General features: G+C 41.9%; 17 protein-coding genes, 3 long non-coding RNA genes and 1 pseudogene across 29 annotated transcripts in view; 11 read left to right on the plus strand and 10 right to left on the minus strand.

The window, feature by feature from the left end:
- Nucleotides 1-7410, plus strand: part of LOC135584358 (oxysterol-binding protein-related protein 1C-like) — a 10819-nt gene extending 3409 nt beyond the window's left edge. Inside the window, exons 4-12 of one of the 3 annotated variants that reach the window (XR_010480720.1) lie at nucleotides 261-709; nucleotides 1544-1699; nucleotides 2900-3067; nucleotides 3145-3285; nucleotides 5022-5252; nucleotides 5372-5485; nucleotides 5954-6136; nucleotides 6754-6841; nucleotides 7030-7410. Coding sequence is in view for 2 of the 3 variants with exons in the window: in XM_065087475.1 (XP_064943547.1) it covers nucleotides 261-709; nucleotides 1544-1699; nucleotides 2900-3067; nucleotides 3145-3285; nucleotides 5022-5252; nucleotides 5372-5485; nucleotides 5954-6121 (1427 nt within the window). In the remaining variant the exon portion in view is untranslated. Of the gene's footprint in view, nucleotides 1-260; nucleotides 710-1543; nucleotides 1700-2899; nucleotides 3068-3144; nucleotides 3286-3528; nucleotides 4994-5021; nucleotides 5253-5371; nucleotides 5486-5953; nucleotides 6344-6753; nucleotides 6842-7029 lie in introns of those variants that run through there. The other 2 variants (XM_065087475.1, XM_065087476.1) reach the window with 2 other exon arrangements.
- A 2885-nt stretch (nucleotides 7411-10295) lies between these two features.
- LOC135595937 (phosphatidylinositol 4-phosphate 5-kinase 1-like) lies at nucleotides 10296-15457 on the minus strand. The gene is made up of 8 exons (XM_065087477.1): nucleotides 13996-15457; nucleotides 13745-13906; nucleotides 13467-13632; nucleotides 12930-13040; nucleotides 12621-12814; nucleotides 12389-12519; nucleotides 12207-12309; nucleotides 10296-11363 (listed from the first exon to the last, which is right to left on the minus strand). The coding sequence occupies exons 1-8, from the start codon at nucleotides 15201-15203 to the stop codon at nucleotides 11060-11062; spliced, it is 2379 nt and encodes a 792-aa protein (XP_064943549.1). The 5' UTR covers nucleotides 15204-15457; the 3' UTR covers nucleotides 10296-11059.
- Nucleotides 15458-26397: 10940 nt separating this feature from the next.
- Nucleotides 26398-28936, plus strand: LOC103968700 (protein FAF-like, chloroplastic). The gene is made up of 2 exons (XM_009382000.3): nucleotides 26398-27098; nucleotides 27211-28936. Exon 2 carries the CDS (start codon nucleotides 27257-27259, stop codon nucleotides 28676-28678), a length of 1422 nt encoding a protein of 473 aa, XP_009380275.2. The 5' UTR covers nucleotides 26398-27098; nucleotides 27211-27256; the 3' UTR covers nucleotides 28679-28936.
- Nucleotides 28937-33943: 5007 nt separating this feature from the next.
- LOC135595939 (uncharacterized) lies at nucleotides 33944-35605 on the plus strand. 3 transcript variants are annotated; one of them, XR_010480722.1, is made up of 4 exons: nucleotides 33944-34107; nucleotides 34174-34283; nucleotides 34473-34585; nucleotides 35328-35605. It is a non-coding gene; the product is annotated as an uncharacterized LOC135595939 (long non-coding RNA). The 3 variants fall into 3 exon arrangements; XR_010480721.1 differs by having other exon boundaries at nucleotides 34473-35605; XR_010480723.1 differs by lacking the exon at nucleotides 34473-34585.
- A 1711-nt stretch (nucleotides 35606-37316) lies between these two features.
- LOC135595940 (uncharacterized) lies at nucleotides 37317-53350 on the minus strand. 2 transcript variants are annotated; one of them, XM_065087478.1, is made up of 14 exons: nucleotides 53045-53350; nucleotides 50856-50946; nucleotides 50641-50725; nucleotides 50359-50443; nucleotides 47380-47449; nucleotides 45682-45751; nucleotides 43168-43213; nucleotides 42839-43088; nucleotides 39779-39984; nucleotides 39597-39671; nucleotides 38107-38176; nucleotides 37922-38002; nucleotides 37677-37756; nucleotides 37317-37570 (listed from the first exon to the last, which is right to left on the minus strand). In XM_065087478.1, the coding sequence occupies exons 1-14, from the start codon at nucleotides 53176-53178 to the stop codon at nucleotides 37492-37494; spliced, it is 1422 nt and encodes a 473-aa protein (XP_064943550.1). In that variant the 5' UTR covers nucleotides 53179-53350; the 3' UTR covers nucleotides 37317-37491. The 2 variants fall into 2 exon arrangements, with proteins under 2 accessions (XP_064943550.1, XP_064943552.1); XM_065087480.1 differs by lacking the exon at nucleotides 50856-50946 and having other exon boundaries at nucleotides 53045-53235.
- Nucleotides 53351-57800: 4450 nt separating this feature from the next.
- Nucleotides 57801-60178, plus strand: LOC135595941 (DELLA protein SLN1-like). Its single transcript, XM_065087481.1, has 2 exons — nucleotides 57801-57919; nucleotides 58017-60178. Exon 2 carries the CDS (start codon nucleotides 58104-58106, stop codon nucleotides 59889-59891), a length of 1788 nt encoding a protein of 595 aa, XP_064943553.1. The 5' UTR covers nucleotides 57801-57919; nucleotides 58017-58103; the 3' UTR covers nucleotides 59892-60178.
- Nucleotides 60179-60208: 30 nt separating this feature from the next.
- On the minus strand, nucleotides 60209-68722 carry LOC108951459 (DEAD-box ATP-dependent RNA helicase 21-like). The gene is made up of 7 exons (XM_065085330.1): nucleotides 68618-68722; nucleotides 66902-66980; nucleotides 64623-65800; nucleotides 61806-64341; nucleotides 61200-61711; nucleotides 60922-61098; nucleotides 60209-60851 (listed from the first exon to the last, which is right to left on the minus strand). Exons 1-3 carry the CDS (start codon nucleotides 68720-68722, stop codon nucleotides 64764-64766), a joined length of 1221 nt encoding a protein of 406 aa, XP_064941402.1. The 3' UTR covers nucleotides 60209-60851; nucleotides 60922-61098; nucleotides 61200-61711; nucleotides 61806-64341; nucleotides 64623-64763.
- Nucleotides 68723-69628: 906 nt separating this feature from the next.
- LOC135595039 (AP2/ERF and B3 domain-containing protein Os01g0693400-like) lies at nucleotides 69629-70827 on the plus strand (annotated as a pseudogene).
- A 1823-nt stretch (nucleotides 70828-72650) lies between these two features.
- Nucleotides 72651-74617, minus strand: LOC135595040 (transcription factor NIGT1-like). The gene is made up of 5 exons (XM_065085544.1): nucleotides 74364-74617; nucleotides 74107-74294; nucleotides 73730-74012; nucleotides 73579-73655; nucleotides 72651-73093 (listed from the first exon to the last, which is right to left on the minus strand). The coding sequence occupies exons 1-5, from the start codon at nucleotides 74482-74484 to the stop codon at nucleotides 72800-72802; spliced, it is 963 nt and encodes a 320-aa protein (XP_064941616.1). The 5' UTR covers nucleotides 74485-74617; the 3' UTR covers nucleotides 72651-72799.
- Nucleotides 74618-77638: 3021 nt separating this feature from the next.
- On the plus strand, nucleotides 77639-86533 carry LOC103968705 (receptor-like protein 4). Its single transcript, XM_009382008.3, has 9 exons — nucleotides 77639-77795; nucleotides 77869-78921; nucleotides 79013-79163; nucleotides 80206-80277; nucleotides 81538-81606; nucleotides 82560-82628; nucleotides 83767-83844; nucleotides 84602-84807; nucleotides 86083-86533. The coding sequence occupies exons 1-9, from the start codon at nucleotides 77708-77710 to the stop codon at nucleotides 86184-86186; spliced, it is 1890 nt and encodes a 629-aa protein (XP_009380283.2). The 5' UTR covers nucleotides 77639-77707; the 3' UTR covers nucleotides 86187-86533.
- Nucleotides 86534-87149: 616 nt separating this feature from the next.
- On the plus strand, nucleotides 87150-87862 carry LOC135595942 (large ribosomal subunit protein uL24y-like). Its single transcript, XM_065087482.1, has one exon. It carries the CDS (start codon nucleotides 87212-87214, stop codon nucleotides 87668-87670), a length of 459 nt encoding a protein of 152 aa, XP_064943554.1. The 5' UTR covers nucleotides 87150-87211; the 3' UTR covers nucleotides 87671-87862.
- Nucleotides 87863-89123: 1261 nt separating this feature from the next.
- LOC103968708 (leucine-rich repeat extensin-like protein 5) lies at nucleotides 89124-91441 on the minus strand. Its single transcript, XM_009382010.3, has 2 exons — nucleotides 90185-91441; nucleotides 89124-90093 (listed from the first exon to the last, which is right to left on the minus strand). The coding sequence occupies exons 1-2, from the start codon at nucleotides 91321-91323 to the stop codon at nucleotides 89388-89390; spliced, it is 1845 nt and encodes a 614-aa protein (XP_009380285.2). The 5' UTR covers nucleotides 91324-91441; the 3' UTR covers nucleotides 89124-89387.
- Nucleotides 91442-92760: 1319 nt separating this feature from the next.
- Nucleotides 92761-95619, minus strand: LOC135595041 (uncharacterized). The gene is made up of 3 exons (XR_010480267.1): nucleotides 94775-95619; nucleotides 94655-94687; nucleotides 92761-94579 (listed from the first exon to the last, which is right to left on the minus strand). It is a non-coding gene; the product is annotated as an uncharacterized LOC135595041 (long non-coding RNA).
- A 1787-nt stretch (nucleotides 95620-97406) lies between these two features.
- Nucleotides 97407-100696, plus strand: LOC103969820 (LEAF RUST 10 DISEASE-RESISTANCE LOCUS RECEPTOR-LIKE PROTEIN KINASE-like 1.2). 4 transcript variants are annotated; one of them, XM_065087485.1, is made up of 5 exons: nucleotides 97935-98207; nucleotides 98691-98841; nucleotides 99186-99215; nucleotides 99288-99557; nucleotides 99650-100696. In XM_065087485.1, the coding sequence occupies exons 1-5, from the start codon at nucleotides 98070-98072 to the stop codon at nucleotides 100564-100566; spliced, it is 1506 nt and encodes a 501-aa protein (XP_064943557.1). In that variant the 5' UTR covers nucleotides 97935-98069; the 3' UTR covers nucleotides 100567-100696. The 4 variants fall into 4 exon arrangements, with proteins under 4 accessions (XP_064943555.1, XP_064943556.1, XP_064943557.1 ...); XM_065087486.1 differs by having other exon boundaries at nucleotides 99291-99557; XM_065087483.1 differs by lacking the exon at nucleotides 98691-98841 and having other exon boundaries at nucleotides 97407-98207.
- Nucleotides 100697-100952: 256 nt separating this feature from the next.
- LOC103968709 (probable calcium-binding protein CML18) lies at nucleotides 100953-101727 on the plus strand. The gene has a single exon (XM_009382011.3). It carries the CDS (start codon nucleotides 100976-100978, stop codon nucleotides 101591-101593), a length of 618 nt encoding a protein of 205 aa, XP_009380286.3. The 5' UTR covers nucleotides 100953-100975; the 3' UTR covers nucleotides 101594-101727.
- A 1081-nt stretch (nucleotides 101728-102808) lies between these two features.
- LOC135584387 (delta(7)-sterol-C5(6)-desaturase-like) lies at nucleotides 102809-106869 on the minus strand. 2 transcript variants are annotated; one of them, XM_065087487.1, is made up of 3 exons: nucleotides 106481-106869; nucleotides 103922-104227; nucleotides 102809-103285 (listed from the first exon to the last, which is right to left on the minus strand). In XM_065087487.1, exons 1-3 carry the CDS (start codon nucleotides 106710-106712, stop codon nucleotides 102993-102995), a joined length of 831 nt encoding a protein of 276 aa, XP_064943559.1. In that variant the 5' UTR covers nucleotides 106713-106869; the 3' UTR covers nucleotides 102809-102992. The 2 variants fall into 2 exon arrangements, with proteins under 2 accessions (XP_064943559.1, XP_064943560.1); XM_065087488.1 differs by having other exon boundaries at nucleotides 104597-106619.
- Nucleotides 106870-109095: 2226 nt separating this feature from the next.
- LOC135595943 (uncharacterized) lies at nucleotides 109096-115468 on the plus strand. The gene is made up of 5 exons (XM_065087490.1): nucleotides 109096-109759; nucleotides 109831-109901; nucleotides 109981-111681; nucleotides 112762-112891; nucleotides 114081-115468. The coding sequence occupies exons 1-5, from the start codon at nucleotides 109621-109623 to the stop codon at nucleotides 114782-114784; spliced, it is 2745 nt and encodes a 914-aa protein (XP_064943562.1). The 5' UTR covers nucleotides 109096-109620; the 3' UTR covers nucleotides 114785-115468.
- Nucleotides 115469-116175: 707 nt separating this feature from the next.
- Nucleotides 116176-117610, minus strand: LOC103968712 (uncharacterized). The gene is made up of 2 exons (XM_009382015.3): nucleotides 116727-117610; nucleotides 116176-116535 (listed from the first exon to the last, which is right to left on the minus strand). The coding sequence occupies exons 1-2, from the start codon at nucleotides 117447-117449 to the stop codon at nucleotides 116467-116469; spliced, it is 792 nt and encodes a 263-aa protein (XP_009380290.2). The 5' UTR covers nucleotides 117450-117610; the 3' UTR covers nucleotides 116176-116466.
- Nucleotides 117611-117949: 339 nt separating this feature from the next.
- Nucleotides 117950-120828, plus strand: LOC135595944 (uncharacterized). Its single transcript, XR_010480724.1, has 3 exons — nucleotides 117950-118778; nucleotides 120401-120568; nucleotides 120672-120828. It is a non-coding gene; the product is annotated as an uncharacterized LOC135595944 (long non-coding RNA).
- A 929-nt stretch (nucleotides 120829-121757) lies between these two features.
- On the minus strand, nucleotides 121758-123462 carry LOC103968714 (uncharacterized). The gene is made up of 2 exons (XM_065087491.1): nucleotides 123344-123462; nucleotides 121758-123200 (listed from the first exon to the last, which is right to left on the minus strand). The coding sequence occupies exon 2, from the start codon at nucleotides 122854-122856 to the stop codon at nucleotides 122059-122061; it is 798 nt and encodes a 265-aa protein (XP_064943563.1). The 5' UTR covers nucleotides 122857-123200; nucleotides 123344-123462; the 3' UTR covers nucleotides 121758-122058.
- Nucleotides 123463-123745: 283 nt separating this feature from the next.
- On the minus strand, nucleotides 123746-133268 carry LOC103968715 (AMSH-like ubiquitin thioesterase 1). Its single transcript, XM_009382017.3, has 14 exons — nucleotides 132937-133268; nucleotides 130602-130666; nucleotides 128966-129041; nucleotides 128517-128705; nucleotides 128281-128378; nucleotides 127302-127398; nucleotides 127179-127225; nucleotides 126385-126703; nucleotides 126132-126221; nucleotides 125989-126051; nucleotides 125832-125906; nucleotides 124985-125047; nucleotides 124855-124907; nucleotides 123746-124182 (listed from the first exon to the last, which is right to left on the minus strand). Exons 1-14 carry the CDS (start codon nucleotides 133048-133050, stop codon nucleotides 124008-124010), a joined length of 1524 nt encoding a protein of 507 aa, XP_009380292.2. The 5' UTR covers nucleotides 133051-133268; the 3' UTR covers nucleotides 123746-124007.
- Between the last annotated feature and the right edge of the window lie 4793 nt (nucleotides 133269-138061).

Genomic DNA, 138061 nt, shown 5'->3' on the forward strand with positions numbered 1-138061 from the left:
ATTTTATATTTTATAAGGAATCTTTCTGCACCATAAGCTGGCCTAAGTTATTGCTTGTTGTAAGAAGATTACTCTTGCCTTAGTATTGGTATGTTTTGAAACTTACGAACATGACTCAATACAACTGTTTTCTTTTCACTTGAGTTGTCTATCTTGTTTATGTCGGTAATATGAGTAACATTTTGTCTTCTTATCTTTGACGATAATTGCCCAAACATAAGTTGTTTATAGTCTTATTCATCTGTTACATATTTCTCCAGAAGAGAGTGCAAGTGAATCTGATTATGACAATGAAAAGCCTGATGCTGCTGAGGAAGAGACTGATGAAGAAGATAATACATTTTTTGATACACGTGATTTTCTCTCATCAAGTTCTTTTAAGAGCACTGAATCTGACTTCCACAGATCTGAATTTGATTCTGATGATGAGAATGATCACGGTGTTGATTCTGTTGGTTCTAGTGATTCTTTCATGCAGTATGTGGGATATAACTATCCCTATGTCAAAAGACGAAAAAAATTGCCTGATCCAATTGAAAAGGAAAAAGGAGTGAGCCTCTGGTCGATGATTAAGGACAACATTGGAAAGGATCTTACCAAAGTTTGCCTTCCTGTGTATTTCAATGAACCACTTTCATCCCTGCAAAAATGTTTTGAGGACTTGGAATATTCTTACCTTGTTGATCGAGCTTATGAGTATGGCAAAAAGGTAGGCCGTTGGATGTACAAATATTGGATAAAAGTGATCTAAATTGTTTATAATTATTAGTAACTTGAGAAGCTTTCATTTCGGTTTATTTTATCTGGGATTGATTTATCTGTAAATTCCATTCACTTCATCAACAAATTTTCATTGCAATATATTTTGAATCAAAGTTTTTTCTTGATGTAAGTTTGCATTAGCTGTTGTGTGACCATTTCTATTCCAAATTGGAACTTGGATGTCAAACCAATTAATGTCATGATAAGTTTCTTGATGGACAAGTTCATTACTAAAGTGAATTAATGTTACATTTGGTCTTTCTTTTTATTGTTGCAATATTATCAACAAGCTTAAATGCGTACCATTGCTCATATTCAACGTTTACTTCAACAATTTTACAATGTATTCATTCTGGAAAACACCATGCTAAGCTGTAAACAGGCAAGTATAATAATAAAAGATAAAATGTCTGACATTTGCATCTGTTTTGATATTTAGAGTTACTAGCAATGTTGTAAAGTTTTTTTTTAATATTCAAGTCATGTTATTTTGAGTTTTCACATCTTTATCTAACCTTGACATTTACAAGATGATTGGATCAGATTTAGGTCTGGTAGTACGGGTTAACAAGTCTGAGGTGATGCCCCTATTCATGTCATAGATAACTTTGAAGTCACCAGGATAGAATTTTGCTTGTTCCTTGGGCATCCTCCTTTTACGTGGAATTAAAAATATGTTAACAAACTAGTGGTGTCCATGCAGTAATATTTAGTAATTGCTGCAAGGCATCAGTTTTTATTATTATTTTACTTATTATTTCGTCTCTAATAAATTTTCTAGGGCAATGGTCTCATGAGGATGCTTAACGTTGCTGCTTTTGCTGTTTCTGGATATGCTTCTACGGATGGCAGAACCTGCAAGCCCTTTAATCCACTCCTGGGGGAAACATACGAGGCTGATTATCCAGACAAAGGCCTTAGGTTCTTTTCAGAAAAGGTAAAGTTAACATACAGATCCCCGTAGTTGATCTTATGATTATTTGTATCTGGTGACTAGCTGCAGTTGAGTGCATCTTTTCGTTTTGCTTATTATATTTAGATCTTAGTATGTGCTTGCATGTTTGTCAAAGGTTGTTTCACAGGACATATGGATATCAGAATTTGCTCATATCCTTTTGGAATTTAGACAAATTTCGTAAGGTAAATGAACTATTAATCTATAGTATCTGGAAAAAGGTGGTCCAATGCACAAGGCTCCCACTAATGCGGGATCTGGAATTGTCTTTACCCTTAATTATACTTGTTATAATTTTGTATTGGTGAGTGCCTGGATCTTAAGGTAAATGAACTATCAATCTATAGTATCATTTCGAAGGTAAATGAACTATCCTTTTGGAAATGAATTGTCCTTTTGGAATTTTGATAGTTCATTTCTTGAGGTAAATGAACTATCAATCTATAGTATCCGGAAAAGGAGGTCCAATGCATGAGGCTTCCATTAATGCGGAATTTGGAATTGTCTTTACCCTTAATTATACTTGTTATAATTTTTTATTGGTGGGTGCCTGGATCTGAAGGTAAATGAACTATCAATCCATAGTATCATTTCTTAAGGTAAATGAACTATCCTTTTTTAAATGAATTATCCTTTTGGAATTTTGATAGTTCATTTATTAAGGTAAATGAACTATCAATCTATAGTATCCGGAAATGGTGGTCCAATGCACAAGGCTCCCATTAATGCGGAATTTGGAATTGTCTTTACCCTTAATTATACTTTTTGTAATTTTGCACTAGCAAGCGCCTAGTTTCGATGGACGAGCTCCTAACACTCCGAGCATTTTGAAATATTGGTGCCTTTTAGCACGTAGCACCATCGACAACACTGATATGTGCATTTGTGCCCTAGTAGGATTTCTTTTGTAACTGCGATTTTGTATCCCATTTATAAAGATAAATCTACTGAGCTTGAAAGTTTATTGTTATCCCAATCAATATATTCACCAAATGCTTATTTGGTTTCATGCTTGTTATCGTCATAACTAGCCATTATGTTCATTTTTTTTGTGTCCATGTTCTTATTCTTTTCCCCTATTCAATTGTATTCACAATGTTTTCTCAAAACACTTATGCTTTATGTTGTGAATGATAAACTGTTAACATTGTTAATTTGTTATCCTTTCTACCATTTATATAGGTCAGTCATCATCCCATGGTTGTTGCATGTCATTGTGAGGGTAAGGGATGGAGGTTTTGGGGAGATAGCAATTTGAAAAGCAAGTTTTGGGGTCGCTCAATTCAGGTTGATCCTGTTGGTGTGCTAACCCTCGAATTTGATGATGGTGAAGTTTTTCAATGGAGCAAGGTATTAGGTCTTTACATGAGATATTTGAAATATGATTTTGTATTCTTCATGTTGAACATTAAATTATGATATTTCAGGTGACAACATCCATTTATAACCTTATATTGGGAAAACTTTATTGTGATCATTATGGTACTATGCGAATACAAGGAAATCGTGAATATTCATGCAAGTTAAAATTTAAGGAGCAGTCAATAATAGACCGCAACCCTCATCAGGTGTGTATCCGTCTCCTTGGTTCTTTTTTAAGATACTCAATGTGGTGGTAGCTGACATTTCTCCAAGCTGCATCATTTCTGGGTACCCTTTATGTGTAGCATTCCTTTTCAAATGTTGTTTCATCTATCTAATACTTATTGTCCATTCTAGTGTTAGTTGATCATTGATGAATTTTTATTTGCTGCAGTAAGATTATTTTGTGTTGGCTTAAACCTTGAGACTAGTCTTGTTTTATGTAACAGAGAACATGTTCTCAGGAAAAGCACAATGAAGGGGTGTCAAGCCAAACAAAGATGAACAGACCCTTCAATACGTTTGATTTAGATGAACACTGTTGTTTGTAATTGTTCTTGGCTTAAACATTGATTACTAGTCTTGTTTTATGCAACAAAGAACCTGTTCTCAGTAAAAGCACAAAAAGGGGGAGTGAGCAAGCTGAACAAAGACAAACAGACCCTTTTTGTGTTTGAGTTAAATAGATACATGGTTGTTCGTGATTGTCCTAAGCTTTACAGCATATGTGGTTTCGACAGATTGAGCTTGAGCTAAGAATGTGCTCAAGTTTGAGCCGGTCATGAACACTAGGTTATTTTGGACAGCTTTATCGACAGCAGAGCGAGGGAGATGTATGAAGAGAATCGACTGGGAAGTTGCAAAAAATGCTGGATGAAGAAAATGGTTGGTGGAAATTTCAGGCCAGGAAATGTGGAGAGCTTTCTGAGATCAAAGAAAGAGTCAAGGATAGATAATATACTGTGGAAATGGCAGGGAGATAGGGTTTTAACCTGACAGGCTAACATAGCTTGTATTCTCAATGAATTCAAGCCTGAGTTGAACATGAACTTGAGTTTGAGTTGTTCGAAATATTTAGCTATCTTGGCAACCCTAATTGTGGGAGGGACAATGCTACATTTGGTAGTATACACTTGTCAGGTTGTTTTAATCGATTCAAATGGAAGACTTGTAAGCCCCACTTGGTTTTCAGAGGTCCAAAGGGCCTAAAGGGTACTGTGATCTTGTAGAACACTATTCAATTATATAGCTTTTCCTTGCTTAAATCCTTTAGCATGATCTGCAAAGATTTGGTGTGTCCTTGTTGTCCTGTTGTACAATAGGGAGCACAGTCACCCCCACTATTTTCACAGCAAATTTCAAGTATGATGATTATATATCTGCTGCTTTATATATATCCACCATTTTACATAAGAAAAATGATCCATTTGTCATTCAAATTCCCAGTTAGACTCTGTTATATGTCTAATGTGATTGAACAGGCCTGTAGAATATTACTATTAGGATTATATAATATCTGAATGCTATGGACAATGATCCATGAAATTTGTCCATGTTGAAAACTTATGGATATTGGAGTACTTGATCTGAAATTAATAGCTTGTCTGTGTATGTCTTTGTCCAGTTTCTTTTAGCTAGTTTTAATGCATTTTTTATGTGGCCTAATTTCTTATATACATGTGGACCATATTTTCTCTCTTTTTTATACCTTTATAGATGTTTTACATATTATGATTTTTGGAAGTTTTATATTTAGTAAAACTAGGCAAGCAGAATTTGTGTTGTTAGAAGCTGCATAGGACATTTTTGAGTCCTATGGTTCTACTTGTTCTTGTAGATTTTCAATTTAATATTCTATCTGATGCTTTTGATTGAAAAAAATCTGATGAGTTGTTTGCTTTTCCTTTGTGAAATGGTTGTTTCTAAACGTGAACTATTGTAGGTGCAAGGCATAGTTCAGGATCGCAGTGGCAAAACTGTGGCCACACTCATTGGCAAATGGGATGAGAGCATGCATTATGTGAATGGAGATTGCTCTGGAAAAGGGAAAGGATCTGACCCGTTTTCTGAAGCCCACATACTGTGGAAACGTAGCAAACCACCTAAATATCCTACCAGATACAATCTCACTCGTTTTGCAATGACAATCAATGAACTCACTCCTGGATTAAAGGTGAGAATAATAATTTTGCTCGTCGCATTCTTCCTCTGGGTTGTGTTTCCTGTTGTTTTCAGGTTAGAAGCTTTTATTTATTTCTCTCTCTTTTTTCGTTTACCCAAATTGTTGAGCAGGAAAAAATGCCACCAACAGATTCAAGACTAAGGCCTGATCAGAGGTGCTTGGAGAACGGGGAGTTTGAAATGGCAAATTCTGAGAAGTTGAGACTTGAACAGCGACAACGTCAGGTTAAGCTTGGAATATTATCCTCATATTCTTTCTTAATTCTTTTTAGGTGAACTTCCACCCCAAGTACTGGAAATTATTGTTTTTTGTGGAGTCCATTGGCTGCTAAATTTTCAATTGTTGCTTGTTAAGGTGTATTGGCTGAAGTGTTTAGTTCTTTGTTACATTATTTAAGTTTTAGAGATACTCATAGTTAGTAAATTAGTTTTTCTGACTTTTGAGTTCTTGCATCGAGTTGCTTGATGATTTCTCTTTTAAAAAACCATTCAACTCTTAACACCGTGTGTCTCTCTAAATTTCAACACTGAATGTTCTGTTGAATCACAATGCATTTTATCATTTGTAATTTTAGAATCAATTGTTGCCTTCATGTTTAAATTTCTTACTAGCAGACACTAACACTTAGTAGTAAAACTAGTTTTTCTTTCTTAATTAGAACTCCTTGATGGATCGGTAACTATGTGATGCAGGCAAGAAAGATGCAGGAAAGAGGCTGGAAACCTCGATGGTTTGCAAAAGATAAAGGAAGTGACATGTACCGGTATATCGGTGGTTACTGGGAAGCCAGGGAAGAGGGCAAGTGGGATGGATGCCCTGATATTTTCGGCCAAGTCGCCATTGATCAAATGATCGACTAACTAGCAGTTCAAAAGGCAAACATGCTCTTCTCTTTGAAATGTTGTGTGTTAACTTTGTTTGCATTTCTTGTTCTTTTTTTGAGAATTTGGGTTCTTGTGGTTCAGCTGCTCATTGCTCGCCATTTTCGAGCAACCAGAATTCCATGTAGTGTAAACAGAGGAAAGTGTATAGTTTACTATTGCCTTTAAAGAGTAAATAATAAGAGTTGTATTTCTTCTTAATCTTGCTAGTTTTCTTTCCCGTGAAAACATCCAAGTACATGAGGATCACTCTTCTGATCCCCATTGGATCTCATTATGAGTTATTCGGTGCAGGGTCATCTGTTTGAGTAGATTATTACTTGTTGAATGCAATCTGGATTCTGCTTAGTCGGGATATTGTAGAGATCACACTGAAGAGATATCATTATTTGATGTTGCTGTAATTTATTTCCTTGTGCTTGCCATTTTACTCATGCTTCTTGTATTTCGTTGCAATGCCTACACATGATCTAGGCTCAAGCTCTGCTCTGCTACACGGTAAGATCCCTTACTGGTTCCTGCAGCATTTCTTCACTCGTACTTAGAATTGTTTGTTCTCTTTTTTAGGATTACTCTCTACTCTTCTTACCCTTTGCTTGACATGTGAGCAGGAACCTGGAGGCCACAGAACTCCCTTCAGAGGGCAGAGGCTACACAGATTCTTCATCATTGTCTCGCCTTCTATGATGATATCTACAGGTACTTTTTACATTCTGTAAAGCTGTGTTAAAATGCAGATTAGAGATCCTCACAATGTAGCAATAATTTTTGGCACAATCTGCAGCAATAGCTCGTCTTGTTCCTTTTGTCATCATCTTTGCACATCTGGCTTATGATCTGGTGTCGTGTGAGCTTTAAAGTGTCCTTGTGTGGTGTGTGATCTACAGGAGAAATGAACAGGAAAAGGTGAAGGCAGGAGGAAGAATCAGACAGGTAACAGATGCAATCTCTGCTCTACATGTCAATGGAGATACTATCGAGGACCTGATCATAAAACAAGCAGCTCAAAGCTCGATTAGTCTGCCACTTCAACCCAAATCTTTTGCAAAGATAACACGAGGAGGTTAATAGCAATCGAAGTTTGCTTCTGATAATTAGATTTCATGCACCCCAAGTAGATGGTGGCATTTACACTATGGTGTGTATGTATATATCCCTCCTGAGAAATTTATTTTATGTATTTATTCCTCTATGTTTGAGCATATTTGTCTTGATAAAATTGTGGATTTGCATATTAGCCTTATAAGTGACAAAGACATTTTTGTTTACTTTTAAGGTAACATTAACTGTTATTAATTATATAGACTAGCAGTTTGCTTGAGATTTATAGATGGGTTTGACTTGACTTTGGAGAGGATCTCAATATTTTGAGTAATGGTATGTTTGTTGAAAATATATTCTTAGAAAAATAAAAATATTTTTTATTACATCAAAAAAGTTCAATCCTGTATTAACCGATCTGTTGGAGTTCATTGAAACTCTCTAATCGTAGACAATTAATTTGATCTTATTGGAAGATTTAATCGACATTAATACGCTTTAAAGTCTCTCTGATCATGTTTCCGAGAAAGTTAAATATATTTCATTTAAAGTAATTAATGAGTATTATGATTGCATATTTGGACCAGAGAAATAAATGGTGCATTAAATTCAACTGGGAAAAGAATCACATTTACAATCTATCCATCCTTCTCGCAAAGTCCGCAGTACGTGCGAGAGAGGAGAGCTGTTTGGTCCAACACCCATCGCTCTCATCCATCCCCTTCCCTATGCTTCCGCTCTCCTGCAACGCAACATCTCGGAAGTGTAAACCGACGCAGGTCCGCCCGATCACCGGTGTCAATGTTCCGAGGAGACCTGTGGGAACTCTTCTTCTGGTGTTGCGTGATAACAGTGCACAGGGGACGACCACGTTTTGTTTGCTGCTGCTGATGACTTGGGTCTCGGACTAACCTATGATGACAACGTGTGTACACCGTGTCTTCATGTCCACGAACAAATACCTCAGAGTCGTAGCGGTTTTACCAGCGGTGAGGTTGAATGGGGAGACACGGAACAAAAGCTGAAAGCAACGTTTCAGTGGGCACATCATCTGACATGGGTCAACCACGAAGGGGACCGCCTGACGAGTGATGGCGACCCTCGATTCCTCGTATATTCATTCCATTGTTATGTTGAAGGTTTGAATCCGTGTAGAAATTATCTTAATATAGTAAATAAATGTTCTATTTTCTTTTACGAGGAATCGGAGAAGATGAATGACATGAGACGGTGGGATTCATTCGAGGAGACGACTTGGACTAACTGCATCGATGAAACTTGTGCTTCGGCACTCTTACCAGATTGGCATCATCCTTCTCATGTATTATTAAAGGCATAGTGGTCCAATTTGCTAATTCGTATGGGTTTTCACACCTCAATTACTTGTATGTTTTTGTGTGTGTGTGTGTGTGTGTTAATGACATGGTTATACGAGCCTGCAACGACAACGATAACAGCTAAAAGGAGGAGGTAAGGACATATCTTGATACGAAGGTCTTTGAGCTGCACGAGGCTCAAAGAAGCTCTACTTGTACAGTCGAGCATTAGGTTGGGAATGGCTAGCTAGGTTTCGTTTTTCTCCCTCCGGTGGTGGAGGCCATTACTAGCTTTGTGAACAGTGCCCACATGCTCTCTCTCTCTCTCTCTCTCTCTCTCTTGAAAGGAATACGTATCACGTAAAGGGATCACTACACTGTGCAAGCAGAAGAGGTCACGGAGGCGAGACTGACCAAAAGAGAAGGCCGTAGCACGCGCATGTGACGAAACCTGAAGAGGCAATACCGTCACCGCCACCGCACCGCACTTATTGGGTTGCTCCATTCGATCCAACACTCGGCGGAAACAAGCCGTCCCATGAACGGTGCACGAGGAGCCGTCCTTTTTTGCTGTCCGAGGAGCGAATTAGCTCAAACACAATTGTGGATCTGCGATTACGGGGTCCGTTCCGTTAGCCAGTCAAAAAGTGGCACATCGGGTTCGATCTATGCTAGTAAGACGCCGTTTGTGCGAAGAATCTCGAGAAATATTAGAGTCTATGTATATATCTGCGTGAAAAGCAAGTGGCGAGGAAGACGGAGGCGTAGTAGCAGCATCACGCACGATACAGACAGATTCGAGGTCGCAGGGCGATCCATAAAACAAAGATTTAGAGTAGCAGTCGGTCTTGCATCGAAGCCGCAGATTTGAGATGATGGGCTTAGAGAGAGCAGCGGCAGGAAAGCGGAAAAGCGACTCTGGAGGAAAATTACGGAAAGGCCATCATCCCTGACACCGTCATTGACCTAAATAAACATATGCAAGCAAGCATCGGTGGTGGAAGAAGGGAAGCTGAGAAGAGAAGAGGGAGGCACGACGTGAGGCGTGCAGACTTCAATGTTTCTCTATTTTATATGACTAGCTAGCGAGAATTAGTGTTTATTGTCAGTCAACAAATAGCCTTCTCTCAAAAATATTATTGTCATATCCGATAAAGATGATCTGACACGAAGATAGATATTGAAACATGACACCACTGTCAGTTCGATACCTATTCAAATACTTGATCAAATCGAACAAACTCGACCAGCAGCCATTCCTGCCCTCCTCTTTTGGTTCAAAAAGAGAAAGCAATTGGTGGGGGGGATTCTGAGGTTTAGACCAGTCAAACAGGACGACAGCAAAAGACCCAAAGGATAACAAAAGAGTGGGGGCATTCAAAAGAGACGGTGGGACACCGGGAAGGAGATGAGAGGGGAGGGGGGGATTGGGTGACAACGTGGGAGAGAGAGAGAGAGAGATTAGGAAGGAAAAGAGGAGCGACCCTCTCATCACCTCCCACATCTTCGCTCCTGCACTTTTCTCTGCTTTTGATGCCACTCTCTCTGTCTCTCTACACCTTTTTTCCCCCCCACTTCATCGCCCATCCCAATTTTAACCCCTTCTTATGAGCTGTTGCGAGAGGGGCAGTGCGAGCTTCCCTGCCATGGTCTGGTAAAGCACATCGGAATAAGACCATTCGGTACTGAGAACGACTAGAAACAAACGGCAAACGATAACAGGAAAGAAGCTGAGAGAGAGAGAGAGAGAGAGAGAGAGAGCAAAGCGAGTGGCACAGTACGCAGCAGTCAGAATGGGAGTTCAAATGTACTCTGACAATGCTTATATTATCATTTATGACCTATACAAGTCTTATTTGATGCCTTCAACAACGGCTTCATATTTCTCCCAGGAAGCAAAAAATTTGAGTAACCTTTGTATCTGAAACAACAACAAATAAAGAAAACTAGTGGGAATCCTCCAATCCTAAACAAAATTAACATGTGACAACATTTCATCATGGCTGAGCTTTCAAAATTCAGCCTAACCAGCCCAGTGTTGTCCGGCCGAGCAAATGTTTTCGTCCTCCGCAGGTGATTCGAGGCTCTTGGACCGAAGCTACTGAGTTCTGTAGAGCTTTTGAGTTTGCAAATTAGCAATTCGAAAATATGCGTTCATCTGATGGATGGTTGAAGCTCTCAAACTCATGTTCTCTGTGCCGAGCATTATCGTGAGCTTCAGAATTATTAACCTCACTGACCACCTATGGCCTTCCTCGAATAAGTACTTAGCCTCTGCACATTAGGTTTCCAAGAGCCACGAACCACCTTTTTTGCTCATCTGCCTCTTGTTTAGCAACCTTAAAATTCTTCTTCCTCGGTCACACCTTCTCCCTCCTCCGATTGATTTTTTCGAATTCAGATGTCTGAGAGCACCTTACGAACAGAACATGTTGAACCGATAACAGAAACTACTTCCATTTTCACTGATCCCATTCTCCTCACAAAATCATGCCACTTATAGTATGATTTTTGGCTTCAGAAGTTTGTTCCGGTTATCCCCTCCTTTCCTTCCCCTATATTAGTCATCTTCCATGAAAATTCTCCTGATGAAGTCTTGGAATCTTCTGGAGTAGAGCTTTGGATCTACTGCTGAGATGGAATTGGGATCCACCTGCAAGGATTTGTAGGCATGCTCCAGCTTCTTAGTAATATCATAATCCTGGAGAATATCTATTACCCCGAAGTAGAGAATCACATCATGGATCTTGCCACTGCGGGTTAGCATCGGCAACCCTCCACCAGCGATAAATGGATCGGAGGCGCTTCTTGTTGTGTGCTCTGCTCTTGCTGGCATGTTCAAACCCAGCCGAATTGAAGGGTTCCTGATCATGAAGAATATATATTTACATCGGTTATTAACATTTATAAATAAAATCTTCCAAAGCGTAGCTTAAGTAGGACAATGGATATTATCATTCTAGTGAAGGAAATTAAGACAACATGTATCGTCTTGACACTGGGGAGTAACCGGCTAGGGCCCAAATGATGCAATGCTCATCCTATTTTAGCCGAATGGATAGCAACGGAGTGACATAATACTGAAAAACATATCTATACTGAAAATTGAGATGTGGACCATACAGAAGCAGCAAGGAGGCCCCAGTGTACCAAATTTCATGTGTTACTCTTGAAAGTAGTAGTTCGCTGGGGTTTGCTAGTGGTTCTCATGCATCATCATCAGCTGGCTATTAAAAAGCATGAACTGGACCAACTTCTTTAAGGAAAAAAACAATTGCCAGTTTATCATGCCCAAACCTAATCAGTCTAAAAGCAACCACTAGCCATTGAATACCAAATCGCCATATAATGATTCCTATCTTTCACAACAGCTTCCTGAGGGAAAATCAGTGTCAGCAAAGATTAAATAAGAGTTGTATATAGCGAGCTTCCTTCTAGGTAAGTCTGAAGCTTGAACATGACAATCCCTTCAAATTGTCCTCGACGAGATCAAAAGGGCAAAAAAGAGAAAGCAATGCATTCAAGTCATTAATATTTTTACCAAGGACAACGCGTATGCAAGAAAAAAATCAAAATCATAAAAACAAACAAATAATATAGTTGATTCTGATCATCGCACTAAAGAGAGATGGACTATGTGTTAGTCTTTTTATTTCAATTGAATCAGCTTCTTTAAGAAAAGAGAACATTTAATTCAAAAGACATACCGGCCATCCATAGTCAAATCCATATCTTGACGGGTTGATCTTGAGAACTGCAAGCCAGACCGAGTTGTTCGATCTTGAAATGAGCCCCTCTTGCGGTGAGATTCTAATCAAGCAACATTACTAAGTTTAAATACACCTGTAGTGCTCCGTAATATATCAAACTTTGACATTATTCAACTTACTTGGAGATGCAGAACATGGTGATAGGCCCGTCGAAGATGCTGAAACATCATCACAGAAGTGAAGTCCTAACAGGAGACTATAATCCATAATTCCCTCAGATTCCAAGAATTCACAATCTCGCTTGATTTGTCTGAAAGGTGAACAAATATCATCAAACCACAAAAAAAAAAAAAGGATAACTGATGAGAAACACAAACAATCAAACATTTTAGTTTTAGAAAGTGAACTTACTCGAGAAGCTCCAGATACCAAGAGTTATGCAGGCGAAATACGTAGTTCAGGTCGAGATCTTTGAGGGTTGTCATATCATCAATCTCTTTCTCTGCCTTGTCAGTTGTTCGGCCATAGGATGAACCTTTCAGGTCGAATCTTCTATGAATATGATATTCTGAGCAAAATAAATTGCCCATTACAATAAATCGTACCTGTTTCCCAGACACATATAAGCAAATAAGAAAGAGAATGTTAACATAATTACCTAATAAAGGAAACTTATGGAGAGCTAAGTAATGGTAAAAGAAGCTGTGACTACCGTCATACCTTTGGCCCCCCAATTGGTTTCACACAGTGCACACCATAGAACTTTGTGACTAGTGAATTCTCATATTGACGTACATGTTGGTAATAACTGGGTAACATCCTAATAAGCACCTGAACACCCAGATAAAAAACAAGTCATGAATATTTGCTAAGACAAAGGCCTCTGCAAAGAAGCAACAAACTCTCTCTGGGCTCTTTTATCACTAGGGGTACATGTAACTGTATATTGTCTAATCAATTGGATCCTCCTGCCATATGCGGGATGAAGGGCACTAGAATTCATCAAGTTCACATAGACCGAAAGCAAGTTATTAAAACAACTTCAGGCTAAAAGAAACCAAATCTCTAATGCATAGCAAAAATCAGATCTGATATCCACATTAAGCTGTACTTTACATAATGACATGTGGCAACAGTCCCACTATTCATATCATTTCTTTCCTGGAATGATTTTATGAACTCAGAGCTCAGAATCATGCAGAACTACAAACTCAAATGGAAATATCGATGAAAAACAAGAACTCTCGATTATCTAACCTTCACTTCAGATTTCTTTACAGTCTTTATCATGAAGCGGTCATCTTGGGTTAGGTAAAAGACACTTCCACTCTTCCCAGGAGAAGATAGTTCCCTCAGAGCATCATTTCCACATATAGCTACCATATAATCTGCCGGATCCACATTAAACAACTTCCTCAAGTGTCTGCAAGCCAAGACCACCACAATTACTCACACAACCCAAAAGGAAAATCCAAAATAGATGGTAAAAAACTAAAAGAAATTACATTATTCCAGCCACTACAAATGAATACTACCTGAAAACCACAGGGCAATAATCCTTCCACCGGAACTCTGCAGACTGGTGGGGTGGAGTAATCTTTGATCCCTCAGGAGGGAACCTCGTCCAAAACTTCTCCCTGGGATCAAAATCCCCCACTTTGAGCTCTCTCAGTGAACCTGGCTTCCCAACAGAGTAACTGAAACCGAAAAATTGTACAACCAACATTTCAAATGACATTCTAAAGGCAAAAACAGCAGCTAACCAGCAAGACATCGAGCCATCTACCTGATGCCCAATTGAAGGCTCAACATCAGATCATAGTTCTTATGGCCCTTCAATATAGTCTGCCCTGGCTTCTTCGCCTCCTTTGCCGACAAGCAACATGGGCTCCGCCGCGGTGGCACACTACCAATGAGTGCATGCCCGGCCTGATCGGAGGACAAGTCATCCTGGCAAAGCATCGCCGCCTCGATTGTATCAAGAATATCGCATGTAATGTCTCCGGCCTCGCCTTCGGATTCCCAGATACAGATCCTGGGGAAGTTCTTATCCGCGGTGGAGCTCTTCCTCCCCAGTACTCCATCCACCGACGATCTTTTCCTCGACGCTGGTACCAGCGGCGGCAACACAAATGCGTCATCCAAAGGCGAGAAAGGGCTCCTTTTTCCGGCGATCTCCTTCCGGTCGGCAGTGACGGCAGGGTAAAAAGTTCCGTTGAGGCTCTTCTGATCACCTTTACCCCAGCTACCAACGTAGCAGCTGCCGTCGGGCCACGTGAACACGCCGCTCCCTTTCGGGACGCCGTTCTCCCAGTGGCCGTCGTAGCGGTTGCCATTTGCCCAGACTAGCGCCCCGCGACCAGAGATGACCCCGTTTCGCCACTCTCCGACGTACTGGTTCCCGTTGCGCCATACGTACCGGCCACGACCCTCCTGGAGGTTGCGCCGCCACCCGCCCTCGTAGTAGTCGCCGTTGGCGTACCACTTGCATCCGTACCCGTGCTTCCGATCGGCGACCCAGGAGCCACGGTAGGTGTCGCCTTCCGACCCAGTGAAGGTCCCGAAGCCCTCCATTCGTCCGGAGCGGAACTCGCCCTCGAACGTCGCGCCAGAGGTCCAGGAGAACTTGCCCTTCCCGGCGGCCTTTCCCCGCCGCCACTCCCCCTCGTACATGCACCCGTCGGCCCACAGGTACTTCCCCCGACCCTGGGGGGAGTTCCCGATGAAACCCCCGGTGTACATGTCACCGTTAGGGAGCACCTTCTCCACCACCGCCACCGTCGCGTCCTCTTCCGGGGAACCGGCGGCAGGGGTGACGGGGGAGACTCTCCGGCCCCCGACGCCCTGAGATCTACTCCTGGAGTGGAAGATCACCTCCGCCTGCGCCGCCGGTGGGACCGCCACCACCACCGGCTTGCCTACATCCTCCGCCGCCGCGTCCCCGCCTCCAGCGCCGAGTCCGGTGGCGTCGCCGTCACGTCCAAGCCGCCGCATTCTCCAATCGAGACCCCTAATCACCTCCAATCGCACCCCACATTCGTCTTCAGATCGAAAACACGCCCCCTCCGCTCCTCCTCCGAGGAGCTTCGATTCGACAAAGAGGAGATACGGGATCGAACCCAAGAACCCGAGGAGATCACGAACGGAAACCCGAAGGAAGAAAAGGAATCACTACAGCTCAAGCAAGTAAAAGAGAAGAGAAGAAGAGGAGGTGGCCGTCCGTGGCTTCGCTGTGTCTTTTGTTTTCTTTTGCCTTTCGCTTTGCTCCGGTTCGGTAATAATGCAACCCGAAGGCACGGCAGCGTGGCCGTTCGTGTAACGAATTGACTAAAATACCCTCCTCAGCATTTGACTAAAATACCCTCCGCTATCCTAAAGCACGCATTTCTTATTCGTCGTGGGGACACCGCTTGCTCGTCCAACCACTTTTACGAAATTACCCCTACCGACCGGTCTACAACCCCACAACGACCTCCGTCGTTATATATATATATATTCATATAGAAGATGTCTCTTTACGGCGTCATGCAAAAGAGGAACGGCCGTTTTATGATCGTGCAATGGTTGGTCGTAACAGTGGCCACGAGAAGATTCCCTCGGAAACAAACAGGCAGACCGAATCACCGCTGAAAACTGCCACGCGTCGGTCGGGTCCCACCCAGGTGAGTGACGTGGTCCATGACGGTCTTTTTCTTTTGTCATGGCCCTTAAACCTGGACCGGACCGGTTTGCTGGATCCCATAAAAATCGAAGACCCAAACCTGGTTCGTTTATTTGTATTATTATTATTTATTAGAGTAATCACGATGCCTTTAAATATCGATACATTCATTAATACTTGCCTTTTCAAATATATTTTTTTGTTTTAAAATAAAAATTAAATATTTTCTCAAAGCATGTATGCATTACGATCACTTTTGTTAGGAAAGTTAATTAAGTCGTTTAGGCAGAACCAATTAAATCCCCATAAATAAATATTATAGGACAGTAGAAGTTTTTATTATTGAAAGCACGAGAGGATTATGTTTGTAGAGGTGTTCTCTTCCTCGACGACGGGAGATCATTTGTATAAACCTCTTTACCAGTTATAATTTGTTGGGAATGATAGAGGTGGGTAACGATTCATACTGACATTTCCAAATTATTGGAAGGTGAGAGAGAATCAAATTGGGAATAGGAATTTTAGACATCAACCTACCTAATAATGCAATTATATGCTCATAATCATTAAACTTAGAGAAGGGAGACGGAGGTATAAATGTCACCTACAAATTTAGGTGTATTATTATGGTGTACAGCGTCTTTTTTAGTCGGTGATGTTGGCACCACCTCTTCGATTTGCATTGTCTAATTATCTCTTTCTTTTTCTTCAAATAACTCATTCAATAAAAAATTTTGTCAGCTTTCTATTATAAGCTTCCATGTCGTAGTATATAATATGTTGAAATAGATGAACTCCTGGAAATCGATGACCCAAACCATCTGTTCCTGATCAGGTGGCAGATTTAGAATTGCATTCTCCATGCAGTATACCAAGTATCTAATTTGACCCTTGGTCGATTTTGTGTTCTGAAGTTAAAAAATAAGGAATCAAGTTAGTAAACATCAACTTGCAAAAGTCATAGGAATAATGTACTTTATGTTGTAGTATAATAATATATGATAAAATAATTTATACAAATAAAATAAAAATATAAAAGTTATCATTAAATAATTTTATTAAGAAATAATTTTATTCATTAAGTAATATATATTTATACAAGAAGAGATTTTTCTCGATCGCGTAGTCATAGGAAAAAATATTACATATTTACGATGAATATTACAAACTATGATAAAATCACTATATAAAATAATCGATTACTTTTTGATAGGAAAAGGAGAACGATCGTCAAACTATCCATAGAGTGATGTGATTTCTCAACGAAGAGGAGCAGTTGATACTATATGAATGAGGTTGTCGATCATCAGCGATGATAGCAAGGCGTAAGAGACACAAACAAAGAAGGTAGACAACTAACTAAAGGAGACGTCGAGGGAGGTTTAATCAGCAAATCTGGGATCTATGTCAAAAGAGGCATTCAAGGACACCAGCGAAATCGATAGCAACATTCATGGTCGATGAGAAGATTGATGACCGATTATAAAGATAGCGAGGATGACTACGATGATAATCGCATAGTTGACGTGGAAGTAAACATGATTCTTATGGAAGTATCGAGCGATTTATAGATCTATGATGGTATTGGTATCCACGATGAAATCTAGGTGGGAGAAGGCAAAACAATCAATAAGCTTCGATCACGAGCAATAGTTGAAGAAGGAGCGATGGATGGGGTTGAAACGACAAGGAACGAAGAGGCAAAATGCTGGGGTTACATCTGGGGCCCTTAAAGAGGCAACGACAATAAGGGAGGAGGCTCTCTCGAGGAACTCTATTTACTACTATAGTGATAGCAATGACAACATATGGTAAGGAAATTATTGTTGTTGGGTTGGATAGATTAACAAAATCCGACGGAAAAGGGATGAGGAGAGAAAAAAAAGAAAAACTTTTACTTAAAATAAAAGGATTATATTCTAACGAAGAGTTTTGTTATGAAAAAAATGATTTTGCTCGTTGAGGTAATACATATTTAGGGAGAGATTTTTCTCAATCACATGCTTAAATTATATATTTAAATTTATAATTAATCTTTAAATTATAGATTAATTGAGGATTAAATTAGACAATCAATATAGTATTATCATTCCATATTTATCTATATTATGATTTTCTATTAATCATCTCTTTCAACCCCTACAAATAGATTTTTATATTCGATTATGTTGTTGATGTACGGTTATTGGAATATGAGGCAAATAATTCAGTTGACCGAATTATTATTTTTCTCTCTTTTATATATTCAAATAATATAGGACAATATAAAACATATCATATGATTGAATCTACGTATCAGCTCGCTTGCACTCCCATTCTTAATGAAAAATATTTTTGATTCCCTGTCCACATTGCCTGTCAATGTTCCTATACTCACCTAAATTACAACTCTTCGCTTCGCTTGAAACTAATCGAACAGATTTCTTGGTAATTTTTTAAAAATATATTTTTATTACCTCTAATTGAACGGATAAAAAGATGAATAAAGAGATTAGCTAACCCTATCATTTTGTTAGTACGAGGCAAATCCATATTCTCTCCCACTCATTCGAAATCATAAAATCTCGCCACGTATGCACTTGTCCGGCCCGTACACCACTTTGCCATGATTTTAACCGATGAATTTAAATTTTATCTTCAATTATGTTTTACAAGTGCTATATATATTTTTGAAGTCCTCCCATCATGATTGTCCCTCCAATGTTGATTTTGATATTTATCCCTCTGAATTTAAGTGTTACATAATAATAATAATAATAATAATAATAATAATAATAATAATAGTAATAGTTGCATTACATATTATTATTAATAATATTTGTAGTTGGTTGTCAGTTGCTGATTCATCATAACTCTAATTTAATGATAACTAGTTTACTTGGTAAATAAATAAATAATATTATAGGATGTCAACCGGAGAGGTACATGTGGAAAATATTAATATTCGGATGAAAATATTATTATATTATAATCTATATGACAAATGCACCATCTTTTAGACTTTCCAAGAAAAATATAATAATAATATCTTTATTCAACGTGTAAGAATAACATCCATACGCGGCTTCATATCAAGCCCAGCCCAAGAAAGTAGGAGCATTATTTCGGCTCACGATCGGTCCAAATTGGTTCATTTAAATCACCAAAACCGCACGGCGACCAAGCCCTGTGTTTCTTTTCTCGTTCCCTCGCCGTTCGGCGCCGGGAAGGAGAAGGGTCTTCGCTTCGATCGGTGGCCATCGGAGGAGGAGGAGGAGGAGATGAAGCTGTCGTCGAGGTGCCCGCCGATGGTCGTTCGGCCATCATCCGCCACCTCTGCTCCTTTCCGAGGACGCCGCCGACCACGCACTAGTATCGTGCTTTCTTTCCCTTTTGTGTTCCCCCTTTTATGATCAGCGTTGTTAATGCTCTTCTTCGTTTTGCCGGTTCTTGCGGGCCGACGACCGTTGTTTCCATATAGGGTTGGAAAAGGGTTAAGTGGATCGAATGAGGGAGAGAATCCTTTTCGATTGCTCCGGGGAAGTAGATGTCCGCTGGATAAGTTATTGGATTCTAACTGAGAATGGCGATTCTTGCAATCGGTCATGATCTAACACGATCACATTCAGTTGTTCATTCCATGGTAAAGAAGATGTTACTCAGTTGCTGCGAAAAACTTGAGGCTTCAATTATTTATATATAGGTAGATCATGCCGTGATTTGCTTTTGGATTTTTAATGCATCTAGTTCTTTGTGAAACCTACAAGGTAAGAGTCGAGTCTGAGAAAAGTGATGCATTAATGAGCACATTACATACAAGAGATTCTAATGCAATGGCACCTTGCTCACGACAGCAGTTTTTCTTTTCCTTTATGTGCCTCAGCATCTGTTGCTAGATATGACTTGCATCATTGCCTGGCCTGACACATCATACCTTGATCTTTTGTAATCTGTTTGTAGTTATACTGGACTATTCTTTTAGAGTTATCTTTACCTTTGATGTGTAAACGTTTGACATTGACAAACTCACCAATCGGATTCTTCAACACCAACCATCAGATGCCTAGTTTCCATTGCAATAACCTCAATCCAGCCAATGATAAATTTAACTTTCCATATGGTTCATTGTGCTTGAAATGGGTAAAATCATAAATTAGCTCTTCTTCATTTGGAGAACTACTGAATGGTGCTTGTATTTGACTATAAAACTCTCAAAGGGAAGCTAGTTATAGTCTTGATTTTAGATTTGCCAGAATCAACTTTACTAACTTTATGGGCATTGTTTCTTTAGAGTGCATAGGAAGCTGATGTAGACAAATGAATATGCCATGTAAATTGGGTCTTGAACTTTGGCAATGATAAAAGTGAATTATGTAAAAATCAATACTCACTCGCTCCATCACAGAGTTAGTTGAACAGTTGTGGTCAGTATTACTTGAACAACTTTTTATATCTTTTAGGCATGGATTGAAAAATACATCATTCCTGAGGGGTAGATATTGAAATCTGCATGAACATTGTAGCCTTCCTGCATTCAACATCCTTTATACATCTTGCCAATTACCTTTAAGGCATAGAAATATATGCGTTTAGATGGACATCTACTATGAGTGGGATTCTTATGCTTTTTCTGCATAAGAAAAATTGTATTGATACGTATCTATTCAACTACAACAATGATGTTCTCTCGGGAGTGCTATTAGCAAACTATTTTGATGGTATTTGTTTTCTTTGTACTTCCAACTTTAGAAATTTGCATCAGTTCTAGCCTTCCTGAACGTTTGTGTGTGCTTTAGATAATGTTATTTTAATTTACAAAATGAGTTTGTTTTGTCATATCAGGGATATTCTCCATGAGCCTATAAAGCATGGATCAAGGATTTGACACGATAAGTGCCACCAATAAATCTAGAAGCAAAAGAAAATTCATTTTTTTTAAATATTTAATATGGGGAAGCTTAATTTTTGTTTACATTACTACAGAATCAAAAACCATAAAACTTGACAAATGGGAACAGCTGACAAACAAGGATCCCTAGTTATTCATGAAGAGGAGTCTATTTCTACAACAAGATGCTATGCAATTTAGAAATAGTCTTCAACTAGGCAATATATCCTTTTGGTAGGCCACTATCTTAATTAGGATGAGGTTCCATAGTCATGTTATCGGGAGAGGCCTGCACCTTTGGTTTAACATATGGGTAAATTGTTCATAATTTCTGTTGAAGTGATAGTTTTTACATCTAGAACTGCTTCAAGGAGACGAAGAATGTACAAAGGACATAGATGCACCTTTTTGTGGAAGTGCATGATCCAGTGCTTAGTATGACAACAATATCTTTTTGATGGAATCCGGGTGAAAAGAACCTACCAATAACTTCAAAATATTTGAAACGAACATAGATAAGATGATGGGGAAGAAAATCAAAGAGCACATTAACAAGAGCAGTATAAGAACATAAGATTTTTTATGTCACTTGAGGATGAAGTATTAGTGAAAAAGGAGGCCTTCTGATGAGTACTAGCGAGTATCACATGTTTATGTATAGTTCACATGCTTATAAAATGTTTATAAGCAAAACAACTGCAAGCATTAAAGGAATTGAAGGTTTCTTATATAAGGTGGGATCTGGCATCACATTGATACATCATTTTTTCATAGCTTATAGTTTCCATAATTCTTTTCCTAATAGATCACCTTCTAGGCAAGCCTGACTACCATTTTGCTTCCTTGATTGCTTGCTTTGTGCATAGGATTGGCTATTGATTCAGTTAGGCAAAGTTGAGATTAGGTATTGTAGGCTACAGCTGCTATTGGTTCAGTCAGGTAGAGTTGAGATTTGGTAGTGTAGCCTACAACTGTTTGAACTTGACTTGGGTGCATTCCATACAACAAACTAGGTCAAGCTGGTCAGTTATGGTTGGCTAGGTTATGGAACACCATGCATATGCTATAATGTGGCAGATAGATTTAAAATCTGGTTTGCATAGTATGGGCTTGCGATCATTGGCATTGTTACTTTCTAGTAACTAGTTTTTGATAGCTGTGTTTCTGATAACTTTTCGAGCATTTTCATGGCTCTAATCATATATCATATTCCTTTCATGATGAGCTAGTGCAATGAATTCTTCTCATTTGATTTCTGACATGAAAATCAACAATATACAAGTGTTTACTTTTATTTGACATTTCTTTGGTCACACATGGTCAATTTTGGGCACACTGTCAGTATGGTCGGCCACAGGATTTTTTCAGAAACAAAAGGGAATTCTTGGTCTGTTGCTAATTTGAATTTTGCTGTTCTGTTCCTCAGCATTGTTGTCATATTTCTGGCATTTCATTTTCAAACTTTGAGGTACATTGTTCTTTATTTTTTGTTTGTATATAATGTGATGAATATCTATGTCAACACTGTAATCAATGATTGCTATGACATTACTGGTCGTGTATGCATTAGCAGGTCAGACATTTTTAAGGAATGTCGATATGCTAGCTTCGAGCCTGTGAGCTTAACTGTGTATGATCACCATGGACTGTGCACTGGTGCAGTCACATATGTGCTAAATCTGTATATTTTACCAGATAAATCTAGGCTTTGCTGTGGCAAATCTGGAATCATCTTGTTTGCAAGTAGGGGTTGATTCTGACTTTGAAGGTGTTGACCATGATGAAATATTATGGCCGTAGCGAGTTCTTTTTCCCATCTTTGAGAAGGCAATGAAATCGATTCTTTATCAGGATATTAAAGAAAGATCAACAAGTATCGTTTGTCATGCATAATTGCATCTCTAATGTATATGTTTTTATATTGTGTGATTCGGTCTCTCTTTCTAAAACCGACGTGCCCGCCTAGGCTCCCGCCAGTGCGGGGTCTAGGGTGGATCAAAATATACAGCTTTACCTCTAAATATAGAGAAACTGGTTCCATGATTCAGTCTCTTACTATTTTCCTATTTCAAACTCACCTATTACATGGGAAAAATAACTGCAGAATCCCAGATTCTCACATTCAAGAAGTGGTTATTGCTTGAATAGTTAGGACCGAGAAAGATTGTGCCTCAGTTTCTGCTCCTATGGATATAGAAGTTTAGACACTAAGTGATAAGATATTTTTTCTTTGTTTTAATGAATCTGAACACAGTTCTTTTCTTGGTAGAAAAGCCAGGGGTTGGAACTTTGGAGCTTATCAAGAGAAATACTGCATCTGTTTTTGTTAAAATTTGCATAAATGGATGTGATGCAAAGCTTATCAAGAGAAATTCTGCATCTTTTGGTGTTAAAATGGTAATGCAAAGTACAACCATCCCTGCAATGATCTTTCCTTGCTTGCTAGCGTCGTGATATAGTGTTTGATTTATTAGTTGTATACCTTTTTCCGTTTGGCTGTAATTACCACTGTGAAAACTGATTTAGGACCTTGAAGGAATTCATGCCTGCTAATGTGCATCTGACTGTTGGAGTATCACCTAGTTTGCTCATGGTAACGTCAACATACTCTTCATGCTCCTTGGCTACTATTTGGCATTTCAGAATCAGACGGTCTTATATGAGATAATGTTGCTGGCCCAGTTTAAGCTATGATGTTGGCGCAAACTCGATCTCCTCTCAATCAAGTAAAATTATTGTGGTAGTGTCTTTTTCAGGTAATGAGAATCCCACATGGGCCTTTTGAATATATTCCTTAATTCCTAGGAAATGTCATTTTTCTTTTCTTAGTTTTTACCTGCTCTTGCAATTTTGTCACTGAAGGAAATATTGAGTAGTCGATGCTGTCCGCGGTTGCATGTCTAGCCTGGTATTATTTTCAAACTTACATGTACTTGTGGTCCTTTACATTGCGGGCTGGCATCTTCTGTCGTCTACAATCTTAAACAGTACTGAAAATAGAAAACATTTACAATGTGGTTTCAGATATGGTCCCATAAGCTTGTTCATCATATCATTGCCGCTAAGAGATATGGAATTGAAGTTTAGGTTCACGTGATAATTTCCTGATTTGATTTCAGATTATGTTTTACCTAAGGAAGTCTATCGAAGCTGCTTTGGACGCTTGCAGATATTAGTCGCATTGGCAAGGAGAAAGGGCAACGACTTCTCAACTAGAGGTAAGGGTTCTGATCGCCATTTATCATGGATATTCGCATGCTCTTTTTTCTGGCCCATTTAAATTGGCAATCTAACCGGTTTAACTGGCTTAGTTTGTATATTAATTGGGGCCTCATAATTGCACGAACAACTTAAGGTGGCCAAATAGAAGTGTGCTGGCCCAATCATGCGATCTATAGCTGAATCAACTGACCGTTGACCTAGTGTTAAGTTTTTCCTTGGAGTTCGTAGCGTCAGATAGTTGTCGAGGTAGTGCTCGGGTAAAAGACTTGCTATTTGTTTATATGGGTTTGCCTCCTATTTCTTCACATGCACTAGGTACTGATATGCACAACCACATTCGCATTTGCCTGGTCCATCCATCTTTTATTACGCGGTACAACATCTAGTTAACGCCGGCGTGACCAGTGAATAATTAGGCTTTCCAATGCGGGGGCTTATTGAGCACCAAATTTTCGAGGACCACTTCTCTCCAAAGTCTTTTACAGATTGCGATCTCCAGATTATACGATTAGGTACTGCTTTTGCTTTACATCACAACTCACAGGTGAGCACAAAGCACCAACGACAGATGGAAACACTTTGAGATCGTCATCAAGCCTTTCGTTTACGCCATCCCCAGGGGGCCAGCCTTTCATCATCATTTGCCACCACAGAGTGCTTTCAGATCCAATCTGTTGACAGCCAGGTAAAAGTACTGCAGAGATCCTCTTCTCCCTTCCACAACCAAGAACTTCTCCCTCGGTCCGCCGTACCACTTTCTTCTCAAACCTGAGTGCTCGACAACATGGTGGCAACATACCCCTCTTTGACTTCATCAGCACAGTAAGAAGTTGGTCCCCTCCTTGGGCCACTGCTTCATTATTAGTCCAAAGGACTGTCCTTCCCCTTCTTTTATCATCAACTTCATACAGAGACTCTTTCAAATTAAACTGGTCCCATGCTAAAAAGAAGGCAATGAGATCTCCTCTTAGATCTTGAGTCCTTGTCTGTGGTGCTGGTGGATTCTTTGCTAGATTGCATGCTGGTGTGGGTCAAGTTCTAAGAGGGAGCACGGTGGGGGACGATTACTTGGTGGCAAAGGCGTGGTAGATGTAGTGTTAGCAGTTCAGAGTGGGTGGCGGTGGTGGTGGTGGTGACCTCAACAAAGACTTGGAGAGTTAGAGTGGATCTTTCGGCTTCTAGGATCCAATAATGGAACCACTTTTTTAAACGAGTGCGTGGGTGATGTTTCTTGTCTGGTTGCGTTTAGCACATGTATTTGCAATTTTCCACCATGCATACTAGATTTATGCTGGTTGAGAGCAAACTAGGGAAAGATATGGTTGCTATTGTAAAATCTAAATCGTTATCATCTTCACTAGTGTAGTAACCAGGTCTACACAACCCCACAGGGCATATTTCCACGTGTGTTACGTGGTCTTTGATGGAAAAGTCCAAAGGATCAGTGACCGGCGTAGCCTTTAGGACGAAAATTTTGTGGCATATGATGTTTGGTGAAGGATACATCGGCGAGGGATTTGAGGCGTTAATGTGGCGCGGTGTCTTGAGCATGTCGATGGGCGCGAGCAAGGATGCGTCGGTCTCACTCCGAGACCCTTGCCGTGGTCCAACCCATCGACGCATGTCTGCCATTGTATCCGATCCTGATTTGAGCACGGTTTTTGGCTTATGGTCTATAATCTGACACGAATTCATTTTTGTGTCACTGATCAACATCATCCCAGATGTTGCTACGGTCAGAATAGGGCTGTAGGAGTGTCGGAAGCTGATATAGCCTCATTGTGTGTAGAGGAATCAGTTTTTGTAATCCTCGAGCTATCTTCATGCTGTCATAAGATAAATGAACGTGGAAGCCAGCAAGGTTTCCCATAAGATAAAATCAGTTTTAGAACATGGAAGAGTTCAAAGGTCTCGTGGAACCAGTTTGTGTCATACACACGTCTCATTTTTTTTATTGCTGATCATCAATTGTTCTCATCTTGTCGTTCATCTCATCGAAGAAGCCGATTGTTTCTAATCGATTGGAATGTGAGTTACTTGAGCTACTGCCTCTCATCCATGTGTGAGGGCCATTCTCCCTTCCATGCCTTCAACCTACCTTTTTCTGTGTCTATTTTGCCGGATCTTATGCTCCCACCATGTAGTGACCCCCTTTCTCGCCACGTTTAGCGTGGTGCAGAAGAGGGGGGAAACAAGAAAAGGCCATAACACTGGAGAAGCCTTGGCCATGTCCCAAGCTTGATTACATAAGAAAATTAATATCTCCTCTCTCTCTCTCTCTCTCTCTCTCTCTCTCTCTCTCTCTCTCTCTCTCTAGTTCGAACTACGTGGTTCGAACTAGTTCGTCGACACCATTGGAAGGGAATGTTGTACGAGATGCAACTATCCAAACTGCGTCACTTGGGTTCCAAAGAGTGGCATCTATTCGGTTGCAGTGTTTGCGGCTTAGATAAAAAGTGTGACCCGAGTTAATTAATCGGAGTGGGAAAAAGGAGTGACTGATAGATTATTTGGAATGGAAGGATGACAACAATCCCTGGTTCACCATTGACTTGCCTTCCTTGCTTTTAAGGAACTATACTAGATAAATAACCAGAACAAACACCACCCGGCCAATTGATTTATCAAGGGAAGGAGAGAATGCAAGTAGTGGATGAGTCGGCACAGAAACAGGATTAATTTTATGTATGTAAGTTTTTAAATATGAAGTCAACATAAGCTTAGTGGGACAAATGTAAAGGGGTATATGTATAAAAATTGCAAGAAAAAGTTATTCGAAGTTGTGGAGAATAAAACATAAAGGAAAGCGATATAAAATCCATTACCGGGGGAAAGAAATGAGAGGAGAGCATAAATGACAAAGCGGAGTGAGCGAGCGAGTGATGCAGGAAAATGGAGAGGGTATAATACTGGAAAGCACAAGGAAGGTGCGATTGCTGAGAGAGTGGTGGGGGACCCTCAGGAGGCTAAAAGCTTCCAAAGAGGAAGAAGCCTTTCTCCGCACCTACAAATACCCCCCCTCCTCCCCTCCTCGCTCCTTAGCGGCCTTGCGTGACTCCCTCCCCTAACTCCGTTGTGTTCTCTGCCTCCCGGACCAAGGAAAGCAAGCTTTGGACTTTGCATGTCATCCTTATTTGAGGTAATCAAACTCTTCCTGTCCCTGCCCAATTCCCTCCACTCTTGACCGCAACAGTAGACCTCATCTCCCATCCTCTTGAGTTCTCAACCCCTTTTGCCTTTTTTGTTCTCAGTGACACTCGTAATCACTCTGCTTTCCGACCGTCCGGCCAAGGAAAGATGTCGGTGGCTGTCATTCAAAGCTCGCCCGCAAGCTTCAACTTGGGCCACCGCAACTGGCTATCGCCAGCGGATCGATACCGGAGCGAAGAAGACCGTCCTCCGGCGCTTAAGGAGGGCGGCGAGGAGCCTCCCTCGCAATTCGATATATGGAGCGCGATCCAGTCGCAGAAGACGGCCGCTGCCGCAGCTGACCAGCCGGCGACTCCTTATGTTCATCCCCTCGTGAGGCCCTCTTCGAGCTCGCTAAGCCAGAAGAGCCTTGAGATATGCACGGAGAGCCTTGGCTCGGAGACCGGCTCCGACGACTTCTTCTCCTTCATGGACGACCTACCCTTGCTCGACGATAAAGAAAAAGAAGAGGAGACGAAATATGTCCATGAGAAGCAAGATGCAGCAGCAGAGGCAGGCGAGGTAATAGCAGCGGAACGCGGAGAGCGGTCTCCCCGAGGCACGGAGCTGACATCGGTGAACTACCATTGCTCCATTAGCAGGCGGTCACCTCCGAGGTCGTTCCCTCCGCCGCTCCCGTCGATTTCTCGACGCGACGGCCCCTGCTTCCACATGCGGCCTCACCGCTGCGACGGGCGCCTCGTAGTCGAAGCCGTCCCCGTCCCTCCTCAAAACTACCTCCATGCCCGGCGCGTCGACGGCCGCCTCGTGCTCTCCTTCATCGATACCATTTACGGAGACGAGCCCGGTTACGAGTCCGATGCCTCTGACGCTGCCGCTGAAATCACACAAACATTAACAGAAGAAGACGTCGAGAAAGAAAAAGAAGAAGCTACAGAAAGCGAATCAATGGGAATAACACAGTTAGGAGTGAAAGAAGAAGAAGAAGAAGAACTAGAAGGAAACAACCGTTATGGTGGAGAGGAAGAAGAATTAGAGGAAAATAACTGCTACGAAGAAGAGGAAGAAGAAGAGGAAGTGGAAGTCGTCGACAGGGGAACCGTCGTCGAGGTAAAGGTGAGCACGCAACCGCAGCAACAGAGCGGTGCCATGAAGGTTCACCGGTCTTCGCTCGTCATCAACAAGTTCGTCGGAGATATGCCGCTGAGTGGCATGGCCGAACACGAGCCATCCGCTCAGGAGGAGGACAACACAAGCAGCCAAAACAAGCACAACCACACTGTTTCATCGGCACCGGCAGCCAGGCGGGCGTCATCGATAACCACCACTGCAGCGGCTGCAGTAGTGGCGGCATCCACGCTCGGTGTCAGCACAGAGAGCCACCACGATCACGGCTACGGCAGGACATGGACGGCGGTCGGCGGTCATCGCCCTCCGCTCGACAACAAGCTGCTCTTCACATCGAAGCGGCGGAACCGCGAAGAGTTGCTGCACAACATGAGGAGGTGCAGCCAGCTGCGCAGGCCATTGTTCATATGGGAGCCCTACTGCATTGCCACTTCCTCCTGAGACTCGAGACAGTCTCTCGAGGATCCACCTTCATCCTTAATAGCCCAAGATCGCTGCTGCGGCTGCTGCTACTATTCAGGCTACCAAGTATCAGCATCGCATGACAAAGAAAGACTCACTGTTTGGTTTCCTCTGCATTGTATCGTGGTCATTCTTCTACTGTTATTATTAATTTTTTGGGAACGACCAACGTCCCTTTTTTCCAACCAGTGATTGGATTTGATTTCTATAATGAAAGATTTGGGATCTTTATGATTAGATTGCCCTCGGCGTCGTCGTCGTCGTTTGGTCTTGGAATCAGATTGGTATCTTTGAAGGGGGATACAATCTTTTGGCTGGGCATGACAACACATGTTTCTGCCTTGACATGCTGCATATGACGACCCCGCCGACAGGTCTTGTTCTCTCTATTGCAGTAGCAGACCGAGCACGGGGGGTTGTGATGTCAATGAATGTTGGTCTCCTAGTTGGATGTAAATCATAGTCATTGGGTCACTGTATTCTTCGTTCGCGTTGGGATTTCACTTGAGAGTTGCCACACACCCTTGTTCGATGATAGAAACGTAAGACCTTCCCCGAGTGTCCTGAGATTCACCCACGATCTTAATGTTTCATAAATATGATAAATAATATACTCATATTTTTTATTTTTAAGATTAAAATATATATTTTTAAAATATCATTCTTAATGTTTAACGAAATATTAATTGATAAGTATTAATGTTTACGTTAAGCATAATACAATAAGTCAAATGGAGGTCAGAAACCTCAATTCTAAGGAAGATAAGGTAAAAAAAAGTCAATTGTTTACTTGCTATACCTAAGGTTTTAGTTTTACAGATCATAGGGTGAAATTTTTGGCTACTTTTGAGTCACCAAAACTTTCAATTTATCTTTGATTTTTAGATATGTTTTGTATAAATCTCTTATGATTCTAAGACCTCTAGTATGGCTTTTATGGTGCATATAGTTATTCTTATCTTAATCTAAGCTACTCAAAATCTTCTATTTTCTGAGAAAGAGTTTTGTATGAGCTAAATTAGTCCCCTTACAGATATAATTAGACTATAAGGTTCTATGAGTTTTAGAATTGAGTAAATACCACTTATGTTCAATAAGATATGAGGTTTATAAATTTAGATAATCCTAATCGAGTTTTAACAAAACATAATAAGTGTTGATAGTTGAATTAGGAGGATAGTTTAATCTCCAAATGATTTTATTTTAAGCTAAAATTTGATATATATTTAGTTTTATATGTCTCATAATTTTCTACAAAATTTTATGACAATTCAAGATCGTTTGGTTTACTAGAATAGTAAAGTAAATTTTTTTTATAGAATTGTACGATGGTTTGATTAACGTTAGCTAGAGGAAATTGTAAGAAAATTTGATAGTGAAATATAGATAAATTTTTTGATTAAGTATAGTTTATTTTATGAGAGATTTTATCAAATTTTTTCTATGGACTATTGTAATGAATTATTGTAAATCGATAATTCAAGAGGTAGGGTTCTTAATTAGGTGATCTTATGCTCCCAATTTAATAGGTATATCACTTCACAGCATACTTGATCATTAAGGAATGAGGTCTTTTATTAATATCTTTATTTTTGAGTTCAAGTAAGTATAAGTTTAATTCATTGTAAAATAGTGATCATATAAATAATCATATGCAAAATATATTTTAGAAAACATGTTTCAAAACATATAATAATAGTATGGCATGTGATGTGATAGTACATGTATATATTATAACGTGTATTATAAAAATACACATATATATTATAACGTATGATATGGGAGTATACGTATATATTATGATGTGCAGAGTATGTATATATATTATGATGTACAGTGTGGAAGTACACATATATGTTATTTCGACGTAGAAATTCATAAAATTAGCTATGTTTCTTATATGTGCATATAAGCATCCTAAATTATTTCGATGTAAAATTTTATCTTTTTTATTTTTATATTTTATGTTATAGGATTATGTTTGCTAAAGAAACCCTAAGATGTAGTGTTTATTGTTAATTATCTTGTGACGATGATTTTAAAATATAATATATATGACATAACGTATGTTCGCCTAAATAAAGTTATAAAAATTTATACTTGGTAAGTGTTTCCTCACTATAAATTATATTTTATAAGTAAGAGTATTAATACTTAATTCAAGTGATTGGATAGAGAAGTGAGCACGTGAAAGTCTATGCCAACAATTTTACGTGTATAAATTTTCTTTTGGTTAAATATTATACTTATATACATGTGTCAAAAACATGATGTGTAGAAAAAAAAAACCCTATTAATTTTATTTAATAAATTAATAAATTTTAATTTTAATATCATTTAGTTTTCACTATATTCAGATCATGATGCTCTCATGAACTTTGTAATTCACTTTTGGAGTCACAATCAAATTCCAGAATATAGTCGCTTTATTTAGTGAAAGAAAAGCTATCTTTTTTTGTTCAAGAGGCACAAAGAATTTCATTTATTCTCAGACGATATAGGCCTTTGCCAAAGGCTTTACGCTTCCCTTTTTCCGAGTGCTTTCCTTCTGTGAATCCAATTTAGATCCGTAGTTGGCCACAGTTTGTTTATTCTTGCTGTTCGAGTCGAATGTTCTTCCTCTCATATTTACACTAGTCAATGCAACAGCGACATGGACCACCTTGATTCTCCATGAAAAGGGCAATAGCGAAACAATAGCCATTCAGTATTGGTATTGCCAAGTCAAGACAATACACAAAATAGTTCGAAAGAGAGAGGAGAACGAATGGGAAGATTGCGTGGAGCCGAAGCGATCCCTCCGTTTGGTATACTCGAGGACACTCGGATGTTGACCTACTGGTTAGAGCAGAAATGGTCATGGAGTAAGAACACCGAGTGGTGGAATCCATATTGTGTCTCGGTCGTGCAACATCCATTACCATGAAATGGTAGCAGCAGCAAAGGCAAAGCTAAAGGCAAAAGGAAAAGCAGCATGAACCGGGAGAGGAAGAAGGAAGAAGAACCCGATGCCTTCAGTTTCCCACCCCCCCCTGGATCTCCCATCAGCAGCTCCCGTTAAAGCTAGTTAAGTATTACCAGCATCCTACTGCTGCAGCGGCTGCACTTCCTTCCCCCTGGTGGTTAAAATGGGCATTGCAGATTCAACAAGTCATGGTGCAGCGGCAGAGGGAGATGAGCGGTAGACAGCGAGAATTTGGTGTACTTTTATAGGTCACGCATTTTGTCTACTAAGCTTGTTTGCCACACTTTGTTGCACTGTCCTTGTCTGCACGAAGTGATCGGACATCACTCCATCAAGCCCATGGTGACTGCATGTGAACAAGGTGATGGATGGGTTTGAAAGACTTCGCTCAGTTCATTTACGGGTGATGTAATCTATGACTGCTCGATTGGAGTGATCGAGACTATACCCCCGCAATTATTTAAGAGGAGTGGTCCGATCTCTTCCAAGGTGGCAGACGGCCCCATCTCTCGCAGTGCATGGCTTTTTGTTGATCGAGGCATTAATTGCCTGTGGTCTCTCTCACTGCATTCTATGATTGTTCACCCGTGAACGGTGGAAGGAAATGGTTTCCCAGCAAGCATTAACTGAGGCAGGGGGTGAATGATATCACTCGAACAAAGCAGCTAAAATTGACTCAATGTTCTTCAGGAAGATCGAAAGAAAGAACGGAACGTAAACCACATCTTCCCTTGTCATTCGCTGGTTGATGTTTTCTAAAGCATGATGCCTTCATACAGTTCTTGTGGTATGATCCATAGTATCTGATAATTAAGTGTCAGCATGGAGAAGTCATTGTCGAGTCGATTAATACTCGTGCGGTAACTTCAGTTTCATGCATCGTTTCAGAATAATTGGTCCTGCTAATAATTGTGCGAGGCTGTATCCAGTCGAAGACCATTCTAAATCTTGTTGCTTTGAAGTATGATGTGAGGTTGACAGGCCAACCAAACTCTAATCATGGAGTCTGTGACAAGGAGTCGAAGATGTGAGCCGGGAATGCCTTGTTTCACCACCATCAGACCGTAAAGAGTTCCATGAACTCGAAGATGAAGAAGACGATTGACTTCTCGACCAATCTAATCTCAAGTATAATTTCTTTCCACCATAATGAACGGATAAAGGGTAGCAGTAGTAGAACATCATGACAATCAAGTTACAACAACTGCACTCGAGTCCTCATTTTCGACTCTTTCTACCAAGGAGAAATAGTGCCGCTTCTGCAACCCACACTAAATATTGTTATGCAGGCCATGCGTTATATATATATTCATTTGCACCACATATGCCTGTGTGCATATTAATGTGTCCGTACTTAGGTTAACATTACAGCTGAACAGTTGCAGCAGCATGCAAAGTAATAACCAGTCAAAATCAACATGAAAAGTCGGTGTGTGACAAATCGTTCCAACTGTTGAAAACAGAGACCCAAAATTGACCTTTGGTATGATCTCTGAGGATGAAAGAAAAGAGAAATAAAGATCACCAATTATTGTTTGCATGCGTGCTGTGCTTTTTCTTGCAGTGTGATTTGAACTTGTTCGCAAGCCTGTCTTTCGGCCACCGATCTTTCAAAGCCGAACTTTGACCTTTCTTTGAATCTATAAGAAATCATGAGATTTCAATGCATGTGATCCTAGTTTCTTATTTATTTTCCAAACCAAAGTTGACTTTTGATCCGATTGCTCGGTGTCATTTCTGTGTGAGTCAGCAAAGGAAGCTTCATACATCAGGTTGAACTGCTTCAGTACGAAGATGACCAGTGTCGTTGACTTTTCTTAGGCTTCACTCGACAAGACAAGGTAGCTTTGGGCAATGCTGTTGTGTTGGGCCGATCCATTCGGATAATGGGCCGAACCCAAAGTAGTCAAGATTTCACAGATTGGGCTTGATCATGAATCACAACCCAGGATTTTAACGAGCCGGAACTGTGGGTATGTGGCAATTGATGCTCGTTTCTAATTGCGAGCACAATTCATCCCCGATTTGTGAGGCCCTTTGCTTTATTTATACAAATCGTACAAGTTTAGTCCACACTAATCCATGACATATAGGGTAATGATCCGATAGAATAACCGGGTTATTGGTCCTTGAACGCTGCAATGTACGTCGGCCAATTGCAAATTCGGATCCGTAGAATGGAAAGATCCGAATCCTATTACGGCCTTGCTATACTCCAACGACCCCTCCCACCATGGAGTCTATATATATAGGGCTAGCATGGGCATGATGTGCGGGGAGATCGGGAGGTCATGGTGCGAGCCGATCCCCCTTTCTCCGCATCTGTCCTCCTCTCCGACCTCTCGCCACCGCCATCGTCCTCGAAACTCTCTGCTAGAAGATCTCTCCACGGCGACGCCTCACGTTCTTCCTCCGGTCGCCCGACGCCTTCGTCATCTACGGGGTCTGAAGAACCCTAGCGCGTTCTTGCTCCGGTTTCTTTCTCCGTCTAACCTTTTCTTGGATGCAGCGGACGAACTGGTGGGCGCAGTGCTGGGAGTCAGTACGAGTTCCAAGATCGATGTCCAAGATCCATCTTGGACATGTTGGTCCGGGATCAACGTTCTCTTCCTATACCAGGTCCGAACCCTAACACATTTTTGGTGATGTGAGTTCCAAGATTCGTTGTTCTTGACCTAATTTCGCTTCAGACCACGGGATCGCTTTAGATTTAAGAACGAGTAGGCGATTTGTAGTTTCTCCTTCTAAAACGAGATAGAGAGATGCTTCTTATAAACGGCAGGAGTAATCTTGAATCCTGGCCGACAGAGTAAAGATTGGGGCTAGAAGAAGACGCGACAGAATGCAGTCTCGATTGAGGATCATCATGCTTGATCATAAATGGAGATACAACATTTGGTAGCTCCGACGAGAGGAACCATGTTTGTGCTCTTAACTCGGCTATACATCATGATCCTTTCACTTTTACATTGTTGCATGCGCATAATTCGAATTATATAAGTTCTTTAGCTTTAGAGATTAGGGGTTCTTGAAGCTCAACAATAAAGATTATTTCGTGCATAATATTGAGGAAGCATTAGTTCCGCAGTAGAAGGCGATGTTTGTTCGGATAATAACAGAACGTAGTATAGCACATCGAACTAAAATTCCAGATGTTGTTTTGGCTGATAACATGACCTATCATAGTTCGGAGCCCTATGATAGATAACATGAGAATGTGTACGAGTACTTCACCATGGAGGATTCAGGTCTATTATGAGAGATGAGATTTAGGCAAAACAAATTAAGGAATTCTATCAGTGTGAAGTGGATTCTGAAAGATTTCTATTTCTGAAAACGAAACAGAGACGATATAGGGAGGGAAATTCCTCTAATGATCGAAGACATACCGACTGTATCCGTCTTGATGATCGTTTGCTTGATGTTTGGTAGTTCTGCAATGTTGTGTTTCCATGGGCATTACGCAAAATAATTTTCAAGAAAGTATTGCCCGGACGAAAATGGAGCATTAACAAAACTTTTGTTAATTAAGCCTATGTTTGATGTTTGTAGATAGGAGATCGATTATTACCACTCTGAATAGAACAGCTGACATCTCATCCCACTTCATGCATAAATTATACTTTTGTTTTTCTGATGCAGCTGTTTCTCTTTTGTGGACAGAAACTAATTGTTCTGTTGTTCAACAAAACTTTGATGGAATAATTAGCCACGGAGTTTACTTCTTTCTTTTGCATTCATCTCGAGTCGCTGACTTATGTTTTGGTGAGAAGATGGGATCAGAGCAGGGTGGTACGTTGCACATGAAAACTTGGAGTTGGTAGTAAGTTCCCCTCCTTTATGGATTAATGGTATGCATTCGGGCAATCCCTTTTCTTGTGAACTATGAGTATTTTGAATCAGGGAGATGAGACGTTTCTAAATGACCAGATTTCTCTGCACGGTAATGCTTTCTTCAGTTATAATGACATCATGTTATATATATATATATATATATATATATATATATATATATATATATATATATATATATATGTGTGTGTGTGTGCGTGGGTGCGTGCAAATTGTATTGTCCTAGTGTCTTCGTGAGTAAAATATGTTATTGAAAATAATCGTGAACGTGCAAGTGTGTAGAAATGATGAAATACCATTGAGATAACATTAGACGTCTCAAGAAAATCGTTGTGGGTGTATTCAAGTATTTTGATCATGACTTATATGAAGGATGATTGAGATCTAGAATAAATTTTTTGATTCGATCTCTGGCTCAAGTTAGTTTGGTTGTGAGATGAAGTGAGTTAGAATTGATAAAAAGGTGATTGATCTTTGATTTCTATGTTGGAAATAAACTTTTATAGGGTAGAGGGGTCTTTGATAGTTCTTTTTAAACCCTTGTTCACTTAAATGATAAAGAGAGAGACACGTAATCATCTGTTTTGAACTTATTTCCACGCATTTAGACCGACAAAATGTACAACGGTAAGAAGACCACCGCGTGTGGGCAGGTGACATCACGGACCGGAAGGGGCTACTGGTGCTAAACACATCGGTACTGGTAATAAATCGAAACTCTTTTCTTTTTTTCTCTTTTATTTATTTTTTATTCCCCTCGTTATCATCATGGTGATAGGGGGTCCGGTAAGCTCAGTGCAGAATCTTCTGTACCACTTGAGCTCGCCCACTGTGGATTTAGCTTCTAAAGCTTTTCTTATTGCAATCTGGAGGGGCAGTTACAGTGAGGATATCTATATTTCATTTGATTAATTATTTCCATTTTTCTATATGCCGCTGCCGTCTCTGCTCTTGTTTGGTCGTGTGGTCGGGAGGAAGCACGAACTAGAATTAAAATCGAAGCTAGGAAATTCAGTTATGATTTTTATTTTTAAAAACCAAAATTAACCTTAGACAATTCCAATTTTGGATTCCAAATCTTGATGATTCAAGCTAAAATCAAAACTAGACTCGATGATTGTTAATTGAAACTAAAGTTAGATGATTCGATTATGATTCTTCGTTTTTGGCAACCAGGATCAATCTTAGACGTTCAATTTCGAAACTAAAATCAAGATCAAGTCTAGCTTGAAGGGATAAAACAACTTCTGAAACTAAAATAATCATCTTGACAGTGCGACCACCTAAGGAATCATAAAGGTGCATCCAACTTAAGATTGTCTTAAAGAAGCAACCGCCATGATGGTACGATCCACTTGTGGTCTTTTTGAGGACGATGGTGCGATCATTTTGATTTGGTTGTCTTGATGGCACGTCCAACTTAATGATGACCATCGTGATTGTGAATCACAATCAAGTTGAAGTAGTCGAGATCATATTTATAAACTATCATGATTTTGATAAACTATCATGATTTAACCTAATAAATGACAACTTTGTTTTAATTTTTATTTACTTTAAATGCAAGAATAAATCATGTGATGGTTAAGGCCCCAGCATAACTTGAAATCAAGCTCTAATATGGTGCATGTTGATGTGTTGTAATTTATCCTCTAATCTCGTCCTTCCAAGCCTCCTAACTATGTCACAATTGTCACTACCTCCTAACATATGATGGGATAATTGACATATTAATTTCATTAAATCTCAACTAATAATCCAAAACATTTAATATATACTCATCAAATCCTTATAAAACACTGATCAGGAAACCCTTTTGAGTATTCATTTAATATATACCAATTGTCTCTGATTGTGTGTTAACGAACCTAATTAGACTTGAGTATGTCAATTCAGCCCCCCCATGCAATTAAAAACATTCCAATTATGTACATCTATGAACACGCAATTTCATATACTTGTGACCTGTGGGAGCTCAAACGTCATATACAGGCATCAGCTCCACGATGGGAATACGGCATATCGGGCACTTCTTGCACTTCTCCGAGCAGCGCCTGCAAATAAATTCAGCACTCAAAAAGCAGAAACAAACTCCTAGAAAACACATCAAATTATTGATAACATATAAAAAGGAAAAGAAAAGATGGTGCCGGAATGTACTTGCAAAGAATTCGGTGCCGACATGGAAGGAGGACCATGCATATTTCTGCCTCGAAGCAAATCCTACAGAGCACTTTCTCCTGGAAAATACAAGCATATCCATAAATACCATACAAAAATTTCCAGAAACTCAAAACAGAATAGCTGCACTAAATCACGCATCATGCTAAAAAGAAAAGCAAACTACGCATCATGTTATAAGTTCTATCACGATTTACAAGTTTACCCAAGTTTAGAATTAATACATTTTGAAGCCTTTCGTATTCTTGCTGGCTATACTTTGTTATTTCAGCTTGTTCTCCCAAAGCTGCTTGCAGTCTCCAAACCTGACATACACAAAGTAACAAAAATAAAGCCAAAACAGAATCTGTGGTACTCAACCTTGGTAATTTAGTGGCCAAGCAAATAGAAACTATAGAATCTACTAAACCTCCTCTGCAAGATCCTTCTTTGCCATTTTCTTGACAACCTCAGGTGGATACCCACAGAAAGTGTCGTACCTGCAGATAACACTTCAGTTAGCAGAAAGATGATATTAAATTCCACTCCAAGCATTTCGAGGAAATGTTCCGATCCTAGCCAGATCTGCCACGATGGTCTGGATATGGTTTCAGGGTACTACAGTTTATTAAGGTTTTGATAAAAATTAATATTAAAAAAAAATCCATCATGATCAAATAGACTTGATCCCTGAATGGTTATTACTGCAATAAATATTTTGATCCAAGATCTTTTCGAGGACTAGATGCTTGATTTGAACTGATCCCGTAATGGTTTGTTGTGCAGGAGCCATTTCTTCTCTATTTTTGGAAGCTAATGCAACCGTGCAAGGAGGCGATGAAGCTAAAAGACATGGCCTGGCCTTGTTTTGCATATTCTCAGCATGTTCAAATCTTCTTATAAAATGGATGACTTGCATGAATATCATGAAGTGGACTTGTCACTGTAGATAATATCATCCATTTTATAATCCATATTAAAATTCTAATTCTAAATGATCTGTGGATCAATTTTATACTTGTTGACCATAGCTTTTTGTTCATTTTGGGAAAATCCAAAGTTACCTCACAGTTCTTTGAGCATGTCTGCAGGTACAACTAATTTCAGAGCCTACAGGTAATTAGGCTTTTCAACATGAATTGTCAGAAAACTACCTGCTTATATTCAGAAAGAGAGAATTAATTAAAATCTAATTTGTAAATGCATTTGATGAATAAGAGATCAGCAAGAAGATGAAGATTCAAGAAAAAGGAGAAATGTTAAAATTGTGCGTGACTAACAACACAATTCGGTCTCAGAGATCGAATTTTTCATACAAGGACAATAGTTTAAACTTGACAGCATCGCCTGTAGAATACTTGCAGGTTTGCCAGCCCTACTCTAGCATAACTGCAAAACTGGGAATTTGATCTAGAAGATATGACCATGCCAAATTTTCTTCTAAGCTTTCTTTGTTGGCATTAAACAATCTTAATAGTGTGATCCATTCATTTCCTTCTCTTCAAAGTCTAACTAAATTCACTATTGCAGAAAACAAGTAAACTCTATTTCAAAGTTACCAAGATATAATTGAAGAAGATGCCCTCACCTTATTTCCACAAAGCTAACTATGTTAAGTTACCAAGATATATCAAAGTTCCCTATGTGATAAAAGCACTGGTGGGCTTCTCAGTAGGTGACAATGGCAGACTAACGCCAGGTTGTTATTCATGTTTCTAAAATGGGGATGGCCTGGGTGGAAAGAGTTGTAGATTAGATCAACAAAGTTTGTCATAGTTCATGCACCTAAAGTCAATCAGAACAGCGGATTGCAGGTTCCCCACCCTATAGTCTGTTTGACTTAGATTAAGCATAAAAACAAATTCCTCAAAAGACAAGATAGAAAATAACTTATGAGTATGAAAATGAAGCGAGAAATACCCAGTGGTTTCAGCATGAAACAAGTGAGCTTGGTCTTCTTTGTTTCCCTCATCGATTGACCACCAACCCAGCAGTCTGCATTAGTTAGAATAAGGTATGACAATGCTCCAAAAAAGCTGTTACAATTCTATCATCTAGATATTAGAATATCATGATTACTTGGTGAACAACTAAACCAATACCTTGAACCATGATGTAGGAAAGCAAAGAAATCATGAACTCTTGATGAAATCCGGAGATATCTACTATCAATTGTTCCACTATGTAGTAAAAGAACAAGCTTCTCCACTAATCTTGAAACAGCATATAAGACACCAGCACCTTGCAAAAGAAATAATGGCAAGAAAAGAGCAAAACTTGGAATATGCCGAGCACCAGGTGGTGTTCCCTGAAATATCAGCAAGTACTAACATCTCAGCATGAGCACTATGTGGATCCATGAAATCAACATATTAAGTTATAATGATATTGAATAAAAATAAATATGAAAAATAATAAAGAACTAAAGAGTCTAGATAGGTGCATGAATAACATTAATAAAAAGTAAAAATTCAGAACTGTAAAAATTTATATGTTTAGTTAAGTTCAAAATACATAAATCTTTATTTATAATTTCTATTGAAGTTTTTTTAGGTCTTCCTCTACCTCTTATCGTACCACTAACATTAATTATTTCATCTATTCTGATTACTGCATCCGAAGATCTCCTCAACATATGCTCATACCATCTTAAATGATTTTTTCTCATCTTATCCTTTATCAAAGTGATATTTTATTGTTCACGAACAAAAATATTTCTTTTCCTATCTTTCTTAGTGGCTCCACACATCCATCTCAACATTCTCATCTCGGCAACACAGACGTCCCTCATCATTTTAACCATCCTGTTTTTACTCTATGAATAATATCTTCATCAATCTCTCCATCTAGTTGAATAATTGATCAAAGATATCTAAAGCTTTTACTAATATAATTGAATAATACCTCTACAATAATAGTCGTATAACAATAATTCCACGAAAGCATGTCCAATAGTTACCACTTGTTTCATGGCACATATACACACTAATTGTTACTAATCATCTATATGCATTAGAAATTGTCTCTCTTCTACATGTAGGCTTAGACCACTAAAATGCACAACTGAACTAAATGTTTCACGGCCATATTGAATTCTTTCTTCTTTGAAGAAGGGTTTTCACATAAAAACATGCATATTTTTCTGTGAACTAATTCATATATTTAGAAGGGACAGATCTAGCAGACAAAAGAGAATCATGACTTGAAAAACTACAAATAAAGAGACCATATCAAAAGATTCAAAACCACAATCTGAAGTTACAAAAACTGACATTTAAAAAAATCAAGTTTTCTTGATTGTAAACATAAAATGTTAAGTGATCTTGATCCAGCAGTTACCAAAAATGACATTTAAAAAAAATTCAAGTTTTCTTGATTGCACACATAAAATGTAGTTAATCTTAATCCAGCTCCATAAACAACAAAAGGAAAATTGATGACCTTGTAAATTAATTCTGTTATTTTCCTTTCTAGTTCTAGCAACAAATTCCAAAAATTATACAGCTTTTGTTATATATGCTTTCAATTCTAAAGATACTTCAAGTCATGGATTACACTCATGGGCCGATCTTAGTGATACTAGCAGGGGCCACAGCACCTACAATTCTTCTGTAATAGTAAACTTTTTTACTCTTTTTTAGTTGATCTTTCATCTCTAAAGAATATTAAATTTAGAACTTTGTTAAATGATGACATTGATTTTCTTTAGAGATGAAAGATCAACTAAAAAAGAGTAAAAAAGTTTACTATTACCCTAATCAATGTCATCATTTAACAAAGTTCTAAATTTAACATCTTTTCGAGATGAAAGATTAACAAAAAAGAGTAAAAAATTGTAGCATCTTTCTTTTGAGTTATATTGGATTCATAGTTTTCAAATCCTAAATCTTCAATTGACAGCAAAATAGTTTTTTTATTACAGAAGAATTGAATCACTCAATCGATATAAATAGTTGAAAGTTTGATTTCTTTTGGGTTTAAGTTTCCTAATTAGTTGAACCAACAAGCTATTTGGCAATTTAAATCACATCCACTCTTCTGTTAGATTCTAAGATAAATTTGATAATAGAACTAAATGCTCATTAATAAATGATCAGGAATACTTTTAGTTACTTGTCTTATAAAGCAAGGTTCATCTTACCGGTCTGTATCAATGTACCGATCGGCTATTGGTACAGTACGTATCGAGCCGCACCAGCATATCGACACATGGTATGGTGAGACATACCAACGTATCGGTATGTACTGCCCCATACCAGTCCCCCATCGAACCGGTACATACCGCTCGTACCGAACGATATATTACAGTATAGCGAACCTTGCTATAAAAAAGTAAAATAATTAGTAATTAGGCTAAAAAAAGTACCAGCACTACTTATTTGTATATATAATACAGAAGAATATATTACATTATGGACATGGTAATGCTTCTAGCCTGGCCCCCCAAACAGGCGTTTCAAGTTCCACTACTGATTACATTTTCAGCCATTCCGAGTATAGCACACCAAACAAGCACATGCTGGTGGCAGTTCCCATCTAAATTTTTGGGCATGGGATCACCATGAGCTGGCAAATCTCCACGTGCCTCCAGCATTATATCATACCGGTCACTAATGCCCATGATCCCAATGCCACAATGACAATATACTAGCCTCTGATGCTTGTTGCAAGCTGAAAGTGCTCTAATATCACAACCAAAAATTAAAGAAATTACCATATACAAAATCCCTACATTTTTGCATTATTTCCACTTGTTAGTAAATATGGCATAACCGACATCCCCACATCATTTTGTACAAGGTTAAAACATCTTGAGTGAAAGTCGAGCAAAATTTTACATCTTCTGGAACATAGTTTGTTCATAGAATCTACATACAAATTGGGTTGTCAAAATACACCTTATAACACAACATTTGCATGAGATGCACAAAGTTCTCATTCATTTGCGCAATTAATAGTGGTTTTAACACACACACAATCATCACTATATTTTATACTAGTTCACCTGATTATGCTCCCACAAAGGAGAGTGACTAGTTAAATGAACAAGCATATCATTAATATTTGGAAGTATGCAAAAAAGTTGAGAAAAAAAAGCAAACATTTATAATTGGAAGAAATATAAAAAATTCTGATGTAAAGCAAAATTTCTACCAACATACCTCCAAGCGCATACATAGCAAAACCTGGAAAACTACAAGAGGAACCTTCATTATATGGCCCCCTACATCTTGCAGACTGCATAACCTGTCCTGATCATGTTCCTCCATAGAAGAGAGCAAAAGGCCACTATTCCAGTCACGGTACCTAATTGGGGTAGAAGATGAACACGCTTCTCCATGATAAGGATGTCTATGGATCATCTGATTAGACCACTTTGTGCAAATAAGAAAAGCAAAAAATTCTGCAATTCTGCAAATGGTAGATAGGATAAGAAGAGATAAATGGACTACTTGGAAAGGCAACTAATGTGCAGGAAAATGAGTGCTACCCAAAATTGATAAACAGCTCCCACCATCCAAAAGCATCAACATCACCTGCAGCATACCAAAAAGAAAATGATAACATTCTTTTAAGGCAAAATACCATTACAAAGTATCATAGTTGTCTTATACATATTTAACTGCTAGCTGAAATATATTGTCTACTGGTACTTAGGCTACATTAACCTACCTATACTGAGAGATTAATGACAGTCAGACACTGATATACTCTTCCAAAGAAATCAAGTAGAACAAACTCACATAATAGATGAGTCCACATTTTGTCCTGGATATTGCCAGAATTAATTCTGGTCTTGTACAGTGATGAGAAGAACTGGGTGGTGTTTAAACATGGATCACTTGTTTGGTGGTGCATATACATGCCATGTTAGAGAAACATACTGACAATTATGCCATCCATTTTAGCAACCAACTCTACATAACTTGTCCAAGTCATCCCAAAAAAGGAAAAAGAGTGTTGTATTATAAAACCGTCACAACTTGGCTTGATGAAATCATTAACCTATTAACTTGATAAGCACAAATCATTAGTTCAAAATACTTAAAACTCAACTTAACAGTAATAGACTCAGACGAACCATATAAACCAACACAAAATCTTCTACCACTTCTAGAGTAGGAATAAACTGTATCATAATCTCTCCTAATAAAGGTTTGATGTCCTAGTCAAAGGTCAAATTGTAGTTCAAAATCAAACCCTAACATGACACAAGACTACGATGTCCCACTAGCCTTATTCACTGATGGTCTTTTTCTATTTGGACTAACCATGATCAACACGAGATCCACTTAGATACCATAATGTTATATCCCGATATGATAATGAGGTCACATCATACGTATGCTCATCACAATTAGCTATATTTGTTCTGACACCATTTATCATGATCCAATCCAATGGGATGATTGGCCCACTAACTTGATGGCTTAAAACCTATGATCCAGAATAAATTCGAGTGTCATAATCTCCACCACTTAAGTGTTGACTCCCTCATCAAAACCCAAACCATAATCCAAAACCAGACCCTAGTATGATGTACGTGAGGTCTAACTTGGCGGTGACTCCAAGTTGTGTTGTGTCTCTGGTCCATCCATTTATAATGTTTTCCACTTGGTCTCTCATCATGCCTAATGCTAAGTCCACTATGATATCATTTATTGACATTTGACTCGATGAGATAATAGATTTATCAACTTTATCAACTTAAAATGCTTAAACTCAAGTTATTGGTAGTACAAACCCATTCTATACTTTGGTGGATCACAAAATTTGTCAACCTTATTTTTATATTTAATATACATTGATGATCTTAGAGACCCAAACTTTCACCATTATGTCATCTTGTAAGGATGTATTCCATTCTTTAAGCTCATATAATCAATACAATCTTCCTTGTTGGAGTTTTGTTTTCCTTTTCTTTGCTTTGTTCCTTTTTTAAAACAAGTATCCAAACTTCAAGGATGAAGCATATTATGTGGTCAATATTTTCTTGGATCCATTTTTCTTGTGCAAAAACTATCCAACAAATCTTTTATATTTGAACCATTTTAACAGGATTGAAATATTATTCAAGAAGTCCAATGCCAGCTTACAAACATCTAGATGCCACCTGTGACAAAATAAACATGGATCTATTTCTTACACAGTGAAAGAGGGAATCAGATGCATGCTTCTCAAGGAAAACTTTGTATTTTTAATTTTTTATAGAATAAAATATCTTAATATAAACAGACAATCAACAGAATGGACAGAACATAACCATATGTCAAAGTTCAGAGGGCAGGCCCTAATCATAAAAACTTTTTTGTTGCTAATTGGACAAGACTCCGCATGTAACATTTCACCTAGTACTGCCAGAAAATGTGTCCATTTTGCCATTGTTGTTTCACAATATATATCTGGTTAATCATTTTTTGTAATGTAGCTTATAGATTTAGGTACACAAACAGTGAGAGACGACTATTCAATAATTAACCCTATTGAAAAGTGCATTAGAGAACTACCAGTTGGCTATCCTTGAGCAAGTTCCAGTTAACTGTACCAAAGAAACCTCGAGGATGAGATAAGGCCATGACCCACAATACCGATGTATAATATACATGGTCAATGTTCACTAGCACAGCAGCCAATGTTAACGAAAGTCCCTGAATTCCTTCATTCTATTTTATTTACTATGTTAAAAGTCAATAGAGATGTAACGGATGGCTTAAATCTTATAAACATTAAGGATGACATTTTTCTTATTCTTCAGGTAACCAGCCAGGCTGACATTTTTTCTAATTTATTGGGAAAGGTAATCGACAATGGACAATTAGTCTAATCTTTTTTGTAGAATGTGCACAAAAAACAAAGAGAAAAATGGATACACAAAGCTTCAAGGCATAAGTTTGTAATGCCAATATGAATGACAAAAAAAGGACATGCTGTTTAGCAAATGCAAAGTTCAAATCAGTTGCACAAAATAGAGCTTCAAAGAACCATGACGAAGATGACTTAATACCGCATAGCTTAAGAAGGGTGAATACTGTAGCAGCTATGAGAAACACCATCGAGATTGCAACCCAGAAGTGCTAGAAAAGAGCCAAAATTTTAGTACAAGTAACTTCAGAAAGTAAATAAAAGAAGAGAATGTGATGTAACATGCAATGCAGATCTTACTGTATATATATAATTAGCATGGGGAACCATGGACTATGAAATGTGCAAGTTACCATTCTCATCGAATACTAACTGTGCTTGTCCATTTTCATCGCTTGCTCAATTAGAAACATGTTGTCTTTTACTCTATATCCAGATTCCCTCAATATGTGTAAAGCACAGGAAGAGACCTAACATTATGTAACTCAAAAGTAGTGCACACCAATTTTGTCTAAACCACAGAAAACGAATGATCTAGAATTCACAGGACTGTCACATTTTAACACACTAGAATGCCTTCCTAGGTTTTCTTCAAGCTTTCAGGAAATTGAGTTCATATTTAGTGAATCAAAAAATGGGTCACAATGTAAAGAAGACCATAAACAAGCTAATTCTTTATGGTAGTGACACTAGAAAAGCCTAGATTCAGGTCACTAAAATTACATGGTAAAATCTAGCTTTAGAACACTTATCTAACTACTGAGTACTAACTATTGTGAACTGTTTTCTTTTGAATCTTTGTCAGCTTCAACATTTCAGAAACTTCTTTCTGCTTGCAAAACTTCTAAAAGAATTCAAATGAATGAGATACATAATCCAATTTTTGCAAGGAAAATATATTGTTAAAAATGTGTGAAAGTTGCAAACATGCATCAATCCTACAGAGATACTAAATGGCATGCATCATTTTTTTTTGCTACAGCACAGAAGAAACAACTGGGGTGTGTAATATGCATAATGCAGAGAAAAGATCAACAACAAGGGAAAGTTGAGGGATTTATTTGACAAGGATTAACATAGGAAAGGTTCTCATGAAGACAATTATTAGTAGTTGCTGCGGTTGTTGAAATCACAATAACAATGATGAGGAAATATTATATAATAATGCCAGAAGAGATAGAAGGAGAAATAGGGGATGTGACAGTTAGAAAGTAGGGAAATAGAATAGCCAAGATTCATTGTAAGACAGAGAGAAAAAAAGAGAACAGCAAGGAGGACAGAAAGAGGGGAGGTGGGCATATACGTATGGGAAGAGGAGAAAGAAGTGTTTCCATGTATGAAGTTGAACTGCCTGCCACTAGAAAGATGGAAAGGAATAAGTAATAAGCCTTTATCAGATAATTAATTTAGTCTTATCATGCAGGTTCAGACATGCTCCACAATCATCTAAAGAACATTCATATTATTTTTGCTGTAAACTTCACATTTCACAAGCAAAGCACCTCTGTGATTGAATATCACAAGGAAACGAAAATAAGAAATATGAACTAATGCCCCCACAGAGAGATATTGTATTCTTAATCTATTAAAGCTCTAGTCCCACACCAGGAGTTTGAAAGCAAGCAAAACATAAAAAAAACAATTTATAAATAGAAGTTCTGCTGGCATACTATATAGGTTGCCATATAAAGTCCAACTGATAAATAACAAATTTAATAATCAAACAGTCACAATTGACGCAGAATTATAAGCATCAACAGACAGAGGAACTGGAAAAGAGATCACATATGGCATTTGCCCAAAATGGATTGATGTTGAGCACCAATTTGTGTGAACTTACTGGAAGCATTTCCCATATAGCATCGTCACTAATGCTTTCTTCATCTCCTGGCATTAAAGCTTTACACATTCTGGAAATAAAGAATGATAGAATGTCAGGCCTAAAAGGAATGGATAAAATCACTAATATTTAACATTATCTCGAGTGTTTTATTGAAACCTCAGACAACAAGAAGTAAATGTGTGCCTAGTAATTGGAATTTGCAGCATTTGAGGTAACTAACGCTGTCGCTGCTTTATTTAATTGTTTTCATATGCCCCTAATCATGTAACTTTTTATGTTTTGGAGCTTGTGGAACTACAGCTTTAAGAAGAGCATTTAGTCTCTAGACCTTTTACAAACTTGCCTCAATCAAGCATACCTCCACTCTGGGACAGTAATTTGCATTTTTATTTTGAAATTTAGACTTAACTACAAGAACAAGACATTACTTCCATAGTTCCATACTTCCATACATCCTGATATATAAGAAATGGATTCCTTGAGTTACGAATCTCACCCCTGGCAAGTATCAAGTATAACAAAAGTTACCCCACATCGAACTCATTGGATTTGGATGGATTAAATTTCTAGACAAGCTGAAATAGGAATATCATTTGCAGGAAGGAACATATACCCATGACCATGATAAGGTACATAATTGAAACCATCTCAAAATCTGGTCGGTCTTAGATAATTGAATAGTGGGGTAGAGTAAGCTAATGAAAACGGTTCATGCCAAATGGCTAACCCACAACTGCATGAATTCAACAGTATCTTCATGAAGGCATGGAATGGAAATGCTATTTTTTGCAATGAATTTACAATCCCATGGTAGATACCCTAAAAGTGTAATATCCTTTGTGAACTAACCTAAGATATGGCTACCATTAGTTTTGCTCTTCTCATTGTTAGCTCAAGTTGATAATTGCGGTGAAACACATAACATTAAAATGTCAACAAAAACAAAGAAAAAGATAATCAGGATAAATTAAAGCAATGAAGAGTCCGAAGAAAAGTATAAAAAAAAAAGTGGGCTCAGCATGCTTCAGCTCGTACAGCTTGGTACAATATTGTATTTAATCAATCCAGCGAGTTAGCACAAAAGAGCTGAATCTAGCATGGTATGAGTCGCGTCCAGCTTGGTATAGAAATACCTTAAGCAAAGGATATAAAGGAAGCCTATCCAGTTTTTAAAGAGTGTATCCTAGTTAGACCAGGAATGGAAGTTCGAAAAGGAGTGGGCTACCGAAGTCTCGTTGCTAGCTTCTAGTAGTATCACTATGGCCTATTCTATTCTTTTGTTATTTCAATTTGGTTTTTGTCTGCTAATTTAGTTAGTCAAGATAGTCATATTTGTGTCCTAGAGTTCCATTATAGTGGAATAGGTTGGGCAAAGTTCTGTTACCACTGAGATTCATATTTTGAGAATTCTAGGTGCCTTCTTCATTGGGTTAGGGTGGAAAGATTTAATTTTCCCTTGTAACCCTAAATACCATCTTTGAATATTACTTTTTATGCTTTGTGAAGTAAAGTTATCTAGCATTGTCTCCTTACCAAATTGGAAAATGCTAGTCAGACTCACCACTTCTAACACCCCTCGTCATCATCACGAGCCCATGCCACATCAACCTGAGTCAAGTTCAGCATGATCAACCAATACCGAGGCTAGGCTAACCATAATGGGCCTGAGCAAACTTAAGGCAGCTCCCACCAGCTTACGGGTAGCTCACTTCAACCTCTGCTAGCAAAATGCGTTGAATTTGTGTACAACAAGTTGATCAATGAAAAGATACTTTTAGGGTACTCTTAGCATGTATAGGAGTGAAGAAAACACCATCTCAATTCACTCCTAGTTAAGAGAGGGTAGTCCATATATTCCCAACCACTCCTAGTCATGGTTCGTCTTACCGATCCATACCGGTGTACCAAACAACCATCAGTATGATACGTATCAAACCGTACCGACATACTGACACACGGTACGATGGGACATACTGACAAACCAGTATATACCGCTCATACCAGTCCCTTATCGGATTGGTACGTACCGCCCATAACGAGAGGTATGTTGCGGTATGGTGAACCTTGCTCCTAGTAGTATATGCATATTGTTTAGAAAAATTTCTTGTGATTTTAGATGAATTTACAAACTTACTTTTAGTACTTCTTTATAACCCTATTTTAAGTTCAATTAATACCCGAGAATCCTATTATGAATATAGTCTAGGTTAAGGAATTTGTTTAACTATTTAAACCTGTACTTAGAAGGTACTAGATGTCTCTTTAGATAAGATGTCATAGGTGATGGGATTTAAAAAAAAAAAAACTTTTCTCCCATAGTTCTTCTTAGTCAGCTATAAAAACAAACACTTGCATCACTTTTATGCATCCATAAAATTAACTTAGTTTAGCCTTAATTATCTCTTAGCTCCTGTTTGGAAGTTATTTCCCTTGATGAAGAGCAGCATTTCCTAATGTTGAGGTTGACAATTGGCTGAAACTGTTCCAGATCAGCCAAATTTGACCAAATCCAATCACTTTCAGACAATTCCAGCTACTGTTGACATCATTTAGGCAATAAAACTGAGAATTCGATTGAAATGGATGGGACTTAGCCGATACCAATGCTGACCAGGAAATGCATATTAACATCAGATAATATAGTGAACTATGATAATAATAAAGGTTAGCTTTGACCTACTCCCACACCTATGCTGAGTTTTGTGCCAACAAACCAAAGTAATGACTTGCTTAAAACCATAAGAACTCGTAAAAGATTAAGATTCCAGTGGCTTGCAGAAAATTTTGATATTCATAAAGACTCCACACAACTTAAAATATAGGTAACTTGCCATAAAAAAATCCACATCAGGTTACCTCTAGTGCAACCAAAAAATAAAACTCAGTTCATGTCGCAACCATTTGGGTATCTTTTCCAACCACTGAGCTCCATAATATATACAAATATATTTTAATGGCCAAGTAGAAACAAAGTACCTGAAATTGTCGACAAGGATGATTATCTCCAAGATCAGAAGCGGAAGAAAAACGACCTTTAAGTTAATAGCACGTTCGGCACTTACTGCGGGAAAATCCATATAGAAAAGATAAGGTAAAGTACCATAGGAGAGAGTTCAAGACTCCCAAGCCTATGATGGATGCATCAAATATGCATTTGCACATTAATGGCTTGTTCAGTGTATGTCAATAAATTTCATCTAGACTGTAATTTAGTACAGAGGAAGACCAAATTAACTAATGTGTGCCTTATTAACTTACCATTTATGCTATAAAGATATATACAAAGAAGAAGTTCAAATGCAATTAGCAGTGGTGTTGCAACAACAGCATGACAAGGTGCCCACTGTAGAAAAAGAAACCACTGTCAGCACACCATCACAAAAGACCCATATTACCAGCCACCCACATAATATAGTATACAAATTACAACCACAACACAACCTAGACAAATATAACAATAAGTTCAATCATACATGGTGATCGTGAGGCAACGATGGAGCAGGTAAGGAAAACCTCCCTCGTGCTACAACAGCATGAAATAGCCAAAGAGGGACAAATATTATCCTGCTTCATCAGACAAGAAATGAGACTGACATAAAGAAATGGAAAATGAAGAAAAAATATATTGTGAGGGAAGTGTTATAGCTCAGCATCATGCTCCATATGAATAACATAAAAAAGGTTGGATATGTTCCAAAAGCAATGCATGGACAACACTGTTAAGAACAGTATCGTATAATTGTGCAATTCACGACAAGCATAATTTTATCAGTGGCTTACATAAGATGCTACATGCTTTACCCCGGCATACTGATCCTTATAGATAACAACTAGTCCAAACTACCATGTGGTTGATCTTTGCCCACCTGTTAGCACTATATAATACAATATCTTTAGTTGAATCAAGAGCATGAGCATTCAATTTTCTTGTTATTATTTCTAATGGAATCTTTTTAGGTCTCCCTTTGCCTCTCCCGATACCAATCCTAATCGACTCATATCATCTAAGCAAACTATTTAACACCTTTGAATATGTTCATACTATCTTACATATTTTTCTCTCATTCTCTCCTCCATTGGAGCAATACCTAACTATTCCAAAATCAATATATTTTTTCCAATAATCATGCAGCTCTCCACCTCAGCATTCTCATCTAAGCTAAACTAACTCTTCTTGCATATTTTTTAGTTGTCGAATACTCTAATCCATAAAGCATATTTGACCCTACAATATAATTTACTTTTAATTCAAAGGTAACATGTCAATTGCACAAAACTTACGACAACTCTCTCAATTTTAACCTACCCATTTTTTATTTATGAACAATACTTTCATCGATCTCTCTTTCTTAAATAATAGATCTAAAATATCTAAAACCAAAAACTTACAGGAAATTCTTGTCCCTCCATCTTAATTACATCATTATTATTTTTATTGGTATTTCTAGAACTACATTTCGTATAATCGGTTTTAGTCCTAATTAGTCTAGGATATTTAGTGTATAGGTTTGTCTCCATAACTCAATTTAGGAAATAATCTCAAAGAAAGTTTCCTTAATTGAACAAATATTGTCACTGATTAACATACATCATTCGAATCTATCGTGTATATGACTAGCAAATTCATCAATCGCGAACGTGAAAAGATGACCTGACAATCAAAATTAGTAATAACAATTTTCACAAGCACTCTATAGTCTATCCTAACATTGACTAGCACTGATGCAGTCTTCTTCTGCTGGAAAACTCACATGGGTAATTGTGGAGAGAGATTATAACATTAATTTCAGTCACCAAGAAATGTAGGATCCTCCCCTATGCACAGACAACCGGAAATTTGCTATTCTCACATATCAACTGACAGTGCTCTGACAGGAAGTTTCCCAATGTGATAACAAAAACAGAATCATTAGCATCAGAGAACACCAGAAGATGACAACGACTATGAGGCTTTAAGATGCAGATAGACAGACAAGGTTGATCAATGATGTGAAAATAACAACTGTAGGCTCTTCTTCTAATTGATCAAGAATAAGATAAGTATTATGGATGAGGAGGGGAGGGAGAAATGAGTGAAGCAGCACCAAGAAAAGGAAATTAGGACCAACAAGAAGATTAAGAAATAACACAGTGAACATGCCCCCTCGCTTTAAGCAATGGCAAAGCCACGTTTCTAATTGGCTACAAGAATTCTTCATTTGCGTTATTAGGAAATCTATGTCATTATTCATTGATGCATGCCCATAATCGGCATGGGAAATCTCTATGTATACGTATATGCTCCGCAAGAGATGCACCAAGAAAAAAGGTGGGGGGAGGGGAGGAAACAGAATTAGACACAGAGATCCCCCTCGCATACCTCCGACTCGGCTTTCCTAATTCTAAATCGAGGGTGCACAAAGCTTAGCATATAGCCAATAACGTTTCTTGAAAGCTCCGCTCAATCCTCCCCACCCATCGCCGTCCATAAGACCCCAGTTGGTCAAATCCACCACCTACCCGAACCCATTAGAAGCGCGACCCGGGGTCTTCTTTCCAAGAATCGCACACTATGGCGAAGGATCCCGCCCGAAACCCCCAAGAAACGAAACATGCAATCTGTACCTCGAAAGTATTAGGGAAGGAGCGGAAGGAAGGGCAAGAGGCGAAGAAAGGAACTGACCACCAAGAGTAGGACATGCGGCCGTCTATCTTGAGGGCGACGAAGAGGGTGAAGCAGAAGAGGAGGGCGTGCGCGGCCAGACCCTGCGCCGCCTTCCCCACCCTCCTCCACGACATCGCCCTTTGACGCTGCATCGCCCGCGCCCCTCTCTGTACTGATCTCGAGACCAGCGGAGCCCTCGGAAACCGCTCTTCGCCCCTACCTAGTGGCGAAATCTCTGGTTTCTTGGCACGGAATTTGTGCGGCGGGAGAGGGCGTGAGCATAGCGGTCCGGTCCACACGAGGAGAAGGGAGGATGTCTTGCGAGATAAGCGGGGGGTGCTGAGCCACCCCTGAATCTTGTCAGGCGCGACGTCAGCTTGTCGATGGGGTGCGTCGGTGGGGCCCACGCCCGTGATTGGTGGAGATTCCCCGTCGCCTGTCGCGATGGAGACGGGCGAACGGCTCCCCACTCTCTCTCTCGCAATTACGCGGCTCAAATAATCTCCGCCTCCATCCAATTAGTCGCCGATGCAGAGTTGGTCAAAAGTAGATTAGTGCTTCGAACGAAGAGTACGTATCTGTATCGTAGCTTTCTTTAAAGCTTGTCATTGCCCCATCCGGTCATTAAAACTGATCGAATTATTATAATATGATAAAATGTTCTAATTGACGACGGACATACTTCATTGCATTTTGTGGATTAAGAAGATACATTGTATTTTTCTAAAATATAATTCATAGATGGTCGGTTCAATTGACTTGTTAGAATGCGTCGCATCATAAAAATGATCAACAAATGAGATAGGTTAGTAAAGAAAAGATATCACACTTATATTCTTATAATATCTTATCCACAATAATAGCTGCTCGATATTAAGGCAATCAATATCTTTTGCTGATTTGGCTATCGATGGGACTCATCAAAGCAAACTATGACGTGACATCGTTAGAAAGATTCACGCTTAAAAGTTGCAAGGCATAATAAGGCTCCTATTAGTCCATTATAAATGAAATGTGGATGACGAGAAGGGAATACCATCACCAACCTCGACCAAAGCTGGCTGCAGTAGGAAGATTGTTCGATAAACTAGATTCGAAGCCAGGATCAGTAAAGAGAAGGTCGACAATGGTTTGAGTTGACCCTAAATCCTAAACTTCAAATCAAGCCTTTGACTGCTTTGAGCATGCTGGTGTAACCTCCGAGAAACATTCAAAACAATGAAGAATCAGTCGATATTTTGAGCATACTTGGTGGAGGTCTTGGCTTCCACTCCTCTCTCTCTCTCTCTCTCTCTCTCTCTCTCTCTCTCTATCTCTCCTTCCGGGAGAGAGCTTACTGTTATTACAAGCTCAAGCGAGAGTCTCCTCCTAAAACTAACGAGCTACTTCTTTAATTTCTTTTTGAAGTATAATGATATTATTATCTACAAAATTTTATTAATTAAGAGATATCTAGAATGATTAAATTCGGTTCGAGCACAAAATGAAAGAAGGTGAATCCCTCTATAAGCTTGATTGGAACCAAAGTGTCAAATTGGAGCTCCGGATTGTTAGGATTTTGAACTCCTAATGATATGCCAAGCTCCTCCTAGCACATCCAAGTCTTGTAGAAGAAGATTAACATCAGATTTTTTTTTTTTCCTACTCGATTCTTTCAATACCTACGTTCCTAAAATTTAGGATCAAGAGCTGAAAGACTTTGAGAGGAAATAAAGAAAAAAAATTACTACTTGTAGTCGCAAATGATTAAAGAATAATTTTTTAAATCGTAAATTATTAAGAAATTTTTTTTTGTTGAGATGATTATTGTTAGTGAACCTTTACGCCATGGTCAATGAGTCGGCATGACTTAGTCCAATCCCCAATGCGCAGGGTCGTCCACGTGGACGCTCGGGTGGTGGTTGAGTTTGAGCCTTGTCTCCCGAGTGCAGTCTTCTCTCTTGGCGAGTGGCATGTTTCTTCGTCGTCAAGCTCCTGCACACAGGTCAAGGTTGAGAGGGGGATTTCCCGACTCAATCCTTCCGAAGCTCAAAGTCAATAGTATGTATGAGAGAGTTGAGAGTTCTGAATGCCTCCTCCTCTTGATTAGGGAGGGTTGGCTTTTATACCTGTGAGGGCGAATTGATCGTACGAGATCAATTAATTATGGTCAACTCCTCGAACGACCGACTTAAGCTTCTATGCGAGCGTTCACCGACGTCACGTAGCGTTGTCCCGAGCTTTCCGGGGCAATTGTACCATGATGATATTGTTTCGTACGGAGAAAGTAGCAAGCGACTGTTCGATGGAGTCTGCGATGCCACGTGTGTGCTGCATGTCACATTGGCCTAGAAGTTTCATGTCTGCACCGTCGTGTTTGCTTGTCTGAGTCCACGTGGGCGATATCGAAATGTGCCCTATCAATTATCAACATGACATGATAAATTTGATGCAACAGATTTTAATAAAAATCGATGTCCACATACTATATTTCTAAAAGTTCAAAAAGGATAATTTTATCCTTGTCAAATACATATCATCGACATCATCGTCGTCTTTATTTTTGCCGTTCAGAAAAAAGAACAACAATCTATATCATATGCTGCTGCCTGGCTTCTCGTACTCATCGCCGGACCACGTCTCAAGCACGAAGTACCAAGCAAAAGTATATAGAATAAGCTTTAATACATGTGAAGTCGATCGCAGCTGGAATATTTCAATCGTTGTAGCCTCTCCTCGGTCCCATAATGACACACAACCAAATTGTCGCCCCTTTGTTTTTGCTTTCCGTTTGACTCACTCCAAACAGGTAGACTACCATCGACTAATTATTCAAATGCACACTACTTAAATAGACCGTCGCAACAACGTTACGAGAAAGGAGGCGGCTCGGTTGCACGATTCTTAATGTCCCCTCGCAATTCTCTACGTCGGATTCGACGGCACGTCCGCGTCGTCGATCACGCTCTCATCTCCTTGGCCTCGTTTCCCATCCGCGTGACGCGTGGAAGAGGGAGAGAGGGTGAAGCCATCTGCTAAGCCACCAAACTGAGCCTTTCCGATCGTTTGTTTTCCGTGCTGCTTTAAGCTAATCATGTGTGATCGCTGGACATAAGCAGCCGCGAGGGGGCCCACCACCTCGTGCCACATCCGGCTTCCGCCTGCAGAGGCACCCTGCGCGCGGGACCCACAAAAGCGGGACCGCGGACGTCAGCCAATCACGAACGAGTACGCAACCAACTTGTTTTTCTCTCTCCCCAAAACTACGAGGGATTTTTGTCGAGCACTTGGAGGATCGAGAGGGATAGGTGGGGTCAGAGAATGGGACCACGTGCGGGAAGAATCTGGACACGTGAATAGATCATGTGGTGGATGCGTTGCCATGGGGCCGGAACGACGTCAGCGCCAGAGCGCATCGGGAACGGAGGTGGAAGGAGGATAAGGCACGGAACTGTTTCGCTTTGCTTTCGGGGCCGGTCATGTCGATCCGATTGAATGCCACCGGACTCGTACGAGAACCGAACAGGAGGCTGAATGGATAGCATTTGGATCCAATTATTCAGAGCCCCGGGAAGCTATCGACACCAATCGACACAGAACATATCATTTAAGACCACCAAAATTGTGAAACGTAGCGGACGGACACTTCTCTAGGAGTGAAGTTCCATTGACCCTGGAAGTACCTGCCAATGGCAACGGCGGAGAAGAGTGGATGTTGGGCTTTTCGAGGGATAATTTGGACGATCCCTTATCCTCGGCATTTCGTCGAACGACTTCCACGCGCTGCGAGATAGCGAAGCCAGGTCATGTAGATAAAAGAGAGAAAAAAAAAATGGTGCGGAACTCTTTTGGCATAGAAAATTACGTAGCTATCTATTAAAGCGGTGCATGAAAGTAGCAACTCATCTCCCTTCGAAGGAATAAAGAAAGGTGATGGGTCGGAAGGCGATCGGGGAAAAGGGTCAAAGGTCGAGAACAGCCGGACTGTTTGTCGAGGCCGTTACGGATGCCATCAACCATGACGTACGGTAACGAGGATTGGCGCCACGGTGACTAACGGCGTCTCATCCCGTGAGCCCAACCGGGAGGGAGCCCCGTCGGGAACGGGTGGGGAAGCGGGGCCCGAAAGGACAGTGGAGTGGTCCACTGCCAAATTCAGTGTGACAGTGACAGCTGGCCTCGACCCTGCGTACGTGGGTGCAGCGCTGGTTCCCTTGCCCACACCGTCGATTCGCTCTCTCTCTCTCTCTCTGTGACTGTTTGGTGGGGGTCTGTACCTCCATGGTGCAGTGTTTCTGCCACTGCTGATAAGCTGCTCTCTGTTATAAGAAAAATACCCGTAAGTATATATATATCTCTTTTATCTCATAGATATACGACTCAATAGCACAAATGCATAAAAATATGCAAAAGATACGGGAACAAATAAATATATAATGAGTGAAGGATAAAAGCGAAAACCTTTTCCTTTTTTTTTTTTTTGTTGTCATCGGAAAGGCGGTAAGTTCATGGTTATCCAGCACTCCTGCACTGGGGGCGTCTAAAGGACATCAACAGAGGGTGTGGCAGGCGATCGGATGGTCGACGCAAACGTCAAAGTCCAGATGGAGTGGTGGGATTGTCATATGCAGAGATGTCTGCAGCGGGCTGTAGCAACTTTTATAACAACACAGGAAAGTTAGCGGTGGTGGTGGTGGTGGTACGATTCCTTTTTCTTGGGTTTGTGGCACACAGACAATTACCGAGATGCCTTTTTTATTATTTTATTATTTTATTTTTAAGGGATTAATTTAAGCTGGTGGATGATTTCTAAGGGCTTGTGAAAGGGAAGGAGGGTGGAATCAGTTCGGTGTGGGAGAGAGAGATGCCTCCTGATTAATTTGTTCCACTATATTCATTCCAGCCTGCGCCCAAGTTTGTTCCCACGCCCCCTTCTCGCTCTCTCTCTCTCTCGATCTGTTCCTTCCAGTCACGCCCTTTGATTCTTCTTCATTTTATTCTTCGGTCACAGCTAGTCGTGGCGTCCGAGCCTTTTCACAGGAGAGAAAGAGAAGGATTGGCCACTCGGATCGCTACTTCAAGAAAAAGAAGGAAAAAAATGAAAGGAGGTCATCAAGATACTCTCCACGGCGGAGGGGGTTGGTACGCCGTGGCGCCGGAGATGGAGCGTGGGAAGCGGAAGACGACGATGGGGGCGGCTGAGGAGGGCGGTGAGGTCGACGAGCTGCTGGCAGCGCTGGGGTACAAGGTTCGGTCGTCGGACATGGCCGACGTTGCACATAAGCTGGAGCAGCTGGAGATGGCCATGGTGAGCAGCGCCGCCACAAACGACGACGCCCTCCTATCCCACCTCGCCTCCGACACCGTCCACTACAATCCCTCTGACCTCTCTACCTGGGTGGATAACATCCTCTCCGAACTCAACGCCCCTCCTCCCCCTCTCCCCACGCCACCACCCCTGACCTCCGCCGACGCCTACGACCTCAAACCACTCCCAGCTCTTCCCGCACCCGCCGACCCGCTCGTGTTGGGGTCCGATCTCCAGTCCGAGGTCACGCCGTCCCCGAGAGACAGGAAGAGGATGAAGGTCTGCAGTTCACCTCCGTCGTCGTCGACGACCACGGACACGGCAACTTCTGCCGCGGCGGCGATGCCGGTGGTGGTGGTAGACTCGCAGGAGGCCGGGATCCGCCTCGTCCACGCCCTGTTGGCGTGTGCGGAGGCGGTGCAGCAGGATAACCTCAAGGCGGCGGACGCCCTCGTGAAGCAGATCTCGGTGCTGGCCACGTCCCAGGGCGGCGCGATGCGCAAGGTCGCCGGGTACTTCGCGGAGGCCCTCGCCCGCCGAATCTACCGGCCGCAGCCCCGGGGGGGCGTGGGATGCTGTTCCTTCGACTCCGTGGCCTTCGACGATATGCTCCACATGCACTTCTACGAGAGCTGCCCCTTCCTCAAATTCGCACACTTCACCGCCAACCAGGCTATCCTCGAGGCCTTCGCCGGCTGTCGCCGCGTCCATGTGGTCGACTTCGGGATGAGGCAGGGGATGCAGTGGCCTGCCCTCCTCCAGGCTCTGGCCCTCCGTCCTGGTGGCCCGCCCTCGTTCCGCCTCACCGGCATCGGTCCGCCGCAGCCGGACAACTCGGACGCACTGCAGGACGTGGGATGGAAACTTGCGCAGCTTGCAGAGTCCATCCGCGTCGACTTCCGCTACCGCGGGTTCGTGGCCGCCAGCCTTGCGGATCTGGAGCCCTACATGCTGCTCGATCAAGACGCCGACGGCGGTGGCGGAGGGAAGGACGAGGAGCCGGAGGTGGTGGCGGTGAACTCGGTATTCGAGCTGCATCGGCTGCTGGCGCGGCCAGGGGCTCTGGATAAGGTGCTGGGGACGGTCCGGGCGGTGCGGCCACGGATCGTCACGGTGGTGGAGCAGGAGGCGAACCACAACGGAGGGACGTTCCAGGAGCGGTTCACGGAAGCACTGCACTACTACTCGACCATGTTCGACTCGCTGGAGGGCGGGGCAGCGGCGGCGGGTGCGGACGATGGTGGGCCGGACCAGGCGTTGTCGGAGGTGTACCTGGGGCGGCAGATCTGCAACGTGGTGGCGTGCGAAGGGGCGGAACGGACGGAGCGGCACGAAACGCTGGCACAGTGGCGGGGGCGGATGGACCGCGCCGGCTTCGAGCCCGTCCCCATTGGCTCCAACGCCTTCAAGCAGGCGAGCATGCTGCTCGCCCTCTTCGCTGGCGGTGACGGGTATAGGGTGGAGGAGAAGGACGGCTGCCTCACCCTCGGCTGGCACACCCGCCCCCTGATCGCGACCTCCGCCTGGCGCGTCGCCGCACCCGCCGAAGATCCTCTCTCTGCCTCGGCCGCGCGCTGATCATCACAAAAGCGACACCATCTTTCTCAATCTGAAGGCAGAACGCAGGTCAGCCGTCCGATGGGTATCTCCCGATCCGATCGTCTTCCCCTTTGGCGGTGCGGTATAACAGGCGCGGTCGCTGGCGTAGGCCCGGCTCGGGGGCGCAGCGGGCCCCGTCTTCCACTCCCTCTCTTTTATTATCATTATCATAGAATGTAACTTGAGCTCCTCCTTGTTCCCTCAATGGTTGATCTACTGGGATTACCTGAATATAATCTCATCCACTCTTCTTGTCTGGCAAACAAGGGTAGAAGAGTTGTGCTTTTGTTCTCCAAAGAAGTCATGGAGTGACAATTAGCCACACTGGTGGAGGCAGATTAATTTAAAAGAGGTACAAAATCATATTATTATTATTATTATCATTAACGAGCTGCAAAATGTGGATCATTGAAGGGCTGGTTACCTGGGAGGATAGTGGAGTCGTCCCCACCACAGTAGCCCAATCGAGATTAGGTAGGCGTCAGAAGAGGAGAGTATGTGAGAGGCATTGGGTCTACCAGTCCAGGCTGTAGAGGGCCACTAGGGCCCCACCACCACTAAGGGGTATCTCTGGTTAAGGGGTCAAATCAACTGCGACCGTCTTCCCGGCACTCTGAGCGGTGCTGCACGATGGTTGGGGGGATCGGAGCGAAACCTTGGTAAATAAACAACAACAAAAATAATGCAGAGATGGGGAGGAATCCTCGAGGGATGCATCTCTTGGGACCGTAGAACATCGTTGGCGGTGGTAGACAAATGGCTGTAGAGGTTGTCCGGCCTGTTCGATCCGCCCGATCCTGCTCAAATGCTGCTACTTTGCGATAAGGTTCACATACTCATTTCTTACACCAAGTTTACTTAATGTGCCGGTGTCAGCCTCTGTCACGTGAATCACCCCCTGGTCCAGTAAAGTCCAGCTGTCTCTCGCTTCTCCTTTCCCTGGCAGAAGAAAGATAAGGCACAGTACCATGTGTCAACCAAAAGGCACCTAGTTTTGGATCATTGATACCATTGACAAGTACATTCCATGCTTCGGATATAGCTCTCTCAAACATAGGCTTGTATGAACACAATTCTTGATGTCGACCTCATCATTGCATAATTCCGCTCAGCTACTGAGATGTTTCAGATGAATGAATCCGGGCCACTTGTGTAGAATCAACCCACCGAAAAAAAGGAAATTTCACTGCAATTTGCCGACTTGTCAGATCAATCAAAACCGGAACAGATCACTCGTGGCACTATTGTTTTATTTTTCAAGAGGCACTATTAATTTTCAGAACATACTTCCCTGACTTCGATGAGGGCATTTAGAACACCAAGTGGACCACTATTTTGGGGTCTAACACATCGGGCGAGCTGTCCCTTCCACGATCACTTTATTTAGAAGAATGGCATAATGTTGAGCTAATCGGAAACCTCTTGTTCACAATCTGTTCCTGGAGAGCTAAAGCAAAGAGGCATCTCTTAGTGAGCAGGAGAACAGAATTGGAAGTGTGCTGGTTGTCTGATCAGCTAGTCTTAGACATTGAAAGGTCCTCCATGTATAGTACACATCACCAAATGCATCAACCTGCTCGTATGGTCATTCTTTATTGGAACAAGTGTATGTTTAAATATCGTGCACATCACCTAACCCTGTATATACTATGTCAATTTCAACACAAACAGTAGTGTTTGTTTCCTACCTCATGGAGTCTGAGTAGCCCACATCACACCAACCTGCTCGTGTAGGAAAGAAATATTCTCTTCTTTCTCCTTCCTATGAAAGCTACCCTGTCCCACGGCAAACGCCTTCTCTGAGAAGCCAAGTCAAATATTATCAACAATTTTATCGGCTAAAAGACCAAATTTAGCTCTACCTAATTCACACTGACAGAGATGTATCAAAACCTTATCAGAAGTGATTGACATTGCAGCCTTAAACCACTGTACTCGACAGCATTGCTGCATTAAGCCACCTAACATGTCACCATCAAACCAATCGTTCTAATCAAATTCCACCATGCGGCAGGTCTTCAAGTACAGGAAAATTCTGATGGCAACAAGTGATCACGCAAAGCCCCGCTAACAGATTAAACACAACTTTTTTGGTATTATGCAATACTGAAGAGTCATGTTAACAAACGTAGCTACTGCACGTTATACAAATTTTCTATTACTTGGAGGAAATCACACCAACCAAAATTAATTCCAAATGAACTTGCAATAATCTAGGATCCAGCAACTTGAGAGTTTGTCACCATGTTTCAATTGTAAAAAAAAAACACTGATCACTCATATGATCTTTTTTGTGTCAATATAACTGATACCATCATCCTAGCTTATTGACAAAGGGACATTTTTTTAGTATCCTTGACATAATTAGTAGCACAATAAATTGACCAAATTGACACTATATTTGTTTGCAAGGATACCAAATCTCAAGTTAGCTGATACCATTTACCATTCGGTTTCCTGTAGCCGACCAACAGTTCTGCAAACCATCTAAACAAATCTCAAAAGCCATCAGGCGACCAACAGATGTCACGTGCAGCTAAAGAAGAATCAACAAGAGTTATCTAGGAAAAGCAAACTTCAGTGCAAGTTGTTTGATGCATTTCTATAACTGCCGGAACTAAGGAACAACTCAATGAACCAAGTCCTATATAACTTATTCCAAGCACCTAGGAAGGCAAGAGAATGGTAGATCTTAAGATATGACATATCTCACTAAGAAGCATGGTTTCGCAATCAACCATTCTTAAATAAGCATTGTTCAAATAAGAGGTCTGGAATCAAGAGGATAAATTTGCAGGTACACACCAAGAGTCACAATTATGTATGGCAGTAGTGTATCGGTCAAGGCGTGGATTGATTATCAATGTATCAAGTGTCGATATATTGGAACATATCTAGTCTCAAAAAAATTCTTAGAAAAACTGAAAAGAAAAGAAGAAACCACTTGGTACTGGGCCTGTACCAAGCAGTATATGTACTATATTGGATGTACCAGATGGCACAGCCAGTGTGCTGGAAGACGTCCAGCTTTCTGCACGCTGGTAGGCTGGAACATTCACAACAACTTAGACCTATTATTCTAGGCTTGCAAGCCTTGGCACACATGACAACTTAGACCTATTACCATAGGCTCCTTTCTGGGTGAACACTAGTTAGTTTTCCTTGAATGTAAGAACAAGAAGAGTCTGAAGCCCAAAGTTCTGAAGTTTTTAGACATATCAAGAGACAGGTCTGCTATTTGGTCCCGACGGTGCTCATCCTGTCCAACATCAAGCTAATTAGCCTTGTGTCAACATATTGGCAAGTGGTGCTAGCTCTTGACCCAACCCAACTAAGTTAATGCCAAGTTCAACTGATTTTAGTTGTATCCATGTTCGCCAAGTTTAAATGTTAAGGTTTTCCAAATGAGTACCTTACTCAAGGACCGCTCGACCCCCTCTCCTACAGCAAAGCAAAAAAAATCATCCATCGAAAGATAATTTCTCCAATTCTGTGGGAAAATAAGTAGAAGAGATGTTTTTCGAGATAAAAAAATGATATATTCATTGTTCTACTTCTATTTCTGGCATGGCTTTTACAAGTTACAGTTGAGCAATCTTAACTATTGTCTAGCTACATAGTCACAAGTCAAATAGAGCCCACTCGGCATACAAATCTAAAGGTGCTCCAACCCTGCCAAGTATCATATAGGAGAAAGTAAACTCCAGTTTGGTTCTTCTCTAAACCTTTCACATGATGCCAATGATATCAGTTAACGTGACCAGCAGTTGTGCCCGAAAGAAATATTTCTAGTAGGGTTTATACCGACAAACTGTAAAGAAAACATCTCAAAATTATTATAGAAATTTAGGTACAATGATAAAATTGAAACGATCCAAAGAAAATTAGCATGGCTCAAATCTAGAAATGGTTCAATATTTTTAAAATAAAAAATTAATTAGTTTTGGCACTTGTCAACAGATACCTCTCCATTGGGCTTCGAAGCAATGTATTATCTATCAACAACTTATCTAGCCATCTAATCGCCAACAAACCAGACTTACTGATTTGTAGATAGGGCAACAAACGTAAGCTAATCCCAACATTGCACGACTACATTCCTTAACCCTGCGCTTTTGCTATAACATCGAACCCGTCAGCACGACTACCAACAATTCTGCGTTACTAACCGACCCAAATGACTGCACTATCATCGGATATGATCATCCGATTACAAGCTCCAAGACGAAGAAAGCGGCAAACATGTGATGTAACAATGGAACAAGATAAAAGAATGGGCCATCGCGATCAAGAAAATAAGGGTTTAGGCTTACCACCGGCGAGGATGAAGGCGAGGCAGGGGAAGGAGCCCGAATCGATCAAGATCCGGCTTGACGACCCGCCGCAGAAGCCATCGGGATACGTCGGAAAGATACCGGCGACGCCCAACCTGAGAAGAACCAACACAAACCATGAACCTGGAGGAGGATGAAGAAGCGGACACCGGCTTCTCTGCGTCCTCGTCGGTTGGTTTCCGCTCCTCTCTTAAAAGACTCGCAGCGTATTCAAAGAATTTTCCTTCTTTTTTTGGCTCTATGTTTTTTTTTTTACCAAAAACGTGTCGAAAAGTGATTCGCCGTCAATATTTTACTTATCTTAATATCAAGTGTCAATAGCGCGGAATTAATACAAATTTTGGAGCATTATTTCATCAATTGGTCAAATTGTTACCTGTAGGACGTACCAGCGAGATCCATATGGCGGTGGGTGGGACCGACCACGATCGCTCCGACCCGACGCAGCGCCCTCCTCGTCGCTGGCACACAGCCTTCCCCCACCCCGACAACCAAAGCCGGCTTCGCGGCACTCATATTATCCCACTCCTACCCCGCCCACCTCAAACAGAGCCACGCCCTTCTCCTCGCCACCGGCCTCGCCCGCAAGAACAGCCTCCTCACCCGGATCCTGCTTTCTCTGATGTCTTCCGGACACGTGGCCTACGCCCGCAGCCTGTTCGACGATATGCACAAGCCCCGCGTCTTCCTCTGGAACACCCTCCTCCGGTGCTACGTTAAAGGCGCCACTGATGATCATGAAGACGCGCCAGTCCCGCTTAGTCATTTCCTCAATCTTCTTCTCAGACCAATGACGTTCGACACGCATATCGAAGGTATCATATAGGTCAGCGGCGGCCTCCTCCGGCCGCTCCTCCACACCCTCCTTGCGGCGGATCTCCTCCCGTGTCTCCTTTTCGTGAAGAGCGGCCGGCTTCTTCTGCTCGCACTGGTCGCTGCCGGTGATAAAACCACGGCCGAAGAGGACCCGCGCCTCGTGGGGATTCTGGTATAAGGCGTTAATGTCGCGGAAGGTGGCTTCAGTGTTCTCCCATTCGAATGAGAAACGGAACTTTTCGCTAGGCTTAATCACCCGCTGCTTCTTGGGCTTCTTGGACCCCAAGTATTGCTCCCTGATGGCGCCGAGCTCCTTATCACGCTCGCGCTCACGGTTTCGGACGCGACGATCACAGTCCCGGTCGTGGTCGCGTCGGCGGCTGGAGTCGGAGGGCTGCGGAGGAGATCGAGGGCAGCTCGGCGGTGCTCGGCGACGACCTCCTCGCGGCGCTGGCGCTCGGCCTTGTACATGAAGACGGGCTTGGCGTCTGCCGCCGATGGCAGCTTCCGAAGGTCGCGGTCGTCGGCGGAGCGCTTCATTGCTGTCGTCGATGCCGGCTAGGAGGAGGAGAAGGTGGGGTTTCGACTTCGATTCGATCGCTTGGCTCGTCGCAGGAGGGGAAAGAGAGTTTCTGGGAGATTCTACAGATGTTTTGGTTCGCTCGTTCTTTCGTGCCTCCGAAGAATTTCCGAAATCAGATCGGGCACGACCTTTACAATCCGTAGGGTACGTATTCCCTCACGCAACAGCCCGCGTGGGCATATACCGGTGCTTAATCTGTTCGGATTCGAGCCAGACATGGGTCATAATACAACCGATAAAGAATCAAGAGAACCAATAAATCCGATAGACATCGCGTCTAATAAGCACCGTTCGGGATAATTTGAAGCTTAATACCCGGTTTCGTCCTTTAGTAGATCCAAGGTTGGCGGCCATAATGGACGGTCAACATCCATTAGCAGTACCATACATCATCTGAAACGAGGGAAAACCGCAGAATGCCATTACACCAGTTGTGTGTTTCGTACAAAACTTTCTTCCGACTAATTCAGAAAAATATATATTATATATGAAGAACGAGATTTCAACAAAAACAGCTTATACAAACATTATGATAAGTTATGTAAACCATCACTCCTGATATCCAAAAAAGAGGTGCTTTAATGTAGATATTACGGTCGAACTTTATCGCCTTGTAAGAAGAACTCACTCCAGACATCCAATGATGAGTGACTCACTCATGCACAGGAAACAAGCGCGCAGCAGGTCGATGTGATCCATCAAATTCAAGCGTTAAACTTATTGACTAGTTTGTCCTCTACCTCTGAATTAATGGAAGGGACTGATGGGGACCCGAGAAACAAATGGAACCATGTACTATCAGCAGAATCTATGAGAAGCAAGAATGCAGAATAAATGCCCAAGGAGGTATAGAGATCAAGGATGAAAGTAGCTGTTCATATGTAACTTGCACTGTCCAAGATACTTGTTCTGATTTTGATAACAAAAATGCCATAAACAAAGCAACAAGCCATGCCAATATTATTGCCAAAAAACAAACTAAACATACCAATAAAATCCTTGGGAGCACAAAAGACTGTTAGCATCCAATAAAAACTATCAAAAACAGAAGCAAATAATTATGTGATAACATTTCCCTAATTTCTGGACGACACCATAGTCCTAGCAGATATCATAGTCGAAACAGAACTTATATGCATTTAAATTAAATTTATCAAAGAATAGGTGCAGGGTTGGATCTTGTATATTGCATAATACCTATTCTAATGATCCAGCTTCATGGGTACCCATTAACAGAAACCGCAATCAAAAGGCACACTCTTCTTCAAGGTCCTGTATCACGTGGCACAGCTCAAATCTCCAGTGGTCTTTAGGATCTGCAGACACAAATGACAGCTAAAACAAATCCAGAAACCATAGAACCGATCAACTTATAATCATCTTTGAAGTCTCTAGCTTATTTCCTTTCATCTCACACAGGGTTTTGGATACAAGCATCCCAGATGCATTCAAACTCATCATCTCTTCCTCTTATCTATCTGATAAATTATATAATATATTTAAGATTTTTCGAGGCTGTTACCAAACAGCCTAGCTGGAAAACTGTTCAGCTGCTAGAAAATCTCTTTACTTCTATACCAGCAGTTGTTATCTACATGTAAGGCGAGTTTGAGTGACAAAAATCTTCTTGCATCTGTGCTTCTAACTTCCTAAGTAACCTGGAATTGGCTTTACAGATAAATATTCAATATATACCTATGTGAAACACATGTTAGATCTTTTGATGAAACCATTTAAACTAACTGCAGCAGAGATCTCAAGGAAATTACTCGTCTAGCTTATTAGGCGTTCTTAGAGTTTGAGCTTTTTTGGGGAAGAAATTATGCTCGACAGAATAGCTGGTATTAACCTAAGATTAAAGTCGATGTCCTAAATTTCATTTGAGATACTGACCTTTCTCCGTAGTTGCTGAATCAAAGAAGGAAGGCACCGAAAGAAGTTTGCTAGCTTTTTGAATATGCATCAAAGAAGGAAGGCACCGAAAGAAGTTGCACATTCAGCCAGCATGAGAAATCAAGGAACGTTTTCCTGGTGAAGTTTGTCTATCTTAATGATGAAGGAAGTTGGCAGCCAGTTAGTTTGAGGACCATGCTATAAAGGCATGGCTCCAAACATGGAAGATCAAGCCCATACAAGATCTACTTAAGACCCAAGAGCTGTTAATTGATACTGTTGAAAACAAACCTTAAAATGCTAGACTCTTAATCGAATGACTAATTCTAGGGAGAACTTGGAATTCATGAAATATTGTAAGGGGGAAAAAACATAATTAGGCAAATCACACTGCACTGAGAAACGTGATGATAAATAGATTAAAATAAAAAGTAACATGCCAGATAATTTTGAGCACATAAAGAATTGTGTCATAGAGTAAAAATTCGACAAGCAGATGGCAGGGTATGTATACTAATCCGTGAGACACGAGGTCATTTCATTCAACAACTGTATAACTTTAAAGGAATTAAAGATGCCCAGCAAAATTATTAACGGAGGCTAATTAAGATTAAATTCTCGATACAAGATGTCTGTTTTCCAAGTATTAGCTAGAATGAAAAAGATGCTTGAAGTTAGACTGGAGGAGCACCCACCTGATGCTTGAAGTTAAGCCTGTGAAACAAAGTTCAATTCTAGATAGGTTTCATATGAATCCGGCAAGGCAAAAAGTGAAGAGATCCAAAAGCAAACCGAGTTGGGCATGCCAAGAACGACAATTCACGATGAAAATTTAGTAAGCGGGACCTTGATCCTAGACCTCCATTCACCCGAATTCCAAGAGTCAAGAGAAAGAAGAAGGCGCCGCGTCAGGAATCACGAATCGGATAAGGGCTCGTCTTGCAGCCGCTGTTGTTCCTTTCTCTCCATCTCTTGCTCGTACCTGGCCAACCTCTCCTTCATCTTCTCCTGTGTGTAACAAGAATGTGCCATTCGTCAACTTAGGGCACAAAGACAAGGGGCGGAGGTGGTGGCGGTACCTTGTAGTTGATCTCAACGCGGTGCATGACATAGAAGCCGAGGACTCCACCGAGGATGGTGCCGATCATGATTCGGATGGACGCCCACCGGGTAGACGCCACCATCGTCAGTCCCTCCTCTCTCTCTATTTTCTCCCTCTTCGCGGCTCTCCACCCGCGAAGCCCTCGAGATTAAAAGGTGTCACTTCTTGGGCTTCTAAGGGCCCATCGCATAGCGTACGGAAGGTTATTCAATAGCCAGTGGAGTCATACGGGAAATATCTAGAATAGTCTACTCCCCAAAAAATCTTAATTTTCTAAAATTACATCCTGGATTTTCGAACAAGGAATTATATTCCCTTTCATCCTCGGCAAAGGACGGAAAATGATCATAACATGTGAATAGTGCATCCTCGTATCTTAAAAGGAACTGTCAAGTATTGTATCAAGTATTAAAAGAAGTTGGAAGTGTGTGTGATAAGAATTTAAGGTCGTGTCATCGGATTGGACTATTAGTTGCTTGTTCGAGGTCGACAATCCAACACGAGACATGTATTTGGAATCACATTAATTGAGCTCGAACTGAATTATCTTTTGATGATATTGATCTGCGGTCGGTCGGAGCAGAAGCTTCATTTCTGCTAGCGGTAGACTGCGGTTCTGCTGCGCACACACGTCAAGTGGATACCGATGCGCATCATCCCGGAGAACAGCGAGAGAGATGAAAGCAATAAGCAACGCCATGATCAATGCGAGGGGGGATGCATTTGGCATGTGAGTTAGCTATCATGTGAACCCCACAGAATCCAATTTGCGTCCCTGCCTTTCGTCACCCAATCGCATCCAAGACCAGAAGAAGAGAAGAAGAAGAAGAAGAAGAGAGAGAGAGAGAGAGAGAGAGAAGTACCTCCAATGTAAACATTTCCAAGCCACACGATAAATCTCGCCTGCAACACGCTAACATGGTTGTCTATATAAGCTGTGGAGACCTCCTCGTATAAAGAATTCAACCCTATCTCTATCTCTCTCTCTCTCACTCTCTCCTTAGCTTGGCCATAACCATCTGCCACATGCCACCTGCCTTAGCCATGGAGGGTGGCTGCGTGGAAGAGGCGTCTAGCGACTGGGTGAAGCGGCTGCATGTGAGCAAAGTCCCACAGCGCATTGGCAGCGGCGTCAGCGTGGTGCTGGATCCGTCCGCTGAGGGCGGGGGGATCGAGGCCGAGTCGAGGAAGCTGTCGTCGTCCTGGTACAAAGGCGTCGTCCCCCAGCCGAATGGCCGGTATGGCTCCCAGATCTACGAAAGGCATCAGCGGGTGTGGCTCGGCAACTTCGGCGATGAGGCCGAGGCAGCGCGAGCTTACGACGTCGCCGCGCAGTGGTTCCGTGGCTCGGCAACTTCAAGCCTCTCACGGAGTCCAACGACGAGGAGGCCGCCGAGCTGTCCTTCCTCGTGGCGCACTCCGAGGCGGAGATCGTGGACATGCTGCGCAAGCACACGTACCACGACGAACTCCAGCAGAGCAAGCAAGCCTTGCGCTCAGCTCGGGAGATATTGTTCGACAAGGTGGTCACGCCGAACGACGTGGGGAAGCTGAACAGGCTCGTGATACCGAAACAGCACGCCGAGAAGCATTTCCCGCTGAAGAGTGGCACGCAGCGTGGCCCTCAACGGAGTGCTGCTCAACTTTGAGGACGCCGCTGGCAAGATGTGGAGGTTTAGGTACTCGTATTGGAACAGCAGCCGGAGCTACGTAGTGACAAAAGGATGGAGCCGGTTTGTGAAGGAGAAGAGCCTGAAGGCCGGTGATCTGGTGAGTTTCTGGCGTTCCACCGGGCCGGAGAAGCAGCTGTGCATAGACTGGAAAACCAGTCCGGTCGCGTGCAACCACGCTGTGCCGCCCGCTATCAGGCCTCTTCCTGTCGTGAAGCTGTTTGGTGTGGACATATCAGGAGTCCCGGCGAGCGGTGACGACGGGAAGAGAGGCAGAGAGATGGAGTTATTTCCACCACCACAGTTCTTCAAGAAGCAATTCGTAGAGGCTCTGTAGTCTATCGATTTCTTTGTTCTTCCTGTTTTGATCCTACTTTTGCTTTGGTTTCATGAATCATGTACATCGTGTTACACAACTTAGATTTCTTGGCTCACCAAAAGCACAAAAGAGAAGTTATATTTGGTGAAGCGAGTAGAACCGAGACGCCACATGGTTGACTATGTTCCCCCTTCATTCAAACTGAACACTTGGTTGTTTGAGCCGTCCCATAAAACCATTCCAGTCTAACACTGCAGGCTCGCATTCTAGAAGCAAAATGTGTCGGATACTTTGCTTATGATCCGACATGGCAAACTTGTGTCTTTGGCGAGAGAGTCTTCTCAACTATAGTCATTTGCGAGTAAATGCAACGGCAGGGCGGTGATGAGTGGTAGCTGCCAGAACAATGAGGCTTCCGTTTCTTTGTTGACTTTAATCGACTTGTGTGCATCGTTTCGACGAGGAAAACGCACGGTGTCTCGTGAGATGGATCATCTCACCACAGAGGTCGAGCGGAAGAACGCGTAGGTTGATCCTTATTGGTCCATTAGACGTACCACGTTAAGTCTCACAACTGCAGACAATCGAATCAAATTAACCATGGCGGATGATGCTTCGTGTGTCGGTTTCAGTCATTGTTCATGAATCAAACATCTAGTTATCCAATATTATATTGACGATTCTACGTACATATATGCACAAGAATTGGGCAGGACGAGTGGTTCGCATCGATCACCAGCTTGCGATTGCAGTCTCTCGTCGAGCTCTCGAATGGTGTTGTCTAGTTGCATATGTGGATTACCACTTGTAGCGGCAACATACCAACTCGCGCTGCCAGTTTGCTTTCCCGGCCCGAAAGCTGCATCTGGCTTTGCACCAACTTGCAGAAACCATGAGCCCCATCTGCCATCTTCGCTTGGTACGACACCTCTGGTGTTTCTTTATATATATACATACATATAATTATTGTCGTTGTTATTATTGCTACTGTTACTACAAATAGCTTAATATAACTTGGTAGCTTTCTAATGGGATCGTAGACATGTCACGAGCTTGAATATTGTTTGTTTGTGATGATTTAAGAGTAAATTACAGCAGCTTGCGATAGTTGATAATTTATAAGGTATATTTTGGGTTCAAAACATGTTACAACCGATACCACGTCGCGCTAAGTCAGAATCCATACTAAGGCATTGTTTAGCATGTCCCGTCCCGGAATCTCAGGGCGGTGCCGTCTGACACTGTCCCGCGCGTCCCAGGATAGCAACCACATAGTACCATCTCATCTCCCAAGGATCAATCGCCATGTCGAATCTGCGTGCGACCGACCCTCGTACAATAATATAAAAACCCCTTGTAGGCATCCGACCAAGAGAAGACAAACAAGAAGAGAACCTGACTTGCTCGTCGGAGGGGCCAACGTCGAGGATCACCCAACGAAGGCCATTTTTGCAAGCAAGCGACCAGCCTCGAGCCATGAGCGTCTCAACCCAGGAGTTGTCATCCAGTGCACAAGGGCGAGCTGCCAACCAGCCTAGAGACTGAGAGACGCTACTCAACATCATGACACCGACACTCGTCGCAAGGGTCTGACCGACCTCGGCAACCGATTCAGTCAACCTGAGACTCCCGACATCGACCTGTGAACCAAACCGTACTGACTCATCAACCACGGTGTATTTGTTCACCAACAATAATTATGATTAATCACACGAGAACAATGATTGCAAAATGATCAAATAGGGGATCACATGTCAATAGATGTTCTAATATTATATTGCATTATCAACAAATAAATGGATGAATTAGTGATAATTAACAAGCTATAGATGGGGGCATGCACATTATGCGCGTATCCGTTAGTAAGGTTAAGGTTTATGATGAACAATCACTGCCAAATTCTCAGCCAAGGTGACGAGAGAAAGTGAAACACACTTAAAGCTGCAATGGAGTCTTCCTTCTCATGCGTGGCATTCACGAGCGTTTCTGGTCGTGCCATATAAACCACCATTGGCATATATCTATTACCGTGGACAGCAGAGGTGATGAGAAAGCTCCGTTACAAACCGAGGAAACAGAACTCTATCGCCGTAGACTCATGAGAAGGGAGGTGAAGCCGTCGTTAGTCTGGGAAGCTGCAGAGGTGGTAGGGAACGGAGACTTGCTGCCATCATCCCCCATGCTGTCGTCTTCTCCACCTGAGCGTGATGGATCTCTGCGGCTGCTTCTGCTGATATCTCGAGTCCGATGGATGCGATGCCACCGGGGCGTACATTCCGTTCGAAGGAGCACGAGCACCATTCCCAGGTTGTGCTGCAGCAGCAACTGCCGCATCCGCCATGTTGTAATCTGGGGATGGAACCACAATTCCACCGACCAACACAACCTGCGGACTCACCGCGAGACTGCCATTGCTGCTACACTGGACTGCAGGGCTCCGTCGTCTTCCGTGCAGCCGATATTTCTGATCAAAATACCTACCCTTCAGTATGTTTTGAACATAAATTTGCTGTAGAAAACATTGTGAATGATGCCCTGTTCTACGTATCCGATTCCACCTAAACCATGCTTAGAAGATTACTACAGCTTTATGGGAATCAATCTGTCACCATCTGGGCTCGAGTGGTTTGGGCAATTACTGGGTCCACCGAGATATTAAAAGGCAATGCAGCTTGACAATGGGAATCCAAGATTTTAGATGTCGATCTAGAAGAAAGATTAGTGCTCCATCTTATCATGTTTGGTCACGTCGCAGAAGATTTATCGGGGAAACATTTATGGTAGAAGCCATGGAAACGCGAGAAGGAGAATAAAGAATACGAAGCGAATCATCTGAAGGAATCCGATGCCTTGCAAGTGCAGTAGGACGACACGGAAGCACATTCTACGTACGAGAAAGCGTGGTGAGCGACAGTGAGAATCTAATCGGTGAAGGATCCAACGGATCACCTGCAAATGGCTCTTGACCTCGTCGATGGTGAGGCCGTCCACCTTCATCAGCTCTCTGATCTGCTTCGGCGTGGCGACTGCATGCCGTCGAAGAGATCTAATTTTTAGAAACAAGGCATGATAATGAGATGTTCAGGTTTTAGGCTTATACCATCGGATCCACCGAGTTGATGCAGGGCGTGCAGGAAGCAGCGGTGAAGCTCCGGCGACCAACTGCGCCTTGCTTTGCGATGAGGCTGCAACTGTTCTTCCTTCTTCTCCCTGTTTCCTTCCTTACTACCATAATCACGGCCACCATCACCATCGGTAGTTGCGGGGATGGCAGTAGCTGCCGATGAGGCCGGTGGTGGCACGACGTACTTTTGTCTCTGAAAAGGCTGGAATGCGCTGCTGATCTTCTTCGAGATCGCTACTATAGGTTTCTTTGGTGGCTCCTACGCTCCATCAACAACATCAAAACCCCCGCTACTAAAAACCGGCATAAATCAACTGCTTAAGATTAAAAGGAAAGACAATTCAGTCTCTCACCATCCTAGGAACTGTGTCCGGCTCCTGATTCCGGAGCTGGACGGATCTAAGCTTCATCTCGGACCGGACCGCTGCACTCTTCTTAGCCTCGCTTCTTTGTTCCGACATCGGAGGTATTAACTCTTCCGTGACAGGTCCATGGTTCACCTTCTCGTCATCACCCATAACATGTCGCACGCTCTCGATCGCTGCAACCACAATTTATGACCATTTAAGCGCCATAATCCACTTCAGAACCGAGAGGTAACGAAATACACCTCGCGTAACGAGGTGGAGGCAGAGAGGCAGCTCTCGCTGGAAAGCCTTGATCTTCTTGCGCTCCTCCTCGAGCGCTCTGATGCAGTCCTGACATCGCTGCGCTCGCCCCAATAGATCCATCACCGCTGTTAATGCGTGCGGCTGCGTCTAACAGTGTTTAAAGCAGGCGAGAGCAGAATATTCTGACGGCTGTGCAAGGAACGGAAGACTCGGTAGACGAGGAAAGAAGGAAGCCGTGAGAAGGGAATCACGGTCGGGCCGTCACGTAGAAGATTTCGATTCCCTCCGACAGGAGGCGGCGTGAGATTAGAGGGAGGTGGAACGTAAGAAGAGAGAGAGATGAGGACGGCTTCGGATATTCCCGCGGTGGGATTCCGCGTCGATGCGTTGGCGTTGGCGTTGACTTCAGCACACGTTGGGGGGCTGATGTCGCTCCGGACGGATGAGATCTTCTTTCGTGGAAGGAATCTTAGCGGAATCTTCTTAAGATTCCGGCCGGGGTTGGGAGATCTATAGTCCCTAGTTTTGGTGGATTATGTCGAATTGCTCGAGGGAGAATCCAAAAAGTATATGCTAGTTCTTGTAGTGATCCATATTCATCCACAAGTATATGCTACTTTTCAGGCTTAGGTATCAGAGTATACGCGTAGCTACGTTTATTGGTATACATCATATCTTTGGCAACATGCAAAAAATATTACGTGACGTCTATTACTCTGTGTTGACTGCGCAACTAATGCTACCCATCAAATGTGTAAACCAAGACAAGAAGGGAGGATTCGATTGCTTCGCCTTTTAAAATACACAGCGTTGAAATGATCACCACTCTCCGAGTGAAGATTGATATTGAATGATATGAATTTCTGCGCCTCATTGACCGCTGGTGTTGACTTCACTTCAATTAATGTTGCGAGATTTGTAATTCCAATAGTCAAACATGTACTGAATCCGTCCAGTTGCACTAAAAATTATGACGGTTAGTTTTGCGAGGTCAATCGCTATTATAACTAATATTTGTTTGAAGTTTTTCAGTTGGTGTGCTAACAAAGTATTATTAAATATAATATTTTATTTATAAGATTTGTGTTCTATTAAGATAGATGCTGTATTTCTATTTTAAATAAAAAAATAAAAATAACTGAGTTTGAAGGTTACAAATGAGTTACGACAAGCATTTGACCTCAAACGATCAAACGATGGAACTAAGACGAACATGGTTTTTGTAATAACACTAACATCTCATTATTCATGCATGTGAATCCCACGATCGATACGTTGTATGACTCCCTTCTATAGCTGTTAGCCGTAAGACTCGAGTCACATAGCTCCCCATTTAAAACTCGATATGGAAGTCATATATAAATCCTATTGGATGAGTCTCTTAAACTGTCGAGTCCATCGACTCATCTCGCTCGCCTACAATCTAAAAATAGTCTTAATAGAAAAATGATATTGTTACCGACTCACTTCGCCACCTATGTTACAAAGCCACATAAGTGAAGGGATAAACAATTCCCAAAACACTATGTAGTCACCGATAGAAGAGTAAGGTTCACAACCATAATTGAGGGAAGGCTCGTACATATGCATTAAAACTTCACGGTGTGACTTGACTTCCCCCAATTCCTTTCGGACGAACGATACAAAAGACCATCCCTTACTTGTCCCAGATAGACTAAGAGCCCAAGCAAAATATGTTGTAGTGGTCCTACTCCCCTGATGCCATTCTTGAGAGGATGTGTCCATTAGTCGTCACCATTAATGATCCCTTAAATAAAGTAATGATTATCATAACATATTACTAGCTTCACACTACCCTCTACTTAGGTATAAAAGCCAAACCCTTAGGCTAAATAGGGGCAATCGAGCTATACCTGTACTCTCGTGAGCTTTATCAAACCCTATTTACTTTTTCACACTACTAACTTAAGTATTAGAGAGATCGAGTCAGGACATCCCTCTGAAATTAACTTTTGTGTAGGACCCTAGCATCGCTAAGGCGTTCCTTAGGAGGATGCAGAACATCATCTAGTAGGGCTAAGATACACATCTGAATAACTTTAGATCATCTTCAATAGGTCAGCAGCACTTCAAGAATCCGCCTATCACTTCAGCTTCCTACATAGGTCATCGCCCCCAACTCCCATGTGGACCCCTTTAATGGACCTGTGCCTTCGAGACTAAATTAGATTATGTTGACTCTTTGGTCAACAACACCATGACAATAACATTTTAGCACTAAAAATAAAGCTTTGAGCCCTTAGCTCTCATATGGGAAGGAGCATCGATGATGATATTTAGTTCTATATTGATCGAGGAATACAAGTTTCGAAAAGAATAAAATAGTACGAGTATGTCTATCGTATAGAGCAAAAAAATTCTCATGAACCTATCACACATATAATGATAAAATATAATTTATTCCGTTAGAATGAGAGTCTTGATCCTTTGACTATGGTGGGAAAAAGTATTAATAATAATATCGATAATAATATTTATTAGGTTATTCTTATGCTCATATATGCTTTTATGGAGCTCACAAAAGTTAAATAAAATTCGTGTCTCAATCAATATATCTATGTATATATATCATTAAAATTGGCTTCATCGGAACCTAATCTGATATGGCTAATGAGGCATCGAGATCAAAGAAAAATGGGTCAAATGATGCGGATCGGGCGAGACCGGCTTCACAACGCAAGACCGGATTGACTCGTTTTGGAAGTCGAATCTGACCAACCGAGTATGATTGGACTGCCGCGTCCATCGATCAATCATCGTGTCATAGTGGGTTGGTGGTTGAGTGGTCCCAGGTAAAGCGGGGCCCCCGCGCATTAATGGTTGGCATGAAGTCGCCGTCCCGTGATGCGCACCACGCACCACCCCATACGCGGTCTTATTCCAAAGGGTAGGACGACACGTCACATCACGTGCCAACTCCGCTACAAAACGGGGTCGGGAGTGAGAAACGATGAAACGCTGTGGTGGTAACGGCGTTGCAGTTCGAAGCATCACAGCTGATCTCCGCGTCAATGCCTTACAGCTAGGCACGTCATTACCCACCCGGCTCGGGTGTGGGCCCAATGTTAGGTAGTGCGCTGTAAAGCCGGGTGTTCCCTGATCTTGTCCTCTCCCCTTCCATCGCAGATATTTTGGCTATTTGGTGTTTGGGCCGAACCATCCAATCCGAAGACAGCTGATCATTCCCGACCATCACGTGACTACTGTATGGACTCATTGCATCTCCAGCGGGATCAACGGCCAAGATTAACTCGTCGTCGTCTTCTACCACACTCCCCAACTCTCTCCCGTCTCCATCTCGGCTCGCATCGAGGATCGAGAGATGTCTGCCCTCTTCCTCGTCTTCCTCCTCTTCTCTTCTGCTTCCGGTGGTACCAATCCTGCTTCATCTCCCGATCCTTTCACTGCTGGTAAGCTCATCCCCACCCACATTGGCGCTGCTTCCTCCGACTCACCGCATCTTTGTTGATCTCCAATTTGTAGGCGTGTCGCTCAACATCGACTGTGGCGGCGCGGCCAACTTTACGTCGGAGTTCGGGCGTGCGTGGGTGGCGGACCGATACTTCTCGGCGGGGGCCACCGGGTTGGTGGCCGAGCCCCACCGCTTCCTGCAGCAGCAGGAGCGCACCCTCCGCTTCTTTCCCCCCGTATCCGCCGGTAAGAAGAATTGCTACTCCGTTCCCCTCCCTTCCGGCCGCTACTACGTCCGCACCTTCACCGTTTACGACAACTACGATTCGAAGCTGCGCACTCCTAGCTTCGACGTCTCCTTCGAGGGCACCCTCGTTTATTCCTGGCGCTCCCCCTGGCCCGAGGCCGCCGCCCGCTCCGGCGCCTATGCTGACCTCATCGCGTCTGTCCTCGACGGCGCCGCTAACCTCTGCTTCTACAGCATCGCCACTGACCCCCCTGTCGTCGCCTCCGTCGAGCTTGCCGCCGTCCACCCCCTCGCTTACGGCTCCGCCTCCACTGGCACCGACATGATCCTCATCAACTACGGGCGCCTTACCTCTGGCGGCACCCTCTTTGGCCCTGGCTTCACAAACGACTCCGACGCATTTTCCCGGGTCTGGCAGTCCGATGCCGACTTCCGCAGCCTCGACGTCTCCATCAAGGCGCTCTCGGCCAGCGGGCACCGGATTTTCGGTGCCAACCAGGCCCCCAACTACTTCCCCGTCAAGCTTTACGAGACCGCCGTCACCACCGTCAACCCCAGCGATGCCCTCGAATACCTGCTGCCAGTGGATACGCGGCTTGACTACATGGTCTGGTTCCACTTCGCTGAGATCGACTCCGGGGTGACCAGGGTCGGGCAGAGGGTGTTCGACGTTGTGATCGGTGAGGAAAACGTGACCAGGATCGACATCTACAAAGAGGTGGGAGGGTTCAACGCGTTCAAGTGGCATCATATCGTGGAGAACCTGACAAGCACGACGCTCGTCGTGAAGCTGGTGCCGGTGGCGGGGAAGCCCATCATCTGTGGGCTCGAGAACTACGCAATGGTGCCCCTGGATCTTGCCACGGTTCCAAGACAAGGTGCGTGCGTGATTTCAGGACTCGGAGACCCAAGCATGGCTTACATCAGGTTGACGAATGCCTCATCCGTTTCTTGTGGTTATTTTGACAGTGATGGCGATGCAGGCGTTGAAGGAATCTCTGCGGATACCAGACAGGATGGGATGGAATGGGGATCCTTGTGCACCTTCCACCTGGGATGCTTGGGAGGGCGTAACTTGTCATCACAGTGACAACGGACTGAATCTTGTTGTCACCCAATTGTAAGTAACACAATCCTTTTCGGTTCATAGCATATGCATTTTATTGATGCTTGATTCATACTCTTCTGATCTGCTAGCAATGTTTGGTAGTAGTGGAAAGTGATGCTCTGTGTTTTTTTAAACATGAATTTGAAATTCCCCCAGTTTAAATGAAAATACCATGAATTATTAAAAGGAGATTTTTAGGCTAACAAGGATATTATGAAGGCAATAAATTTTCCTATTGGACTGCCTGTCATCTGCTGTATCTTGCAGATAGGAAGCAGTTGGAGAAGCATTGACTGGTTCCTGGCTAATCGTGCTTCCTTTTTGCTTGAATAAGGTGAATGATGGTTGCATTATGCAGTCGTGCTTCCTAGCTAGAAAATGTATCTTCCTTGTTTGCATCAATTGGATTCTCCTTAGAACCTCCTACATGGCTAGATCCACATTTAAGGGCCAGAACAATAGATCAAGGCACTGCCTAGTTAGTTAGTGGACAGTGTAAGTCACAAATAAAATCTGGCTAGTTGGTTTATTCTGCGTGACCAGTCATGCTGTTACCTGCCACTACCTCTATTGATTCGTTAGGTTCTTCACTATTCTGATTTTGGTTATGTTTTGTGCTCGAAGTAGCTCATTTAGATATTGGTTCTGAACTGATGCATCATTGTAACTCCTTAGTTTCTGCATGTTTGCTTTCTATTTTCTAATCTGCATTTGTTCTTCACTATTCTTATGACATCGTAGCAATTAAATTTCCCTGTTGATACATTAGATGTTTCTTGTCCGTTTGCTTTATAATTGATTTTCAGTATGATTCTTTTGTTTGTGATTGATTGCATGGAACATTTTATGTCATTGTTTTAATATATATTGAAAAAACAAGCATGTCATGTTCTAATCTTGTATTGTTTGCATGGATGTTATGCATCATGGTCTATATGGAATCTGTGCTCGTCCTTGTTGGTGTTACTTCTGTCAAATTGTAATTAGTCTATATGGATTTTGAATATGGTTACGTCTAACCTGTTTTTCCTTCCCTTACGTACCTAACATGCAGGGATTTGGGCAGTCAAGGCTTGAAAGGTTATATTAGTGATAAAATAAGTCTTCTAACAAACTTGGTAAGCTTGTAAGTATCAGTTAAGTTGGCGTGTACCATTTCCCGCTTGCTAATTTGCTTTTTAAAGTTGTTATTTTTTGTGCATATGCAAGCAGACGTAAGTCACAAATGGCTGCTTATGTACCATTCATATTGTTCATATGGTCCTTTTGTTGGATAAATTACAAAGGTCAACCTGAATTTTACTTTAGGACCATAGGTGGATGTGAAAATATTAAACACTTGATATTGGGTATTATAAGATGCTGCTACCCCAGGAACTACATAAGGTGGAACTAAAGGAACTTCATATAACATGAATAGTAATTCATGGTCATGGCCATTGACCCAGTCGTTGTTTGGCAAGTCGACAATGAAGAAATGTTGCTAATGTCCTGATACCTTCACGTTAAATTAATACACAGTTACAATGATGCGGTTTATATTGCCTGGTCCAATGTGGCAACCATGCCATTTTTCACGCGGTTCAAACCTCCAGGCACTGCAAAGGACCAAGGATTTTGAGCAGAGGACAGAGTCCGAAGACTGTGTTTAGTACTCTTATCACACAGCTCTGTTCTTGGTCACCATCAGAGGATGATGACTTGACATGTTTTCCAAGGGTCTGCCGTCTGCAGATGCCTAGTTGGCATGACTTGACATTTTTATTTGTCATGCAATGGAGTTTGTTATTTCTCATGCAAGATGTTCTCTGTTTTACTGAAGTGTAGAATATTACTGTTGGATGATAGACTTCTAATTTGGTGTTTTTCAGGAAGCTACATTGGAATCATGAACTCCTGATTTAGAATTACTTTATTAATTTTACTTTTATCAAAATTTCTTCTTGTGCTTTTGTAACTGAAAAGAAATTGGTTCCAATCTTTCTTGAGCACCGTGATTTTGTTAAGTCCCTGAGGTTCCTCTACCAGAATCTATCTTGATTATGGTGCACTTACTTCCATGTGGCCTTTGGTTTGCTCCTAATCTGTTGGTTTTTGTCTACATATCTTCTGCAGTCATATAGTCTAGCTTTCCTTACTCTTAACTTATTCTTCTTACTTTAACCTGTTAAAATATTGTCTAATGATATTGAATGGATGAAACAAGCATTTTGGAATGGTTTTTGAGTTGGAATTTGTATAGCTTTTCATTTGTCTTGATCAAAATACTGAAACTGATCATGTTGGTTTTCATAAAGCACGTTCATTAGTTTTAGTACTTCTATATATGTGTCATGTGTTCTTAGTATCTCCTATCTCATGTGCTTACAGTTAAAAATCTGGACAGGAACTTGAGCTCTAATTCTCTGGGAGGAACATTGCCATCAGGTCTAGGTCAAGGATCTCTTGTAAGCTTGTGAGTTGATATTTGATATCCATCTTCTAGTTATAATATTCATGTCTCTTTTCATAAAAGGCATATGAAGTTGCTGCTTCTTATTGTCAGTAACACATTGCAATTGGTTAAAAGATTCTAGTATGTAATCCATATGACATTTATATTCTAGGAACTGAAAAAACAAATTTTTGTGGAGAAAGACTGTCTTTTTCTACTTAAACGATCGTATAATGGAGATCATTTTGATGGGCTATACCTAGAAAGGTTGCATATTGATAGATTCTTGTGTGACCTTAATTTTCTAATTCATTGCATGAATTACTGATGTCAGTACTACATAACTTGGGGCTACTTTTCAAATGTGCACATGTCAACAATGTAGGCAAAACTATGGCGTTCATTCTTAATACATTGGAACCAGTAAATACTGCATTATTGTGTTCCCAGTAGGATTCGTTAATGTTCAATGAGAATATTTTGTCTTTTTATTTTGATTTTCATGAAGAGATCTGATAGGCATCATTATGTTTACAGTATAAGTCATTTGCAATCATTTTTCTGGACATTGCCATATGAAGAAGTGAGGGGACATGGAGTGTGGGATATATTGTGCTATTTTGTTCTATGGATGTATGGTGGATTAATTAATTTTATATTTTCTTTTCCCATCACATCCATAATTATAATCTTGATATAAACAATTAAAATTTGAGATTGTTACATTATGCATTGATGTTTTACATGCAAAAGTTATCATGTTAATGTTAGGAAACACAAAAAGAATGTTAGTCATTCATCTGGTAGTTTTTTTTTATAAAGATCACATGGGTTTTAGATACCCTTTATATATTATCAGTCTTACTGTTTTTGTTATTGAAAGCAAAATTGTGATGCTATCTAAGGATGATTGCACAGCAGATCTGTCATTTTCTTCTGTTCTTCATAAAACTGGAATTTGTTTTCTTAATCAGGGATTTGTCGTCAAACCAGCACACAGGTGGCATTCCAGATAGCTTGGGGTCTTCAAATTTGAAAGTTGTGTGAGTAGACAGATAATCTGCTCCTGTAGTTTTTTTTTTATCATTAATATTCTTTGTAGTTCTCATCCATGAGGCAAAGCTTTTAATTATTTTGATCGCTTCTCTTTGATTATCAGTATTGTTTGGAAATTTTACAGTTTCAACAGGTTATTCATGTAGCCCATGTCTTAGTTGATAACAAGGACAATGTATCATATGAAAACAAACATAAGCTTTGTACGATTGCATCTCATGGACTCGATTAAAAAATCAGACTTTGTTCTTCCTGATATATCAATTATGTTGCCATGCTTGTGTTTTGGTTCTCAGAATAGATTGTTAATTCAGTTCATAGGAAAGATTGACTGTATGGGGAGGGTCAGTGTGTATAACCTTACCCTTATATGTAGAGAGGTTACTTAGTGACTCGATTCTTGGTCACCCAGGTCATAAAATAGCAATCTTACCATTATATTAAAGGACCAGTCTCTTGCCTAGACATATTAACATGCTAATGAAATATGATTGGAGTAGATATTTATATACCTATGTTACTTGAACCTAAGAATTCACCCCCATGCCTGAATTGATATATGACATGGTTCATGGTGCTGGACTTGTCCGACTTCGCTTGAATTGGCCATATACCAGCTGGGGCTGGCTCTTTCAAAGCACATCCTAAGAGAGGCATTGTTTAGAGAGAGAGGTCTCTGCCCTATAAGGAGATGAGGAGACTCTGCCTCACTGGCCTTAACTAGACTGAAATCCAGTTTATGCAGAAATTTCCCTAACCACAAGCTGTAGACTTATTTATATATTCAACAGTGAGATGGCCACCTTATTCTGAACGAATTAGAGGAAAAAAACTGGCAAGAAGAGAAAATAAAAATAAGCTAGAAGAAAATACAAAATAAAATGAATATTCGAACTAACTTGTGTTAGCTTTTACATAAATGTCAGCTATAAATAACTTTACCAATAGCTAATGCATTAAAGACATGCAACCATTATAAATATTTAAAAGTTTATATATGATTCTTAAATGTTTAGATATTTTAACTTGGTGCCGTTTCTGACTGGTATCTTTAATCTGGAACCTTTTCGGATGTATCCTAGTATCATGATAATTATCTAGTTTACCTTTTGGTTTCTTATGCAGTTTATTAAACAACAATCAACTGGATGGGCAAGTTCCTGAGAAACTTTATTCAATTGGTGTACATGGTGGAATCATAGAGTAAGCTATCCAGCAATTTTCCTTCCATTCATTATGCTTTTTGAAATGTTACTTGTTTCTTGTAGCATCATGTGGCTGTTCTTGTTACACATCTTTGTGTCATGACCAGGGTTTCAATATTGACTGTACCGGTTGGTATAAACCAGTGTTTTCCCGTTGAAACAAGTGTTGGTTTCAAAACATATAGTTTGATACCAGTATAATATCATTCTTGTTTTAATTATTTATTCAATGATATCAGGTTGTATTGGTTGGTGTACAGCTCAAATTACTGCTAGTGTACCAGTGTGTTAGGTTACACTGGTAACTAACCTTGATTTAAATCCTTGGATTTGACCTTGAGGGTATTTTACAAAGGCTTTCTCAACCAGTTGCATCTATTCCAGTACAGAGTTGCTTATCATCAACGCATGCGCACACAAAAAATTCATTGATAGAACTACTTGACACAAATATGTAGCCTACTGATATTAGACACATTCATTCTGGCTTCTCTCTAGGTTCAAGAATTGAGAATAGTGTAAAAGCTAAAGTTACATAAATGCCACACCGGCCAGAGCCTGAGTGACCAAATAGCTTAGTAACACATATATGAACTAGGTAAATATGTTTGTTATCTTCCTTTATGCATCAATGTAGAGAGATAAACATAGCTGTACTACACAGAAATGTGTTATATACTTGCAGTTTCATAACTTTGCATCAATTTCTTTGCTTCTTTTTTGTTTAGCAAAATAATTATATACTCTTGGTTCAGCCTTTCAGGTAACAAAGGCCTCTGTGGTGTACCTACTTTGCCTGCTTGCCCTTTGTTTTGGGACAAACGAGGGCTTTCCACAGCTGGAAAAATTGCAATTGGTTTCTCATGTGCTTTTGTCGTCATCGTGCTACTCCTAATTTACTTGTTCTGCATAAGAAGGCAAAACGACGACTATGATTTTGAGTTTCCTCAAGACCTAATATGTGAGTACAAGTAACTTTAAACATTATTCTAAATTCTTTCTGAGAATTTGCTTTATGCTTGACAAAGTAGCCATTCCATTGAGAAGAACTGGGATTCTTCAATTGAGACACAGGAAGGATATAGATATAATAATTGTTTGCCCCTTGTATTGTTAATTATGCCTGAACATAGTTTGTCATATTTTAATTCCTTGACTTTTAAACAAACTTTGTATTTGTTTCTTTCCTCGTCCATACTTAACACTTTGAAAAATGTAATTACTTTCCTTTTCTAGATTTCTTCCTTTCCAGTGAAGCCTTAGTTGAACAATCAGGTGGAGATAGTATATAAGAAATAACTTGTGTAATAGGAGAAGAGCTGGCTAGCAACACATCCAGGGTAGCAGGTCAGATAGTAGTAATTATCATCTTAAGAAGAGAAAATACTATATACAGATGGTTCTAAGTCTGAGACTGGATAAGATATGTGTCAAGTTGAGCATGCAGCACAAACCAGGAATGGATTGCAGGAGGGCTTTTAAGCAACCGAGAATCTCAAGCAGTTGACATTGGAAGTAATATATGGGATGGTGAGTGCTGGTTCCTTCTTTTTTCCCCAGGAAGACCGAAGATCAACATTGGTTGTAGAACATTTCAATTGATTCATTCAATGAGCTACAACCACATACGAGAAACCATTATCTCAGTGGCATAACACGAGGCAGCTCAGCTGATCCTGTAGCAGGGATATAAAGCAAATAAAGATGTTATCATAATGAAGAAATTTTCTAGAAACTGCATCTTTTATGTTAGCTTGGTTTCAGGCATTGTATTTCCTATATTCTGAAACTTGAGGACTTGCATAATTATCTGTGGATTTGCATAAATGGACCAGTAGAAGTATAAACGGGGAATAGTGAGGTGTTCTCGATGTCTTTTAACTAGTATGAATGAGGAGTTAGCATCCCATTAATCTTTTTATACTTAATAAAAAAAAAAAAGATGCTCTAATTTCTAGTTTGCAGATAATGTGTTTTGTGACCTGCTTCATTGCAGAGGTATTTTATTTTGAAAGTAAAAGATTTTGATCACCTTGTTTTATAATGTTCGTTCATTGAAGTCATATTGTAACTCTATGTATTCTGTATATGATCTCTGAACTTGATTAAACAGCCTCTAGGGGGCATAATTAAGTTATTGATTCGCTATGTCTACATCTGAAATATCTCAACTGAAACTGTATGTTATCTCATCTATATTTTGTACTCACTGCATTCTTATTTGTGCCACTCTCAGCAATTGCAGCAAAAAGAAATAGGTACCAGAGGCAGAAGCTGATGCTTGTCGAGATGGAAGCACCAAATTCCAATGGTTTTCCAAGCACCTCGAATACTCGTTAGCAATCTCTTAAACGAAGACGGAAAACTTATCACTTAATTCTTTGAATACCAGAGTCAGATGGCTTTTAAACTTATCCGATCATATGATCCGGTCGCACACAGAATTTACAGGCCCAAGGTGACTATACCAGGAGTCTGCAACTGATGCAAGCCATGATCGTGTTCTGTTTATCATAGTGCAAGGTGGTGAGTGTTGTTAGAAAAGTTTGCATGTTTGTGCGGTGAAGTGTGTACATTAATAGGATGTAGTAAGGCATGATGGTTGGTGCAAACCACACAATTTTGTTAATGCCTTGCGTGAATTCATGTACAATATCGAAGCAAGTCGGGTGTTTTGCTTGTCTCAAGTTGGTCTCGGGGGTAAACGTTTGACATCGACGTCAGCTAAAAACCAATTGCAGCTGGGTTCAGAAATGTTGTCATATTACAGTAGACCGGCGGTTGATTTGTTGGTGAAGCAAATGACTAATGTGCTTTCCTACACAAATAATAAATGATCATCGGTCGAAGTTAACGCATTATTTTTGTTAATTATATATACTTCCATGAGATAGATTATGATACTTTCATCTCCTTAGTAAGTGTTAGGGAAAAAAAATATTATTAATGTCCTCATCAACATAACATAGTCTCCAAGAGTCATCCGAAGCAGAGCTGTGCTCTTCAGACTTATTACCTACATAAAGATTGAAATCATTTTAATGAGATCGGTGACACTTTGGTGCTACGATTACCATAAAATCGAACCCAAACAAATCCAAACGTTTTCTTTTCTTTTTCGTATTTCCGGCAAGCGGTGAGTGGTAAAATTGTGATGACCGAGGAAGGAGGGAGAGAAACGTGGGTTTCACGTGCCTACGACGGGTGATCGCCTGTTGATGCGCGAGGGTGTTATAGTCATTATGGAGTCATCATCCCTTGAAGCCCTAGATTTCCACTGCTTCCTATATATACCCTAATTTTCGTCGTTGGCCGAATCCCTCTTCCGAAACCCTATAGCCTCTCGATCGCCGCAGCCGGCTACGATGAAGTACAACCCTCGTGTGTCGAGCTCCCGGAGGAAGTGCCGGAAGGCGCACTTCACGGCTCCATCGAGCGTCCGGCGAGTGCTGATGAGCGCGCCGCTGTCGGCCGACCTGCGGAACAAGTACAACGTGCGGTCGGTTCCGGTGCGCAAAGACGACGAGGTACAGGTGGTGCGCGGTACCTTCAAGGGCCGCGAGGGCAAGGTCGTGCAGGTCTACCGTCGGAAGTGGGTCATCCACGTCGAGCGCATCGCCCGCGAGAAGGTGAACGGCTCCACCGTCAACGTCGGCATCAACCCCTCCAAGGTCGTCATCACGAAGCTTAAGCTCGACAAGGACCGCAAGGCCCTTCTGGATCGCAAGGCCCGCGGCCGTGCAGCGGACAAGGCCAAGGGTAAGTTCTCAGCGGACGAGGTTGCCGCCGCCGCTGGTGCGCCCTCTCTCCAGGAAATCGATTGATTTCATCTATCCGATTTCTTCTGTCTTCGTTATGCGGTTGCGCTTGTTTTCTTGATCTTTAGGACTGGAGTTTTAGATCTCGAAGTAAAGCATTGAAGTCTGTCTTATTTCTCTTATATGTTGGATGAAAACACTGTTTTTGTTAGTACATTTGAAACTACATTTATGAATTCAGTGCATATGTTTTGTTTCGCTTCTTTCTTCTTTCTGCTTTGCCCAATTAATAGTTCTAGGAAGACATTTTATAGTCACCACATGCTCAGTAGATCCTATCGATATTTGATAGGCAGATAGATACACTCAATTGTTGATGACTGTATTTATTGTCTAGATTGAATGGTTTATGCATGCATGATTACATGGTTATTGGTGTAAAAGTTGTATTCTCCCAAGTGTTGTAGTTGGGTATCAATTCTAGCCTCTATTCGGAAGTCCTTTCTACCTCAAACAAGAGGCCAAATCGATGCGAGAAATAGTTGTGAGATATAGCTATGGTGATCGCCCTAGCAAAGATGCAACTTGGGTCATTGTAAGTGATGGTTTCTCGTGGTTAGACATCATCTGTTGTTATTGATTCCCCTGAGATTGATCATCCCCTTTAATGCACTGATTGGCATCTGAGTTGCTACAAGATTGCAAATTAGAGGGCTGCGTTTTGTTTTGTGAGGTTACTTTACTACTATGACACATTACAAGTGCCATGAACAAATCTTGTGCTCCACTTCTTCTTTGGGGTTGTCATTCTTCTGACTTTGGTTTCAAGTGTTGTTTAGCTTCGCTTGAGACTAACCTGATATCTAGGCAGCATGGATTGACTATGACAGTCCGGCTAATTATGGAGCTGAATTTAGTAGCCTATTCCTTCAAGCAAATACTGTATGATATTTTGCAGAGGATACTTTTCTTGGTGGATCTGATGGTTGGTTCCTGACAATATCTATTTGGCAGTGCCATTAAATTCTCACAAACTGAGAGTTTAGTCCTTGATGTGCAATAGTGGAGATGGTGCATCTGGATGAAGCCTTTCATGTCGATTACAACCCTTGTTTAGCAACCAAGCAACCATGATCTGCTAGAATCAGACTTGGGAGTATAGCTAGCTGAAAACATGACCATGGTGTCCTCCGTATTAAGATATAACTTTGGTGATGAGAATGTAATGAGTAGGCCATTCACATGCTCGGAGGAGCTGTAAACTGTCCCATCCTTCATGAACAACTTGGTGAACGCCCAATCAAATTTAAGAGATCCAACCAACCTCCCTCGTGTAGACTGATCGTAGCTATCCCGAAATCAATTTGTTGTTGTTACTACAGCCTCACAACAACAAAGAAAGAAGATGAATAGAATAGCATTTGGTAACTGCATCTCATTAATTAAGAAAGACGAACAAACGAGATTTTGTTCTGAAAAGGAGGAGCAGAATTTAATGTGTACAACCAGCTGAGCTCCATTTCAAGGAATGACTTAACTTTATTATAATACCACGATATATCAACATGAGGAATATGGCCCCAGCAGCAGTCGAGGGATGGATCCTGAAACCCTCGACTGCAAACCTATTCCCTTTGTTGCTATCTCAATAGACAGACTAAAGCGCTTGACAACATAAGCAGCAGCAGCAGCAGCAGCAGCAGCAGCAGCAGATCAAGACACCCCTTCCCTCCAGTCAAAAAAACAAAGAATCCTTTCTTTTAATCAAGGTTCTGATTCATGATCATGATGCTCCGGATGTGTTGGAATCTCCAGGAGCTGCGGCATGACGAGTCACAGCCGTGGAACACACTGTCTGATACTGCTGAGGGATCACTACCGGTCTCGAAAAGGCCCGAGCGTGGTAGAGCGCCGGATGGCCGGGTGTGGCGGCGACTTCAGCACCGTAAGTAACCGATGTTGCTGGTGTCCGAGGCAGGAGGGCTTGCTGCTGCATCACATGATAGCCTGTTCCCGCGTGAGGATTGCTAGCTACACGGATCAGCTGCGGCTGCAACGAAGCAGGTGCAGCTGCAGGTGCCGACATGTACGAATTTACCGGCAACTCGGGCTTCGTTGGAACACTAGGCACTGCCACAGCCAGCTTTGCTGATGGTGGTACAGAACTGGGATCCCCCAAATTGGGCGGAGCTGCAGCTAAAGGCACGTAGCACATTCGAAATTGGGGATGGAATGGTTGGGTCGGTGTTGGCTGCTGCACCGGAGGGGCTGCGATAGGGTAGTAGGAAGGAACGGGGAGGACAGTCCCGACCGCTGGGTGGTGGATGTAACGGGCATTTGGCGGGATGAACTGTGGCTGAGACTGTTGGTGCTGCAGTATATGCTCTGCCTGTGTCGGTGGCGACACACAACCCGTGACCGGCACCGGAACACGATAGGTAGGATCAAAGGAGACCTTGGGATCCGAGATTGCATTCAGGTACGTCAGCCTGGATGAAGAAATCAATGTAAACAATCCGAAATCTTGGTAAAATTTACAGCTTTGTTTATAGAGAGGTAAGTGAACAAGAAAGACGATACCTTGACACTGGATCACCAGGTTTTGTAGGTTGCGGCGGCTCAAGGACGCTACCACCGTGGTTGGACCTGTCGTCGTCGTCGTCGAAGTCTCTACTCGTTGGGTAGATGGTGGGAGTGGGAACAGAAGCGATTGGGAGAGGAAGGGGCGGAGGGGGCTGGTGGCGGACGGCATGCAATGGCTCTTTGTCGGTTGAGGGATTCATGTGGGTGAAGTGATCGTCCACGCCATTGATGTGGTAATCGGCATGGGGATCGGCGGTGGTAACAAGGATGGATGGGAGATTGGAGAGGGATGGAGTCGACGAGTTGGATCCCAAGGATGGAGATTTATCGAGCATCGGCGAACCGGGGACGGAGTTGAGGTTCTGGCCATGGCGGACGAGCGTGCCTGAGGAGTCGCGGTGGGGGAGGACGACCTGCACGGACTCCGGCTGTTGGCCGCCGCCGCTGCGGTTGTGGACGGAAGAGTCGTCCTCGAGGCCGAGGAGGCAGACGACGGAGGCGGAGTCGGTGGAACGACCGCAGGGGAGACCGTCGATGCCCATCCCGCCGATCGCGGTATTTAGGGCGTCCACGAACCACGTCTCCGACTTCGACTCGTCCAACAATGACCCCATGAAGGACGAAGGAGCCGACTCCGGGTTCGAAGGGAACAAAAACAGCCGGGGGCGGCGAGAGCGCCTCGATCCACCGCCTCCGGGGGAGGTCGGAGCCGCGGTGGCAGCGGAGATGCGATCGAGCTCTTCGATCATGTTCTCGAGGTCCTCGTCGGTGGTGACGGAGATGAGGGCGTCGAGGTCCTCGTTAGGGAGCTGGTACTTGAGGGAGAAGGGCCGGCCACCGAGGAGGTCGCGGGACAGCTTGGCGGAGAGGTCGGCGAAGGAGGAGCCGCGGTCGACGGTGACCATGCGGGTCTCGCCGCCAAGGTAGCAGAGCGACTTGTCGGCGGGGCGGGGGACGATGCGGCCACCGTAGCTGCACATGACGCGGAGGCGCGACGAGGCCGCCGCGGCGGACGAAGCGAGAGGCTCGTTCAAGGAGTCACCGCGGCGGGAGCGCGGAGAAGAGTCGACGGAATTCGGATAGCCGGGGGCTGAGGCGCCGACGGATACGGCGGTCGGCGCTGTCGATGTCATCATGCTCGGAACGGGATAGAGGTGGAGAAGGATCGCCCGCCCTGCGAATTAGGAGAAGTGCGGTCATCGGAGAGAGCACCACCGAATAAAATGTTTTACTTCTTCGTTATTATATATTTAAAAAGCATCAAATTTCATGATATATTTTTCCACTAAAAATCAGCACTTTATTAATTAACAAACACTAAAAAAAGATAATAAAAGAAGTCAAACTATTTTTATCCATTTAATAAAAATAATAATAAATTTATCCATCGATCTAAAAAATCTATCTGTTGTTAGATCGTTCCATACTTTTCGTGAAGACACGTCAAACATCCGATCCACGAATCGTAAGCTTGGATTTCAACTGCCCGATTGCCTCGTGCAAAGGGGACAACCGTACGAACTAACCCAATCCAAATCCAAATCCGAATCCGAATCCGAATCCCTGGGGATTAATCTTTTCATGTGGCGGCAGATCTTGATCGTTTGGAAAGTCGAGGATCTTCATCACCCATGACACTGTGTTGGCATTCTCTCAAGCTTCGGAAGTTGCATTCGCTCCATGCTTCTAGGAAAATGCCCTCTCTGTTTCTGCCCTCTTCTACCTATTTCTCTTTCAAGCTTTGGACGTCGCATTCGCTCCATAATTTTGGCTATGTGGTATGGCACGGTGACCTCTCTGTTTCTGGCTTCTACCCGTCTCCCAACGACAGGGAGAGCGAATGATTTCCCACTTTGCCCTCTCTCTCTCTCTCTCTCTCTCTTCTTCCTTGACAAGGGGTTTATGCGGTGGCGAGTGTAAAGCGGATTGGGTTGCCATTCTGAAAGGTGGTGTATTCTCTGTGCAATTGTGTTAGGATACTCTTAACGAGCCAGAGATTCTCCAACCACAAAACAAACAACTCTTTTTATGATCATGAATGAATACGCAACTAAAGAATCGATGGGGAGAAGAAAAGCACGAATTCTTTAGCAGAGAAATCAACGAAAAAGATCGATGGATGACAGTAGGAAAGAAGGGGATAATTGCACGGCATTCTGCTGCTGCTCCTTCGATCTGCCATCCTTTCTTCCCCGTGGATATGGTCGGAGCAGAGGGAGCTCGTGGCGAATAGGGAGAAGACGAGACCAATTCCTAACGCGAGTCTGAAACTTGAATTCTACTTCGACTCCAAATCATCCGAGTTTCGGACTCTTCCTCTTACTACTAAATCCTATTCCGAATCCAATTAGAATTTCTTTCCGACCCCAAATCGGAATCTCCCCGTTCGAGATCTTCGGAATGTAGTGATTGATTCTGTCGATCCAAGAGACCACCCATTCGTTCCTCTTCCCGTGTCTCTGCTAGTGGGAAACGCTGCGGTGCCCCCAAGAGGAGATGGAGGGAAAACCACCACCGCCATGGCTTCTGCCGCGATTGACGATAGCACTCAACACAAGCCGTGCAAGTTGATGTCCTGTTACGCTACTAAATGCTTTCCCATGGCAGACAATTAGCAGAGGTGTTTTTGCTGGACTCTAAAACAATAAGCATGATAATGCACGCAAGAGCCAACCAAAGATTTGCTTAATCTCATCATCAAGAAGAAGAGTTGCACAGTTGATCAAGGAGTGCAAAGATATGGCTTCGGTGGCATTTCAATGTCACCGACGCTTCCTTCCAACATCTCATGGAAGGCCGATTCGGCGGCGCGGTTTGTATGCACCACAACCCAACCAACATCATCTTCCTCGGGATCTCCTCCGTTTCCGCCGTCACATCACCAGCTCGCAGGTCATCTTCACCTCCATCCAGATACTGGTAAATCGAGTGGGGGAAGCATGCGTCGCTCGGCCTATCATCTGCACGTGCTTTTATGTTCTTTCTTCTTCCCACCATTTCCAACACCATCGTTCCGTAGCTGTAGACATCAGATTTGGTCGAAACCACTCCAAAGCTCCTGGAGAACACTTCCGGCGCCATTTACCCTATCGTTCCTCTTGCCTCCGCCATGGAGAGTATGCTTTCCTTCCTAGGGCACAGTTTCGCCAACCCGAAGTCTGCTATCTTGGGGCAGAAATCCTCATCGAGGAGGATGTTGTGAGGCTTGATGTCGAAGTGCACGATGCGGGTGTTGCAGCCTTGATGCAGATACTCGAGCCCTCGGGCGATGCCGATTGTTATCTGGTACAGTTTGTCCCAAGGAAGCGATGTCTCGGGCGGATCGGAGTAGATGTACCTCTCCAGGGAGCCATTGGGCATGTACTCGTAGACCAGCCTCTTCTCTGACCTTATTGGCAGAATCCCAGAAGAGTGACGACGTTGACGTGGGCGGTCCTGCCGATGCTGGCGACTTCGTTGATGAACTCCTCCTCGTCTTCCTTGGATCTGCTCAAGATCTTGACAGCAACCAGACGACCGTCTTGAAGTTGACCTTTGAACACGCTTCCGAATCCACCTTGATAAGGGTAATAATGGTGATATGATACGCCACGACGTCAGCCACGTCCGGATGACACTCTGCCCCAAAGAGGACAATAATGTCGACGCGATATGCGCTGACGTTATCCGCTCCCAGACGACGACTTCAACGTTGTCTGACCCAACATACTTGGCTAAGGCAGGGGAGAACCGAGGCTCGCCCATGCCCTGCGACCGTTCGGTTCCCCACGCAATGCCAGCGGCAATGTCAGACGCCATCAGAGGTACGATCCTGCTCCTGCGGGCAAGCACATCAGGTAACACTAAACTCACCTATAAATACCCCCGAGTTATAAACGAATAGAAGAAGAGCATTTCTTCATACAAAATCCCCTCCGCATCCACTAACTTGATCGTCGGAGGGGTCGGGCCGAGCTTCCGACTCGACCTGTATGTAGGTGCAAGAACGGGGTCGCCTCTTCCTGACGCTGCGGCAAAGCTTTCCTCCCGACGCGACGTCCGATCGCGTCCCAACCGGACCACCGTAATCGGCCACCGGGAGATCTCGAGAGACGCCGTGCAAAATCCCCGTCATTCGGATCCCCAACCGAGCAGCGTCGGCCCCGAGGCCACGGCATAAAGTTATTTACACCAACACACCTTGCCCGACCTTCTCACCAAAGGATTTGGTTATCTTCTTTAGATATCGATACTTGTATCTCTGGGGGACCAGGGATTCGTACTTCTCCAAGAAATCATGTCCGTGTCCCTCGCGTGTGTTTCTTGATCTGAGCCAGGGGTTGGGCCTTTTCCGCACGTAGATGAATATTGCAGCGAAGGCCAGCAGGAGACCCACGACTCCTGCCATCGAACCTGGAACGTGGAGGAGAGCAAACGATGCATGAATGCATGGCGAAAGAAGGATGAAAACCCATGAGAGTTTCTTACCTAATGCAATACTCTTTGCGAAATGGCCCTTTCCTGCAGCACAGAGACCGTCGGAAACAAGAATTAGTCCATGCTACAGTTACAACACAGCCATAACTAAGGTGATCGGATTGAACTCACTGCAATTCCTGGGACTGTGCCGTCCGTCCGGGAAGATACACACGAATGACGCCGATGCATCGTCATGACTGCACCGTCCGTTGCTAACTGTGCATTCCCAGTAAGCATCGGCTGCTCCCCACTCCACCAGAAATCTATTCTTGAAGAGACGCTCGATGTCTTCTGTGCTACTCCTTTCTCCTCCTCCGTCTCGCAACAAAACCGGTGCCCTTGACGTGTTGCATCGGTTCGGTGGTGACGGCGGTGACGTCGAGTTGTCACCATAGCACAGTCTATTCTTGTGGTATAAATGGGCGGCGGCGCCCAGCAATTGTAGAAGAAGCGGAGCTCTGTGTTCACCGCGCTAACTCTGAAGAAACCGGGGAGGTCCACCCGTATGTCGTAATTGGGAATAGCGCAGCCTTCATCGTTGAAATTTTTGTTCCTAACCCAAAAGGATTTGTTCCCGTAGAAGATGTCGTGACGGTAGTAGGAACTGTTGTAAGAACTCACCAGAATGGGAAGACCATCCTCGCAGGAGAGCTCAAACGAAGAAAGTCCACCACAGGGAGGTTGCCGTGGGTCACGGAGCCAAAAGGGATGGCTAATGTTTGTGACGCGGCCACAGCTCATGGCTTCACACCCTGCCGTGGCTGGTTTTATCAGGTACAGAAGTAGACCAACAAGCTTTATCATCACTCCCAGGAGCATGATTTAGTTTTGTGAGGAGACAGAGAAGAAGAGAATGAGGGATGGGATGCTAATGATCAAAGGCTTGCCGGTAGCCGACTTTGACCTCGACTCGAGTCTTTTGGAGAAGACTCGTATGTGGAGACTGCAAAAGCCTTGGCGTGTGGATTGATCGGAAACCGTGTTTTGAGTTGGGACAGAGGAAAAGTGGTGTAAGGATGACCATCAGACCAAATCAACGCAGAAACAAGAAAAGGATGGAGGCTTAAGGCAGCACGGAGTCGAAGTCTCGGAGCTCAAGTCGCATCAGATCGTTTTCCATGGACACATAAAAGTATGAATGCTGTGTCAGCAGTGTCTTTTCTGTTCACCCGATGATTCAGAGACATCTCGGAGAAACTAGAATTTGATCCTCAAGCATCGAGTTTTGTCCTCAAACGTAAAAGATTCTCGTAGCACAAGATTTTTGACCTTGCATTTAGGAAACCTCGAAGATCTAATGAATACAATTATTCGAACGCGAGATTCTTGGCCACTGTTCTTGCTCGATTCCAATGCAAACTGGGACCTCCGCAACTCTCGCCGGACGACCATTAATTCCTGGAGCGGATGGATCTACGTGCAGCGTTCCAGCACCAGGAAGGTGCGTGTGGAAGAGGAGATATAGTGGTCCTTCTTTCATTCTTCTTTTTTCTGCTTTTGCTGCTTTCATTTCATTCTAGGGGCGGAAAGGCGTCTCCTCTCCTGCTGATGCGATGCTGCTTTGCTACAAAGCCACGCCTGTTCTTCTCCTTCGCACAGAACCACCGAAGCCCTCATCGATCATCGTCATGGTGTGCGCCACTAACGAGGTTGACATCCACCATGTGTATCACAAGTTCTACTCGTTCGATACGTTAAGTCTCGATGAATTGCACGTCTGCTTGGCTTCATATCATTAAATCGAATCATGTGGCGCCAATCACGCGAGAGAGAGACTCTGCTGCAAAGACACGAGGCGAGTTTGCGTCTGCAATTGCTGTGCGGAGGCAATTGTACCAAGTCGATCGAAGTCAACTGGACACGGTCAAATCTGATCTCTCACATCCTCCGGCATATGAAAGGTTAATATTCATTTGAACTTCTTTCATTTTAGTCATTGACCTCATAAATTTTTATAATTTACTCATATATAAAATAATTTTATATATTTTTAAAATATAATATATAAGTTCTTATTGAGTTAATAAATATTAAAATATACTTAAATGATATATTGATTCATAATAAATTATTAATATAATAATATATATAATTTAAGTTTCTTTTAAAAAATTGAAACCTTCGACGAGATGATGCATTATCGTGGAAATGATCAACGACAACAACACCGAGCTACTACTACCTAAAGTGTCAAAAGCTCATAAATTTATTGTTAGTATAAGAGAGGGTGCATGTGTATAATATTAATGGTTGCTTTCGGACTACATCTTATTTTATCATTAATGGAGTAAATTTAAAATATATATTATTATATTAAATAATTTATTTTAAAAACAGTATATCATATAAGTAAATTTTAATGTCTATTAATTTAGACTTAATGAAATGAGCTTTGTTATATTTTTAAAAATATAAAAATTAATTTAGATATAAGTAACCATAAAAGTTTAAATAGAATATTGTCAAAATCACGGACTCGACTTAAATAGAAATATGAAAAGCTTGCTTTGCACTTGCCCTTCATAATTGTTGGTGCTTATTCAGCATAGTAGAAGCATCTTCCGTGGAACACGAAATCTGCTTTGATCCTAATGTCGCCTTTTCCAAGTTCACACAGCCTTTTCTACTTGTCTAACACCGTCGTCACAACTTCCCGCCAAGCCACCGAGCCTTTTATGTGTCCATAGAGCAAAAGACTTAGTCATCGACGTTGACCGACCAAGTGTTGGCATCCTTTAACATCCCCTTCCAGCATTCTTTTCCTCCTCCTCTTGCTCCTTTCTGTCATCTCTGTCTCCCTGCCGAATTATGCTTGGCTCACTGATGCTAAAGCTCGGTGGCCTCTCTCCCGTCCTCCTGCTCTTGGTGAGCTGCATCGCATACCCGCTAAAACCAGCCATGGCAGGGTGTGAGGCCAAGAGCTGTGGCCGCGTCACAAACATTAGCCATCCCTTCTGGCTCCGTGACCCACGGCAACCTCCCTGTGGTGGACTTTCTTCGTTTGAGCTCTCCTGCGAGGATGGTCTTCCCATTCTGGTAAGTTCTTACAACAGTTCCTACTACCTTCAGGACATCTTCTACGGGAACAAATCCTTTTGGGTTAGGAACAAAAATTTCAACGATGAAGGCTGCGCTATTCCCAATTACGACATACGGGTGGACCTCCCCGGTTTCTTCAGAGTTAGCGCGGTGAACACAGAGCTCCGCTTCTTCTACAATTGCTGGGCGCCGCCGACCATTTATACCACAAGAATAGACTGTGCTCCTAACGCCACCTTTGCGCTTGTCGGTGGACGTTATGGTGACAACTCGACGTCACCGCCGTCACCACCGAACCGATGCAACACGTCGAGGGCACCGGTTTTGTTGCGAGACGGAGGAAGAGAAAGGAGTAGCACAGAAGACATCAAGCGTCTCTTGAAGAATGGATTTCTGGTGGAGTGGGGAGAAATCGATGCTTGCTGGGAATGCAGTCTTAGCAACGGACGGTGCAGTCATGACGATGCATCGGCGTCATTCGTGTGTATCTGCCCGGACGGACGGCACAGTCCCAGGAATTGCAGTGAGTTAAACCATAACACTTGGACTTTAGTCCATTCTTCTATACTGGATGTTCTTTTACTGGCTTCAAGAACAGATCGATGACATAGTAGCTAGCATCTGAGTAATCTCTTTCATCTCTTCAAACAAAACGAAAGAGCTGGTGATGTTGCTTTCAAACTTGATGCAAATTTCCTCTCTGTTGACGATGATTTAGTTTGAGTTGGAATCGAGACAATTAGGGGAGACTTTCCAGTGATCACTGTCGCTTAAGATCGTGTCACATATGGTCGTAGTATAATATTATTTACATTCAACAATGTTGAATCAATCCTTTAATCTTGCTGACCAAAGTCAATATACTCCTGAGTGGGAGTAATATCTCTAAATAAAATATTCACTAGATATATTCAAAATTTGTTTGTTCGATGCAATCACTCTCTGCAATGCTTAGACGCCTCCTTTCTTTGTTCACATGATATCTATCCTCTCCTTGTTTTTCAAGTCTTCTCATGGACACCAATCTCAAGCTTTCATCAAGGGGTTCAAATTTACAAGTCAAAGGGCCAGGAAAACAAGGAAGAAGATGGACCAGCTTGATTCCCCAAAATGTGTCCAACGAAATTTGGAGGACAACCCTTCCGATCCTTTCACAGGTAGGTTTTTAGTCAATCTGTCCAATACAACCATTGGTCAGTCGTATAAGGGATACGTAACCGACCGGCCACCAAAAGAAAGGTCAAAAGGACTATTGGGTCAAATGATTGCATAGAGAATCAAGCTAGGCATCAGTCTGCTGTAGTGCAGAGTTGATGATACTGTTTCACATGCCAGATCTATCTTCTTGCTTGCGCTGCGGCAACTCGGTTGGGATCAAAAGCCACCGTTCCATCTTGATGCAGTATCTGTCATGATTTCTCTTATGATCGTCTTTGCCAGCATTGCAATCATGATTTAAGCTCTGCGCTGACTTCTTTTTGTGATGGTTATTGTGTGGCAGGATCTAAGAGCAACAGGCGGACTGTGACTGGTAAGAAACTTACATTTCTGAGCCGGTTGATCTCCTTACCGGTCTCACATCCTTTGCCATCAATATCACCAGCAGGAGCAGCTTGCGTGGGCGTGGCAGGCTTGGTCGTGGTAAGCCTCCTCGGACTTCTCTTCTTCCGTCGCGAGATGTGGAAACGGCTGATCTCTTCAGTTCCGCTACATCGGACCGCCTCTTCTGGGTCAACTTCCGAGCAAGATCCAGAGTTCGGCGGTGAACGATACGTCACCCAGGTCTTCAAGTACGAGGAGCTGCAGAAGGCCACGGGTGGCTTCAGTTCCTCCAATCAACTTGGCGATGGTGGCTTCGGCACCGTTTACAAAGGCACATGCAAACCTCACCGGATTAATGTATCCTCACATTTTTCCCCCATCCAATGGTCTGTCTGCTCATTTGTCGACGCTTCCACGGTGCAGGAAATCTTCGTGATGGTCGCACGGTGGCCATCAAGCGACTGTACGAGCACAACTGCAGGCGAGTGGAGCAGTTCATGACGGAGGTCCGCATACTCTCCTCCCTCCGACACCCAAACCTCGTTACCTTGTACGGCTGCACCTCCCGTCGCAGCCGAGAGCTCCTCCTCGTGTACGAGTACGTGCCCAACGGCACTGTTGCAGACCACCTCCACGGTCCCCGTGCAGGCGAGGCAGGCCTCCCGTGGGCCACGAGGATGAGCATCGCGATCGAGACGGCTGATGCGCTCAGCTATCTCCACGCCGTCACGCCCCAAATCATACACCGGGATGTCAAGACCAACAACATCTTGCTCGACAACAGCTTCCACGTCAAAGTCGCCGACTTCGGACTCTCCCGGCTCTTCCCCGTCAACGCCACCCACGTATCTACCGCGCCACAGGGCACGCCCGGCTACGTCGACCCCGAGTACCATCGGTGCTACCAGCTCACCGACAAGAGCGACGTCTACAGCTTCGGGGTGGTGTTGGTGGAGATCATAGCGTCGAAGCCGGCCGTCGACATCAGCAGGCGGCGGCACGAGATCAATCTCGCTGACATGGCCATCGCCAAGATCCAAAACGACGAGCTGGATCAGCTGGTAGATCCGAATCTGTGGTGTCAGTCGAACTGCGAGATGATAAGACAGGTGGCCGAGGTAGCGTTCAGCTGCTTGCAAGCGGACGGCGACATGCGGCCTACCATGAAAGAGGTTGTGGAGGCACTGCGAGGGATAGAGGACGCTAAGGGCGTGGAAGCTGATGCCATGGTGGAGGAAGACGACTACTTGCTGAAGGAACGGCCGGCATATCCAATAATAATTCTCAGTCAAAGTAGGTCAACTACATCATTATCCAATAATAATTCTCAGTCAAAGTAGGCTCGAGAATCATCTTATCAAGTAAAGATCCGTCCGTGGCCTGTGCTAAACGTACTCCTCCTCGGCTGTACCTGCAAGCAGGAAAAGACATTAATATCCTACATATCATAATAATCGTGCCTTGATTCCATGTGGATTTACGGTTACCGTTGAGCTCTACCTATGATGCGGACGAGTGTGCTACGTCAATGATGCTACTCGCATCGTGTCCTGGTCAAGTTTTGCAAAGTCAATCGCTATGCTACGTGTCAGATAACTAGAGAGCCAGGTGGATGGTAAAAATATTAGGGCCACCAATTGGGTGCACGGAACTGCATCCTTCGTCCCCAAAAAAACGCGTAAACCCATCGCCCCCATTAAGGTTTACGCGTAATCCATCCAATGCCCTATCAAAAACGGCTCTTGTTGTATGACGTATCCTATTCCTTTCTCCACACAAGAGGAAGAGACCATGTCGAGCGCCGAAAGCTCGTCGCCGCCTTCGCCCTCGCCCTCGCTCTCGCCCTCGCCCTCGCCTTCGGCCTCCACCGGTCTTCACCGCATGGACGACCTGCGGAAGGTCTTCGCGCGCTACGATGCCGACGGCGACGGCAGGATCTCCGCCTCCGAGCTCGCCGACGTCCTCCGCTCCTTCGGGTCCGACGCGTCCCCCGCGGAGGTCCGCGGCATGATCGCCGAGATGGACGCCGACGGCGACGGCTTCGTCGACCTCCAGGAGTTCGCCGACTTCCACCGCCGCCGCCGCCGCGACGACGGCGCCGAGGAGCGGGAGTTGCGGGAGGCGTTCGACGTGTACGATCTCGACCGCAACGGGCTGATCTCCGCGGAGGAGCTCCACCGCGTGCTGAGGCTCCTCGGGGAGAAGTGCTCCGTCAAGGACTGTTCCCGGATGATTCGGTCCTTCGACGACGACGGCGACGGCAGCGTCAACTTCGAGGAGTTCAAGAAGATGATGACCAACGGCGGTGTTGGCGGGCGCAAGTCCTCCACGTCCGGTCGCGGCGGCCCATCAAGTTCCGCCGCCTGATCCGAGATACAGGGCTGCTGGGATTAACGAAATCTGACGGAGTAGGTTAGGGTTTAGTAGTATCTCATCCTATGTGTTGGATCGAAGTTGCGTTTCTTCGCAAGAATTGTTTCTAAATATCTGATTCGGTTTCACTGTTGATTTGCCTGTGGGAATAATTAGCGTTGGCACAATAGATTGCGCGACGGATGAAGAAATTGAGGTGGGAGATTTCAAACTGCCTAACAAATTGAGGTAGAAATGTTATGAAGAAATTAATTAATTACTTAATTAATAGAAAGAAAAAAAAGGATACGATTCGCCAATCAAATAAGTTGTGACTATATTCTTTGTTTTTTTTCTGCAGATAAAAAGGCTCATCCCACAACGATACTTAATCGTTTATGATCACCCAGTCCAACTTGCATAAAAAATCTACGTAAATTTTTTATTTGCATATAAATTTAATGGAAATCAAAGCACATAATTTGCTTTTGTTCGCGGCTTAGATGTTTCTAGGAACACATCCTCGGCAGACAAGTCATAGATGATGGATTGTGGTGAAAGACTAATAAATTGGGTTTACCGAGAATACACAGAATCTTTCTTATTGTGGAAGCACGGAGTCAGCGGCGACTTTTTCATCCAAAGGTGCGCCTTATATTAAGACCGTACGTAAGGTTTAAGCAAAATGAAACGCGTAGGAAAGCGACCGAACCGGTTTTCATGGGCAGGCGGACCCACCACGACGTCTTTTGTTTAGTGCATATTTGGTTGGGCTCAGTAGTGGACAAAAATAATGGGCCAATTGGGTGTGCATGACCCGTTAACGAACGGGTCACAATCCCTGGGCCCAGAGCCGACCCAACCCGCAAGTCCGGTTCGTACGGATCGGCCAAAAATTGGACCAATATCTTCTACACAGCTGATGGAAGATATCAAGAAAAGAAATAAAGACACAAAAGGGCTGCACCAATGTCTATTTGGCTAAACATGTTGCAGATGGTAGTGATAAGAAGAAAGAAGGAAGATTCTACGATTTTGCACCGACATTAATATGACTAAACACAAAGCAGATAGAAATTAGTGCACATTATCGTGTTGGCCACATAGCCTCTGACCCTCAGTCTTCACTATTGTTAATGAAGTTTTTGTTCGAGTCAACAATTCGACAAAGATCTCCAAGTAGCAACTTAGGGAGGCAACTCAATTATCATACACTAGACCATTTAAAGATGGCATCAACAATGCTAAATTAAACTTCAGAAACAGGACCAACTTAGTTAGGGAGGCAACTCGATTAATCATACACAAGACCATTTAAAGATGGCATCAACAATGCTAAATTAAAATTCAGAAACAGGACACATGGGGACTTCGGCGGCTCACTCACCTGGAAGAATCAATCATTGGATCTGCATCAATCTGCCTTTTTGAATTCCTCCTCAGGATCTCGAAGAGTTCCAAATATCTGATCCATCCATACCGTGTAGTGACCGTAGTTGTGCCGGTATGTGGTATGATGGATTGTATGGTAGCCTGCACCCATAACTGGCCAAATCTTACCATGGATGCAGTCGTGGATGTTTGCCGTCCAGACAGCCTCACAGAACAGGAGAAGTACGTGAGTCCTGAAATGGCTTGGGACAAGAAAGAGAGCTATCACATGTGGCACAGCCTGCAATATCCCATCCAATGGATGGAATGCCAATCCTGAAAGAGGCAACATCAGTTGCTACCGATTTCATGTTAGATTAATGAGAAATGTTGTGATATTTGCAAGCGAGAAGACCTTGAATGCCAGTATACAGTCACTGTCAAATGAAGGAAAGGTTACACATGAGCAAAATTTAGAAAATCCAAGACTACTCACAGGTCCGTACTATTAACAAGCAACCATGTAATTAATTTAATTCTGTAGCATTAGGTCATGGTTTCTTGTAAATGTTTCCAGATCTGTCAACCACTACTAGCTCTAGAAGATATGTATACATGCGTTATTCGCATTATAAAGTGATTCACATGGATGCTTACCCTTTTTGTCATACACTTAAACCTGCATTTAGAATAAGTTTGTTAGTACATGTACGAGAAAGAGAATGAGTCATAATTTCGTTTTAACAAAAGTTAAGTCATCTAACATTCAATTTCCTAGAAAAATCATATCAATTTGAAACCTCAGGTTCCCAAATATGAAGAATAAAATTTCAGATACTGACAAGTTCATAGTTTTCCTCTCTAAATCTTGTAACTTTAAATATAAGTTTTGGCAGAACTCCTAAACAATGTGTGAAATATTGAAAGCAGAATCACATGTTAACACAAGCAATGCAATGTATGGAGACTTACCAGCAAAAGGAGAGAGTGTATTCTGCTTATTGTAGATGTGATGTGTTGCATGAAGATACTTGTATAGTGGCTTTATGTCATGCAACTCTCTGTGCATCCAGTATATACCAAACTCAACAATCAATAAATATATTGTTTGGTAAACAATGTAAGCTGGCCAACCAACTTCTCCTACACTAGAAAAGCATCTGGTCCATCCATTTTCAACCATGTATTCTGAAAGTGTTGGGAGCATACAGTACCAGGGCATAGCCTTCATTGCAACAATTATCTGCAGAAGCATTGCTTTGTTTGAAGGTATAGAATCTGCAGTAGCGAAGAAAATTAGAAGAGGATTAGAAAATAGCATACTAGCAGAGGAGACTGACCTTAAAACTCTCCCGGTAGGCAAAGGCATCAGTTAGTGTATTGATTATGTGACATGGCAGAGAAAATTTTGATAATCTCAATACATTAGATCCTAGCAACATAAAATCTAAGAAGGTGCTGGATGTGTATAAAAGAAAAATCCCTTCCAGACCTCATTCAAAAGGATTAAAAAAAATATTTGACTATTTGTACAAAAAGGTAAGAGAAATTGCAGCAATGATGTGCTTTTGTAAGTCGCTTCAAGCTAGTGGTAACATTTTCAACATCAAACCACTATGTATGGACAAAGAATTGCAAATTACTCACTCTCTCGTGGCCATTGCTTTTCAAATTAAGCTTCCTAGATGACAAAATGTCCATCTTTGAAAGGAAAGTTCCTTAAAGAAATATCTTCATTGTCATCCAACCAAATAAAAGATGGGGCTATCTTCAGATCAATGGTGAAAATTTCTCGGCCACATATGTCGTCATATCCATCAATTCCTTCTTTTTTTCAAAACAAACAACAAAAAGCTCACATTTCATTTCAAACAACGGAAATGAAATACCAAACGAGAGAAAATGATGGAAAAAATAAAAATAAAGAAGACAAGAAAAGGATGTACTTCATCCCCAATCAACATACACATATTCAACAATATGGAAGACAAATCAAACAGCCTTTCCACCACAGCAGTGCAAGTCTGAGAGTGGTTCTCGATAGCACACATATTCTTTTCCATCACTGCTAAAATCATAACATTTTTAAAGTCCCCACTAGAAGATGATATTCACGAGAAGGATTAAGCAATAGATGACCATGTCCCTAGTCAAACAAGCATAACTAAAATATCATTAAATGCAGGTCCCATTTTTTGAGACTCAGATGCTTTTACATCCAGAAAATCATTGATAGTTTTATTCTTAATCTGTTCATTAATCATATAACTTCAAAATCGAGCTTCTCCGATGAATATCTGATGCAAAGACCAAAAGTTAATCTCTATTTGGCTTGCTCTCAGTAACCTTAGCTCTAAGTTTGGTTTTTGTTAAGAAAACATTGAGACAAAATTTCAAAATTTTAACCTACAATAAAGGAAAAGCATAACAACAGGGAACGAGGCAAGTTTAAAGTAATAATTTGCAACTGAATTCAATCTTATAACCTATGCATTTAAGTGAGCAAGTGTACCCTCATTTGGCAACTTTGATCAATATATACCATCCATTAGATATTAAATCCTAGCAGAAAGTATTTTCACCTCATTTCAAGTACGAACTGAATCTATCAGTATCATATAACTTGACTGAAAAAATGTAGCAAATTTAGCAAAACCATTCCTGCAGGTAACACAAATTTCTCAGTCTTATTTAAGCTAATAATATCTAAGAATGGTCAGGCTTAGTGTTCTTTCCAGCAACCTAGGGTTCATAAAAATCAAGAGATGATTCTTTTAAACTTTTATGCCTGATGTCTCTTCTCAAAGACAATAATTCTTGAAACTAGACTAACTGAAACCACATTAGTTTCCACTAGAACAGAACTCTCAGAAGCACATTATATATGCAGATGGTTTCTTAGAACCAACCAATTCAACATAAATGGCAAGGAATATTTGTGCAAACGTGCCCAGGCAGAATGCTCTGATGGTTTCAACCTATCGCCAATTTGTCATAAAATAGCACCCAGTCCAAGATGAGGACAATCTGTGTGGAAAAAGAAAGCAGCACAAGATGCTAACCCAAAGAACCCAAAACCCATCCAAGAAAAACCACATTTCATCATCAAGGTCAAGAAAGAACAACATTTGAGGCACTTAAGTAACCAGAAAACATGAGATAATTAAAGAAACCCAATATCTATATTTATTTTTTCCCTCGCAATGAGAAGGGGAAAAGAAAAGAACAAAATCACAAACCAAGAAATCGCCCACTTAGACCGCAGAAATCAACAAAGGAGGTCATGGAAATAGAAAGAAAGAGCATGATGATGAAACATCGTCAAGGAGAAAAAATAACAAACATTGAGTGCCCGAGGAAAAAAGCACAAGGAGAGAAAGATGATCCCAACAGGGAACCGACTTTTGTCCTTCCCAGCAAGAGTCCAGAAACAATAAGAAGAATAAGATCACAAAAACAACGACTGAGATGAACTTGACCCAAACGAGTTGATAGAAAAAGGGGACGGAGAGAGAGAGATGCGAGGGAGACCTTTGGGGATGTAAACATTGCGCTTCAAGTAGTAAATGTGGAAGCACCAGAGAAAGCCGGAGACCAAGTAAAGGGCGGTGCCGCCGATGTAGTTGCGCAGCCACGACTGTAGCGGCCGCGGGAGGCGCTTCCAGGAACCGCCCGGCACGAGCGCGTCCAGCACGATCCCGTTGTACCAGTCCGTCTCCTCCACGAATTGGTGGAGGCACTCCGCGGCGATCGTCGTCCCCATCCTCGCCACCGGTGCAGGATCCCTAATCAGGAGGGAGCGATGAACCAGAGAGCTCGGCGAGGAATAGATTTACAGCAACGATGCAAACACCTCCGACCACCACCACAACCTCCACTCCAAATTTATAAGGGGCGATCGCCGTCCGGATCCCTTCACCGTCATAACCACATACCGACTTGTGGTCTTCCCTTCCAAGGAACTATTTGATCGGACCACGTGATCGCAACACATCATGCTTTAGAATGAAACCGAGCCTTGATCGATGGGATGGTGGCACCGCGCCGACCAGTGCGCGTTCATAGAGCGGTGACGGAACTCCAAACACGCTGAGAATATTTGTTATTCCTACGCCGGTTAATATGACTCAATGGCATCTGTGTGCAAACAACTCTCCCACTCGAGGAGGAGGACAGCTCAGAGAACCTGCAATAGAATAAAAGAGGATGGTTGTAGAATATCAGTAGAATCTTTTCATTTTTGTTGCGAGCCACGACGGCGACTACTGCAATCTACACCATCCACAGACGCCGGGAGATGGATCACCATAACTCGCCAATTGGGAGCCACGTAAGAGTCGGTGTTGAATGGGTATCGGACAGGTAAAAATCGTTTTTATCTTTTTTGTTCCCTGGAATGCACGTGAGCACGAGATGGTTCCGGTGCTTATACCGCATCGGGATCTGATTGGTGCACGACTCTTACAGCGGGGAGCCCAAAACTGTGTGCCGTTCCTGTGGACTCCGATACCTCAGCGCGGCGCTAAGTTCAAGTCTGAATTAGTTTTATAGATCCGATCCACATCCGATCCAATCGTCCGACTCTGAACGTGTCAAACCTCTAAAACTACATCAGAAATGTTACTCTGTTCCCCTGATGACGTCTGAATTAGTTTATGGTTCGAAAGATATTATTATTAGAAAGCGTTTGTTTTGGAACTCGTCTGAGATCGTTGCTTTCTTTCATCATAGAAAATAATTGTGTATTACTCTCGAGCTTAATTACCACCGTGATATTATGACTAATTGAATTCGGGATGTATCTAATGATTGATTTGACTTGATTCTAACATCAAGATATTGATCATCGTTCATATAATAACGAGATATCAGACACATGTCATTCCAGTGATGCCAAGCATATCGTGGTGTATGGATCGCATATCAATTATATCTATGTGATGATGAAACAAAATCATTATTTTCATGTCAATATCTAAAAAATAATTATGTATATTATATTTTTTGATCAAATCTTTCGGTTTACTGTTCTCGGCGCTTTGCCAACATAACATATCAACTCCAAGACTAACTTAAATATCCATAAGTTTATCTCTATTTATTCATTCTCAGAGTCGTTCCCTTCCCGTGGACGTGGTTCCTCGTTGGGAGGAGGAGCTTACACCCTTCTAGTTTTGAACGAGGGTAAGTGTTGGTGAGCTGTTTATACAGACAGAGACGTCTGTGACATACACTGCGGAGATAAATCGTGCAAAGTTAGAAAGGACTTGAATGAGTAAGGGATGAATCCCTACGACAATGGAGTGGCCCTTCAATGAGAAATAGATGGTTCAACTATCTTCATGTTATAGGGACCATAACAGTCCAAGGGTCCTCGAAAAGTGCAATTCATAAGCAAGTCTTCGTCCCCAAAGAACCACCCCGTGGCCGCATTCAAACACCCTCCATGGAGTCTTCTTCCCACGAATTAATCATCTCATTGGACGCACAGGGGGACATCTACATTTACCTGATATGGTACTACTGCCGCGGCGGACCCCAAGAAAGGGCGATGGCCACCTCGGTTGTCTTATCTGGCATCACGTGCAGACGCAAGCCACGCTTCGGGGCCCTCCATCGTGGGCCCCACCACGTCCGGTGATCCATCTCGTGACACGCGCGACACGGACACGAGAGCGACAAAGCCGGATGGCCTCGGTGTCGTGACTCTAATCCCTCCAACGCCCCTCACGATTCGCGACTCTGTCAGATGTGCACGGTTGGCGCGCTGTGGGTGCAGGACTTCGTGCCGCGCAGCATTCGTGGACACGTGACGCACGCATCCAGATGCGCGATGCACCCTTTCCTCATGGAGCAGTCGTGACTTAAGTCGCCCCAGTCGGTGGACAGGGTTTTAAGAAGGGTTCATCATGTCGATTGATTGAGCTCAAGTCAGACGCAAAACCACATATGGATCTGATCTGGATCATTAATATACTTTAAAAAACGTGTACGTAATCATACCCCACCATTTTTCTATATACACCCACCATAATTGTTATGCGCGACCCAAAACGCGTGGCTGCTCCTAAGATGACAAAAAGAGGAGAAAGGGGGTCCGCAAAAAAGCGAGTCCTGCAGCAATACCTATTGCCACAGGGACTTACGTCGAGCACTCGGTGGGCCTCGGCGCCCACTGCTTCTAATATTCTGCTCCCTTCTTCAACCCGAGAAGAAGGCACCAAACACCATCAGACCTGCTGCCCCCGCCACCCGCTGCCGCTGCCGCTGCCGCTGTCTCTGCCTTTCTTCCTTCCCTCCCTCTTTGCACGCACAACAAAAGGAAATATTCGAAGAGAGAACAAGGATAGCAAGAGCCCGACGGAGAGGGGCATCGCTTTCTTTCGTCGAAAGCGAGAGAGAAGCCCCTCCGACACCGCTCTCTGCATTCTATGAATGCCATTTGTTTACTCATCATCGCATCGCCCCATTTCCGTTCCATTGTTCGCCTTGTTATGCGTGCCGATGTTTACACGAATCAGATGGTGCTTGACAGCTACACTGCCAAAAAGACGGTGAGAGAAAAAGGTCTCGTTGGCTTCTCTCTCCTCTCTCTTGACTGTTGAGTCGCAAAACCCCGCTACCTTCCCTTCTCTCCGGGGAGCCTCCTGAGGTTTAGGTGGACACCAGGCATGAGTTTGGCCATCGTGGATAAGAAGCCGCAGCAGCACAGGCGGCCTGGTGGGTTCGTCGCCATCTTCTTCCGGCTCCTGAACTGGAACCGCCGGCTCGCCAAGAAGAATCTCTCCTCCAGGAAACCACTCCCTCCAGGTATATCATCAGCTTCTGCTATGTTGAGTGTATGGTTCGTTGGATCATTGATTCGTTCTGGTACGTCTCAGTTCGAGCCGCGAAAGGGTCTGCGAAAAGGTTCGGCGCCGATGACAAGATGCCATTGGCGAAGTTGCTTTTGGTAATGTGATGAGTTTGGCTTCTCACTCTTTGTCATCTTGATCTTAAAATCTTGATCATTTGGGTCAAAACGTTGTTAGGTGGATGACGATAACGGGGGATGTTTTCCGAGCAACAAGAATCCTGAAACCGAGGTCGAGCTTGGAAAATTGATGCGAACTCCTGGGCTGGTGGCCAGGCTGATGGGTCTCGAGTCCATGCCTGTCGTCGCGCAAGAAAGGCCGAGAAAGGCTACAGATTCCTGCTGCCTTAACAGCGAGTCGGGTAGTGGTCAGGTGCCACACCGGGTCGATCAAGATTTGTGCCTGGAAGATGGTGGGAGTGCGAAGTTGGAGATTAGGCCGCAGAAACTACAAAAGATTGGAGGGTTCTTGGAAAGACAGCCGCTTGATGGTGCCCGAGCAAAGCCAGGTGTGTTGGGCAAGAAGGTGCTTTCGGCCCCCTCGAAGAATAAGTTTCACAAGCTGGCTTCACCTGTGAAGAGCCCAAGATTACCATCAGGGGGTCATCATCGTTCTCGGTTGATCAAGGCTGCCACCAAGATTCTTGAGCCTGGATTGCAGTCCAAAAATAGGGCCAAGCCTGCTATATCTTACAAGGATTCTTCGCCGGTTGATGCAGAAGGTACTGGCGTTGATACCACCTTGAAGAACTCTAATGAACCATTCCGGGATCCTGTGTCTGGCACGAGTTATGGCAATTTAGGTGGTGGGACATTGAGATCAAAACAACGTGAGGAAGAACCTCTGAGACAAAAGATCGTTTCATCTGCATTTGGAATGAGCCGTGCTTCTTGCTCTCGTACTGTTCTTGTGGAAAGTAGTTCAACATCACTTGACATGCAAGGTGAACAGAACAGGAACAGAAAGACATCTATGCAAAGTAACACGAAGGACTTAGCAGAGATGCGCAACCGAGGTACAAACAAGATTAAGCCAGATGGATCAGCAACTATATTTCGACGGAATCAATTTAGGCAGAATCAGTCAGCTATGACAAGAGACAAAGTACCTTTTGGTTCCAAGGTTAGTTCTAGGAAGCAAGGGAGAAGAGATGGCAATGTGTCACATGGCATGAAAGGGTCTGTCTTTGCGGACAACAATATGGGCAGCTATAGCTGTGTGAAATCAGGGTATGAAAAAGAAGGTCGAAGAAGGGCATTGTGTGATAATACCATGGAGAACAACATGTCACGCAAACGAACAATCAATAATTTCAATGTCGAGAATGTTGATGTGTTCCATTCAGTCTGTGCTAAGCTAAATGTTGGTAGTCGTTTGAGTAACCAAAAGGGGATAAGACGTACCAGTAACACACCTCTGGACAAGAAACTTATCAAAAGTGAGTCAAAGAATTATAATGGTGATGATTTTGGTTTCAGGGCCAATGACATTGTTTCTTTCACATTCAATTCACCAATGAAGCATGTATCTAGGTCATCCACACATGTAAAAATGCACGAGAACAACACCAAAAACGAACACATTAGTAACGGTGGTCGGAATGATATCATAGCCTTGGATGCACATAGTAAAAAGTTGACATATGATAGAAGTACTACTTTAAGCGGGAATGAATTAAGCAACCTGCTTGAAGAAAAAATCAGGGAACTGACTTCCGTGGATCGAAGTGAATTAGTAGCTAGGGATGCATGGTCTGCTTCTTACATTCTCGAAGAGCTGGGAGCTGCCTGTACACCTGAGCAAAACGATCATGATCATGCTGGTGCATCTTCGAAGAAAGGCATAGACTTGTCTGATTTTTCTATCCCACAGTCAAAGGTGCGCTAATATAACGTTTTTCATCTCTCGTATCTGGAACATAAAAAGATACTGGTGGTATGTCATTTCCTACAGTCATCTAAGAGTGCTTCTAATAAGATTTAATTGCTTTTGCTTCCTTGGACTTCATGAATTTTTGTAAATCCAGAGGAAAAATGATTAGCTATCATTGTGGATACATAGGGTTTTCTTCAGTTGGGAGGGACTAACATCACTTCTAGGATCATCTCATAGGTTGTGAAAGTCCTCTGGATTTTAATAACTTGCTTTTGTGAGTATTGCCAAGTCTGTGATTTGTTTATTTAGTCATTATGGATGGGTTAGGAGTTCTCTGAGTTTATAAATTTTGTATATGCTTATGATAAGAGAGATTGTTCTTGGTTGGTTTCTTCTCACACAGAGCTGTTATGAGAAACTCTATCTGTAAATTTTGTCATACTAATACAAAAATTATTCTTGCTGTTGTCATTTTTTGAGTTTATTGTCAAGCATGGGTTATGAGCTTCATCTGTTATCACTAATCTGAATTATCCATATCAGTTTGGCATGAGAATATATATCTTAGTTTTTCTATTAATGCTCGCAGACATAATATCAGCTAACTGGGTTCTTTGTTCATAATTTCTCTAAGGAAATATATCGTCTTGACCAAATGCACACGAAACTACTGCTTATGGTTGGCGATAGCACTCATGACCTGTAACAGGATTAATACTTTTTCTAGAGACTTTGTCATAATCATCTACATATTTCTTTTGGATGTTTTCTCACTCTAATAATTAAATTAAGCAAGAGATTACAGTTTATCAAGGACAGACTGACACAAAATATAATAACAGTATTGGAAAAAAATGGAAAAAAATACTTTTTTTTTAATATTGATTTTAGAAAATTAAATTTACATCTTGCTTTATATGTCAACCTTCTAGACTTTTATTTTCCTCTTCTGATATTACTTTGAATACCAATATGAGCTAACTAGGACCTTAGATAGCATGAAAATATTGATAGATCTTGTATGAAGTAAGAAGATTGGTGAAATGGATTATTCTGACATATGCTTGATTGCTTTTCCTTTAGGAGGACAGAAAATTTGGCCGTGTTGCTGCAGTTATGGCCGTCGACAATAATCAACTTAGTCCAATATCTATTCTTGAGGCTTCATTTTCAAATGAGAGTTGCTCTTTCGTAAGTCTCAATGGCAACTCAGGTATGACAAATGTTCATCTTTGCAACACCATATTTCTTCTAACTTTTTTGTGTTTATTTTTATGATCATTTTTTACTTTTCCATAAGCTTTTAGAACTGACATCATCATTTCTGTGCTGTCTTTAGCTAAATATATACTTGCTTTCAATTAGCAAGGGCTAGCTTGTCCTGATTTTAATTTCTTATTATTGGTCAAGGACCATATATAAGATCACACCTTTTTTGTTTATGCTAACAAATAACAATATCCAAATTATGCAAATAATATTATTTTATTTTTGCCTTTTTGTTTATGATAACCAATAACAATCACCAAATTGTACAGATAATACAAAATCGACAGAATGGACATGTATCATTGCAAACAACAATAACAAAGTCATAATGTTTCAATTATTGGGGATCAACTACATGGATCTTTGTCATCATAGAGCTATATAGAATGTCATATCCTTAGTTAAATTAAGAGTATTTAAATACAAGACAAGCTATTGCAGCTGGTCCCCGTAGCTGTTAAATAAACAAAGGGCATTCTCAAACATATTATAACACTTATCAAGAAACTTAATATATTCTCTAACAAACAATATCCTAATACACTATTCATTATTTGGTACATCATGCAAAGTTACAACTCTTTGTCGTACTCTCTCTGCCTCTCACAAACCACACCACACAGTATACCAATCTATATGTACTGACCCTTACCCTCACATCTTATAGCATCAAACGCACATCTTACATCTCACACTTATCTGGCATCTGACACTCACTGCAAGTCTCCTGCACATACAAGAGAGTTCTGCACTATTGCTTTCTATTAATGGCATGATTGGTGACTGGGACGTACAAGGTTTCCAATATTTAGTCACCAAATGATTTCAAGTTACAGAACTAAATTGTTTTATTTTCTTTGGTTACTTGACATAATCATTATTTTCTAATTTTTTATCTAAAATATAGAGATACTATGATGAATGGCCATTGGCTTCTGTAAGAAGTTATAACCGAGAATCCTGATAACATTCGTATAATGAATTACATGCACACTGTCCATGGAATTACATTATCAACTTTGCTACCAGAAATACTGATGCTGAAGTGCTTTACATAGAAGCATGAACCATTGCTTATAGACTTCTGAGATTGTGGATTAAGAACATATTTTGGTGGTAATACTTGATTTCAGGTAGCAAATTACAATTTGGGTTGACAGAAAGTTGCAACACAACGCGATCATCCCATCTGGACACTGATCTTTTAGATTCAGCTTCTTCAGTTGACATCAGGAGGTCTATTATAGCTAAGATCAGGCGTTTGACTTACATGAGTTTAAACGACTTTGCTGTTCGTAGCGATGGAGTTGGGCTCTCAAAAACCAAACTTTGTGAAGTGAGGCATGCCATTTCGAGTGCAGTATTGTTGTTTGAAACTTTCACCTTGGACAGGTCGGATGGTTCTGTAGACATGTCTCTAGAATCATTTCTTTTAGACATGCTGCAAGCGATTGTCAATGCTCTTCGTATGGGCCCGAAAAGTGATCCCGGTTACACAGGGATTAATGAAACAGATCAGCTCAGAGAGCTACTATTTGATTGCATGATTGAGTGCCTTGATTCCAATTATAGCTGTTTGTGCAAATCTGGTTACATGACATATACTAAACTAACTTTCCTTTTAACCCGAGAGAAGTTGATGAGAGAAGTTCACCAGGATATAAAAGGGTGGATGGATTTGGCAGGGAAATTTTTGGATGATATGGTCAAGAATGAAATGAAAACCTCAGCTGGAAAGTGGGCGGATTGTATGATGGAAGCATTCGAGGCAGGCATGGAGATAGAGAGCAACATACTTCAGACTTTGGTTGACGAAACTGTGATAGATTTCTGCTGATGCCGAAATGGTGACAAACTAATGGGTGTTTAATGAAAAGAAAACGAAGTTTGATTAGTTGATTGATTTTACTAGAGTGCATATATTGCCTTTCTTTTTATTTTTCTCTGTAATTATGACGCTAAGAAGCAAGTGATATTTTGTACTAATTGCAAAAAATGAAGATTTGTGGGAGGCTTGTTTGCTGCAGCTGTTTGTTTTGCGTCCGAGGGAGTCTCGAGTGTTCAGACCCTGAGAAGTATTACTGTTCACAGGTAGAGTAACACTCCATCCTGAGAAGAGAATGAGAGTCGAGGTCAAATTGTTTACTCAGCATGCTTTTTCTCTGCTCCTTCCCTAAGTTCCTCTTCTTTTCTTGTCTTACAAATTCTCTATTTTTTTTGTTCTTTCAGTTGTCTTTGTTAGGACAAAGAACAAAGGGCTGAAATCTGGGAGAAGATGAACAAGCGAGGCTTTTGTGGCATGTGTTCTTTTCCGGTTAGAGATGGAGATCTTCGGTTTCTCATGTGTTTATACAACAGGGCGAATTTGGTATCTCAGAGTGCAGACACTCTCTGACTTGTGTTGTATGAGAGAGAGAGAGAGAGAGAGAGAGAGAGAGAGAGAACAACACATGGCCACTGAGATGCCTGTACTTGTAGTAGGACCAACGGTCGGGACGGTGCACGAATCTAATTTGATCGACGGACCATTCGTTTCCAGTCCAACCAATATATATATACATATATATATATATATATATAAAGCTAGATGACGAAAAGTTGGTATGCGGCTCGACTTGTCCGGATTCAAATGATTGGATCCGTATCCAAATAGTGGCGCCAGATGGCTAATCAAGTGTTGAATGCCTGCCCACAATCGTGTGAGGTCCCATCAAAGAAACGAACCCAATGCGCCACCGGTACTCCACCAGTAGGCGAAGAACGGAGCCACGTAATGTAAGAAAAGGTTTCTGTACTTTTGACTTGCTTTGCGCCCATTTGGATGCGACTGGAGGTCGGTAACGCAACGCCGTGATGGCTCGCTCGTTAGAAGAGGATGAAGAGACTTCGATCGAGTCCAATCGTTCGGCATCTGTGATGGTGTTTGTGCCCCTTCACGCACTGTGCATCTCAACATCCTGATGCTGGGACGAGCTAGAGATCATGGGCACGACGGCGACCACACCCGGTAAAAGCGTGAGCCGCGGTTCGAGCGAGGAGACTCGCTGACGACAACCCTCCCTCCGCCCACCTACCGCGTCCGTGTCATCGGCTCAACGCCACCGCGGCCCCAGATCCGACGGCCATGGTTGACCCCGCATCACACCTTGCTGCTGCCGCCTACGAATGCGTCCATCTTCCACTAAGGAAGATGATTACACAAAACATAGCTCGTTTCGAAAAGAGAAGTAAGTCGAACGCATCAACTGTTCATGACGAAAGCATTCCTACAGTTTTCTTGACCGGTAACATGAGATCAGAAACAGAGCATCACCCACTATAAATCTTTAAACAGACCAATCGCACAGCAAGCAATCTCGCAGAATGAGATACACTATGACGCAAGAAAATACCAATCTACTCGTAGAGCTAAGACTCTGTTGTCATGATCGAATCGGAAGCTTTGAGTTGAGGAGCAATACAGAGCCGGAGAGGTTTGGTGGACGAAAAAGAAAGTGTATCATGTCACCCACGGTACGCTTACCTCGAATCCGGAACCCTGTACGTGTCGGCAGTGATCTCCGTGAGCCACGAACCGGGGAGCAACGCCTGAGACAAGAGGATAACCAACATAGAGATTCAATATTCTTCCAAAGGATCGAGTTTGCAACGAGAAAGGAACCCAAAAACCGGGGAAATTGACGCAAAAAATGGGTTTTTGGATCAGAAGGTCACCCAAAATCATCAGAAACTGACGCGCAAAGAAGAGAGGAAGGTAAGTGTCGGCGGAAGAAACTCACGTCGAGCTGCTTTTGGACAACTCTCGCCCGCTTTCTCGGCCGTTGACGAGCCCTGCGGCCCGTCACGGCGTAGATGTCCTCCTCGATCTCCTCTCTCGTGAGCGAGATCGAGAACTTGGGCCGCTCCCTCCACCAGGGGTCCTCCGACCTCCGCCGCACCGTCCTCTTAACCACCTGACCCGGCGGCGACCCGCTCAGGTGCCGCTCGACCCCCGTCGAAGCCCGCGCTGCCCCGCGCCTCGTCCTAAGGTTCCACGGCCGCGCCGGAGGCGCAGCCGATATACCCACCTCCGGATCCAGCCTCTCCTCCTGCGCCGGTGCCGGCTGCGCCTTGCGGCCCGCATCCTTGGGCGGCGACGGTACGACCAGTTTCATCCGGTCCGCCGCCTCCCGGAGGTGAACCAGCAGCTTCTCCCTGACCTCCTCGATCCCGGGATCGTCGCCGTCCTCACTCTCCACCTCCTCATGGATCCGCGGCCCAGCAGGCTCCGGGGGGACGGCCGACCTTCGTCCACCGCCAGCGACGACCTCCCGCTTCCCGTTCACGCTCATGCAGCGCAGCACCCGGTGGCTCCCCCACGTCTTCAAGATCGGGAAGGAGAAGTTATGGAGGAGGGACCCCTTCGCCTCCCCACGAGGAGCCGTAGCACCGGCCGCCGCCACCGCCGTCGACTCTGCAGCGGGATCCGCCGGCCGGGTTGGCGTTTCCGCCGAGATGACCATGGGGCCGTGCCCTACCCAACGCTGGTGGGGGCCGGCGCCAAGAGGAAGCGGTAGCCGCGGATACCAAAACCGGTGGTGAGGGTAAGGGGAAGGGGACGGTCGTCTAACGTTGTTGAGTTGGGGGTTGGCGTGATGGCATGAGAGGGGGAGACGGGGGTGCGAGAGAGACACAGCTCCTCTTAAGGCGGAGGGGAAGGCATCAATAAAATAATATAAATTAATTTAAGAAAATGCTTTTTTTATTACTTTCTTATCCGCGCGACCGACAGGCCCACCACACGAAGGCTTCTTTTGGTGTGGGGTCCGCGGAACACGAGATTTGGCGACTGGGTATCGAATCGGGTTTCCAAGAGTGAGTATCGCAAGAGAATGGTGCGGTGAGCGGCACGGGACCGACGTCGGAGTCTTGCACATGCGCCAAGCACGTGCGAAGCCGTTGCCTCCGCCATGTATGGCTTTATATGCTGCGTTAAGCTCGTCTTAAGCCAAGTTCAAACTTAATTTGGTTCGTTCACCGGTCGGGTATTTGCGCGATGCGCTGTAACGTCACGCATTCGCCGTCGGATGTATACTCCCACACTGGGCCCACCGATCTTGTGGACGCGATCGAGTAAGATAGCTGAAATCATCGTCTCCCTCACACGCTTTCAAAGCACCGATTCAATCCCTTCCGTCTCCCGTGCGAAGCCCGCGAGACTCGTGTAGAGGAAGGAAAGCCCGCGACGACTGCAAGATCGATGGTAATCGCCGCCGGGGAAGACGAGAACGGCCTCGTGGGAGCGACGGCAGGCGATCTCGACGCCGGTTGAAGCTGTCTGCACAATTCCACCTTCCCCGCTCGCAGCTGGGGCGCTCATCGCACCATTCGCTGCTCCAAAGTCCCCTTGTTCCGCGATCTCGACGCCGTTGGAACGATGGTTCCCGCGGCTGATCAAAACACAGCCCGGCCGGAGATGGTGAGGGGGAGATCGGACGGATCCGAGAAGAGAAAGCGTTACATGTTCCGGATCTGACTGTCGTGTGAGGAGATCGTACAGGACTTTCTGGCGATCAAGGGGACGAAGCCCCTTTGGAGGCCAAAGAAGGGGCCTAGACTCCTCCAGCGACAGCTCGATGTAAGGTATTTTACGCACCAAAACAGATATCTTTTGTAATTTTGGTTTAATTTCCTGCCATTGGCTAGTGATTGAGCCCTTTTCTACCTCTTCAATAGTTTACGCTTTCGCTACGCTCTTTCTTCGGCTAACTCTTTCTGCAGTCGCTTTCTCCTGGATTATGCTTATTGGAAGGAACTCGGGAGATATATACGCTTCAAAATCGATGGATTAGGTAGTACTATTTGTTGCGTTTGTCCAAAGCGTTGCTATATACCTTTTCTTGAATCGCTTTCTAAAAAATGAACCGAACAAATTGCTTCCTTTGCTGTTGTTGTTGTTGTCGTTGTGGCTGCAGAAGTTAGAGAGTGTGATGACAAAGGGTTATGTTTGGTGGAGAAGTATTTACGGTTTCGAATGCTTATAGTTTCTGTGTTTACTTGCAACATGGACGGTTCGATTTCCTAGATTATCCTATTGATCCGTGACTAAGGTAGCTTGGTCCTCGAAAGTGTTACGGTTCCTCTGTTGCTAGGCAATAGTATGGTTTTCCATTGTCTTCTTTTTCTTGATTTTATCATTCCCTTTCTGTAGATTTTAGTGCCAATCTTCACCCCATTTGCTTGAAATTTTCTTGTGGACCCAAGTAAAATAAGATATTTGTATACTTTTGATTGATCTCCTCGGGGATCTTGCTCAAGTCTTTCTGAGTTGATTCTTGTCGGTAAATAAAGAGACTTGGTGGAAGGATGATGGTGAGGAGTAAATGTACTATATAGTTGTTAGGATGATATCATGCTATGTTGGTGCAATCTTCTCTATCCTACCAAGCTTGAGAGAGAGCTTTCTGACTGTAAATGAAGACTGAAGAAAAGCAAGCTCTTGTGAAACCTCAGCAAATTTGATATTGTTTCTTGTCTTTAGATGAAGGCTCAGAAAAGAAAGGTTTGAGTTTAATGCAGAAAAGGGATTGTGGTTGCACAAGTGCGACATTAAAAGGGCAAAACCAAAGTTGAAACACACTGCACCTCTTATCAACATAAGGAACTAGTACAAAATAGGGTAGACATTTAGCTAACATATCGCTTGTTCTCTTGATCTTGGATGGCCTCGAGTACCGTTATAGACATGCTCATCTGGTAGAGCTAATTTTTATGACCCAAGCAAGAGTCACACTGCACTAATCTATGATTCAGTTTTTATTAGTTCAGAGAAAGCTTTTATGAGTCCAACTATAGGAACCAGTTTTTTCTTTTAATGTGGATTCAAGTAAGCTGATATTATCTGCATCTATGCTGATTATGACATCATTTTAAATCCGGACAATTTGATTTTGATCACAAGTTTTGTGCAAAGAATTTTTTTTTTCCATGCTTTGATCGATCTAACATGAAAAACCCAAAGGAATGGATTTATGGGGGGTTAGTCAGGTTCAGCAGTGTATTTGTGTGTTCTTTTCTTTGTTGTCTCGGTGCTGCTCAAATTTCATGGTCTAGAAGTGGGAGCGATATGAGCTAGACTGCAGCTTTCAACTGATTTTTTTGGTTTCATGTAATTGTTTTTGTATGCTATAGATAAATTACAGATATCACTGGTATAACTTGCAAAATTGATATTATTAGGTTTAAGTTCCCTTGGTGAATAGTGTTGCTTTCTTATTCCTGTGGGCAACTGACCCAGTTTCTACTGGTGGTTGTTATATGCTACTGTAAACTGAAACTTTTCTTGCTTGTTGCACTATGAATTATAAGATTATTCTTTGTAGATTGAAAAATCCGTCATTTGTGTAAGATAAGTGAAATTTGAGAAGAGAGAGATTACATATGATGCTTACAATTTAAACTTGGATGTCGACAGATGCAACTTGGTTCGATGTTCCTATTTGTTTTCTCGGCGGTAAGACGAGCTTGCTCAGAAGAGAAAATTCTCTGCGAGGTTAATCTATCAGATGGTTTGCCTGCATCAACTCAACTATTCGGCGAGCCTGCCAACTCGTAAGACCATTCTTCGTGAAGCTCCATCGAGGTCAACTTCTGTTGTCTTGCCTGTGTTCTCATTTTCTTGGAGTTGATTCTGAGTTGGAACTTTTTGTATTCTGGATGCAGTAAAAGTATGGAATTTTGTGCAGGTTTCAGGCAATGCCGGCCCGGGAATTCTACTCCTGGAACCATGAATTCTGCTCCCATACATTTTTATGATGGACATGTTATTTCAAATGACGAAGAAAGTGTAAGCATTCTTCTGAATGATAGAGTTAGCTTATCTTTGTGGGCTAAGGTTTATTATGACGTATGTGTTCACTATTTACCAATAAACAAGTACTTTTGAGCACTCTTTTTTTTTTGTCTACGTGGATGGTGATAAGGTGCACTAACACCACTAGTTTTATCTATATAAAAGGTTAGGTTTGACACGTGGATGATCGAGTTACCCTTCATTACGTCTACATCGGATACTTCGTCGACGTGACACATCGATCGAGCATCATGTCTACGTTAGCATCATCACCACGAATACCGAGTTAACTCGGCAGATCGGACGAACTCGTCGTCCTTGCCTCGTTATCACAAGTGGTGGTAATGAGGAGGCACACATACTTGTGAATGGGATTTTCGAGTGAGCAAATCTGTTTTAACACATAATATGTTTTATTATTATTATTTTTTGAATCTTAAAACTTATTTATTGATATAAACATCACAATTATTTCAACCTCGACACTAAGGGTGGCGATAGGTTTAGATGGCAGACTCGAGTTAGCTTTATATATCGGATTTATTCACTATTTTTTTAATGGGTAAGTTAGAGAGAGAAAAAGAGAGCTTTGATAAGTGAGACTAGTACAATTGATACGGATTATTATTATTATTATTATTATTTATTTTTATTTTGCCTCTGTTTCCTTGATAAATAAATAGAATAGGTGAAGATGACAACACGTGAGATTGATGTAAGACCAAACATAGAGCTGGCACAAGGCTCACTTGTGGGGCCTCTGTCTATTGCTTCCTTTTTACTAGGATACCCTGCGAAGGCCTGCTGAGGTGTCCTTGTCAGGTTGGAATATGTTTAAACACTTACCCCTCTCTCTCTCTCTCTCTCTCTCTCTCTCTCTCTCTCTCTCTATATATATATATATATATATATATATATATATATATACACGCACACAAATCGAATATTCTTCATGCTGCAATTACAAGACAAAGAAGGATGCCGTACGTAAAAGAAAGCCAATCCACCAAAAGAATCAAATAACTGTAGAGAGGGGAGAAGAGAAAAGAAGCGGTAACAAAGTGAAAGATTAAATGCACAAACACGCCAAGGAACCTAACAAGCATGCAAACATGGACCTGTTCTTGCTGTCCCCCATTCCCGCAGCATCCTTGATGATTCCCAGCCCACGATTCCTGGCACTCCGCATGGTGGAGTAGACGAAGGCCAAAGAAGAAAAAGAAGTGAGAGGAGGCGGCCCGTGATAGCAAAGTAAGGCTCCCATCATTACAAACAAACAACTATGGATAACTAGTCACAGCTGAGCTCTTGCTCATGCTCTTGTCCCCTCGTTTGCAGAGAAGATAGTCGAATATGCTGCCGCTGCCCGGCGTCGGCACGTTCAGAATCGGACTAATTCTCACTGCATTGCTACCGTATGATCGCCGCGAATTCCCCGAGTAGTAGTAGACTTTTGTCTTGGGTTCGTTTGCGCCTTTCCTGAACAGCTCGCTGAATGGGCGGCTGCTGCCTTTGCCGATACCGGCGGATGAGTAGCTGTTGTCGGTGATGCCCGGCTTAGCGTTTGGCCTTTGCGTGGACGACGAACCCGAGGACTTGCTCCGCAGCAAGGGGAAGGGGCAAAGACTGCTCCTGCTGCTTCCGTAGCCGACGCTGCTGCTCCTGCGGAACCGCCAAAAGGGCGTCGGCGGAGAAGCTCTTCCGATGCCGTTCGCCTCGGGACCGGTCATCATCTCCCGGAGGCTGTCGCGGCTCCTCCGGTATGTGGCTGTTGCAGGAGGGGCTGCTACTGGCGCCGACGGCCGCGACGAGGAGGGAGGATTCTTGATGGGCAGGGGGAGGAGTTTGCCGTCGGAGAAAAGATCGTCGGCGAGGGAATGGTCATGGGAGAGGGCGTCGATGGCGAGGCTGAAGTCGAAGTCGGAGGGTGCGGAAACCTCCAGAGGAAGGGAGACGTCGAGGCGGCGATCGGCGTCGGTGGACTCGGAGGCGTCGGTCTGCGGGAGGTCGACGTCGTGGGAGAATGAGATTCTTGGGCTCGACCCCGTCCATCTCAAGCTCTCCAATCGAACCTCCATTACCCTGCTCCACTCCGCTCCGATAGAGGAGGGGGAGCAGCAACAGCAGCAGATAGCGGGGGATTAGATAAGCAGGGGAAGGTAGACGACGGTCACCAACTACATATGGTGACGTCTGGCTCCGTGCGTGCGCGCTGCGGTGGGGTGCTGCGTGAATTAAATAAGCCCCGTCACCAACTACAGAGGGTGATGATGCTTTACTTGGGGATTAAATGAGGGAGCAGACGTCCGTCACCAACTACCGACGGTGATGTGCATTGGGTGGGGTGCGTGCATGGAAAAGAAGGTCGATGCGTACACGTCTTATTGTCTCGGCGTTGAGAATTATGAATGCTTATGTGTGCCTATAAGGAAGTATATAAAAGGCAAATCGGTATCTTATTTGCATATCCTAATGCAATGGGTATAAAAGAAGTGAGCTTGCAAGGGATTTCTTCCAAGTTGATTACGAGAATAAAAGCAGGTGTTAAAAGTTATTGGTGCGTACCTCATGGACAGCTACGGCCATATGAAGAAGCATTCCATCCAAGACACACAGTCTTTTGCTTAATCCAATTTGCCCGCGGAAGAATCTGACACGGATGCATTAGCTTGAATGCGCTGCTGAAATGGGCAGTGAAAAGTTAGCAACCGGAGAGAGCAGAAGAAACATCACGACGGATGACTCAGCTGCTCACCTAACCACTCAGCACACTGGCAGCAGCTTGCTATATTTCTAGTCTCGTAATGCCTACCAGTAGGCATTACGAGCATCAATCTTTATCCCAGCAGCGTTGAGCAGCATCCACGACAAAATGAATTGATTCGGCATCGTAAGCCGATGGCTGGAGCATCACACGAGGAGGATCTCATATGCTCAATTTAAAAGGTAAACATAAAGAAGAGTCGGTGCAAAAATTAATACAATTTGATGAAAGGTGTCTTGGTTCATCACATTGGCAGGGAGGTTTCGGACCTGTTCTCAGAACAACTTTGCCAGCTTTTATGTACAGGAACGTGCTAGATATCCATCTTTCTCACAATTGTTATGGCAACGTCAACGTCGTCGTCAACGAGGAGGAGGATAATAATAATAGGTACAAAGAATTGATTGCATCCTGGGCACGAGTTCGGAAGCAATTCAGATTAAACGATTCGGAAGATATGGGTGGCTACCGGAGGTCTACCACATCGAACTTCAGGTCGGGGTTCATGTAGACATCGGAGCAGTGGTCATAGATAGGCCCGCCATCTGATGGCTGTTGGTGAGGATGGAAGCCTCGCTGTTGGCACTGCCTTATGACAGACATGCCTCCTGGTGTGGTCAGCCGAAATATCCCGTGGGTTCTGCATGTATAAACAAGTTAAACTCTGCTTCATGATGCATAAATGCCAACAAATGTAATGTAATGCCTTGCTAGTGCCTGCCTGAAAAAATGTTTAACAAATTTTTAGGCCCCAACAACTAAATGAAGAGTAGAGAAATAATAACTGGCTCTTTGAAATACATGGACTCCCATCAATGTGGGATTTGAGAGTTAGAAGATGTCAGCATCTTAACCTCATATGCAAAGGGTCTCTTCTTAAAACCGCAAAAACTCAAAACATGAAAGAGCAACTTCACTATGGTGACAAGGCTCTTCCGCAATTTAGGACCAGCAATATCGGCTAAAAAGTCTCGTTCATGAGTTTTAGTTGATAGCCAATAATGCCTCTATACCAAGATTGACTATGAGCTTATCCTAGCAAAGCCTGGTCAAATTAAAAAAATGAAACTAATGCAAAAAGTTCTGGACCATATAGGTTCAGACAATTCCTGACCGGGCAAGGCAACTGCATAAAAATCACATCCCCAAGCTGGGTTCAAGCTGAAAACATGACAGCCCATTGACAACCCAAATCAGCTAGTCATATAACAAAAAAGATTCAAAAACCAATAACCTCAAGGCCACAACTGAAACAAGCTATTTGCATGGCAAGACTGTGTAACAAATGTATGTAAGAAAATAAAAATCATACCTCGAACCATCTCTTGGTGCCATGACAATTGCAATAGACTCAGGCAACATAATCTAGTCAAATTTCAGCTTCGTTAAAAACTTAACTTTGACAAGAAACCAGGAAAACTAGAATAGTGTATATAATCTACCTGATACGAATAGTGTGTGTGTACATCAATTGAGGACATGAAACATGACTGAGTAGGATGAGTCTGCAAATTTAACAGAAGATACTTGGTTAGGCAACCTCATTGGTTCACAGCAAACATATGCCTGTGCATGTCCATCAACTCAACCAAAAACGTGCCAGCACTTGACTCTTCCCAGAAGTAAATAATATACATTATCAACAAAATAAAATCCAATTCTGTAAAAACACTATTTTTAAGAGCTCTGACTGTTCAAAGAATGGCAGATAGATCGACAAATGCACAAAGTCAAACTTCATAATTGAAGTTCAGTTTTCCTTCAACATGCTTTCTCAATAAGGATGTGACAACATCAGAGGTATGGTGAATGGATGGGATAAAAGAAGTTCCAGGAGATAGCACAGGCCTGCCAAAGTAGGCCATGAAAATTTTGCACATACTGATCTAACTATAAATACACTGGAGAGTAATTAAACATTTTAAAATAGTTGAAAAACATCTGTTTTCTTGGGTTACAGGAACCTCCAAAAAAATGATAAATTTAACCATCATTTCCTTTGAGGAAAAGATCTAACTTGTATGCTATATAAGTGAGTCCAAGACATAACGTACTAATATAGCAGTTTCATCTAACATAAAAAATTACGAGACTCATTTCCAGTCCTAAGTAGTAAATTCAAAATGCTGAAATTTTCAATCATTACATGGAAAATAAGTTTTTCTTATGAAGGATAACATCATTTATTTTTTCAAGTAGTACTCATATAAAATTAGTTATCGCTAAATTACTGATGCAGTCAAAGAAATTCTCTTGATAAGAAGCATGCAGGAATATGTCTATACTCACATGAATCCATCCCAGGGGAAACAGTGACTGTTTATCCTGATAGTCAAATATTTCTTCTTCATTTGTTGTCTGACACTGAATCATATGATAATCAATCACAGTAGACCATAATTTCATAGAATGAAAAATAATGCAAAATGAGATACCACTATCTTACTGAATCAGATGTCGACTCCTGCTTAGGGATGATGAGAGCTGTCACATAGAACTTTCTGTTTTTCTGTAAAAGCAAAAGATATTTTTTGTGAACATATCACCCGAGCTTATGGTGCTCTATATTGAATACAGATGTTTTCTTACAAGTGAACCGGCAAGGACACCACATGTTTCTAAATTTCTGACAGTATTTGATTTTGCAAGCCTCATAAAACTATCCATCAGAGACGTTGACTGCAAGCAAAAAACAAACCAGTAATTAAAAGAAAACATGGAAAGAAAACAAAGAAGGAAAACCCTATAAATAAAACACAGATGATTCTCAAAGCCTCTGCCAAAAAAAAAATTCAAAAACAGAAAAAGAGTGGACTATTGTTCATTAGTCTGGAGGACCCACTATGTGAACTTCCTGAGGAGATTCTGCATGAATTAGCTCATCCTGCAAAGAAACTGTTTGTGAAGTTAAGGAACAAGAATCTTGTGCTGTAACATGAACATCCTGTACTTCTGCAAGGACTGGTGGAGGACAGAGTTCTTTGACGATATCCATCTTAGGATTCACATCTGAAACATCCAAGCTAACCATTGGATGTGGTTCTTCCTGTGGTTGAGTGGAATCATCTTGCAACGAAAGAACTTCCAGCATAGATTTTTCAATTTCCGAAGTGCCATTTTCCTTCGCGGCCACAGGTTTATCCTCTGTTGGTTGAAGCAGGCTGTTGCATTAAGGAAAAGAGAAAGAACAACCTTGTTTAAGTATTAATGCACTGACATGTTTCAAAAGAAAGGTGGGATAAACAGGTTTGAAATCCCTCCCCTATGTTATCTCTTCTTTTTTTCTTTTCCTGTCTTTGTACCTCCTCTCACTCCCAACACATAGGATTCTTCAGAACATATTAGAGCCACTGTAGGCCTGTACCGTTGACACTTCTTTATGATAACATATTGCATGTCTTAATGAGTTTATATTATTATATATGTGGCTTCAGGATATGTCAAATACTAATAATATTTGTAGCTTGGATCACTTATTTACTCATCAACCACAGCAAAATTACAATAATCATCCTCAACTTCCACATTATAAAAAAAAGGAAAAAATAAACAAAGGGGATGACACATCAAAAAAGAACAATGACCGCATTGAGATGACAGAAAACCAAGTGGAACAAAGAGATCAAAGAGTTTAACCTTGGGAACTCAATTGGAGTCAGGTCCAAATTGCTTGGGTATTGGATCTACAGTAACAAAAAAAAGGGGTGTGATTATCATTAGAATAATATGAAACAAGTATTTAGTGGACAGTAAATATACCCTTCGATCAGTAACAGGTGGCTTCCAATGCCCATGAAGACCATTTGGACCCAAGATTGAGTGTCTTGATAGTGTTTCCTCCTTGGGGGGCAGGAAACTAAGAGGATAACAGAGAATGCAAAGAAAAAATATCAGAAAATTGTTAAATGATGAGCCAATCAGCACAAGAGAAAAACAATTGGATAGTGAATATGCAGCTTTTTGTTGCTAAATTCAGCAAAATATGCTGTCAAATTTTATACAGTTATGATTAGAAGCTACGACTACATGCACTTGCTGTTACTTCCTGATAAAAATTGACCAGTACTATGTGAACCAGTGCAGGTCAAGAATGCAAACACAATCCCAACATCAAATATTTATCATCTAATTAACATCACTATCACATAACAGAGTTCAATCGATACAAGTTCAAAGTTCAAGAGTTCACAGGAAGCATGATATCAACAATAGGCATGGAATCAAAAGTAGGTAAAACAAGTGGTGTTGCAAACATAACCATCATGTGTTTTGTACCAATCTTTGTGTCAAGGCTCCGCTTAGCCACTAAGGTAAAGGCAACCCATATTCAGATTATTTTTCCATAGGTGACTTGTACCATAGTTACAATTTCTTTTTTTCTTCTGTATGTGAGCATTGAACTAGTAATAATTATGAATTGCTTCTTTTGAATAAGTTATTCTCTCTATTTTGACTATAGATTTTAAAAAGGATATTAATTAAAATATCATAATCTGCCTCTATGTATTTATCCTAGAACATGATGCTTTTCTTCTACACTTCTATACTATATCTGAAACCAATTTGAACCCCTGAAAATTAGAATGATTTTTTCTACTTTTTATCAACAATTATGTGATCAATGTAGCTTCCCACTAAAATGCATGATTATAATAGTGATACTGCAAACTGAAGAAAGTTAGGATATTCCATCCGACACAAATTGAGAAACTTCCAGAGCTTATATTTAGAGCCTTACAATTTACGAAATTGATCTTCTCTACTGTTGGTTGAAAAACTATTTCTCTGAACAATAGGACTCCTATAGAATCCATCTCTCACAACTGCTCTATAAGCCTGCAACATAAGAATAGATGCACACAAAAAAAGATATGAAATATGTATCAGTGATACACAAACAGCCTACTTATAACAGTAATCTTTATCAGTTTGTAGAAAAGCCACCTTTCGTGTCATAGTGAGAGGCCACAATACCTGACTGGTTCTGTTATTTTCTATCTTCTTTTTCACCGGCGGCCACACAAATGAATCATCAAGAGAACCATCTTCTAAAGCTTGTCCCCATATATTCACTTGGCTTCTGTTCTTCCTATTTAATTCTTCAAGTCGACGTTGTACATCTGGCTTCAATGCTTCTAACTCATTCAAGGCATTCAATAATCTCTGTGTAAACAGTATTAAAAGTCAAATAAAAACTTTCTCCAAGGTTTTATTTTCTTAGCATGGACAGAGCCCATGATGTGCAACAGGATCTGCGCTAACCGAAACAGATCAGCACAAGCACCATGAAGACTTCACTACAGTACGGATCCCCACAGAGACCAACAATCAACTCTCAATTATCCAAATATGAAAAGGAAAAAAGTTCAGCTAACACAAATATCAACTGTATTAGCAACACAAATAAACAAAAAGTGAGTTACCTTTCTGAAATACAGTTTTTCATTTTGTAACACAACCTGATAGTCTTTGTGGAATGGTATGGTCTCAGTGATCAAACTGCATTAGAAAGAAATACGTTTCTTATGTAAGTTAGTTTACATATGAAGAAACATACATCTAAAGCTAAAGGAAAATGAACAATAATTGAAAGGTTCATATGCTTGTTTTCTTATATATGCTCAGATAGTCTTCCAAACACATAATACACAGGGTAAGGTTGAGGCACATGAAAAAAAGATGAAAAGCTATAATACTACTTGAAAGGTTGAATATACAATTCTAACAAAAACAGCCCCAAATAATGGAATTTAACCAAAAAAAATTATAGAAGATGGAACATCGATAACTAAGATCATTGATTGTCACATTCATTTCAACATAAAAATGCATAGACACCAGAAAATATAAATTAAATGATTTAGAAGTCTCCTATTACCTGTCAATTCGTGAGAAAATAGCCAATAGAAAATATCATAACAGGCAGGGCCAAATCAATAAATGGCTCAAGTGGATCCAAATTATCTAGATTCTTTCTTTTTGATGTATTAGGACAATGTAAATGTGGCCTCTTGATTAGTTTCAACAAATCCATTACTAACCAATCCTATATAGCTTTGATCAACTAACAACAAAAATCCAAAACTGAATTAGTTTCCACCCTCACTTTTCTTCCAGATCATATTTCTCTTCCATAATACCTACTTCAAATGTTTATTAAACCAATCGTTCTTTTATATTTTCCTCCGTGCAAAATTATAACTTAAGAATCAGAAACTGCTTCTTTATTAAGCTACCATGAGGATCCAAGCACTATCAATTGGCAAAAAAGTAGACTATGAAAAGGGAATATCATTATTTAATCCATTTCTCCCATTTAGAATTGCATTCTTATTCTTGTATATATTTCATCTTCCTTCTGCCTAATTATTCATTGACAGTATCTTTTACTTGGACCACAAAATCTCCATGCCCCAAAACTGAAAAAAAAAAAAAAAGCTTTCATATTTATGAAAAAAAATAGTGCTAAAGAACCACACCCACTATAAAAGGGGGCGCAACAAATACGTAGAACACAACAATGAACTCAAAAATTGTCCGACCAGTTTAATAATTTAAGCATCAAAGGGGCATTGTCGAGAGCGCCCCAACACAGTTTTTAAAGGGTTCAGATAGGATTAAGAGAAGTTTGGCTTAAGACTGGCTAACGGAAAGGACTAGGTTAGATCCGAATTAGCCTCCATCTTGGACAACCAAAATCTGACTTACAGATTGGTGTTAGGAGGATAAGTGGAGGTGATGAAGGAAAATGACTCCAGATGATGCCTCATCATAACTATGAGATCTAACCTTAAAGCAGAATGGGTTTTATTTGGTGTATGCTCCAGATCAACCAAGTTACATCAAAGGCTAAGGAAAAAAGGCTCAATGCATTTACAAATAACATGCACTCATTAATAAATCTAAAGAAAGGAATTAGAACTTGAGAAAAATATGTGATGCAGATGTGTATGCTCAAATATGATCTCATAGGTGCCTTAAAGAACCAAATTCTAGTTATGAGCTGGTAATTTACATTTAAAATGCATGAATTAAGATATTACTGAGCAATTTCCTCACCTAGAAAATCTCATAAGCATAACAAAAAGATCGATAATATTCTTCTCGCTCCGATAAATTTCCGCCTGCACTAATCCAATAATTAGGAGATCGAGATTAAAAAGGTGAGACAAGAATAACTAGACCTCTCAACAACATAATAAATCAAATTGGACAAAGGACACTCGTAAGATCAGTGATTAACTGTGAACTCAGCAGAACTAAGTCTAAGATCTCTTGGCAATATTAACCAAAGGCAAAAGAGAGCACCAACTACTAAAAAGTTCCTTAAAATCCCTCTTAATTGTAAAATGCAGTAGTGTAACAACTAACATGTTTCAATTAAAAAAAAAACATGTTTCAATCACTGAAGCAAAATAAGTTACAGTTATATTTTCCATATGAGTACGGACAACATGTGGAGAATCTTTTACTATAATGAACAACTTCTTGAAGATTACCAACCAAAAGAATACGAGGGAGGAAAATCACCATGTGATTAAAAAGATACAGCAACATAATAGAATCAAAGCAATGCCCAAAGTTAAAAGGCCCACATCAATAAAATGTCTAGGACATCTACCATAATTGACCACCTAACTTCCAATGTGCAAACTGATTCGGATTGCAGAATGAGCTTATTGTGCATTTAAGCTCTAAATTTCAATGAAAAGATCATAAAAAAATTTCTAGAGTCATAAAATAAATGGCCTATTTACAAAAGTTCAAATGACAAGCCTATCGGTGAATGGATTGGGATAATGTACAAAAACAAAAGTAAAACTTCTTTCCCATGCAAATAATAGGAAAGTGAAGGAATTATTTTTTCCCATGCCAGTTCTTTGACATCTGAGTTAAGAAAATACATTCTAAGATGCGAAAAAAATGCATCAACCATCAATGAGAGCAAAACATCATAGGATGACCAATAAGTGTTCATCCAAACTCAAAAGAACAGTCAACCATGCAGTCTCTACCTCATAACAAGAGAGAGGTGTCGCATGTCATCATGGTCTGGGAAAAAACTGCTAATCATAAAGTACAAAAGGAAAAAGTGGCAGATAACATGCTTAGCAACACAATGGTTACAACACAAGAAAAAGAGTGTCAGATTCCAGAGATGCAACAAACGAATTGACATCAACCAAGATAGTGGTTTGCTTTTATGTGTAAACTCTAGTCACCTACTTGATTCTGAATTTAGTACATAGTGTAACTGACTTTGGTTTTTTTTTTTGTCCCCCGTGGTCCACAAAATCACAGCTCTGGTAGTGATGACAACAATATTTGTTGTGAACAGACAAACTAATTTAGTTGCAACGAAACTAAAACATATCTTGTTTAAGTGATTCGTCTTTCAAAGAGACACTGGCCAATTCCATAACATTTCTCAAACAAGAATGTCCTTGTTCAGAAACCCAGAATTGCATGACCATAAACTAGAACATAGAGGATCTATACAGTAAAAGTAAATTAAGGAAAAAGATGACCAAGCGAAAGACAAAACTGTATGCACATACTTCTGCTTATAATATTGGTTAACAAACATAAGAACCAAGCTACTCCATCGTCTAACAGAATGTGCTACTCTATTATTTTGCAGGTTGCCACCGATGTTACCAAGTGAACCCTAAGACCTGAATCTCCTGTTTTTTAAGCCCTGTGAAGAACATTACCAAAAACTACTAACCTGGCACACATTATGAACAATATTGCCACTTGTGAAGATGCTGTTGCTAAAAGTACCATTCTTCCGAAACCACATGTATCATTTACCATGCCAAGTTTTTAATCTAAGTACTTGTATATAATCAAGATCCACGAACAAGAGAGGAAAAGAAGATTTTTTCACATATATTAGAAAAGGTATTAAGACCATGTTAAACATATGTGCTGGTTACACGGGCTCCCAGAGCAAACAACAAAAAGAAAGTCTTGTTAGCCCTGAAAGAATAATCTAGTTTGATGTCAAAAGTATTTCAGATCAACTGAGTGGTGTTGTATATTTTTCGCCAAATAAAAGTCGTTATGGCATATGAAGAATTTCTGATGCTTCCAACGAAATCAGTAGTCCATCGATTTCTGATGTTAGATCACATCTACCGAGGGAACGATAAAAGCCTTAATAACATAATAAAAGAATCCAACTTCTCTTCCAACCATGAACAATTCGCTAAAATTAACTGCCCAGATTTGCCTAATCACGCGTAATCGATCAACAACACATGAATTGCCTTCATCTAAACCGCTAGAAGTAGCGCCCTGACGAATAAAACGACAGTGCTGGTTGGACGCAAGAAACATTTTATCCTTTTCAAGGTTCATATAGTGAAAACATCCAAAGAAGGATCAAAACCTGTCTGAGAAGATTATGGGCGATCCGGTAGTAATAACGGAGAGAGATCCGATTGTCGACATCGAGCCTCTTGGCGCTCTCCGAGATATTGATCTCGCCCGAACAAGGCTGCATCTTAGGGTTTACTCCTGCTCCCGTCACCGGCTCTTCAAATTCGCATCCAAATCGAGACGAATCGCAAGGGATTCTCAACGATGGCAGAAAACCTATCCGTGAAAGAGATCGCGATCGTCCTCCGAGGGCCTTCTTCGATGGCGATCCTGCGACGCGAGGGGGGAGACAGGACGGCAACCCAACTCGCTCGTAAAGAGGGGCAAAACCGGAATACGGATCATTTCGGTTGGCATGGTTTAATGAAGATGGAAGACTTCGGTGGCAAAAACCGGAAAACTCATATTTACGATTTTACCCTCCCTGTCGGTCAAATCCTACGGTCGAAGCGTAACTATGACCTCATGATGAACCCAAACTCACCCGATGAAGAGTCAACTCGTTCGAAGCTCGATTCTAATTTGGTCCATTCGATTTGGTTTTGATCTGACTCGGTTCAAATCGACCGGTGCAAGAGACATCTTAATCTATCACAAAGTGGTTCCTGGACGCTTAATTATTTGGGTCCAATTAAAGCTCCGTGAAGGATTTCTCGGTTCGGTAAATGGGCTTAATCCGAGAGCTCGATTTGGGCCAGCCTGTGAAGGGAAAGAAGGAGTAGGTGAACCCAGGTCCGACCCAAGTAGAACTGGCGTTATGTGCCCCATGATTTATCACAATGCAGGACTTTGGAGTACCATCGCTGGGAGCAGCATGGCCTTGGTACGGTGAAGCCATGTATGAGGATTGGATTCTCATAACTATTGAATTGCCTCCTACTCGTATCTCCAAATGGTACATGAGGTATGACATAATCATGGGGGGCATCTCAACTCAACCCATCTGATACTTAAGTCAGCTAAAAACAAAGAGGAAGAAATATAATAGTACGTAAATGAGAGAATATAAGGTTTTTGTCTAGTTTTCTTTGTTTAGAGCTTGACTTTTATGCCTAGACAACGAGTGGTTTGAACATACGTTAACCAATGCCCCCTCTTACCGTATATGGTTGAGGCATTAATAAGAATAGTTTACCGACGTGTATCCTTTAACGTCCTAAGCAAATCGATAGGATGTCTCTGGACTTACTCGCTTGCTGTTTTGGGTTAGGTAGAAAATGATCTCTCTATTGATAAATCCCTATTGACGACACCTAGTCAAACTTTTTCCTATCGATAATAAAGCAAAGATATATCATTTTCGTGACTAAAATTGGTCAAGTAAGTCTTATGATGTGGGTTTTCTTTAGGGGGTTTGTCTCTGCTGAGTTCATTTTGGGATCATCTGCATTTGGCATGTGTTTGGTTGCGTGTGAGGAGCACGCATTACATGCTCGGTGGCTTAAGTACAAATGCCTCATGCGGAGATGGATTGAGATGTAAGGTGGACAAATAAGGTAATTATCTCCAGATATTGTTGATATTGGTGGGTCCAAGTCAGTCGATAGAGAACACCAACACGGGAAGGAATACATGCTTTTGGCCCCATTCGATTGGTTTTCCCATATAAAATATATTTAATTTTAGTATCTCCAGTCTTTATTTGCTTTTTCTTTTTCTAGTTTGTTTCCGTTAAAATTATAATTGAATTATCAAAGGAGGATTCTACCCGGTTGACTTAGGATGAGAAGATTGCAAATTTTGATCTAACTAAAATTGTTTTCGGAGAAGTTGATTCGTGGATATTGACCTCATAGATAACAATAAATGTGTTGATGTGAAATCTATTATTTCAGTAGCCATGGTACCAAAAAATGTTTTTAAAATATCTTTAATTTGGATAATATTTTCATGTATTTTTTTTACTTTTTACTTTTTATGTGAAGCTTCGGCTCAAAACCGATCGATTAGGTGTAATCACCAATATTTTTTTTTCTCCCTTAACAGAAATCAAATTACCATGAGTGATGTGAATAATTAAAATTATTTTTTTAATAAAAATTATTTTTTATTTGTATAGTATAGTTAAGAAAATAAATAAAATTAACTTTTTTATCATGTGAATAAGTTATGAATTTAATCGATCAATTAAATTATTTATTAATTTATTTCTTAATGAGTGATGTGATTTTTTAAAAATAAATAGCTTAATTTTATTTTATGTGTGAATCATAAAAAATAAATATTATAATTATATATGTGTGTGAAAAGTAAAAATAAAAATTAAAAATAAATTATTTTTTATCTTTGGAGAGCTCATTTTCTAGATTTCCCTTTATCATTTTCCACAGTAGGAAGACTTAGGAGAGAATTGCCCGGAGAAAATATGTGCTCATATACTCATATAGGATCCTCTATTTTTTTTTAATATTAAATTATTATAATCTGTATGATGTTTAATAATATTTTTAATTTTAAAAATTTATGATTAGTAAATAATGGTCATTGAATTATAATCTTAGAATGAGTACTTATGTTAAAAATAGTTTCAAATCATTTAATTAAACACATTTATATTTCAAGTAATTATGTGTGAATTTTATAATTTAATTAATTTAAATTTAAAATTATAAATCTGAATTGGTTAGTTCATGATAGAATAAATTTTGAGAATAACTATTATGTTATAATAATTTTAAAAATATTTTTAAAAAATATTTAAAATATAATTTAATGAGAATGATTAAATTATATTCTAACCTAAGTTAAGTTAATTGGTTAGATTAGCCAATGTGATTAAGTATAATTATAAATCATATGATCAAGTATGGTCCAACTCATGTGGTTAGATATGACTCAACCCATATGGCTATGTATAATTTAGTCCACGTGGTTATGCATGACCCAATCGTATGTGACCAGGGATGAATTAACTCATATAATTAGATATGGTGCAACCCATATAGCGAAGCATGACTCATCTTATGTGGTTAAGTATGATCTAGCTCGTCTGGCCAAGTATGACTTATCCCATATGATCAAGCATGATTTAACTCATGCAATTAGCTATGACTTAACTTGTGAGCTAAGCATAATCTAATTTAGTGATAAAGTTTAACCTAACTTACGAGTAAAGTTGAGCTCAACCTATGAAGTTATGCTCACCTAGTTATGTGATTGGCGTTGAACACTCATTCATCTATCCAACCTGTTGTATCTTAGCTCAACCTACTATTTAGGATATGCATATACAATATAGGACTTAGGTGGATCAATTCGGTCTACGCTAACATTATATAATACAATTCAATTTTTTCTATTGATTTGAGTTCATTAGTTAACTTAGTTAGATAGATTTTATAGTATTTAAGTTCATTAGTTTGAGTTTAATCAATATATTTTTTTCTCTATAGAATAAATACAGTTTAATCAATAATTTGTTTCTGTATTGATTTGAGTTCATTAGTTAACTTAATTCCAAATAAACTCAATCGGTTTAATTTTACTTGACCTATTTATTCCAAATCAAATCTGATTGGGATAATAATAATAATAATAATAATAATAATAATAATAATAATAATAATAATAATAATACAACGAGAACAACAATAATAGTGGATTTGGATTTTAAAACATGATACAAAACCTATACAACCTATGGATCCGACAAAATAAATCTGCACTAAACATGAGACCAAAAATTTGGAACAATTCGTTCCACCAAATGGAAATACAACCTTGTCGGTGCTTACCATTCGACAGTGCCTCCGGAAAACTCCCATCACCAATGCCCTTTGTACTGTCAATCGAAATTGATCTCGCAGAAACTACCATTTCATCACCAACACAATTTTCTTTGGCCATTAAATATGACAAGAAAGCCTACGAACTACACGACAATGATCGTTCAGATCGAGGACCATTCACCTGATCATATCACGAGAGATGTAATCTCAACTTGGACCGGTAGGATTCACTCAACACGCCATTAAACTATCTGTGTCCATCTCTAATTTTCCTTTTCCTGTTTTCGTCGTCTCCGAACTATGTATGACGTTAAGCGTTGACTTTTTTTTTGAAACCTCTTCTTCTTTTTCACAGTTTCTAAGCGTTAAAAAAATAAATCCATAAATGATCATAGACAATCAATTGATAATTCACCTTTCTTTATCATCCGGCTAATGTAGTGTATTAGTCAAAATTAAGATGCTTAGGAAGTCAACCTAAAGCAATCTGTATAAAATCGAAAAGAGCTCGATAAGAATCTGTCTGATGCTTCAATCACAGAAGGTAAAGTTTTCGATCATGTGACATCAAACTATAAGTTCCCTTTTGTGTTTTCCGAGGGAAAAATACGAGAATATTTAAGGTATTTTCTTACCTTCCTTGATGAAACCTAAAGCTAAATGAGATATTTATAGAATCAGAAGGCTTCGGAGACCACCCATGTGAGGATAAGAAGCCCATTAATATTATGAGATAAACTATCTAACAATGGATGGACTACGATGGTATTAATTTCTTAGAGTATAATCCAATAAGATCGATATTAAATGTTGACATCGAAGTGTTTGCCACTTGCTCTCGGTTGGCCAACCGAGAAGATGGCAAACCACAGCTTTAATGCTCACCGCAAGTTACACAGCACAGGATCTAACCCACTGTTGCTAACCGAGTGGAGGTAATCGGAGTGGGACTCCGAAAACACAGTGGCGGTATATGTGTATCCTTCTGAATCCTACGCTTTCCTGGGAGTGAAGAGTAGAGGCACTGAAGCACAAGGCAATCCAGCTGTTGTTGCCATAGATACGCATGTCTTCCTTGGAGATTTAGGTAAGGCTGTTCTACTGTACAGGATTTGGTGCAGTGCTGGGGTTTAATGGCCACAGGACAAAAGGAACAATCCTCCAGGGGTTCTGATAACCTGTGCGTCCTCGGGACTGTTGGAGATGGATCTCCCATGGCAGCTGTTGCCGCTGCAGCAGTGGGAGGGGGTGAAATCTAGCTGCAGTTATATGGCTGTGAGTGGAAACACATGATCTCTAAATGATGTGGCCCATCCCGGGAGTTCAGTCCCTTCACGGGTCTATCTGACAAGGAAAGCTCGATGTGATTGGAGACTCGCACATGCATGCACTCAGCGGTGGCTTTGA

Source organism: Musa acuminata, chromosome BXJ1-10 (assembly GCF_036884655.1).
Source record: "Musa acuminata AAA Group cultivar baxijiao chromosome BXJ1-10, Cavendish_Baxijiao_AAA, whole genome shotgun sequence".
Lineage (NCBI taxonomy): Eukaryota > Viridiplantae > Streptophyta > Magnoliopsida > Zingiberales > Musaceae > Musa > Musa acuminata.

What these genes read in the sequence shown, in the direction of transcription:
- LOC108951459 (XM_065085330.1), bottom strand. Translation starts at nt 68,722, where the DNA reads ATGGTGGCGTCTACCCGGTGGGCGTCCATCCGAATCATGATCGGCACC. An exon ending in GCGTTGAGATCAACTACAAG is followed by an intron (nt 66,981 to 68,617) that starts GTACCGCCACCA and finishes GATTTGTTTTAG; the next exon opens with CTGTCATTTGTGTCTGCAGA. An exon ending in ACAGGACCTTGAAGAAGAGT is followed by an intron (nt 65,801 to 66,901) that starts GTGCCTTTTGAT and finishes CTGTTGCGTGAG; the next exon opens with GGAATACGTACCCTACGGAT.
- LOC103968708 (XM_009382010.3), bottom strand. Translation starts at nt 91,323, where the DNA reads ATGATGACATCGACAGCGCCGACCGCCGTATCCGTCGGCGCCTCAGCC. An exon ending in CCTGGTGATCCAGTGTCAAG is followed by an intron (nt 90,094 to 90,184) that starts GTATCGTCTTTC and finishes TTCTTCATCCAG; the next exon opens with GCTGACGTACCTGAATGCAA.
- LOC135595941 (XM_065087481.1), top strand. Translation starts at nt 58,104, where the DNA reads ATGAAAGGAGGTCATCAAGATACTCTCCACGGCGGAGGGGGTTGGTAC.
- LOC103969820 (XM_065087483.1), top strand. Translation starts at nt 97,454, where the DNA reads ATGCTTGGCTCACTGATGCTAAAGCTCGGTGGCCTCTCTCCCGTCCTC. An exon ending in GCACAGTCCCAGGAATTGCA is followed by an intron (nt 98,208 to 99,185) that starts GTGAGTTAAACC and finishes ATTGTGTGGCAG; the next exon opens with GATCTAAGAGCAACAGGCGG. An exon ending in CTTCGGCACCGTTTACAAAG is followed by an intron (nt 99,558 to 99,649) that starts GCACATGCAAAC and finishes TCCACGGTGCAG; the next exon opens with GAAATCTTCGTGATGGTCGC.
- LOC135595943 (XM_065087490.1), top strand. Translation starts at nt 109,621, where the DNA reads ATGAGTTTGGCCATCGTGGATAAGAAGCCGCAGCAGCACAGGCGGCCT. An exon ending in CAGGAAACCACTCCCTCCAG is followed by an intron (nt 109,760 to 109,830) that starts GTATATCATCAG and finishes GGTACGTCTCAG; the next exon opens with TTCGAGCCGCGAAAGGGTCT. An exon ending in CATTGGCGAAGTTGCTTTTG is followed by an intron (nt 109,902 to 109,980) that starts GTAATGTGATGA and finishes AAACGTTGTTAG; the next exon opens with GTGGATGACGATAACGGGGG.
- LOC103968715 (XM_009382017.3), bottom strand. Translation starts at nt 133,050, where the DNA reads ATGCAGCCTTGTTCGGGCGAGATCAATATCTCGGAGAGCGCCAAGAGG. An exon ending in TTCCCCTGGGATGGATTCAT is followed by an intron (nt 125,048 to 125,831) that starts GTGAGTATAGAC and finishes TTAAATTTGCAG; the next exon opens with ACTCATCCTACTCAGTCATG. An exon ending in GCACCAAGAGATGGTTCGAG is followed by an intron (nt 124,183 to 124,854) that starts GTATGATTTTTA and finishes TTATACATGCAG; the next exon opens with AACCCACGGGATATTTCGGC.
- LOC135595940 (XM_065087478.1), bottom strand. Translation starts at nt 53,178, where the DNA reads ATGCAGCGTCAAAGGGCGATGTCGTGGAGGAGGGTGGGGAAGGCGGCG. An exon ending in ATATCTTTATAGCATAAATG is followed by an intron (nt 50,444 to 50,640) that starts GTAAGTTAATAA and finishes ATTTTCCCGCAG; the next exon opens with TAAGTGCCGAACGTGCTATT. An exon ending in AGAAGGATCTTGCAGAGGAG is followed by an intron (nt 38,003 to 38,106) that starts GTTTAGTAGATT and finishes TGTGTATGTCAG; the next exon opens with GTTTGGAGACTGCAAGCAGC.
- LOC135584387 (XM_065087487.1), bottom strand. Translation starts at nt 106,712, where the DNA reads ATGGGGACGACGATCGCCGCGGAGTGCCTCCACCAATTCGTGGAGGAG. An exon ending in CAATGTTTACATCCCCAAAG is followed by an intron (nt 104,228 to 106,480) that starts GTCTCCCTCGCA and finishes TCGCTACTGCAG; the next exon opens with ATTCTATACCTTCAAACAAA. An exon ending in TACACTCTCTCCTTTTGCTG is followed by an intron (nt 103,286 to 103,921) that starts GTAAGTCTCCAT and finishes TGCCTCTTTCAG; the next exon opens with GATTGGCATTCCATCCATTG.
- LOC103968714 (XM_065087491.1), bottom strand. Translation starts at nt 122,856, where the DNA reads ATGGAGGTTCGATTGGAGAGCTTGAGATGGACGGGGTCGAGCCCAAGA.
- LOC103968705 (XM_009382008.3), top strand. Translation starts at nt 77,708, where the DNA reads ATGTCTGCCCTCTTCCTCGTCTTCCTCCTCTTCTCTTCTGCTTCCGGT. An exon ending in AATCTTGTTGTCACCCAATT is followed by an intron (nt 79,164 to 80,205) that starts GTAAGTAACACA and finishes CCTAACATGCAG; the next exon opens with GGATTTGGGCAGTCAAGGCT. An exon ending in GTACATGGTGGAATCATAGA is followed by an intron (nt 83,845 to 84,601) that starts GTAAGCTATCCA and finishes CTCTTGGTTCAG; the next exon opens with CCTTTCAGGTAACAAAGGCC.
- LOC103968712 (XM_009382015.3), bottom strand. Translation starts at nt 117,449, where the DNA reads ATGGTCATCTCGGCGGAAACGCCAACCCGGCCGGCGGATCCCGCTGCA. An exon ending in TTGTCCAAAAGCAGCTCGAC is followed by an intron (nt 116,536 to 116,726) that starts GTGAGTTTCTTC and finishes CTCTTGTCTCAG; the next exon opens with GCGTTGCTCCCCGGTTCGTG.
- LOC103968700 (XM_009382000.3), top strand. Translation starts at nt 27,257, where the DNA reads ATGTCGGTGGCTGTCATTCAAAGCTCGCCCGCAAGCTTCAACTTGGGC.
- LOC103968709 (XM_009382011.3), top strand. Translation starts at nt 100,976, where the DNA reads ATGACGTATCCTATTCCTTTCTCCACACAAGAGGAAGAGACCATGTCG.
- LOC135595040 (XM_065085544.1), bottom strand. Translation starts at nt 74,484, where the DNA reads ATGGATCTATTGGGGCGAGCGCAGCGATGTCAGGACTGCATCAGAGCG. An exon ending in CCTCCACCTCGTTACGCGAG is followed by an intron (nt 74,295 to 74,363) that starts GTGTATTTCGTT and finishes TTGTGGTTGCAG; the next exon opens with CGATCGAGAGCGTGCGACAT. An exon ending in CGGACACAGTTCCTAGGATG is followed by an intron (nt 74,013 to 74,106) that starts GTGAGAGACTGA and finishes GATGGAGCGTAG; the next exon opens with GAGCCACCAAAGAAACCTAT.
- LOC135595942 (XM_065087482.1), top strand. Translation starts at nt 87,212, where the DNA reads ATGAAGTACAACCCTCGTGTGTCGAGCTCCCGGAGGAAGTGCCGGAAG.
- LOC135595937 (XM_065087477.1), bottom strand. Translation starts at nt 15,203, where the DNA reads ATGCGGCGGCTTGGACGTGACGGCGACGCCACCGGACTCGGCGCTGGA. An exon ending in AACCAATTGGGGGGCCAAAG is followed by an intron (nt 12,815 to 12,929) that starts GTATGACGGTAG and finishes TCTGGGAAACAG; the next exon opens with GTACGATTTATTGTAATGGG. An exon ending in ACCATGTTCTGCATCTCCAA is followed by an intron (nt 12,310 to 12,388) that starts GTAAGTTGAATA and finishes TTGCTTGATTAG; the next exon opens with AATCTCACCGCAAGAGGGGC.